At 39.1% G+C, this 144,179-nt stretch overlaps 1 protein-coding gene across 1 annotated transcript; it reads left to right on the top strand.

Moving 5' to 3' along the window:
- The first annotated feature begins 36,024 nt into the window (after positions 1-36,024).
- Positions 36,025-141,943, top strand: LPCAT1 (lysophosphatidylcholine acyltransferase 1). Its single transcript, XM_058023514.1, has 15 exons — positions 36,025-36,081; positions 74,424-75,245; positions 80,812-80,954; positions 82,440-82,654; positions 92,271-92,383; positions 93,746-93,806; positions 96,177-96,235; positions 100,961-100,995; positions 103,467-103,521; positions 107,401-107,483; positions 118,029-118,154; positions 123,765-123,918; positions 124,779-124,877; positions 128,807-128,945; positions 133,207-141,943. The coding sequence occupies exons 1-15, from the start codon at positions 36,025-36,027 to the stop codon at positions 133,389-133,391; spliced, it is 2,346 nt and encodes a 781-aa protein (XP_057879497.1). The 3' UTR covers positions 133,392-141,943.
- The last annotated feature ends 2,236 nt before the right edge of the window (positions 141,944-144,179 follow it).

The following is a 144,179-nucleotide window of genomic DNA, read 5'->3' as shown; positions in this document are numbered from 1 at the left end:
AATATGTATTCTGCCCCTCTGTTGTCTGGCAAAACACACAGAGGATGGATAACATTGCATGTAAATGCCTAATGACAAGTGCCAGGATTAATGTGACCAGGCCTGGCAGGGAGATAGACCTACTTGCTGCATATTCTGCTAATGGATCAAAAGAAGAATTGTACTTGCACAACGAGTTGCAGCAGAGGTTAATACATCTTGTAGGGAAAGACAAGATCCCAATCTCCTAACAACAGCTCATAGGAAAAATCCCTCTTCAGCTCTTCCTAGGACAATTATATCTAGAATCTAATTGTTGGGGTTTGCTTTAGTTCAAAATATAACATGGCTGTCTATATGGTTTGCAAGCAGTTCCTTGTTCAACAGAAATATCACTGTTCTATTAATTGCATCTCATAAAAATCAATTAACTGTACTGTGCATTTATATGTACAAGAATGTTTTCTTTTATGATTTGACTTGTTTACAAGAAGCCTTCATATGCTTTGTGTGAAAGAGGTGGGGTTTGGTTTCTTTTTAATTTTTTCTTTATTATTTTACTTTTTAAAGAATGATTATTCAATATTTTAATATAAATATAATTATATTTTTTTTTCACCTTAACTTTTTATTCAGGAGATGATCCATTTCGGTGAGAGAGAACACTTTTTACATTTAAAATTTATTGACAGATTCTTTATGGGAAACAAACCCTGCTAAGAAAAAGGCATATTGAGCTCGTGCCAGATCTTTCTGTCTCTTTCTACCTCGCTCACCCCAGAGGAAGGATGAGAAAGAGTGGCATCCTGCCATGGCCATGCACAGAGGTTTCACTCAGGAGGGGCAGATGGAAAATGTCACCTTCCTGAAGGGAGAAGGCCTGTGAGGATGGGGATGAGCTGCGCAGGGTTGAGGCTGCTAGCATGGATTTTGGGACATTTACTGCCTTTGAGCATGCTCACGCCTTCTTGCTGCTGCGCTCAGTGCCCTCAGCTCTGTGTCACAGCCTGCTTTTCCCACATGCCCTGTGCCAGGCTGAGCTCAGGAGAATACTGACGCTCCATCTTTTGTCTTCACCCATCCTGGAGGTTACTGTCCCACAAAAATTACTCTGAAGGACATATCTGGGCAGCTGGCAGCCTCCTGGCAAGGAAGATCTGTCTGTCTGTCTGTCTGTCGGGAGAGGAACTTTCAGGATGCATTGCAGGGATGTACTGGACCTCCAAACGCCAGACTGCCCCCATAGGCTGTAGCCAGGCTTCATGAACCAGCCAACAGAGCAAGACAGAGATGGGCAGGCTGAGGTGCCATGCCCCTGGGAGTCAGCTCTACACAGCCTAGACACTTCTTGTTATGTCAATTCACTTTCCCTTCTTTGTCCCCTGGACTATAACATCCTTCTGGCCTGACACCACTGACTTCCCCAGATTAAAACTACTCCACCAATGCTGGTGTTAACTGCTCTTTATTTGAACACTTCTCCTCTGCTCCTTTCAGTTTCAGGACCATCCATGACTCACAACCCTCTAGCCCGATTCTTTTCTGTCATGGCATTTGTCAGCCAGTCATGTTCTGCTGGCATTTGCTGGCACAAGTGTACTCCAGCATGTTCCTGTGACACTCTTTCAGGAGCTCACATGGCTGACCAAAGGCTGCATTTTCTTGTGGCCTGATAAAGCTTTTTTACTGCTGGAGCTCTCTGAGAGATAGCATCTGCTTTCTCCACAGCTGAGTGATGGCAGCCCTGCTCTTCAGAGGAGAACCAGCCATCACCTTCAGCTTCTCTGGTCTACCCAGCTGGCAGAGGGAGCCCCTGTTAGATAACTGAGGATTTGGTCACTGTATATTGTAAACAGTTCTGCAAGCCCTGGTGCTGTCAGATTGCTCTACCACTTTCCTGTACAGAGCAGGATGCACAGAGAGTTGCACTTAGGCAACAGGATGGAAATTTATCCTGGAAGGAGGCCCATTGGCACCGCTCACAATATCCTCAGCAGCTACCAGATATTCAGCATTTCCAGAAGGATTCTTAAGTTGCTACCACTGAATATTCCCCTTTCACAGCAACCACATTTTGATCCAATCTCTCACATTATGAGGCTGTGCCTGGAGACATTCCACTCATAAGAACATCTGCAGAGGTTCAGACCAAAGGCCCTTTTCATCCTGCATTCTGTTTCTAACTGTGGGTCTCTCTCTGGGTGCTTAGAGAACAAACATCAAAGGAAAGCATGGAGCAGTATCTCTCTACAGTATCTCTCACCTTCAACTTTCAATAATTTGCAGAACTAGTCTATTTAATCTCTTCTTGTACAGGAATCGTTCCTTATTTCAGATCCCCCTCCTGTTCTCCACACATTTTCTAAGTTTTTAATGTTCCCTTTTTTTTGAGCTGCGCACACTGTCCCTGGGTACAGCAATGTTTCATATAATGACATGATAATGCTTTCTATGTTATTCTCTATTTCTGTATCAACAGAAATACTACTTGTCTCTTGATGACAGCTACGTGCTGAGCAGGTGTTTCCAGAAATCTTACCAAAAATCCTTCTCTCACTAATACATATTCAAAACATAAGCAAGAACCTCCTCCCCTCAAAAAAAAACCCCTCAGGCAAAACAAAAACCTTTATAATTTGTGTAATTATAAAGGTGCAAATGTTGTTTTTGCCAAAGAATAAAAGGAAAGCCTTGCACAATACACTCCTTACAATACAAACAAGTTCATATTCTTTCTGGAAATTTTTTTCTGGCCGTTCTAATGTTGAGTGAATTCATTATCTCCATCTACTGACCTCTAAGTCTTAAGGATTCAAGACGTCATTCTAGATATTTCCAGTGCATTTTCCTCTGTGCACTTCCTGCTCACACTCGCAACTTACTGAAGTGAAAGCCCAATTATTCAAGAAAGACCCTTAGTTGATGTTCTGTGCACATGTATTATTAGGGGTGCTGGTATTAACTCCATGACTTTCCATTAAAGAAATATTCAAAAACCTTTTCTTGAGAACTCAAAAAATTCCAGTGTTTGCAAGACACCTTCTTTGTAATTGCACAACTGAGGTAGGGAAGATGGTTTTGGAATAGGTCAATGTAATTAAATCCAATTGGAATAGGTCAATGTAATTGACCAATGTAATTAAATCCAGTTTTGAATGACTATGAAATACCAAAAAATTATCAGTCAAAATTATCAGTGACTTTGAACAGATTGATAGTATCAACAAGGTAAATATATATACATACATACATAAATACATATACACACACACACATATATATGTACATATACACACACACTCATACATATATGCATGTATAAAAATGTCTTGTTACTCAGATAAGCATAACTGTGAGAACAGGCAGAGATTCATATTTGTGGCTCCAAGTGAACTCAGAGCATCCCCTGTATTCTATTTGCATGGTGCCCCTATGAAGGAAGGAGTGATGAATCTGACTCCATGTTCTCAGAAGGCTAATTTATTATTTTAAGATACTATATTATATTAAAGAATATTATACTATTCTAAAGACTATTATACTATACTGTACTAAAGAATACAGAAAGGATACTTACAGAAGGCTAAAAAGATAATAATGAAAACCTGTACTCCTTCCAAAGTCCCAGAGACACAGATTGACCCTGATTGGCCAATGAGTGAAAACAAGTCACACCAGAATCCAATGAAACAATCACCTGTTGGTAAACAATCTCCAAACACATTCCACATGAGCGAAACATAGGAGAAGCAAATGAGATATGAATTGTTTTGTTTTTACTCTGAGGCTTCTCAGCTTCACAGGAGAAAAATCCTGGGCGAAGGGATTTTTCAGAGAATGTGAATGCACACCCCTGTCCCTCCTCTGCATCTTGGTGATGTCATGGGAAGTAGATTGAAGGGCAGTCTTGAAACTCAATTGAGGACAACAGCATTTATCAGTGTTTTCAAGCCCAAGCTAACTAACCTCTTTGCACAATTATAGAACATCCAGGGAAGCCTGGTAAGCAGAGGACAACCATGAAAAAAACTGCATAAAACAGGTAAGATGTTACTCATCATACGTTTTTCTGATCAATGAAAATTAAGGAAGGTAATTGCTTAGCTCTGTAAACTAGATGTGTAAGGTGCCACATTAGTTGTAAATTAGTATGTTTTGTATGGTTAGGGATGCAAAGCATCTTGATGAAGTATTCTACCTCCACTAACTTTGACTTCAGACACAGAGAGACCACTGTGATTATGGTCTTCTCCATGCCAAAGAACCAGGCAGAGGACCAGCTCTTATGGTTTCACACTCTGAAATTCTATGGCAACCCGATGTGAGCCTCTTTGCCTCTTGGACTCAGCTTAGATTTGTTTGCAAATATGGACAGTTTAGATGAATCTTTGGCCAAAGATTTCCAGCATAATATAGCTCCTCATCTGCACCAGAAATTTATCCAGTGGGAGATTCATCCAGTAAAGATAATTTAAAGAGCTCAGCCAGAGAAGGTGATGACTATACAGTCTGTGGCTATGTGAGTCTGACTTATCTTTATTTTATGAGACCTTAAGATATGGCTATGACTATGACTCTTTCTGGAGAGAGGTCTCACTCCTTCCTCCATCAACTCCTTGTTCCTCTAAAATACCAACTACTCTTACTTGCTGTCTGTATATTTTCCATTTAAACAAAAAGGAAAATAAAATAAAAATATACTTATTCTACCTTCAGTCAAAAGCTGTTTATGTTTTGCTGCACAATTATGTTTGTCTCTCTTCAAGGTCCCATATTTCTGCCTTGACAAATAAGACTGCTCTGAACTAGAAAGGCTTTACAGAACAGGTTAACTCTCATGGAAAGTATCCTATTAGGACCTCCATCTACAGTATACAAAAGCAGTAGAAAATTCAGCAAAGCATTTAGAAAGAACATAAAAAACCCTTAGTCTAGGCTTGGCCAGGAGTCTGGAATGATTAATATCAAAATTCTCTAAGATTACCATAAGGAAATACTGAAGCCACCTGAGCATCATGTAAATTCACACAGTTTTTGTCCCAATATTTACATAATGTTTGGGTCCAAATCAGCATAATCAAGGTGTGTGTGTAATCAAGAGGGGTTTGGATTTGCAAACTAACAGAACACCAGCTGCCAAAAGCCACAGAAGATTGGACACTTCAGTGTTCTTTTTCTGACCTTCAGTTTAAACTTCTGTGTAACTCACTGTCATTACATCTACCCTGCCTGTAAAGTATGGGTAGATAGGAAGAGAAGCTGCCACAGGAGACCTGTTTTTCTTGAGACCTCAACCCAGTGCAGAACCATCATTGTACAGATTGGGACACTATGAGACTTAACTTTAAACAAGTACATTTCTGTTCCTCATGCTGTGGAGAATAAATTCAATTTGTCCTCGACTCACCCTAGAGGTTCAAAAACTGAAGTGGCAGTGAACTCCTGATTTCTCTTTCATCCAACCCCTTACTTTTTTTAAGCCAAACTCATTATTTTTGAGCAAGCCAACTCATTATTTTGGATTTTTCTTGTTAACACCATGTCACAAAAGGGCTTGATAAGGAGCCTTTAGGAACTGAGTAGAAAACATCCCCAAAATAACAGCAGCAACAGCAGGAGGAACCAAAGCAGTTCCACAGAAATTAGTGGGATGGTAGAGGGCAATTGCTAGGAATCATAGGAAAAAATAATAGAATATGCTGAGTTGGAAGGAACCCAAGAGGATCATTGAAGTCCAGCTCCTGGCCCTGCACAGGACACCCCAAGAGTCACACCATGTGCCTTAGTGCAGTGTCCAAACACTTCTTGAACTCTGTCAGGCTGGGGCTGTGACCATTCCTCTGGGAAGCCTGTTCAGTGTCCAGCCACACTCTGGGTGAAGAACCTTTTTCTAATATCCAACCTAAACCTCTCCTGACAGAGCTTCAGGTTATTCTGTTGAGTCCTGCCACTGTCACCCAGAGAAGAGGTCAGTGCCTGCCTCTCCTCTTCCTCTCACAAGTTGCAGACTGCACTGAGGGCTCCCTTCGGTCTCCTCCAGGCTGGACAGACCAAGTGACCTCAGCTGCTCCTCACACGGCTTCCCCTCAAGGCCCCTCACCACCCTTGTTGCTTTCCTTTGGGTGTTCTTCAATAGCCTGATGGCTTTTTATATTGTGGTGCCCAACATGTAACGGTTGAGTTTTCCTTTTCTCCTTCTGTATGAGACTATATTCCTCGAAGTGGGATCATGCATTACAATTTGACCCATGGAGACCAGATCACCTTCTCAGATATCCTGAATGGACACAATATCCAGGGTGACAATTCACAGTGTCACAGGTTACAGATCCTTTTAGGGCTCTGAAATTTAAACCAAGATCGTACCACATTAAAATATCAATTAAATCTTTGTGATCCAACTTGAGATGAAGAATTCTTTAATAAAAGCAGATTTCCACTCAAGAAAATAAGAAGTTTTTAAAATTTTCCAGGGTTTTTTTGTTCGTTTGTTTTTTCAAGTCACTATTTCCATTTAATTGATGGGAAAAAAATTCTTATCAGAATAGAGTTACTTTTGCCAAATTTTTCATTTTAAATGCAATTTTTTCCAAAATCACATGTAAAGATTCCAGACAGATGTACTAATTTGGTTTTTTGTCTGTGATAATGTTTATTGGCTCTAACTACATTGCTGTAAGCATTGTTCACACTCAGAAAGAACAGTGCTCTCCCCTTTGCTCACCTCTGCTCATGATCATCCTGTGGAGACCACAGCAAATCAACCCTCCAAGACTATCCAGCACTGTCACAGTGAGACTGTGCAATAAAAAGAGCAAAATGTGAGAGGAGCAAAATATCCAAGATTCTCCTTATCATTTAGCTTCAAACATTCAAAGAGACTTCTTAGAAAGCTTAAAAAAAAGGGATGAGAAATACCCCAAGGTAAAACTTGGTAGCAAGAATCTCTAGATTATTTCTTTTTCTGACAAAATGAATGATTTAATGAAATATAAAACATGTGAACCCAGCTCAGGTCTTTGGGAAGAAGTATTCAAAACTCAGTCAGGCTTGATGCAGACCAAGAGAGAGAAAGAATTGTAAGAAAACCACACCATGATAATCACAGTTATCATACTGAGGACTGGACCCAAAAGACCTAAGAAGTAAAGCTGAAGTTAAGGTTTTGAGACTCATCAATCAATCCAAGGCCAGGTTCCAACCCATACTGCATTTGGGAGATCCTCAGTTGAATTTCCTGAGGTATGGCTAGGTTTTATGGCAGTATTGGAATGATGTCTGCTGCTGAAGAGGCAGCGGGTACGGCCCGGAGTCTGTCCTTTGTTGGTGATCTTCTCCCACCTTGATCTTCTCAAGGCAGAAGAGCACAAGACTTTACTGTAATGCATAGGTCAGGGAAGAAACAAAACTGCTGTTCAAAGGAACCAGGAAGCTTTATCCATAAAAAAAGTGATACCTCAAAGGAGACAGCAGCCCTCTGCAACTTTAAAGGACTACATTTGCGTAGTGAACAAAACAGTCTGACAAAAAATAGTAAGCAAAAGCTGGAGGAAAATTACTTATTCATAGTTTTGTTACTATTCCTTAGATACTTACATTCAGAGACATCAGGCAAAACAGCCTGTTCTCACCCGAAGTATTCTGATTAAACAAATTATTTCTGATTATGTAAGCAGTCTCTTTATAAGGTAGGGAAGACTGGGAGAAAATTTTCCCAGCTGGAGGAAATGGCAGAATTAGGCAAATTTGATGTGAAGCTTAGAAGTTTCCTGAGTCCTGAGAGGCCATTGAGAGATTAAAGCTAATTGCTTTGGCATACAATATTCACTTTATTAAATTCAGATGACTGGAGAGAGAAAATCTGGGGTTTGATACCTACATTCAACCAAAGAAATGTCTTAAGAAAGGGACAGCAGCCAGATTTAAAGGAAACAAAGTAAAAACAGCCATCCTGTACATGTAAAAATTCTGATGAGCCTGGCAAATAAACAAAAAAAAAAAAAAAAGAAAAAACGAAAGAAAAAACTCTAGCACGTTCTCCCTTGCATTTGTTTAGTTGAAGCAAATTCCCTAAGCATAGCTTGAAAATGTGAAATGGTTAAGAACTCCATTATCATTCATGCTTCAGCAACTTCATTATGTACACAGGCCGAGTCTTTTACAGGCTAAAAGTGCAATTCTGATCCTTGCTGCATGCCATCTATAACGTAGCCTTGCTGAAATACCAATAACACTAACATCTGTCTTGTGCAATGTTAAAAGGGAAAAAAAAGGGGGAAAGATTCCCATAGATAAAATTCACATGAGGATGACAATAAAGGAATATACAGAAAGCTATGACAGACAAATTTTATTAATGGCTCGACCATATGCATCCGGGGCATAATTAACTATTCACAGGTGAAATTAGCAGATAGGAGTGTCTGTCGTGAGCAAATTGAATAGGCCCTGATTATATCAATAGTTTTCAACCAGTGTCCCCTGGTTATCAAACTATCAAATAAATTTGTCCACTCTCTCCTTCTCTGGGAGGAGGGGGTTAGAAGGAAGGGAGAACTTTAATTATCCGGCCACGGTATATGGCAGGTCATTAATAAAACCTAGTTATCTGGCTGCAGGTTTTATAGTTTTACTGTTATCTATCTTTTATCTAAATAAACATTTGGAAAATGTCCTTAAAATTACTGGAGATACTTTGCCACTTCTCCGCCAGATATTTGAAAATGAAACTTTGCTGGATTTTACTATACGATGCATGGCGCCACCTCAAAGGCTCCCACATTCTTCCTCCTACCTCTATAATGGAATTACAGAGTTTGGCTGTACATACATTGATGGATCTAACCAACCTGCAAATGCAGATAAGGGTAAAATCACTTGATGGGTTAGTTCTCCTTAATGTATATTTACTCAGCCTTTATGTTATGTATGCATTTTTTACTTTCATGCCACATATATCAATGACAAATGTAAGAATTGAAAAGCCAGTAATAACATAAAAGAACAGCTTTTTTTTTTTTTTTTTGTCTGTGGTGCAATTGCCAGAGACGTTATCTCTGCATTTGAATAAGGAATAGTAGGAAATTAACATTTTTGGGGTCCTGGTCCTGATTCTGTTCAATGTACATCCAATTTCTAAACTCAAATGGACTTATATGATACAATAGAGGCTTCCAATAATAAAAGCCTCACACTTCATTTACACTGTATTTTTCCACAAGTGGTATAATGATTGTCATAAAGGAATGTGGATGTTTATTTTATATGCATTTATACAATATTAGTATTGAAATGACCCATGCAAAAGTGTTTCTTTGGAGGAAAACCAACTCATAGATACATATTCCAATCTGACAATTTTCAGTATCTTCTCTTCTGTCTACAGGATATATTTTTTTGTTTTAAAATTACATATTTTCTTTTCCTATTGACCTTCAGATATGTGATGATCATAGCTTTCTATTAATTAAGACATATCTTTGTTATCCAGTAACTTAGGAGGGGGTACGTATCCCAATTTATTCCAGTTTGGGTTGAGGGGGGTTTTTCGGTTGGGTGGTTTTGGGTTTTTTTGCATGCATGATCTTTCATAATTTTGGGAACATTTTTCTACAATTTAAGCTTTTAAGCTTAAAAAAAGCTTTTAAGTTTAAAAACAAAAGAATCTAAATCAAATAAAGGGTTGGTGAAAGCAACTTAATTCTCATTTTCAAAAACTGTAAGCCTCAAGCGCAGAATTATTAATTCTGATGAGTGTTCTCCATGTGACCAGGAGCAAAGTGACATAGGGTCCACTGCTGGGATGGGAAATGAAAGGAAATTTGTTGTACTAAAGTTCCTTTAGAAGTAAATTAGGATTGCAGAAAACCCCTATGTAAATGTTCCATTAGACAGAGGGGAAAAAAATAGTGAGACTATTTTATGATTTTACAATTACACCAATGAAACTCCCTTCAATACAATAGAATTACTCCTGATTTAAAGAGTAAAATTATTGACAGAGGAGTGAAAATCTCTCTTCCTGATTAATTTTTGTAGTGACAAAACCTTGTGATCACAGCAAGTCCAAATTACTTTGGTAGGAGCAGAAGAGAGGATCTACTTGAAGAAGTCAACCTCCTCTTTTCAAGTAGAACTTGGTAGAGGATTTATATCCTTTTTCCAGGTGACATCTAATGGTTTCTACTTAACATCTAAAATACAGACAAATAAAGATTATCATTACATTTGGAGCTAATATCGTTTCGTTGAAGTCAGAGAAATTATCAACTTAGGCCTTTGGGAGTTTTTTTATCTACATATTAAAGACATGCAGAAATTTGAAAAAGTACATGTCTGTCACAAAAGAAATTGCAAAAAGCATCCACCAGTAAACTAATAATTAATTATCTGCAATTTCTAAAAAATAAGTTTCTGTTCAGATGTAATAATCTTTTAATTCTGTGTTGGTAGAGGTAAATTAATCCTATTCCTTTACTTTTTAAAAGACATTAACCCAAAATATGTCTTTCAATAGTGATTGTATCTGGGAATTCACCTTTATATCAGTTTTTTTTTAATTATGCATTGGTATTACTTTTCTATTTTTTTTCTCTATTAACTGTATAATATAAGCAAAAATTCCCTTCTTTTGCAATTACAGTTGCTCCATTTTCCTTACATTGAGCTTTGGTGGTCATATAATTAAAAAGTGGTGCTTTGCACAGGCAGTATTGCACATGGTGAAAAATGGTAGCTATTTCCACACTTCACAGATCCAGCTGCTATGAGCATTAAAAATTACTTAAAACACAAATTTATCGCATCGTGATTACAATGAATTGTGTTGTTATATATTAATTGAATTGTAAATTGCTGTTTTAAATTAAAACACAGCTTATTAGGAATGGCAAGAGAATAATAAGAGATGAAGTAATGTTTCATGTAATTGCCAAAATAAAATAAAAAATCTGAAGAGACAGAGGAAAAAGTATGTTCCAGACAACTACCTCTTGTGAAAAATTGCCCTGGAGCTATTGATGGACTGTGTATTTCAGTGTCTTCAGTGAATAACAGCCTTTAGTCTCAGAACTTAAGGAACTTTTGCAGCAAAATAATGTTATTAGCAATAATAATAAACCTGGAGAGGAAATAGCTGCAGATAAAACACTGTTTTTACAAACATGCTTTTTTCTCATACAAGTTGCATCTCTATTAAAAATAAAAAACAGAATGACTGGACGGCAGATACAGCTATGGAGGAAGTTAGGAAGATTATAGGAAAGTGGGTAAGAAATACCAGCAGAGGTAAGGAAAACACATGAAGTAATCCAAGAAGAATATGACAAAAAAGAGTGTCCAAAGAACAGCTAAGCTGGGGAAGGGGCTGGAGCAAACATCTTATGAGTGGCTGAGGGAGCTGGGGTTGTTAAACCTAGAGTAAAGGAGACTCAGTGCTTTATCCCTCCCCACAACTACAGGAAATGCTGTAGCAAGGTGTGGGTTGGCTTCTTCTCCAAAGAAACAAGAGATAGAACAAGAGGAAATGGTCCCAGGTTATGCCAGGCAAGGTTTAGATTGGACATTGGTTTTTGTTTTTATTTTTCTCAATGTAAGAATTATCAAGCACTGGAAAGGGCTGCCCAGGGAAGTGGTTGAGTCACCCTCCCCGGAGGTATTGAAAAGAGATGTGGATGTGGTGCTTAGGGACAGGGCATTGGTAGACCTAGCAGTACTGGGTTTGCAGCTGGACTCAGTGGGGCTCTTAAGGGTCTTTTCCAACCCGAATGATTCTTTGCTTCTGTACATGCTGCAAATGTGAGGAAAAGAGAGACCCAAATCAGTAAAATTCAAAAAGAGTGTCAGTGAAATACCTTTTTATTAGGAAACATAAAAACAGACAACTAGACTAAGCTCAAATATGACATATTGCTATACAAATCTAAGGCAAGTAAGGGAGATGAACCAGGACTGACAAACTTTAAACAATGTGGTAGAAGAAATGCCAGTAGGCTCTTGTAATTAGCTGGATATAGCTCAAGTTAGCTTGTCAACAAGTGACAGTCCAAGTTTAAAGTGTAGAGTTAATAAGGCAAAGTCAATAAATATATAATTAATTATCATATACCTAAGGCATTTAATTCCACGTCTTTTTAAAATCATATAGTATTGAACTATATTACAAGTAACCTCTCAGCATGGTCATGAAAATTGATGTGTTATGGAAGGTTAGGAAAGTTCTAAAGAAAGATATCCTAGAAATAATTCATGAGTTCACTTGCTTCTCTGCAAACTGGATTAATTGTGTAAGTAGCATGATGTCTTCTGAATTTTGGACACAAAGCAATGACTTGTTCTTGGTGCTTAGTCATAGAATGAACAAGACAGAAAAAGGCCACATAAGGTATTCAAATTCAAAATCCCAAAGAGCAAACAAGCCTCAGAATTCCAGAAAATAAGAAGGCTTTTAAAAAGGAACTTAAAACAAGCTTCTAAAGAGACAATTTGCAATAGACAGCTATTCCCATCTCTGGAAGTGTTGAAAACCAGGTTGGATGAGGGTTTAAGCAACCTCATCAAGTTGTTCCTGGCCATGGCAAGGTGTTTGGACTTAAATGAACTTCAAGGTTGCTTCCACACCAAGCCATTCTATGAGTCTATGATTCTATATTTTTTTGAGAACATCATATTAGAATTCTACTGTAAAAAAGGAAAATATCAAAAAACTTGAAAATCGTTAACATGGTTTTCAAGTAGAAACTTCCAGCTTCCTCACCATGAGCAGGCACATCTTTTCCTAGACCAGGTTGCTCAAGGCCCCATCCAACATGAAACTGAACACTTCTAGGGATATGGCATCCACAACTAATCTGGGAAACTTGTTCTGGTGCCTCAAGACCCCCATCAGAAAAAACTTTCTTCCTGATGTCCAATCTAAATCTACCCTCTTTTAGTTGAAAACCACTCCCCCTTGTTCTGCCACTACAAGCAGTGTCTTGTGTGCCACTGCCAGTGAGCAGAGCAAGGATGCCCTTGTGCTTGAAGATCCAATCATTCTGTGTGCCTGTGGTTGCATATAAACCTGGACCTGATTTTGACAATTCCTGTAGAAAATCCCCAGATAAATGTGCCTTCCTGAGCTACTGCTGCAGGAGGGCTGCAGTATGAAAGCATGTCCCAACAACAAAAGCATGAGGAGTTTGGCTCTGTGGGCTTGGCTTGATCAAAAATCAGGCATGCCATGAGGTTTGCAAACATAGATCATAGAGCAACAGCATTTAGGTAGCTCTTTGTCTCCATTGTGACTTAATTGGAAACAGGGCTGATGGGGACAAAGCCTGCTTGGAAGGCAGGCACACATTGATGGAAACTCCTCCAGAGTGTCAGGACCTTGTTAACCCCAGATTCAGACTACAAAAGACTTCCCAGTGTTATGTAGCTCATGTCCCCTTACACAGCTCTGTTTGTCCTATTTCATCAAGTGTAAAAAAATAAGACACTAAAGTGAAGGTAAACTCTTATTGCCTCATTGACAGTCTTTCTTTGCAGTGTTAGAAAGTTGAGTGTTGAAATATAATTGCAGAGACAAGGCAAAGTGACATTGTGGCTTTTTAGGAGTTGATATTCCCAGTCCAGGTACTTGTGATTCATGGTTTGGAGAAACTGAAAATCAATTTTGGATTTGCATTCTTTTATTCACAGCAATTTTTGCTATGCAAGAAAAGGAATAAATTGAATACTAAGATTCCTGGGGTGGCAAATGCTCTTCTCCTCTAGAGATACAGACCAGACTACACCTTCAATAGTTGCAGGACTGCTATGAGTGGTACCTTTCAGTATCTAAGTGTTTGCCACAGTACCTCACTTCTGTGATGATGAAGCCTACACAGAAGTGGGCTTGATTCTCACATGCTAGAGTCTGCCATGGTAGCTGTGAGACAACTCAGTTGCCTTTGGGGCAGGGTTCTAAGATACACACTGGTACAGAGAGTGCAGAGCAATGACATCCTCCCTCTGAGCCAAATAAAGCAATCTCGTTTTTACTAAGAAGAGCCATGGTGATTTCTTGTCCATTTCAGCCAGAAATAAGGATCCAGATGGCTCTCAGCCACTGAGCAGCACTCCTTAACACCAGGGTGGGACATTCTTTTTTATTATTGGAGGAGTTTCATGACGCTCACTTAATGAGGTACAACTGCTTTACAATGTAAACATTTTACCCTGGAGTTCTCTGGGTTTTGAAGGTCACCTGACCGTTCAATTTACCATGCTGTAATCACAGCCAATGTCCTGCCAGTCATAAGCAGGAAGACAGAATTAAAGTGATTTAGTGACACACTTTGTCCTCCTGCTTAAATATATTGCTCAGGATCCTGCTAGGACTCTGATATGAATTTCTGAACACTTGGTCTCTGGGTTATTGTTCCATAGAGATGGCTTTTTGAGTGGGCAGTACCTCAGGACAGCAGGGAAAATCCTTCATGTTGAGTCTTCTCATTGACTCCATATAAACAGATTTTTCCCCAGAGCTGCTGCTGTGTTTCATTTGTGGCAAATGATCAGTGTCCTCAGAAATTTTATAGGTAAATCTGGGCTGTCACATGCTGCAGGTGGAAAAGAGTTTCACTTTCCACTGACTCAGGAAATACTCACTTATATAACCTCTCATTCATCATTATCTAAAACCTCCTAGAGCCCCACATTTCTCTGCCATGATGGAATCTGGCAGGATAATTAGGTTTACCCATGCAAAGACCCCTGGCAGTGTGGGTTCCCTCTGCCTGATCTCAGCCTTCCTTAGGGAGCCCACTAAGAACAGCTCAACACCAGTAATGTCGATATCAGGGGGTGCTGCAAAACCAGTCATTCATACGTGTTCCAAGCATTAAACTTTCACAGGCGTGTCTAGGTTTGATGCTGTATTCAATCAGTCAGGCTTCTACTCACCTGCACACTTTAAAATCCAGTTACAGATAAAGGAGAGACTATTTTAATTCCCTTTAAGATGACTGTGCATCTGTTGAAAAAGAAACTTTAAAAAGTTCAAGACTTTATAGAGATCAATAACATCCTGCCCTCTACCTCCCCCCAAAAAAAAACCCAAACAAAATAAATAAATAAAAATCAAACTAAATCAAAATCTAGACATAAAAGCTATCTTAGACAAGAAAGTGATACTGAGATGTGGTTGTCTTTATGGATATTCATTAGCTATCCTCCTTCCCACTCCTTCAGAGTCCTTATATACTAATGGGAGTTGCATTTTTGCAGTTTATGAGTCTTCCTAAGCACAGGAAGCATTAGAACCATCATCCCTTATATTTTGTGCTACTTCTTCAGTAAAAAAAGATAGTGCTTTAGATTTTAAATCCTTCATGGAATGGATTGTTTTACTGTTCGTCTTACTTGACAATGCTCTAGCCTTTTTCACCATTTTTTTCCAAAAGCACTGCTTTACTAAACCCCTTTGGCTCAAGTGTCTTTTTTATGCCATTTCACACAAAAATCTTTAAAAAAAGAAATATCTAGTTGTTTACTGAAATAAAATAAGATTTTGTGTAGTACTAGCTGTGTTTTTACACTTTTTAGTATAGAATAAATATTGGAGCTTCCAGTAAAGGGTGTTGATATCAAAAATTCTGGTCAAGGAATAATTGTGAAACGAGATTGTGTCTTTACAAAAAAATTAGTGGCATCAATGCATTATATGACATAGGAGGCATTTGTGTTGATGTTAATAGTATTTTAAAACATTTTTCTCCTAATCTTTTAAAAGTTAGGTCATCTTTGTTTAGTTCACATTTTTCCAATCAGTTAGTCTAAAGACCAAGCCAAGTCACTTCTCTTCATTCTTTTAATTCTTGTTGTCTACTAATGTTTGGTTTTGGAACCAGAATCAAAGGATGTACATTAAAGATGCCCTATCAAAGACATTCCAAATAAATTAATAGTTTAAGTTTCTATATTTTTCACCAGAGTATATATCTAGCTCTGTAATCACACAAGTGCACAAAGTGATGGTTCTATAGCAGATTTTTAGAACAGAGCTACTTTCAAGGATAGCACTATTATAGAATATGGCTTCATAATTTTAGGGGACTTACACTCAGCTGTACTACTCAAAACCAGGATTCTCAGCATTATGAGACGAACAGGGAAAGAATGAAAAAAGGTAATTTGCCAAGCCAAATATTTTTTAAATATTAATTTAAATATGAATGTATTATATAAGGCCCTGGTGAGATCCTAAACAAATTAGTATATGTATTTCTGACCACTCAATGGGGGGAAAAATAGTGGTTAAAAAACATAAACATTTAAACACATAAAAGTGCAAAAAAGATCAAGAAAGATGGTAAATTGAGCAGGCACCCTGGAGTACAAAAGGAAATACAAAAGAAATTGTCTTGTTTAGCCTGGAAAAATGGAAGGCAAGAGGAGTTAAGACTGTGCTGTATAAATTCAGCAGGTGGATATATGCCCCAGAAGGAAATGAGCTATTTAAGAAAAAGATAACGTTGGCAAAGAACAAATTAGTATAAACCAGTCATGAATAAAATTAGACTGGAAATTAGAAAAAGATTTCTAAGTATCAGAGAAGCAAGGTTCTGGAACAGCCCTCTAATAGGAGTTGTGGAGGACAAAACACCTATATAATGTTAGAAAAGAGTTTGAAATAAATGTTAATAGAGGTACCTTGTGTAGTTGTCTGCAGTTTGGAGGACTCTCTCAGTGACCTGTCAATTTTCTGCCAGCTTTATCCTGTGTGGCTAAATTATCTGCTGCAAGGTCAGGAGGAAATCTGGGTAGATCTTGGTTCCTCTACATCAAAGGTCAGCATTGCCAACTTGTGATTTTCCTTTTTGTTCCATTACAGCTTTAGTTTTAAAGCTTCCTGTTGCAGAGGCTCCAAAGTCATTTGGGATCTTCCTTTCCTGGAGAGAAGGAAAAGAAGATGATTGTTTCTAGCCTTTCTGATTGCAGAGGAGAATTAAAAATCTACATGTATTTTAAAAGCTTAACAAAGCATGGGACTACAAAACACCTAATATTCTTTAGCTAATCTTACAGTTTGGGGCTATAAACAATTTCTCATCAACATTCAAATCCAGCTTCCTTCCCAGAACAGTTACTCTCTTCAATCATTTATAGAATGCTCTGAACTTATTTTCCCCCCAACACAGAAAACCCTCTGTGCACCACTCAAACTATGGCCCCTCATCCCCTCCCACAGAAAGGAATGAGCTCTGAGATTTATTTTGGTGGTACAGGTGTCACCTGTGTCACTATGTTCATCCTTTAAGGTAGCTCATTGACAGTTTAAACCAAAGGAAAAGACAATTTTAGGGACAGTCTATGAGGAAGCTTAGAATCATACAATGGTTCATCCATTAAGGATCATCTAGTTCCAACCCCCCCACACCATGGGCGGGAACACTTCCCACAAGACCATCCAGGCTGCAAAAATTTGAACCATTCCTTCTTATTTTGTTACTGGGCAGGGAGGGAAAAGGCACCACTTCCTCAGCGGCTCTCTGGTGGCACAGTCTCCACTCTGGGGGCACCACCCTGCAAAGGGTCCCGTGTCACTGGAAGCCACTGGAAGCCTCGTGGCTGCTCTGAACAAGCCAGGGATGTTTCTGATTGGGTTGCTGGGTTAGCCAGCTTCCAGCCACTCTCTTGAGCACTGGCTGTTCTCAGGTCAAATCCACTGGAGTCACAGGCACCTCTGTTCCTCCACCTTAGACAAGGGGCTTCCTGATAATGCATCTGGGATTATGTGTTTTTTACAAAGTCCTTCAGCCATATGGATCCTCTCAGGTTACATATTTTTCCTCTCAGTAGTGAGACAGAATTTGAGATAAGCCATGTTAGTCAACTGTTTTTCTTTGCAGCACCCACAACACATTCTCAGCAGGTTAGAAGCACAGTGACTTGCACTATAACAAATCTTCCATGGCTGCTTGGTCTTGCTAGTTGGAAAGACTGCATATAAGTTTGGTATAATGGTCAGTGCTGGGGTGTAATATCTGAGGTGTTGTCTACCCAGCAGAACTCCACCATGTGTCTTGCCTAGTTACCATGATTGCTCTCAGCTATATTTTTAATTCATTGTTGTCCCAGCACAGATGATGGAGCCTCTATTGTTCCAGCACCCCAGCCACAGATGGAGATGTGCTATGAATTTCAGTAAATGCAGAATGCCTTACAGTTCTGGGGTAAATCCTTCAGCAGATTCACTCTTGGCATTCTGGGGAGAAAAAAACCAACCAATTTTCCATAAATAATGCCTCTAGAGGTCGAGTATTTTACAGATTGTTAGCAATTCCATGCTACAGCTTTGCCTCTCTAGTCACCTGGTTTCAAGCACAATCTCACCCCTGAAAAACAGGGAAGTGCCACTGCTTTCCTCTGCCAGTGAACTCAGGCAGCAAGTCTGGAAAGAAAGAAAATCAGCTACCCTTTGAACATTTTGAACTGTGTACCTTTGCAGTTCAAAAGGGATTCTTCCCAGTTGTTTTCAAAGCTTTGTCATCTCTGTGATTCCCATGCCATGCTGTCATTCTTTTAAAGACACTTACATAAAACTTACCTGCACAGTTCTATCTGTGAAAACAGCACTTATTCAGGGAGAAGATGGTGAAAAATAGACTTGCACAGAAAAAGAATAGGTAAAAATAGAAATAACAGTGGTTTTAATATTATATTATGAGGATAAATAATAAAGTATTTTTAAAGACTACTATTAGAAAATTTTCATATGGTTATACCACCTATTAAGGAAATTCTCCCACTCCTAATTAGAATGAAAAACAGTAGAGCAAGAGGACTACTGCTACTAAACTGGAATCCTTCAATAACTGGAACTGACATTCAAACAACTAAATTAAAATGGAGCTTTGACTCTGGTGACCAACAAATGAAGGACAAAATAGATTGAAATATAACATTAATAGAAACTATATTTAATTAATAATAAATAATAGCACATATATAAAAAATTAAAATACTTCAAAAAAATTTCAAATATCTACAGCAGGGAGTTTACCAGAGAATCACCTTTCAATAAAAGCACTCAGAAAATGAGGTTGGAACAAGAAGAAAATATATTCTTTGCTTCAGTGTTCATTGTCAAAAAAAAGAATGGTGTGACAGCGTGACAACCTTTCTTTTCAGGAAATATGTAAGAGGAGTACCCTTACTCTGAAGGAACTTAGAAAATATTTCTGGTAAATCAATAAAATAACTAATTAAAGGTTGTCAGTGGTAGACAGTATTCATTGCAGAGGTCTAAGAAAATTTAAACATGATTATATTGTCCTATCTGTGATGCAATAAACTGTGCTTAAATTTACCGCAGTATCAGAGAAATGAAAGATGACAAACATGGCATCAGGTTTTAGAAAGGATTCCAGGTTGATCCAAGAAACAACAGGCAACACCTGTACAAGAAAAATTGCAAGGTATTGTACAAAAGACTAGAATTGGCAAATACATTGATAAAAGCACTGCAAAGTGAAAGGCTCCACCCTTGCAAAGACAAGCCATGGAATCTGCATTTGGTGGAGTTCCTTGAAGGAGCAAAACTCCTGAGATTAGGGCTATCTTGAGGACACAGGGATTGAGATTTCCAAAATATTGTTGTCAAAGTCCTGTGCCAAAGGTTGTCAGAGAATCTAACTGGTCAGATTTAATGGACCGGACCATTTTGAGAGGTAGCTCGGAGTCCTCAGAAGCACAAAGAGCTTTGAATGTTGCAAGCTGCCACAGCTGTCTGGTCAACTTTGGATGGCATTTTTCCCCAGGCACTGAGGCCTCAGATGTTCCCTGTAACTGAACCCAAACGCTTCACCTTCTCTTCTCCAGATCTTTCTCTTCCTCTGAAAGGTGGGCTCAATAGACCTTTGGAAAACAGAAGACATGTGTGTCACAAAGATTTTTAAAAATTCTCTCTTTACTTCTGCCTATCTCTGGCACTGGTAGAAGAAATTTGGTAGTGTTCCTTCCTCCAGTGCCCCAGCTGTAGCAGGTCTCTGTTGCTGGAGTGATGTTGGATTTGTTCCCAAATGGGCAGGCACAAGAGCAGGGTGCACACACTGGGAGCTTTTACTGCCCTAGCAATTCTGCTGGCAAGACACTACCACTACCACCTCTGAGAGGATTAAATCCAAAACCTAAACCCACCAGAGCAGCTGTGATGATGGCTCATCATAGGACAAAATGAGTACAGGTAATGTGCTAGTTCTTGCAGCTCTTGAAAATTGCAACAGGAGAGCAATTTTGCAATGACAAAAGTACACTCAAGGTGATGAGGTGATGAGCTGGTTTTTGCAAGGAGCTAGTGAATATATTTAGAACTGTAAAGGGTCTGCTAAAAATTGCCTTCCAGAAACATTTATTGTAGCCAGTTTTGTGAGGAAGATGAATCATTCCCTTATTGCCACATTTAAATATACATGTTGAATGGTGGTGGAGGGGAATTTCAGAAAAAACACAAAAAAATTAAGGCCTGCCACCATTCCACATTTGCTTCACGTCCAGAAGTACTGGAGTTGCAGGGTTGAGAATGTACCAGCTGTGATAGGAAGAGTGAAGGGAGAGCAGTTTACATCCCTCCACTGAAAGCTGCTAGAACAAGGCTCCTTCTACAGGGCTATGAGAAACCCTGATGAAGGATCTGCCTTTTCCAAGGAACACTAGTCCTGATGACAAGTGCCTTACCAAAGTGTTAAGGGCTGTATACAGGAGCTGTAGGCAGGGAAAATCTTCCTTTATGATTCCTTTTGTTTTTCTCCTTCTCCTTCTCCTTCTCCTTCTCCTTCTCCTTCTCCTTCTCCTTCTCCTTCTCCTTCTCCTTCTCCTCCTCCTCCTCCTCCTCCTCCTCCTCCTCCTTCTCCTTCTTCTCCTTCTCCTATGTGAATTGCAGTACTCTGTGAGCAGCAGGTGTTTCATCTGACAAAGGCCCACCACTTTGTTCTGCTGTTCACATTTTTTCTGTGTACTTTCTATTTGGTGAGGCAATATCTGTTCCACTCTAGTTGGCTTTCCAAATTTTGCTTTCATTGGTGCTCTTTCATAGACAGTTCTCTGATGTGTACCTGAACAGATAAAATGGTTAAATGTGGCCAAATAATTTCAAGAGAAAGCATCCTCCTGATCTGCATGTGATACAAATCAGTCTTTCTACAGTTTAATGTGTTAGAATGATAATACTGCAAGATAAATCATCCATATATTATTAGGAGAGAGGTAAAGACCATCCAGTCTTTCTATCCATGTTCTATCCAGGATTCATGTCACTTATCAGTGCATTCCCACCCTGGAATCTGCATTCCTTCTTTATCAGCTGTTCATTCTTCTGCTGCAAATCAGCAAATACCACATAAGGAAAAAAGCCCTGATGATTTGATAAAAGATGCCTTGTAAAAAGTGTAACAGTAACCCAAATTTTTCTACAGTATCATTTGTACCTGAGCAGCCAAGCCTCTGGTTAAAATATTCATACTCACAAATCACCTCACTACTTTTTCTAGTGTGTTTCTGAATTAGAGTTTTATCTCTTACAATCCCCTACAGCAACACACTCTAAATTATGTGTTATGAAAAAAGCTTTCATTTATTTTAAATTCTTATTAATAACTTAGTTTGGTTGTCAATGGGTTACTTGGATGTGATAAACCAATAGGTTTTCCCTGTTATTTTTTGTTTTATCTTCTGTTGTCTAAGCCTAGGAAGCCTAGTTTATTTTTGTCTCCCTTTACGTGAAAGCTGTTCTAAACCACTGACTTGGCTTGTTACATTTCTCTGGAGTATTTCTGGGTCTCCTGGATCAGCTCCAGTATGTTTTTGTTGCCACCTTCCTGCTCTTGGGAACTCATGCTCTTAAAAGCAAAAGGAAGATGATACAGTCATCTCATATAATTTTATTCTCTAACCACAATCCCAAAGGATTCTAACGGCAACTTTGAAAAATACCCACAGGCTCAGCAAGTCTTGACCACATGGCTCCCAAGTGTTGCTGAAGGCAAAACTAAGGAACCTCCTGGGTATTCTCAGCAGTAGCTGAAAGGCAGCTTCCTCCCAGTCCTCCAGCATTTCTAGTATTTTACTGCACTTAAAAATGAGAATTCTGATAGATCAGTTAACAGGCCTGAAAGTCTGACCTTATCCAAAGGAAAATAAAGGACCAACTGAAACGTTCTTTTGATAAAGATATTTTAAAAGTATGCTGCTCTGAACAAATTTGCTCCAGCTCCCAGTGCCATTCTTGCACCTCTTTGTTAAAAATTATCATTAATTTTTATGTTTTAGTTGTTGCTATGTGCCATCTTTGTGAGTTCTGTTACATCACCATAGGTGAATTAAAAGCATTGTTTAAAACTGTGCTGGTTGAGGATACTCTGTAACGTCCTGTTCCAGATATCTTTTCCTATTCAGAATTTGTCAAATTCAAAAACAAGGAGTCAGCTGTGAAATCTGATCACAGACACAAACACTTAACAATATTTGAGACATGGCTTTGGTCTGGACTCCTCTTCCATGTGAAAAACTGTCTGGGGAGCCGTGGTCTGCAGTAAACCATTTTGGGTGGGAGGATGGTGAGGAGCCTTCAACCACCAGAGTTCCTGGCAAGACATCTCTCAGCAGTTTGATTCCCAGAGAGGTGGCAACAGCCTCCCAAGCTCCAGGCTCGGTGTGTGCCAGGGATTTCTTGGCTGCTGTGGCTTTAGCAGAATTCACATAAGGTAACTCACCAACCAGTGGTTAAACCCAGTGGCAGATACTAATAGCAGCAGCCTCTTTCCATTTCTCAAGTCCATTTTAAATTAATAAGAATGTTCCCCTTCTGTTTTTCATCCACAAAGAGACCCCCTTCACATATTAATTTAATGTTAAATTGATGGATTAAATTATACCAAGCTCAAAATCAATTCTGCACATATTCATTAGAACGGACTAAATCCCTTAGTAAGGATAAAGCACAGAAAATGCATTTAGAGACACTGATAAGTCCAGGTCCATTATATGTCATTTTAAACAAAGAGCAAAAAAAAGGCCCTTTGGAGACACTCTATCAGCTATTAAACAGAGACATTGCATGCACAGGGAGATTGATGATTAGCATTTCCATTCTCAGAACGGCTTTCCCTTGGCTGATGATAACAAGTAAATGCCTCTTCATGTCTTTGTCACAGTTCACAGAGAAGCAGATGCCCAGACTAAGCTTTTCTCCTTTGTCTTTCCTCTTGTGCAATCAGTTAACAAGTGCAAAAGCACAAGAGTATCTGCTGTTTGCTGGAATTCTTTGATCTCTGGTAGGATCAGGTGGCAATTATACATATTTTTCTTTTTCTTTCTCATACTGGCCATTGCTTTTGCAAAAGCCCCCCTGAGTGTAAGCCCATTACACCACTCACTAGGATGGGAGGTTTCTCATTTGGTGACATGGGACAGACCATCTTTCACATGGCTGCTGTCCAGGAGAACCCTTCTGGTCTACAATATCAAAGCCCAAGCTCTAGACTCTCTTTTGGTTATTTTTGGCATTCCAACACTCAGCTTTGAACCTGAATCCAGATCTCATAGATGTCCTGTTTCTAAAAAGGAATAGTCTAAATCCAAATTCTCTAAAACCAAGAATTTCAGAAACTTGTGCTCACCTACATCTGCACCTAAGATATGTCATCAATTTCTGCTGTAACAAGATTGGGATTTTTCTTGACACTTTGCTTCTTTCTGAAGACAGCATCTACCACAGAAGAAATGTTGTTCTTTTAATGAGTACTAGGCTTGTTTGGGGGAAAAACCTTCATTTTCCAGATGGCTGTTTTCTGGGTAGAAGCAGCTATCTAGACTGCTTAGGAAGGGCAGTTCTGCCTTTCTTTTGTTTGGCACCTAGAAGTGCTCTCACTCAATGAAAGGAGGGGGAGGAGCAGCACCCCAAGGTTCATTGGAGTCCTGAGCTGGGCATTTTCCAGATACAATCCCTGTGGACTACTCTGCCTGCGGATGAGCTGTAGAGGTGGAGAACAGAGCCTGTTAGAACAGATCTGTTAGGCACAAGTAAATCAAAAGCAGGCAGGACTATCTCATGAAGAGAAGAGGGAAAGGGAAAGATAAAGTAATAGGTTTGGAAAAAATTATATTTATTTTTCACTTCTTTTCTTTTCAATTTCAAGCTCAGATTCACAACATTTGATATCATGAAATTAACATAGCTTTACCTATAGTCCAGATCATTATTCTAGTCCCTGAAGCTTCTCCACAATAGGAGGCTGAGGATCATTACCAGAGGTATAATATCTGCTCTCTATTAATATTTTTTAGTTTAGTCTGCAATGATTTCTAACTCAAAAATGAAGAAATGATACTGTTACTATGTAGAAATGGAAAAGAATTATAATCAAAGTATGACAACATTCCTAAAATCCTGTATGTTTTCAGAATGTCTGTAAATTCAATGGATTTGATCCCATTTCACAGATACTGAAGGTCATAGTGATCAGCCTTTCAGCTCATTCTTCGTAAAAACAGATTTGACAGGAAAAGGCACAGAGTATTGTGTGCCTTATATCAAGTAACAAAGTAGTTACAGATACCTTCTCATTTTATGCGTGATATGTTAAATTTCTGTAAGAAAAGGCACAACAACTTTTCGACTACTGGGCCACTTTCTGGAAAATTGTGTGGTATGCCCAGAGTTGACCATTACATTAGGTGAAATATCAAAATTGCTAACACAATTTTATGCCTAATCCCTGCTGTGGGAAGTGAAATTGTGACAGATGGTTGCTGTACTCATTACCCCTTTATTCAAAATGAGTAATGATTCACCATTAAATCCCACTAAAAAGAATGTATCTATTCTTGTAACAAGGTTTATTCAGTGTAACCAAAGAATCTGGTCTTTATTTTGTCAAGAGCTTTACATTTCAAATCCATAAAGTTGAGCTAATAGTACTCATTTACCTTTGCACCCAAGGCTGGGGATGACTTTAATACAAAACATTTTTTCCTGTGGTAAACATAATTGCCTGTCTTTTTTATAGAAACATATTATAGGGCATATTAAGTTTGTTGTTAGGCAGTGAAGATCCCTCTTCTAGGCCTGGGTCTAATGTTAATTTGTTATGAAATAAGATGTAAGTTTCTAAATTTGACCTCAGGGAAAGAAAAAAAGTGAACTTCTGTCTTACAGCTAAAAATTTATCTATAAATTCTTATAGCTAGGAAAATTTAGGATAGATTTTTATAGGCTGGGAAATGCTCATTCAAAAATACTATTTGTGACAAAGACAGGAAAAATAAACTTATTTCCATAAAATATCCAGTAGACCAGAGGGTTTCATGGCATGTCTGGCTTTATTGAATTGAAATGTTAATGAAGAAAAAAAATCAGTTTCTTTTCATATTGAGAAAAAAACATATTTTATAATATGTAAAGCACATTTGGAACTTTCCAAATTTTATTTTGAGAATTGGCTAAAAGCTAATTCACACACAGTTCATACTGTGTTACCATAATATTTAATACTTCTATAAATTATTTTTATCTATTGAAGTATAGTGGGAAAGCAATTACTTTTTCTAGAGGGTTAAATTTTGATTTACAAGCAATAGCTACTTCTGATTTTATGTCTTGCCATAAATATTTCAGTGTTTATTCTCAGTGGGTAAATATATAATCTTTTTCTAAACATACAGGCTTTGTGGCTACGTTATAAGGGCTGTTAATCACTTGGAACCAGGCTTGGTTAAACAATTGCTGTTTAAAAAAAGTTTGAGTAGAAAAATTTTCTTTCCAGAAACCAACTGGAAGCAGACACATCAAATCTTAAATGGTGTAGGAGAGGAGAGGTTTTTATTGTTAGGATTATTAGTAAGTACCTGGTTCATTTTTTTTACTAGATATTTTAATTTTAAATTTAGTATCTACTTTGAAAACAAGTAGATCAATGAGCCACAGGAATTAAAAAAACAATCCCCTTCCTCCCACAAACTTGGTGCTGAAGAGGTGTCAGTTTGTTTATTCAGAAAGAGTAGTATTTCACGAGCAGATATTTCATCTGAAAGGAACAGGTTGTGCATTTTCAATTCCAGAAATCAGATCAATATTCAATGTGTACAACGGAGTGTATCTTCAGATATTCTATTTGAAAACATTGCGGGTTGATTCACAAGGGCCCTGGGATGCTGAGTGCTGCAGCATTTAGCTTCCAGGCAGTTTTGCCTAGTGAAGCTCTCATCTGTGAACTAGGCAGGACCAGGTTTTTTGCAGAAAACACAGTCAAACTAAAGAGTCTGGGAATGGGATTTGCAAAAACCAGCACACCACACAAGAAGCTACTGTTGCTGAGGGAGGCAATGCTGGTAGGAAGACCATAGGTTAAGTCCTATTCCTCACAGGATTCTTGACGTTTGTCTCCAGTTGGTGTTCATAACCAGGACCTTTCTCCCGGAATTAGGCACTGAGGCTTTCTTCCAAGAATTGAGGGTGGTGTGGCCCTTTCCTTCCCAACAAAGAAGTGCCAGAGCTAATATTGCAATATCCCCTTCTTCTCTGCTCCATTTCCCTTCCCTCTCTCAGTTATTCCAGTATGCTTATGGTTAAATTATCTTCCATGATCAATGTAAGCCAGGTTCAAGCCTCTCTTCACAGGAATATGTCCGAGTCCAAGTTAGTTTATATAAGCCTGGCTAGCATATGTCATGAGCAGAGCATGTCTCACTTATAAATCTTGGTGGCATCCCAAGCACCACCAAGCAGTTTGGGGTGGCTTGCTTACCTGTGCACATCACTCACATTTCTGGTGATGCAGAGTCTGCTATTCAGCCCAAGCAGGTAACATGATTTTAATCCCCTACCTGTTTTTCACTCTGAGCTCAGTTAATTCCAATTTTCTTTCATCTACCTAAAGCTAAATGCAGACATGAATATTTATGGATATATTTATGGATATTTGGCTAATGTGGTAATTTGGTCATGCTTTAATCAATAAGTACCCAGTCACTCATTAATGAAAACAGTGTTTGTTCTTGTCTTCATGTCATGGATTAGAGGAGGATGGTTGGCTCTTGCCACACTCAGTGGTCAAACACCATATCAATAAAATCCCAAATCTTTCATATATTTACACCTTTAATAATACCAAGTAATCATGTATTTGAGAGGTTTTGGTTGAGAATTCAACATTTTATTGAAAAATAACTGAGACAACTGTACTTGCATCCTCTGTTGAGGTGGAAGCTTCTACTTCGTAGTGTAAATAGAACACCTGCACCTTTCAATCACTTCTGAACAATTTAACACTGAAATAAATAAACATTTCTTTTCTAAAGTTTCTTCTTTTTCCTTCAGGCTTGTCATGTTACGGTAGGTGTGTTGAATGATGATTTATTGATCAACACTTAGGTCCAGCAATGCCTTGGGCGCATGGTGACCTTGGAACATTCTTAGGAGTTCAGCTGGAGTCTGCAAGACTGCTTGCAATCAGTAGAGTGACTGCAAAATTGGTTTCCTTGGTGAGTTTTGCAAATCCTTATCTTCTTTCAGCTTTGGTCCCAATTTTTCCTCCTATAACTTCACCAATAATCTTCATGAGAAACTGGTCCCATTTCACCAATTTTATGTAAAGCAGTCATAGAACTGGAGAACTGAAGAACTTAGCCCAACACATACTCTTTCATCGAGCAAGTGAGCTTCTAAAAAAGTTAGTTTGAGTATAAGATTATTCGGCAGGTCATCTGAATCAAGATTTGGGAACAAAATATTAAGACACTGCTTTTGATTAAAAAAATAGATTAGTCTAACTGGCTTGGGTCATGTAAACATTTTATACTATGAAGATACAGGAAAATGTGCAAAAAGGCCCTACACTCCTAATACACTTAAGACCTTACACTTAATATACTTAAGACTAGCCCAGCCTCTCACAGGAAAGGGAGCGTAGAGGAGATTATCTTGAGATCATCTCCTGTGATGATCAGTGAATCCTATTGCAGTGTTCCTCTTTGTTATTTGAAATGTCTATTTACAGACATTTCCCCCTACACAAACACCTCAGTCATAACTCAAATCTGGGAAAGTCTAACAGTAAATTTTCCCACCAATATTTAATTTTTGCATTGGATTTTTCCATGTTTTATAAGTAATGTGATTCTATATGCAGTGGGAGAGGCAGGCAATACTTATGAGCACATTAGCCTCAATCCCTTTCCTGATAGTTGTTATATTGATCCCACTAGACAGTCCTTGAGATCCACACATTAGTTTTGCTGATTTTTTTCTGATATTCTAAGGTCTATGGGAGGTAAACAGTGTAACATTGCTTAACAATAGCATTCTAAACAAAATTCATTATGTTAGTGCTGAAAAGTTCAAGTTAGGTGTTGAACACTTGCTACCTCTACTGCCTTCCTCTTTCACTCCTATATTTTCAGCAATGTCATGCTGCTTGATACAGATCTCTCTTCTAACACACTCTACAATAATTTATTTTTTATCCAACAGGTGTCTAACATAAAACATATACACTATCAAAGGAAAAGCTAACAAATTCCAGGACTTCCTGCTTCCAGCCAGATGCCCTAACTTCCAGGGTATGAAATCTCTTCCTGCCATTCAACTTAACTTTCTGGAAGACAGTGTCCCAGCACCAATGGGAGTGGATGACTGTGCTCTACAGACATATGGGATGAAGGTCTGGGCACACTGCTGACATGCAGAGGAATTATAGTTAGGCCAGGAGATCATCTCAATCCTAGTCTGGTGCAAAAAATAGTGATTATTTTTCCCCTGGGACAATGCTTGCACTTTGGTGCTTTGGTGATTCACTGTTTTTTGAATGTACTCAGATCAACACAGGACCATTACATCCAAATGCCATCCACGTTGTCAGTGATACAAAACAGCTTCCATGTTTGCAGGACCACAGCAGGCTTCATCATTCTCCTAGTCCCTGGAGCTGTCTCCTCATCAAGCTTGTGTGACCTTGGATTCCCAAAATTGCGCCCTTCCTTCACCATGTGGCTTCCCTACTAAAGACATTCAGCTGGCCCGTCAAGGTCTTTGCTTGAGGCTCCCTCTCTTCTGGCTTTCCCTTGAATAACTTTCAGCAGCCAAGGTGAAGAAGCAATAAGGGTTTCTGCCTCTTTCTTGCAGGACATCTCAATGATTGGTGATGAAATAAGCTCCTTCTTCTCCCTAAAACCTTTCAGCTCCACATCTCATGACTCTGAGATGAGCCCTGCCCCCACAGGTCTCTGTGCTGTGTGACAGGGGGAGCACACCTGCTTGAGACAAAATAGAGGGAAGGAAAAATGGACAGATGGAGTCAGTGATGCAGCCCATCAGTTGGAGGGTCACATCTGGGAAAGAGGAGAGAGTTTCCATTCTTTGCTCCAGAGTTTATACATGCCATTTGTGCGAGGTAGATGTAGATTAGACAGCTGATTCAGTTATTGTGGCCCAAATTAGTACCCAGTACTCACTTTTATACATGAATGCCACATCATTCCTTTCAGAGTCATATGTGTCCTGGCTCAATTAAGTATTACAACGCCCTGTGTGGATCGCTGTGGGTCGGTGAATCTTGTTTCTAGATCAGAAGGCTGGATTTATTGATATATAATATATAATACATTATGACTATACTAAATAGAATAAAGAGAGAGGTTGCAGAGAGCTTGCTAGGCCAAGAATAGCAAGAAAGAATCTATAACAAAAGTTGTGTCCAAGGACTCTGTCCCTAGCTTGCACTTTGTGATTGGCCCTTAATTATAAACATAGGAACATGAGCCAATCAAGGTGCCCCTGTTGCATTCCACAGCAGCTGATAATAATTGTTTACCTTCTCTTCTGAGGCCTCTGGCCTCCAGAAGACACAGAAATCTGAAAGAAAGGATTTCTGTGAAAAAAATGTCTGTGACAATTAAGTCCTGAAAAAGTCAAAGAACTATAGAGCAGCCCTGATTGGAAGGGACTTTCACAGCTCATCTAGTCCAACCTTTCAGAGGAAAGGAAGCATAGAGAAGGTTTATCTAGCACCCTGACCAACTACATCTTGAAAACCTCCAACCATGGGGACTCAACCAAACCCCTCTGCTGAAGGCAAGTCACTTTAACAGGAACCAGTTAACAAGACAGAGCTGATAGGATGAGTGGGAGAACTAAATTCCTGGAAGAGGGAGAAAAGCAAGTGAGGGCTCCCCTGAGCTTCTGGATGCAAGCAGTATCTCCCCCACCAGTCATAGTCCCAAAAAAAGGAGTTACCCAGCTTGAAGGACAGTATCTGCTTTATTTTTTTGCTCTCAGTTTTTAAATTTTGTTTATTTATAGGAGCAGAGTCCCACTTGCCCTCGCACTAGAGCATTTTTCAGGGGGAGAAGCTCTCATGCAGTGGGATGTGGCAGAGAGAAGAGGGGTAGGACTGACGCGGGAGCCAGCACAGCAGAGGTTGGTGAAGGAAGCGGGATGGCAGCTGGGCATGTCCCAGAGACAGCACTTTCCAGGGTCTGGAAGGGCCTGGTTGAAATTTTCTGCCCTTCAGAAAGCCACCACATTGGCTGAAACAAGGACTGGAGACTGAGATTGCTGCTGCAAAGACACACTGGAAATTCTTCCTCATCCTTGTATTTCTGTTCAGCTGTAACAAAGGAGTAGAGAGGAGGTCCCTCTTTGGTTGGTGTTTGAATTTAATTTCCCTCCTTGTGTAAAAAATCTATAATGCCTTGAACCATTGAAGCTTTCTAACATTTCCTGGCAATATTCTAATACTTATTAGAATTAGAATGATCTATTACACAGACTTCTGGCAAGTACCTGAGTATTTAGACCTTAACAGGATTTGGGATCATTAGACTTTGCATTGAGAAGAAGCATGGAACCCATCTTCATTTGTGATGATTTCAGAAGCAAGATATATTAATTTTCTGCTGTGTTTCTTTTCCCATTTCTATGCTGGTGATTTACATGATGGATTTATTAATCTAAAAATGCATTTAAAACCAGCTTATAATAAAGTAAATCATACAACATTTCTGAGAGTGTGTTTAGTTTCAGATCTGTGATTTTTTTTTTATCTTTTGAAACTCATTCACATTTATTGGCCCACACTTTCAAGTCCATTTTTGACTGATGCAACTACAAATTTCCAAAAGCAGGATAACCATCAATTGATTCTGACAGTTCATTTCCTGATTCAATCCTGACTGTAATCATACTGATTTGATGCATCACTTGTTGGCAGGAACATGATTCAGTATTCAATCATAATGCAGTGTTTTGATGAAAAGTTCTCCACACATATATAAAATATAATTGTAGTACAATGTATTTAACTGCCCATTGCTGTTGCAAGCATATGTTGTCCTAGGATTTCTCCCAGGAACACTACCCAGACATACTGAATGATAATAACTGCCACTAAATCAGGACAGAGTTAACATCACCGTCACTTAATGTGGATTAATTTAACTGTGCTAATGCATGTAAAAAATAATTAACCAGAAGTTCAATATGTAGAAAACCTATGTTTTAGCCTTTACAACAGATCAGTTAAATAAAGATAAATTCTGTAAAGTTCACTCATTTTTCAATAGACCTCAGAGAAGAGTAAAGGATTTCTGAGGTTCACTTTACAAGGAGAGCCCATGAGCATCAGTCTGAAATTTTTGTTCATCTTGGGGATGAAAACATTCATGAGGTTTTGTAACAATCTTTACCTGCATAGACAAATTCCTTGTCTTTTATTTTCACTATCTGTGAATACGTATTTGCAAGAGACTTTATGAGAAACAATTAAAAAGTAGTGCTTGGGGATGTTGGTTACAAAGATGTAGAGTAGCTGAGAGTGTGAAAATAGGACATACTATTCACATAGTTCTGTTTCTGAAAAATATTCTGTACAATAACAATATCTTCAGCAATGCAGTGTGAAAGTTTATACAGCCCATGATGAACATTTTGATATTCACTAGTTTTGAGGGTCTTAATTTACAGTAACATTTTTCCCAGCATAAAGAGCAAACAAACTAGATACATGTCTAAAGCTAGCTTATGTCTCCTCAGTGTTGATATTGCGTGTAGAAATTTTTGCAGTGTTGATATTACATGTAGAAATCTTTGCCAATTAATCTCTTCTTTGGCAGTCTATGGGGCTGCATTTTCAGCTGGAGCATGCTACTCACTTTGCCTCAGTGTAAGATCAAGCCCTGCATATTTTATTTAGGAAAAAAAATTATGAAGAGAATTATGTTAATAAATGTTGAAGAGACTGGAGGAAGATGTATCAGGGGTTGAAAAAGCAGAGCTAATGAGGTTTGACAGGTTAACTTTCCTGGAATTTGCCTAGGGTATCCCCTCAAGAAGTAGATGATTTCAAAATCAACATCCTTGAATGAGCTTTTGCATGAGCTTTACCTTTCTCCTCCTAAGTGTTACAGGGGGAAAAAAGTTAAGTGTCTGTAAAAGCAAATAAAGAGAAATTTTAAGGGAAGATAAAGAGATCCAACAGCACGATCCCAGGGGAGATGTGAAAGGAGAGCACAAATGAATCTTTCTGTAGGCAAATGGAAGAGAAATTTTGTCTGGTTTAAGTAGCAGTGGGTATAGCTGGTACTCATAAGAATAGCATGGTGCCAGCTTGTCTATAGCTATCAGTACATATATATTGCAGTCAGTATGAATGTGACAGCCAGGGAGTGCCCTGTGGTGGAAAGAAACCTAAGCCAGCTGCAAACTAGTTAGCTTAGTAGCAGCAGGCATCTATTGTGACAGAACAGACATGGATAGAGTCTGCAAAACCAACATTGCAGGGAGGGAAAATTACCCTGAAATCTAAAATAACCATAGAAATTAAAGCTTAATAGAAATTTAAATGGAAATTGTGCCTGCTGTTAAGGAGAACTGAACAATTCAAGGTAGCTGTCGGTCTCAAGATTCTGTGGACCCTAATAGCCTAGAAATGTTTTGGTGCTGGCCACCAGCTGTCAGCAGATGGATCTGGCTGAGAACTCCTATGTGAGAAATACATGAAGATATTTGCAGAGATACTGGGCTGGCAAAAGTTGAACAGCTTTCACATCTACTTGTTCTGCTTTGTAGCACTGCAGTATCAGTTAACTTGCAGTAGGCAAGTTAACCAGCTGTGTCCCATCTCTCAATCATTTGCATCCATTGCAGGAAGTGAGTTAATATGCAGAATACTGTTAAAATAATTCATCAACCTGAAATCAAAAGCTCAACACAGTCTCAGAAATAATAAGACATACTTCAGTTTAATATAAATTGCACTTAGCTGCATTGAAAACTTCATAATCACCTAATTTAAAGCACAGCAACACAGGGGGAAAATCTTTCTAGACAGCTATTTAGACTGGTTTTCTCTGACATTAGCAGAGATGGAAACTGATGGAATGGATCTAAATGCCTCCTTCCAAGCCACTGACTCTAATGAACATCCCAAATCCACTTCCAACTAAGCACCTTCCTGTTATAATATTGAATTACATTTCAGTCATTTTTTATAAAAGATGAGAAATTTAATTGAGGCATTTTATCACTGCAGTACACTATCTTATCAAAAGAAGTTATTAAAACCATAGTGCAGTCTGCTCCAGTAGAAGATTTTGAAAAATTAGAAATTTTGGAGCATCTGAAATCTGGAGAGCCCTTGAGAGTCCTCCTCCAGCACAAAATCTGCTGCTCCTAAGACCAGCCTGGGATTGCTGCTTGGGAATTCTGCTGTAGCATTAGGTTTGCAAATACAAGGAGGGTTAGCAAAAGGGAAGTTTAAATGCTTTCCAAGCTGCTTTTTTGTGTGAGATATAATTTAAAATCTTTTGTCACAAGTTCAGTTTAAGAGTGGCAGCATCATTCTGAATCTACCCAGTTTTTTTAGAAAGGATTTATCAGTAATTTTCAAGTTCTACATTTGCCCACCCAGCTTGCTGGCAACATCAGATCTTTTTTTTTTTAAATCCTGTCACGACTGTTATAGAACATTTTTTCCCCCTTTGCTTCAGGAAACAGTCACAGAAGTAACAATTAAAGTGCATTGATTGATCAAAACTGGTTTGTGGCAAGTCAATTACAGGCCCAAACAAGTATATCTATTCCAGTCACCTTCAGATCAGCGCTCAGGCTAAATCACCCAGGCAGTCACTTCCAGGGGTATACACTGTGTGCAAACTGCTATCTGACTGGCAAAGGCTGCTGTGCTGTGAACCCTGAAGCCCCTTTAAAAATGAGCCCTTAAAAAATCCCCACACCTGTGTTCATGGCCTGCAGTAAGACTAAAGCACAAATTAAATGCTCCTTCAAATAGAATGGCTTTTCAGCAAGCTGTATTGGTAGATCCTTTAGGGTCTGGGAAGACACAATGCTAACAGCCCTTCCATTGCTCTTGATGAGAAATAATGGAGGAAGGCATTATTTGACAACAAGCAGTCACTCTCTCCTGGAGAAAAACAGAATGGCAGAGGAAGAAATGGAGGAGGAAAGCTTTCCTGGCTGTCCAGCTACTTCCATATAGCTCCTCCAAACCAAATTGTGCTGAAATACTTTATTTGGAGTCTTCTTGCAAGTTGGATGGCTGGATTTGAGGGTCTGTGCAGCTTCTATTTTGTTTTGGGGTTCTGCTCTGCAGAACAACTTGCAGTCAATTTATCAACCATAATATGCAACACAAAGGCTGGGATATTCTAGTTAACCTGCCACGTAATTAGTGCCTTACTAATTATCACATGGTGGTTTTCTATCCCAAGCATCACTTACAGGCATGTGAAAGATATTTTGGCCCCAAATCTATAAGACTATCAGTAGCTGGGGGGGAACAAGCCAGAACTTGGGCTGTGACACTGACAGTGTAATGTATGTATTGCAATGATGGGGAAAAGGCTTATCTGGGATATTTTCAGACACCAGGAAGATGTAACTGGATGTATATGCAAAGCTGGGCACACACATGTATTTCCCACAAATATATGTATTAGCAACATTTACGTGTAAAGATAAAAAATATCTCTAGCAGTCACATAAAACATTATTGCCTATGTTCTCAAACACTTGTCTGTGTGGGCCAAATTATTCTTTAACTCTTTTAGTCCAGTGAGTGTGTGTCATTTGAAATGAAAAAAAAAATCCCAAACTATTATATTTCTTAGCAACATATCTATGAAAAGTATTCAAATAAAGATTTGTACAAAAAGTAATCCTAGGAAACCTAAAAAGTCTGGTTTGAATATTACTATGAAAGTTAATATTCTTAAAGTTAATAAAGTTAATATTCCATAGGAATATTCCTATGAAAGTTATTATTTGTACCATTTTTTTCTGACATTGTTTTGTAACGTTCTAGTGAGTGATCTGAATTGTTGTGTTGAAAATATTACAAAAAGTGCATTAGAAAATCTACAGCCTATTTTTTCTTTACATTTTAGGAATTAATACTAAAATATAAAATGGACTTTTTTTGTCTTTAAAAAATTCAAACTTTAATTGCTGTACATAAACAGAATTCCTAAATAAAAAAAGTCAGATGAGCTACGTTTAACTCTGTTTATGCCCCTTTCAGAAAATGAAGATTGTTGAATCAGGAGCATCTTTTAGCTACCATCTCTAAGGTAGCTGCTCTTAAAAATAAAGGAAAAAAATTAGTCTTTTTAGCCATAATGCATTCCTATTCTCCACTGGCATCCATCTAGCAGACAAAACTGGTCCTTCAGCAGTCCCGCAGTTTAACACGGGTACGGACTGGGAGCAGTGAAATTATCGTCCCCATTTCCCAAAGCAAGAGCTCCACCATTTGATGGCCGGCAGCAGTGCATCCTTCCGCGCGCTGCCGAGGCCGAGACAAGGAGAGGGAGGCCGAGGTTTGCCGGGCAGGGTGACCTGTCAGAAACGACGCGCACCCTCGTTTGCTAGCCTTGCCTTGGCAATAAACAGAGATATGCAGAATTCCTGCTCCCAAGATGCCGTCACTGCAGGACAGAGTCTCACTTTTCACAGTGCTGACGAATGGGGGTGCAAAAGTCTGAAGGGGAGGAGAAGGGTGCTGAGATTTGTGCATGGCTAAGCAGCACATGGTTCAAGAAAGATTCAACACCATCCTTGCCTGGCACCAAGTGAGTGGAACCACGCTGTCACACAGGGACAGGCTGCTGGCACCGCCGTGCCTGAGGTACCATGGGACATACAGAGACCAGTGCCAATGGGAATATCCCACTTCTATGGCATTTTGAAGTTTCCTGTTTTCAGCTAGGGTAGATTTGTTTTCTTCTCACTAGCTATTACAGTGCTATTTTGGGGGTTTGGAATGAGAATGGTGTTGATAACACATTGATGTTTTGGTTTTTTGCTAAGTCATGTTTGTCCTAAGTCAAGGACTTTTTTCCTTGTCTCATGCCAGTGAGGAGGTAAATAAATTAAAAAAAAAACCCAGCCCTAGCTGTGAGGGAGCATATCTGGGACAGATGACCTGAACTGACCCAATTTACTTTATTTTCAATTATGAAACTGTTCTTACCTCAACATACAAGTTTTACTTCAATTTTCCTCCCCATGCCACCAGGGTGGGCAGAGGGGGAAGAAAGGGTGGGTTAAGCAAGTGGCCGTGTGGTGTTTTGTCTTCAGCTGGGTTTAAAACATGACAGTTCTTTTTGGCATCCAGTGTGGGGCCTGAAGGGTTGAGATAAGGACAGATCCAAGCAGAGTGTGTTAAAAGAAAATTGTTACAAACATTCACTCCATTGGTTTAACAGCTGCTACTTACAATTTGGACTTATTTTCTCTCATACTCACAGCATTTTATTTGTATTATACCAGTCAATTATACTTTATTTGCATTAAGGGTTCTCTGTGGTGTATTATGATGTGACAGTGTCTCTGTTTGGGACACCAGTCTGGGTTATGTATCCAGTATTGCAGGCACCTTTGTGCTTTGGGAGTCATCTACTCAAAACAATTAATAATTACACCTTTGGCTTTTTCTCCTCAGAGAAACAACCCACAGGGGAGACAACTTCCTATCTTTTTCTCTTCTCCTTTTCTACTTCCTTGTTCTCCAGGCTGATTACTGCAGTCAAGAAGTTTAAAGATTTTCAATATCTTTTGGCTACCCTTGAAACCAAACAAGTTGTTGTTCTTGAAACCAGCACAAGTGTCTGTATCGAGCAAAAATTAAAAGCCAGCAGATGTTTCTGATTTTTTTTTTCTTTACAAGTCCGTTCAGACTTTAATAAAATGTCCAGGTTGCAGAAACTGAAATCTATGATGTTTTAAGTAGAAATAAGCAGAAATCTGGTGTTGCACTGTTTCCAAGGAAGAGTGAACTCAGGATAGGATCAGAGAATGGCTTGAGTTGGGAGGAACCTCAAAGATCATCTAGTTCCACTCTCTCCTGCCGTGAGCTTGGACACCTTTCACTAGACCAGTTTGCTCCAAGTCCCACACACCCTGGCCTTGAATTCTTTTAGGGTTGGGGCATCCACAAATCCTCTGGACAACCTGTTCCAGTGGCTCACCACCTACACAGTAAACAGACTCATATAATGTAAAATTAGTCTCCCTGGGGTAGTAAATGTGACTGAAAAATAACACGCAAATGCCAGGTTAGGCTTTGAGCAGTTTTCCAAAGTCCTGACAGTGTTATAATTACCAAACTACAGATTTTGTAAATGAAATGGTTGCTTTTGAGACATAAGGAAGAAATTCATTCCAGAATAGAGGAAAGTACAAAGTGCACTTTCTACCTTTCCACAGTGTTTCCAGGTCTTGTGCATCTGTATTTCAGGACCCTACATTTATAACTTTGTACTTTCATGGCAGAGCAGGAGTTGCTGCAGTGATCTCCTCAGACAGCTCCAGCACCAGGCACCGTCACTGCAGTCACTCACAAATCCAGAAATTTGACCAACCAACAAAACTGTGATGTTTACCAGGCCTGAGTCACACTACAGGAGTCACAGGTTTTCATCCCCTCAGTAGCTTTTCCTTTTTGTACACCAAACATACTCCTATCCATCTTAGACACTGCAGGTGTGCATACAGCTCTGTGCATATTACTGTGTAAGGATAGATACCATAATCTACTTACAGATCATGGTTTACCTCAGGTATTGCATGTTATATGCAACAGGAGATGTTATTCGAGTCAATCCTCAAATAAAGATCACAAGCACCTTGAGTCATGTCTATTTATAAAGCCCAGGTTTATTTACAGGGCTGAGGGGCTGCCTGAGCCCGGCAGCACTGATCCTGCTGCCCCCAGGCTCCAGCTGCCTGTGCTGTGACTGAGGTCACAGTGCCAAGGGAATCCCCACTCTGGCCAGGATTGTGTCCTTTTCCAGGTGACAGTCTCCCTTGAGACATGAATAAATAATTAATGTATTCATTCTTCTTATGACATAATTGAAAGCATGTCTGAAGCCCCATGAATGAGAGATTCAAAAAGAGTATTTTCAAATTCAGAATAAAGCCCAAAAAATTGTGCTGCTTTTGGAAATCTGCTCCTCCTCCAGTGAGTAGCTGAAGAAACTCCAAAGAATTGCACAAGCTTTTCAAAGAAAATTAATGAGAATACTCCTACTGAACTATCTGCTCCATAATTTATAAAATGAGAAATGCTTTCTTTGGGCATTGAGTTATGAAACAAAATTAAAATATCAATATAATCACAAAAGATTGTAATACATTACTAATTCAGAAACTTTAATAATACTCTATAAAGGAGACAAGTGTGATTAGCTTAAGAGTGCTTACAGGTTTCTAAATTTTTAAAATAATAGTAGCTCCTGTGATAAGAATGGAAAAAAACTCTTCACATTTTAAAGGGCGTGCCAAGGCTTCCTGGAATCCTGGAAAGGTTTCTAGATGCCAACAGCTTTTGAATCTGTGTGGGCACCTAAATTGTTTTACCATTCTGGTGCAGGAAATATATAGCAATTTCTCATTTGGACCTTCAAGCACAGTATTCTGCATTTTTTATACATGGTGAAGATTCAGAATTGCTCTCACAAGACTGGCAGGTCACTTAAACTTGCATAATACAATATCAGAACAATGCATTTATTACCATAACTTACTAATAAATAAATCAGAATATTTCTGGAGTCAAATTTTGTTATGCTTTTTTTTCCTCTTGGGAGAAGGAGAAGGGTGGAATGTCATACTGTGTGACAAATGAAAATGACCTGAGCCCTTGTGCTTTTATGATCTGTCAATATCTTTCTGGTAATAAGATGCCCATAACTGAACACAGCATTGCAAGAGCATGTTTTGCATCCTAAAACCACATAAAGAAAGATTATTAGCTTCCTGCTCCAATCCAGGATGATAGGGTGCCTGGTGGATGCAACCCAAAACCACATTGACCTTTCTTTCACAGGCACAACATATTGGAAGCTCATGTCTAATTTGTTACTTAATATCCCTTGAGATTTTTAAAATTGGACTGGAAAAGGTACAAGGAAAACTATGAGTCTCACTTCAGCAAATGGATGGAATTTTTATTTCAGAAAATAGTTTCCATTCTGGTTTCTCTTATCTTTCATTGTTGTTTCAAAGCAACAATTTTACAAATATAAATCCACACTGAATAACTAATTATTCTATTCCAGTGGATTACTTTATATGACCCAAATCCTGATTGCTTTGGTAATTAATATGAGGGGAGCCTTAGAATCAAAGTTACAAGTCCAGTGCATGTAGCAACCAGGAGCTGGCTGAAGGCTTGCAATAAATACAGAGGTAAGATGTAAGGAGTGAGTAAATAATATTTCAGTAATCACAATTTCTATTAAGTATGTAGGTTTTTAAATCACAAATTAATTAAGGAGACAAGTAAGATAATTAAAGAGACTGTATTTTTATAAATTTAACCAGCTGAAAGCTTTTATTCAAATGAGTGTTCATCTCTATTAACTCCTCTTGCTGAACCCTGAGTGTTCAAGGACACGAGACGGTCCCCTTGTTTAATGTTAGGGGAGCCGGTGCCCTAACTTTGTGTCCCTGAAGGCAGTGTGTAATGCAGCTGGAATGCTAATGGGTGACATGCTGCAGGGAAAAGGAAGCAGGTTATCATATTTGGGACATCGACAACTCAAAGTGTTGGGTGATACTGAACAACAATAGTCACTCGACTAACATGATAGCATTAGAAAAGCCAAGTCCTGACCTGTAACTAAGATATGTCATGCTCAGAAAGTGGATTAAGTTCAAGATGAAATGTCCTGAATACAAAAAGAAAAGCTCCCAAACAACAAGATTCAGGGTAGGCAGTATAAATATGGAATGATGAACCAATCTTATCTCTGCAGTTACAAACGCAGCTCTGCAATGGTCAGTCCATCTCCCTTCTTACTGGTGGTGCTGTCCATACCTTCCTCTGAGGAAACAGAAAATAAAAGGCACACTTCTACAAAGTACATAAAGCTGCCAGGGGTTGGTTTCAAGCATTTGTGTACAGACAAAGAGGAGAGCAGAAGCAGAGGCAAGCCCCTGTGAGCAGCACCCAGCAGGGCAGCACAGAGCAGCTGGCAGAGCTCAGTGCCCGTGAGCTCAGAGCTGCCACCTCCCCCGGGAGCAACTCCCCACTGAAGGGACTAAAGAAAGCTCTGGGAAGGAAACAGCTGCAGTGACCCATCTGCACCTTGTTGTACCTGGGGATTTAGAGCTCTGTGACCATCCTCTGAAGATACCACCAATGTACAAGAGTGTGCTAGACACACCTTAGATTGCAATTGGCTTTTTAATATTGATCATCCATAAAGAAACTGCACAAGCATTAGAACACAAAAGAATATGTATTTTAACAGAAAAAATTCCAGTTTGGGGTTTTCTAGTATGATCTTTTTATTTTCTTTTTTTTTTTTTTTTTTTTTTTTTTTTTTTTTTGTGAAATAATTCATTGTCCCACAGAGTCAGACTAGTGTCACTCTGTGTGTATGTGTGTGTATGTGTATGTGTGTGTTCCCTTTTAGTTGGTTTTATTTTAGTCTTCTAACTTCATAATAAGTATAAGGAAAGGAGCAGGACACAGATAATATGAGCAAAGCTCTATCAGGGACCTGTGATTTCAAGGTCTGTGCTAGTCTCACACTGCCTTAAGCTTTCATGTTTGAACAGCTAGGAACAAGAGTATTTGATCACACACTTCAGAAGAGCATTTTGAGGCTAAATCCACTGCATTCTCTAATATTTTGAGAAGTCTAAAAATATACATACAGAAGTTATAATGGCTCTAGGCTAATGTACTTTATATGTATAATATGGATACAACAGTTCCTTTTTCATAAGACAGGAGTCCAGATTTTTAGTTGTTCTACAACAAAAGGTTTTTACTTCATCATGGAACATGCACACACCTTTTATGCTACCTATGCTAGCATTGATCCAGACTTCAACCACACTAGCACCTGCTTCACATGTCTGTCTCACAGGGCTGAAATGCACAGCAGCAATGACTACTTTGTGCAATGACTACTTTTTACAATGACTAATTATCATTAGACCTCAGCAGTCATTAATGGGAAAATAGTCAAACATTTACTGTTCTCCCAGTAAAGTGAAAGAAGAATCACTGCTAAGTCTGATACTAATTAACATAGTCATATGCTTAAAAAAGAAAATCAACAATGACAAAACTGTGGTGACAGCTTGGCAGTGTGATAGGTGATACTGAGGACCAGCCAGTTGCACAGTAATCCAGATTGCTTGGCAGGATCATAAAACTCAGCACTGGCAAGTTTTTGGAATTGCCTTCTAGCATGTTCCCCACTCCCAAACCAAAATTAGAGATGCCTGTGTCAAATTCATAGAATTTTGCATAGTCTGAATCTAAATACCTCCCAAGAGAGATTTACTGGCACACTGGGAGAATCTCTTTCATCCTTAGGGCACAGAAGCTTGTTCTGGTGTCTCAGCTGAGTCTTCTGATGGACAATTGGAATGGTGATTCCTCAGCAGTGCTCCATGTGTCTGCTATCTTCCCTCTAGCCACCTTTATCTTATTTAATAGTTGCTAGCCAAATTTAATGCTGCATTCTTTACTTCAGGCTACCCCTCTTTGTTCAGATTTCCTTCCTTCACTGAGGACTTTTTCCAGACCTATGATTATTTCCGGTTTCTTTCCTCAGTTTCTCATTGCTCTTATGATTTCAAACTGTGCCTGCCTTCATAGCCCTCTCCTCCTCACTCTTTCTTCCATGCCCACAGATATATTCTTTATCCCATACTCCAGGTCCCTTGTAAAAATACTGAGCAGCTGTAGACACAAAGTGGGTTCTGTCTGTTTTGACAGTGCTATCAGTTGTAAAAAAATCTTTGAGCATACTTTTCTGAAGAATTTCCAAACTGCAGTTTGTCCAGAATGCTCTTCCCTATCTCAGCTGTCATTGCATGACATGAGGCAGCAACCAATGCCACCAGCTGCTGCTCATCTGTGCAAGAGATTTCTCATCTTACTGAAGAAATTCAGCAAATTACCAGCAAATTCTGACAAATCTACACTGTTTGTAACTCATTTGATTGCTTTAATAGGGGGGTTCACAGCTATTGGTACCAATGCTTTTCTTTCTGTAATTCATTGCCCTGGGCCAAGGAGGGGCTGTGGGGAGCTGGAGTCTGGCCTGGGTCCTGAGCAGGCTGGGAGAGCTGCAGGGGGCTGAGCAGGGAAATCCAGGGCTGGCTGTGCTCTCATGTCCCTGACAGTTTCCTTACTTTGTTTGACATTAGGGAAAATCTTATCATTTGGCCACATCGGTCTCTTCTCCGAGGTAAGCAACAGGACAAGACAAAAGGAACTCAAATTACATCAGGGAGGTTTACATTGCATATTAGGAAAAATTCTTCACTGAAAGACGTGTCAAGCACTGAAGCAGGCTGCCCAGGGAAGTGGTTAAATCACCATGACTGGAAGTGCTCAAAAAACATTTGGATTAGGCACATTTTAAGTGAATTCATAATGCAGCAAGTTGCTCCAGAGCAGCTAAGTATGGTAGTGAGTAATTGTTACTTTGGTAACTGCAGCAAACAGCCTTATGCCTAATAAATCTAAGAGAACAGAAAAAGTCACAGTGCTCAGTTACAGCAAGAGATTAGCCCCCACTCCAGAGGCACCACATCCTGCCCAGTCACCCAGATCCAGCCCTGCTCCCCAGCTCAGTCATGCTGGGCTCTGTCATTTGGTCATGATTTATTTACCCAGAGTGTTCAGTTGTCCTGGCATTTCCACAAGAACTTGTAATGGATATGTAGCTGGCAGAGGGCATGTGTACACAGCACAGCACAGAGCACTGTCAGAGATACCCATCTGCCTGGGAGGGAGCCAGCACACCTTTGTGGAGCAGCAGAGCTCTCTGCAAAAATACAAACCTGAATTCCCCGGCCACATTCAAGCACAGAAGCGAATTAGCTCAGCTCAGCACTGCACATGCACAGCTCACATCTCCCAGCCAAGCAGGATCAGGGCCAGCAAAGAGATCTGTGTGTTGATCTCTGCTGTGCAAGGCTGGCATTCCCCACAGAGGTGGCTGCACTGCCTCCTCCTCCTGGTGGCAAAACCAACTCTTCCCTCAGCATCTTCTGTACAGCAAATGCAGGAATACCATCTGCTCTTTCCTCCCCTTGTTCTTCCTGAGCACTGGCTACAGCCAAGATGACCTTTGTCAGAAAATACTTATCATACTATTTATGTCTTGAATTGTTGACATACCTTGTCAAACAATGGATTTACATCCTGCCTAGTTGATGTATGAAGTCCAAACCTGATTTATAAGTCATGCCTCTTTGCTACCACATTTATTTAAGGGTCACTGAGCTGATTTATGGCTTGAGATTTGGAATGATAAATCACAACTGCATTCTGCATTTCCTGTACCTGATTTTTAATCCAGCACTTTTCACTTCCATTATAATCTTTGCTCTGCTAACTTGCCTGTACAAATAGTGAAAAGATGCCCTGTTTAACAAGCTAGAGCTCCAGGGAATACTTTGCAGTGCTCAGGCACCTTTAGCACCGCCAGGCTCATCAGGCCAGGAAAACTATTCTAGTCCCTGTATAACCACACCACACACAATCCCCCCATGAACGATTCTGCAGCCTAACTCAAACCAACACCTTTGAGGCTGGTGTGGTCTGAAACACAGTTTTTATAGGTGTCTGCTTGTGTCTGACAATGCAAACAGGCAGCATCCATTCATAAAGGCTCAATACACATACTCTCAGATTTGGGATTATACAACAAAAAGGCTGTGAAACCAGGAGAGCATGGGCTGGGAGGGCAGATTGGGCTGAGTGCTGAGAGAGAGTCCAGCAGAGCAGGTCTCACAGGGAAAGGCTAGCAAGCCCAGCTGGGCACAGGGAAAGAGTATTAACAGAATCCCAAAAAGATGGCAAGGTGCTAAATGCAGGAGTTTTCCACAAGAAGATGGTCAGACAACCAATACTACCCATACAGCACACTTCAAACCTTAAAAGTGTGAATTACCATCTGCATATTTTGGCTGGTCCTTCTGTTCATGAGTATCTCATGATATTAACAGAGATGGAATAAGTAGTAAAGTTAAAGAGAAAATAGAAAAAGAAGTGCTTGCTGCCAACTCAGGTGCAGTTAACTTCCCTAAATTTTCTGTTTAAAACAGATGCAGAGTTCAGCATGTTACTGGAGGAGACAGCCTCTCTTTGTTTTTGATAGCACAGTATCTCTTGGGAATTAGGAGAGGAAACCCAGACATGTATTTTTATATGATTATTTGTATATTATTGGTATATAAATTAACAGAGATTTATTCTGCTGTTGTACCATGAGTTGCTATACTGGTCAGGTGTGTTCATTCAGGAAAAATAGCTTCTGTCACTAATTTGTGGCTTTGTCAACTATAATTCAGAAAAATATGGTAGATTTTAACACCTGCAGATTACAAAATCCGGTTCAAGTACAACAACTCACGTTCATAGGAAAGGAAAGCTCTCTCACTGGTTCCAGTAACAACTGGGTGTTTCTTCACACAAAGCAATAAAAATGTAAACACAGATGAGAACTGCCAAAGTCCTACAGGGAGGTGCCTACGCCCTGTTCTCTTTGCTCCCTCTGTGCTTGGCACATCACAGGGCCCACAGCTATCCTCTTACAGGAGGTGTTGTGACCCAGTCCTGGGGATTGATCCAGCACAGTAAGACAAGTCACAAAAAAGTCTTTAAAGAATATATATTAATCTCTTTCTTCGGATCATGTGACTAAACCAGATGTAGGGGTACTGACCAAAAAATAAGAAGGGTCAAAGGCTTCTGTTCCAAAAAGCAAAATGATTGCCAAAAGAACATTATTGTCACCATTTACGTTGTGACTGACATTTCTATTCCTGCTGGGCATTTCTGTGAACGCTTAATTCATCTGTTGAGTGTCACAAGTTCAGAAATAAGACAGGTTGCATGTGACATGCAATAGCATTCTATATGTCTCTGTCATGCACATAAAAAATAAGGAAGTTGTTTTAAGAGCACTGCAGAACCAAAGGAAAAGCTGCAGAAGTTACTTCAGGGCCATACTGAGGCTTTTCAGCAGAAACCAACCAGTGCATTTGAAGGTGGACAGAGGAATCAAGGGACTTCAATACACAAAAAGCCTCTATGTGTAGCATGTTTGCATGAGGGATTCCCACCTAAGGCAAACATCTGTTTAACATCTTTATGGATTATTTGGACAGGGCAATTGAGTAAGTTCACAGATGAAACAAAGCTGGGTGGGAGTGCTGAAGTGTTGAAGGTGGAAGGTCTCCACAGACAGACTTCCACAGAAGGTCTCCCCATTAACAAACTATTGAGGAAAATGGCATGAGGTTCAATAAAGTAAAATGCCATGCCCTGCACTTTGGTTACAACAACCCTGGCAGCACTACAGGCTGCAGGAACAGCAGCTTGAGAACTGCTCAGCAGAAAGGGACTTGGAGGTGCTGGTTAACAGCCAGCTGGATATGAGCCAGATGGGTGGCCAAGAAGGCCAATGGCATCCTGGCCTGTATCAAGAATAGTGGGGCCAGCAGGACCAGGGGAGAGATTTTGCCCCTGTACTTGGCACTGATGAGGCCCCACCTTGAATACAGTGTCCAGTTTTGGCCCCTCACTTCAAAAAGGACCCTGAGGTGCTGAACTGTGCTCAGAGAAAGGCAATTGAGAGGGTGAAGGGTCTGGAAAACATGTCTTATGAGGGAACTGAGCTGAGGGAGCCAGGATTAGTCTGGAGAAAAGGAGAATCAAGGGGGAACTCATTGCCCCCTCTAACTACCTGAAAGGAGGTTGTAGTGAGGTGGGGCCAGGCTCTTCTGCCATGTCTCAAGAGGAAGGATGAGAGAAAATGGCATTAAGTTGCACCAGCAGAGGTTCAGATTAGATATTTTAAAAAAACCTTTAGTGGACTGAGTGGTTAGGCATTGGAGTAGGTTGCCCAGGAAGGTGTGAAATCACTGTCTTGGGAAGTATCCAAAAGGCATCTGGATGTGGTATTCAGGGATATAATTTATGGTTCTGCTATGATGGCAGCTGGACTAGATGATCTTGAAGATTTCTTCCAACCCTGATGATTCTGTGATTCTGTAATTGCCAAGGAGGGGATTTCCAGACTAGAGGAAGACCTAAAGCAGAAGCAGCACAGACTTGGGCAATTCCCTTGATTGCAGCAAAACCAATATTTTATAATTCTGTTTCTGAAACAGTGTTTGGGCATTTTTCTGGTAGGTATTGACAAAAGGCTGAATGTTTTGAATGAGAAAAGGATTTTAAAGAAATCTTTGTCTCATTCATTTCTCAGCTACCATTTCAGATTTCTTTTATTTAGGTGCAGATGGCAGTACTTGTAGGTGAGGAATGGTACTGACATCAGATTAAGGGTTGTGAGAGGCTTGTAACTAACTGAAGCAGATGTTTAAAGTCTTTTAAGAGTAGTTATTCTGTCAGAATAAATGTATTCTTTAATAATCACATTAATAAATGTTATTATCTGCTCTCCATTTATACAATCACAGTTTGAGAAGTTCCAAGTAGAACTTAAGGAGTTGTTGTTCCCTGGGAAACATACATTTGCATGGATCTAAGATTTTTTTAAAGAAACCATTATCCAACATGCTGTTTAGTTATCAATAGTGCTGAAAAGGTGCCTGTGGTTGTATAAATCCAGCTGCAAACAGGTTGCAAAACAATGCTTTTCTTCTTTGGGAGTTACCTGTAAGGATTTATTTTGTGTCACCCTGACACAGAGGAAAAAAAATAGTATTTTAAGGTAATTTCCTCTGTCCCTAAAAATTCATCAGAGGAAAAGTAGGAAACAGATATTTAAAAACCAATAAATTGCAGCCATTAATATTTTCAAAACCAATAATTTAAAATTACTCTTTGCATCTATTCAGGGCTACTTGCAGCTGCTATGACCTACGGGCAGGTTAGCTCTTCTCTCAAATTTGTGGCAACCAGCAGAGAGAAAATGGGTTATCTCTATGCTTTGACACAATATTTTTCTGCTATATAGACATGCCTCAGAAATAAAACTGTTCCAGGTGTTCTGCTGAAGGTATTTAACTCTCAGTATCCAGAGACAATGACTGCTTGCATTACTGAATGTCGCTGTGTGGAATTTTAGGTGTTGGTCATTAGAGCAGAGAAATGGACACACTCTCTGTAACACTCAGTTCATTTCCTTGGCAAACCAAAGTTAGTGTCCTTGTTTGGAGATACTCCATCCTCTTGTGTGAATCCAGCAGGATGCAAACTGTAGGCAGTTATACTCACAACAATCTCCAGGCCTGCTTTTGAGTTTGCTTGCCTGCCAAAGCTGGAAGATCTCAGTTAAAATATTTTTCTTCACTGATGGCTGACAAGATCACAGCAGCCCTTCCTATCTACTGGCTGTGGAGTGAGGTGGTAATTAAAGAAACCAAAGCACTAATATTTGCCATAGAGGTTGCATCATTAGCCACAATTACACTTGTATTTCCTGAGAAGGCACCTGAACCTCTGAAAGTTAGCAAACTGTGCGGACAGCGCTGCCAGACTGGGACTTTCTATTTTCAATGTAAGAAACGGGCAAGCACTTAGCTTTTCCTTGTTCCAAGTGCAAATCCTTTTCTCTGCAGGTCCCAAGCTGCTTTAATTCACCTGTCCTACCCAGATGGGCAGTGTTGCTTTGCAGTTTCACCCAGTGCAGTCTGTGGTTGTTTGCTGTGCTCAGTACTGATGGTGGGACTGAATCAACCAAAGCCTTGAGGTACAACTGCTCCACATAACTCTGAAGGGAGCAAACCAGAAGATACCATCTGCCTCCAGCTTTTAAAGAGGGATTTATTAGAATTCAGCATATTAGTGCAGAGTAACTTTTCAGGTAGAGAAATGTTATTAAGGGAATGATGTAAATTCACAAATATTTAAACAGGTCTCTTGTTCCCTGAAGCATTGCAGGGAAGATCCCTCTCTCCACCCTGCTTCCTGCCTCACCCTGTCCCTCTGTCCACCTGCTCTGCCCTCGGGGCAGAAGCCATCTCCCCTCCTTGTTTAACAGAACCACCATGGGAAGCACAGGCTGTCCCAAACTGCTCCATGCCGCAGCAGCACAAGCCAAACAACAAATTCTCTGAGAAGCAATGTGGTCCTCATCTCTCAGTGACACCTGACTGTTAGCTGACATTTTTATAAATAAGACCTGTCTTTTCTGAAACATAAATATTCCCAAGGACGGATTAAAGGAGGACTGAAAGAAACATTTCCAACCTTGAACCACTTCCTCCTCCAGCAGTCCTATGAGTTCACCAGGGTCTTGTTTCAGCAAAATTAATCTGCCTCAGTGAAAGTACAAGGTGCCAGCAGCAGGACAAGAAACCTCACTGGCAGACCTGGCCAGCCTGCACAAACTCCTGAAGAAGCTCATCTCCATGGGATTTCTCAGTGCCATACGCATTTTTTTTCCAATCAGATCAAAATGTTGCTTGGTTTTGCCCCAAGCATAGCATCAGGAAGATTTTCTAACTTCTCAGAAGACCACTAAAGGACATGTTCAGCACACTAAATCCTTTCAATATATCAGATGGCTTATCTGTGGGTATCTCCTGTTCAGCTTCCAATTTCTTGCTCAGTGCCAGACTTAGATAAACCTTTCCACTCATCATTGTTGCTGTTAAAAGGTTAAGTCTTTAGCTCATATCAGCCTGCTGACTGCTTGCCATCTGACTTAATGTGGCCACTGACATGGGGGCTTTAAATCCACAATGTGTCTGCAGCCTGTAAACCATGGTTAAGCTGACATATTGGTCTTCCAACAACCAAGAATTCATTGGGAGGAAATTCCACTGTTATTTAGTACGTGTGCATATCTGTAATGACAAGTTCTTCTTTAACAAGTAACAAATAACCCATTTTTTAAATGTACAAATCAGAAGGGTTGTAACAGAGACAAAGAATAAGGCAATAGTGATGAGTCATCCCAGAGACAAATAAACCAGATTTTCTATAAGTGAGTATGTGCAACTTCTCCTGAATGACTTCCATGTCCTGTACTGTACAGGTCAGAAGGGCAAGAGAGCTGAAAAGCAATAGTAACTTTAGAGTAACTGCAAATTGGGCATTTTCCAACCTGTGCACGGCAAGCCAGAACTATACTTCTAATCATTTTGGCATGTGAATTTATTGATTTACCCTGACAACCTGCATTTCCCTGGGGAATGCAAGCTAGGAAATATTCTTTTTGTACCATTTCATAACTCTGCCAAGTCTGAATTCAATTTGGTAAGACAAAAAGGAAGTACCAAAGTTAGAAGTTCTCATCATGTGTCTGTGCTCCATCTGCATGAGTTTGTGGTCTCGCAACTGCAAGAATTTGGGCAGTGGTTGCGCATTTGTTCTGTGTTGGGAGACTGAGTGAATGGATGTGTGTGTTTACGTGTGGTGGCCCCCTGGCTGACTATCTAGGTCTGTCTGGGAAGGGAGGGACTTTTTAATAAGCTTTCTGATTAGCAAAAACCTGGGGGATGGTGTAGCTGTGTGGAAGTGTCCTTGCAATGATTCAGGGTTTTCATGGTACAGGAAGCTACATCAAAGCCTTCTTCATTCCTGGTGGGCATGACTGGGGAGGAATGTGGAGAATTGGTCTTCTGCAAGCGGACAAAGTGTTGACAAAGAGTATGTATATTCTGCACAAGGCACCAAAGAACCAGTGCCCTGGAGCAAACCAAGCAGTAAAACATGTCAGAATAAGGAGCAGGCAGCTGCTTGGGCAGCAACACACAGTTAGTGGGAATACAGCTTCACTGAGCTGTGGGTCAGGACCTTAAAAAAAGCTCTAATGACTAAAACAAGTGACACGGGTAAAACCACCACAGTCTAGGTGAAGAGATTTGGTTCTATCACCCAGCCACAAGGCTGCAGAGTGTTTCATAAGAAAACATAAGACACCTCAGGCAGTGACTCTACCTGAAACACCTTGTTTTCTCTTTCAGAGTATGAAGGATCACATGTATATTTATGGATATGAAGGATCAGGTGGTATCTTTCAAATACAAGTCCTTTCTGGGGTATGGAAGTGTAGATTACAGATCACTCTTGAACTGTTATTTCTGGGTCTGGAAAAATAACCTTACCCAAGCAAAACAAGTCTCGCAAGACAGGAAGTAAAGAAGGAGAGAAAATCGTAACTTCAAAAGGTGGTGATGTGGTGCTTGTAAAAGAAGAGGGGGAATGTGTGAATCTGAAGGAGTCTTAGAGAGTGACTCAAAAGAAAAATTATTTTCCTAGAAAAGGTAGACACCATGTAGAATTTATCTGGGTAAATGATGTGTTTCTATCACAGCATTGGATAATCATCTGTCTTTGTTTATTACTGTTAAGTAGGGGAGAATGAACTGGCAACTAATAATGTATTCAGTGCCTAAAACACGACCAAGCAACAGAGTTAATCCCAAGTTAAAATTTAATAATAACCTTTTTCCCCAAAAATCTGGATGAAAGTGCTTGATCTGAGTATATGTAGGAGTATATTTTCAAACAATTGTTTGGAGATCTGGGAAGCTTGGTTGCCGTGCACTTAATGCAGGGAATATAGCAGATTCATAAGGAAACCCTGGAGCAAAACAGTTAATAATGTCATGTAAACATTTTCCATGCAGAGGTCACACATAACTGACACACAGCACTGCCAATTTGATAAAACACTTTTGTAGACTAAAACAACATAAGCCAGCCTGTCACTCATTTGAGCCTTAGCCTCAAGGCTTATTTAAGATATAGAAATGAAAACGAAGTGTGCTTTTCTCATAGTCTCTCCTGTTTCTCTTCCACTGGTGCTGGAAGGACCAGTAGGAGCTCAGTACATGTTGGAGGAAATTGTGGTGCCTATTGGTGAATGACACTGCTATTTGTACTCTATGCCCTACATGACCCAATCAATTCTTTGTTGCAATAAACACCACTGCCTGGCTAAAAAACTTAACCTCAGAAATACTGAACCCAAAACAAATGTCATTTGAACTGAATTGGCTTTTTTTTTTTGTTTGTTTGTTCATTAAAATTGTTCATAAGATTCCATTTCCTGAGGCCAACAAAGGGCAATAGAAGCAGAGATACTGCTAAACATAATCCTTGATGATTTTATGTTGAAACATCAGTGCTTGGCTACACCCATACATCTTAATTGTGCTGCTGTACTCAAACATTGAAATTAACAATTACAACCAGGAACCCATAAATATCAAACTTTATTTAAAAAGCCTACCTTCTATGTTTATCTATATTGTATTGCTACCTATCAGGCACTCTACACCAGATCAGGATTTAGAACTCAAGAGTTTGCACCTGAACTTAGAATTTTGATTGATTTGACAGCAGACTACTCCTGTCTCCTCATGTCTCTTGTAAAAAATACCTGTTCCCTGAGGGAAATATTGTGCCATTAAAGTTAGATATCTGGCTGAAGAGTTTCTTCGCTGTGGCTGCTATAATCAGCTTCTCAGGATACTTTTTCTGATTCAACATTATGACAGAGATAATAATAAAATATTACTGAACTTGAATGTGGCTGAGACTTAAACAAGAGTATTTTTCTTACTTTTTGCTGTCATAGGAATCTAAAAAGGTTGAGAACTCTCCCCTTGATATCATCTTGCAGACTGGTTGTCTAACCTACATCAGTGAAGAAAGCCACAGAGATGGCTGGCTGATTTGTGAGCAAAATAAATATTTTGTCAGCCTCCTCCAGCTGCCTGAAGGACCATGAGCCCAAAAGACAATGTTAGGTGTCAGTTCTAGAAAGCTAAAAAAGTGCCAAAACCTTGCCAGAGAGAATAAAGCATATAATGAAAACTGTTAGAAAATTATAGCTGAAGCTGGGTAGTGCACAGAACCCATAATTCTGTGGGACTAATCCTGGAATAGCAGGCGTATTCCCAGAGACACAAGAAGGATGTGCAAGGGCTGCCTACACTAAGAAGGGAGCAATGCCTACACCAGAAAAAAACTCTTATAAGGTAATAAGACCTGCTGTAAGTTGAGACAACCCCCTCTCCAGATGAACACTCAGCAATATTTGTGTCAGTGAAGGAAATCCCATCATAGGACTGAAAGAAATACCCTGAACATTTGACAGTCAGTGAAAATATTAGATTACATTGATGCAGATGAAATAGTCTCTGCAAAGAGGAGGTATGTGCCATAAATGGCATGCACAAAGATTTTGGTTTTTTGGTGAAAGCTTCTAGAGAAAGTGTCTTTGTATGCTATATCAGGAGACTGATGATTCCTAATACAGTTTTTTATTGTATGTTTCAGTCTGTGCTAATTGCTTTGTCATCTGTTGCATTACATCATGAGGACTTTCATAATTTATTTAATGAAAATTAAGAACAATGAGCAAGTATGCTCCATTGTAGAGCTCGGTGATTCTCAGAAAGAAACACCATTTAGAAGTCTTGAAAAATGAGGAAATTTGTGCTAATGTATTTTGAAAAAGAGTACATTTGTCAGTGATGCCAGTTACTGAAAGACAAAGGCTGGATAAACAACTTTTCTTTATAGACATAATGTTTTATCTCAGACAAAGATTATATTGCTTTTATAGTCAAAGAACATTAGAATGGAAAGATATGTAATCATCATTCTTTACTAGACCAACTCATATTTGAAAAAAAAGTTAGTTTTTTGGGCTCTTGTGTACATAAAACCTTGTCTTTATTTTCCATTGCTTGATAGCAATGTGAATATACACATTATGAAAAACACAACAATGCAGTTTCTTCAATTTTAGGCTCTTTGAAATCTGTATGTGAAAAGTCTCAGGCAAAAAAAAAAAAAAAAAAAAAAGGAGGAGGCTTTTTTTTTGCCATCCTTATCACTGCTACAAACATTGTGGTTTACTCTAGGCTGTCAGTTCATTTTGGTCTTGGGGGTAGATCCAAGTGAGTGGTCTGAATCCACTTTGGAACAGGATTTGACATCATTGTGAAAATTTGTCATGACAATGGATTAGCCTTCACTTTGGCATGCATGATGAAATCATATTTGTGTTGTGCATAGAGCAGTGTGATTTTGAGTGGGGACTTCCTTACAAAAATGTAGAATCCCACACTCACAAATTTTATATCTTGGCGACTCTTTATAGGGTGAACAAATCCAATTTCTGGTACCGATGACTATTTTTGACAAAAAGGACAGAGAAATTAGCCTTATACTTTATTGCAACACATTGATTTTGTCCAATTTCAATCTGCATTGAATTTCATTATATTTTTATTCGTACTAGCATTAAGTATAACTATAAAAACAAGCTTTGTCCTGAAAGATTTCTGTTTACTAATGCACATAATTTTAAGTAAAAAATCACTAAAGAAGTCATTATTCACATTAGACTGGTTGTAAAGCCATTAAATGATGGTTGGTCCAAACATAATTACTAATGAGGACTTGTTGATAATAAGCGTTTTCCCGATAAACTCTCTCAGGGATTAGCTGCCAGTATAATGTTCCTCAATACTCCCATGTCAGTTCTGAAGGAAAATGCAGGTGATTATAACTGGGCAAGGAGCTCCAAGATCAACCAGCAGTGAAAAGGAGCAGTCATTTACACAGTGGGGACAATTGCTGGGTCAGAGGGTGGAACAAGGAGAAAAGGGCTGTGTTTAAACTGGGAATGTGTTCTCCAGCTCTGGATTTGTATGTATCTCTTAGCCCTGATCACATTTGTGGCTGCTTGGAGCTCTCCCAAGCAGAAGGCCAGGACAGACTTCTTGGCTTTCTCCTTCAGCAGTCACCACCATGGTCAGCCTGCAGGAATGGTGCGGGCAGCAAGGGGAAGGGTGGCAGCCTTGAGAGTGGCCCTGGGTATGCACCAAAGGGATGGGCTGAAGGAAAAAAAGCTGCTGCTGAGGATGTAAAACACTGATACCTTTTTTCTTCTTTATTGTCACTTCCATTTCAACCTCAAGGCCCAATATTTCTAAGACGTCTAAAATTAGCAACACTTTTCCTTGCTGGTGGTCTCAAATCTCAAAGGAGGATGTATGAAGAGGACAGAGACTGTTCCAACACCCTCACAAGGGGAAGTGGAGAGGCAGGTGCTGCTGATCTGTTCACTCTTGTGACAGGACTCAAAGGAACAGCATGAAATTGGGTCAGGGGAAGTGTGGTTTGGATATCAGGAAAAGGTTCTTCACCCAGAGGGTGGATGCACACTGGAACAGGCTCCCCAGGGAAGTGGTCGCAGCCCCAGCCTGACAGAGTTCAAGAAGTGTTTGGACACTGCACTAAGGCACATGGTGTGATTCTTGGGGTGTCCTGTGCAGGGCCAGGAGTTGGACTCGATGAACCTGACAGGTCCCTTCTAGCTCAGAATATCCTGTGGTTTTAGTAAGATTTTAGGGCAGAGCTATCAGTAACGAAATGATGTCAAAACAGCAACACTCAAGTGCACCTTGAAAGAATAATGAGACTTTTAAATCCTTAGCTGGTAATATTATAGCATATTGTGGCTATATCACAGTGATCTAAAACATTAGAAGTATGTGTAATTATACTATACAAAGAAGTTAAAAAAAATACACAAGCAAAACCAAAAAACCCCACATATTAAAAAAAAACCAAAAACAAACAAAACCCAAAAACCAAACCAAACCAAACAAACAAACAAACAAAAAAAAAAACACACAAAAATATTGCAACATTTTAAATAGGGGTTGTTTTAATGTAATTTTGTATGATGTTTTGGCAAAAAAAAAAATAAAGTTATTTTTACTCATGCAAATGATGAAATTCTACAATGGTTTTCCAGAAAAAGAAACCTGTAAACATATAAATGTTCAAAGTTAAAAGAAACAAATATTTTAAGCCAAGAATCAAAGTAGATACAGTATAATTTTGTTTGCTGTGAATAATCATCAAAGATCTCCACTTTGCACAAAATCATTTGGTATCAGGGAATGGGGCTCTGAGGAGCAATTGAAATCAAGTATGCTTCACTAACAGCAATTAACAGCATGCAAGGTGTAGTAGCTGCTGCAGTGAAAGAGGGTTAAGCAAAATGAAGGAACTCACTGCATTACTTTGAGAAAGATTCCACTTTCTTTTAAGCCTTATGTAAATCTGTGATTACTTCTGTCACTTTTGTGAAGTCCCTATGGCCACTGAAGGCCAATGTCTTTTATCAGAATTCACTTCTCATGTATATTAACCTAATGCTCATTTTCAGAATTACTCATACCAAAATAAGCAGTAACTGACTGCATACGAGAAGGTTTGTGCATGTGACTGTTCCATGTATTGTTTTTCCTGTGTATAAATGAAAGTTAAAATCTACAGAAAGGGGGTCTTTTGCAGCCACTTATTTACATTTGTTAATAAATGTCTCTCAATACTAAAATACTCTTTATTTCTGAGAAGACACAAGGTCGGACATCCAATGGAAATATGTTTGCTAACAGACCACATGGAACAGGATAAACATTTAATTTTGTAATTTTGAAACTCCAAGAGAATCAGCAAAGCTATAATTTGTCACATTATTTTGAATACTTCACACTAAACTGTTTGATTATATAAATGCATGTTGACTCTCATGTTAAAGGCATTTTTTCTTTTGAGCAAAAAAAGACAATTTTTTTTCTCTAGACATTGGAGGGTGGAAATTTTTCTGGGGAACCAATATTGCTTTAGCAAAACCCACCACTTTACAAAACACTGCAGGAGATTCTACTGTGAACTAGTTTTGTTTGTCAAAAGACTAAAGTATTTCCATCTGCCTTCAACCAGTGAGAAGTTATCCTAGGAATTATTTTATAGGAGACTGAATTGGAAATGATAGAACTGTTTGCTAAGGAACATATAACCTATAATTGATTTTACTCCCCTCAGTTTGAATAATACTTTCCTTTATCTAAAATGTATGAGCACATTTACATCTGTGGCTCATTTTAGCACAAAACTACATTAAAGCTTCTCTCTGGAAATGAGCTGGAGTCTGCCCACATTGTTTACTGTCTTATCCTCCTTCTTCAAATATTAAATCAGTACCACAATCAATTTTAAACTATTAAGTTATAGACTTTGGTATTCTTGATGGATTGTTCGGTCATCCTGCTCAAAAGTGGCGCACAAAACCAAAAAATAAATAGACATGATAAGTAAATAAGTCGCGATATAGTTATGCAAATATGTTGGTGGGAGATGTGCTCAGTTATCCGTTATCCATAGGCTTTTTCAAATTTGTAATCATGGCTGACATATACAAGTCATAGAAAACTCTAATGAAGATTATAATCTGAATTATATGTGCTAGTTTCTAGATTATTTTTTTTTTTTTAGCATTTTGGAATTATTACTGATCCAACATGTTTTTGGAGGTTCACATTTGGCACATGAAAGACCTGGCCTCACAATAATGAAGAACTGCTTTTTCTCAAAAAAAAGGAACTGTGCGCAATCCCCTTGAGTTCCCAGTCTTATCCAAAAAAGATGCATGAAGTTCATTTGTGGAGAGAAGAATGATGTTACTGTGCCCTGTACTGCTTGCAGATCCTGTTTCTTACATACTGCTGAAGATGATTCAGGTTACTCTAACAAAGAAATTAATAATTAATACAAGTTAATGGCAGGGTGGAGAGAAGAAAAAAGAAACAAATAACCCCATAAAAATGAACCCACAAAACCCCAAACACATGAGTTCAGTACTAAGGTTCTCAATAAAACATTACATGTCTTGACTGAGCGGTCCTGCCCAGAACTCTGAATGCACAAACACCGTCACAGAACAGTGGGTTCAGTATTACCACGAGATGCATCTGCAGCATGGATGGAAGTACTGCACCTTGCAAAAAAGGTGACTTGTTTGTGCTGGTGCCAACAAAGACCAGGGAGATCTGTTACCTGTGAGAAAGAGAACTCAAACTGAATTGAGAGCAGAAAACATTTTATAAGATATTCTTAAAATGGATAGTAAAGAATCATAAGGACCACACTTCCTTCTAATCAAAGAAATGCAATGAGAGTATTGCACTGTCATTAGTAGGGCATGTGCAGATGCTTCAAAAAGGTTCAAAAAATATTCATGAACAGCAAAAAATGTCTCTAAGAATAGAGAGAGAAAGACTTTAAGACCTCAATCACTATAACATAACAAACAGAAGACTGAGAGGTGATTACACAGTATAATCATCTCTATGAAGGAAAAATACTAATACAAGAATTAAGAAGTTTTTGAAACCAGCAGTGTAAAGTGCAACTTTCAACAACAAGGTTGAAAGCTAAAACTTGTCATCCCCATTATTAAACAGGCAGAATATTTTAAAGGGGAGAGTAGTTTACCTCTGAAAAATGGTAATAGAGGAAGTAGCTGATTATCCATCTCTCATGGTCTTCAAATTAACTATTCAAATTAACCATATCTTGGGCTGCATCTAAAGTAACATGGGCAGCAAGGGAAGGGAGGTGATATTCCCCCCTGGGATCCCACCTAAGTACTGAGTACTCTGGGGCCCTTAGCAGAGCAAAGACATGGACCTCTTGGAGTGAGTCCAGAGGAGGGTCATGAAGATGACCAGAGGGCTGGAAAACCCCTGTGGTGGAGTCAGGCTGACAGAGTTGGGGCTATTCAGCCTGGAGAAGGGAGGGCTTTGGGGACACCTTATAGAACCTTTCAGTGCCTATAGGTGGCCTGCAAGAAAGCTGGAGACAGGGTTTTTACTGATAGAACAGGAGGGAATGGCTTTATGCTGGAAGGTTAAAGATTAGATATTCGGGAAAAATTCTTTACTCTGAGGGTTGTGAGGCACTGGCACAGGTTGCCCAGAGAAGCTGTGGATGTCCCATCCCTGGAGATGCTGGATGCCAGGCTGGATGGAGCTTTGAGCAATCCCTTGTAGTGGAAGGTGTCCCTGCCCATGGCAGGGAGGCTCGAACTGAATGACCTTTAAAGTCCCTTCTAATCCAAACCCTTCTACAGTTCTATCCTGCACTGAATCACAAAGGAAGTGCAGCTTCCTAATGAAGTAATTATAAGGAAAATGTTAACAGGTACCAAACAGGCTTCTTCTTGTAATATCACTCTGGGAAATGACCAGACTGTTTCAGGTGAAAATCAAACATGCACAAACATGGAATCAGTTTGAAGCAAGCTCCTTAAAGGGAAAGGTTTGCAAGGCTGTAGACAAATTAAATTAAGCTTTAATTATAAGTAGCAGTAAGACCTCATTTTTTTCAAACAACCTTTGGGTCTGCCTGGTCTTCTGTATGGAAGGTTAGGCAAAAACAACCTTCATATCTCAGTACTAAGCAAAATTATTAACAGTATCTAATCATTGCTAAAGTGACTGCTTTCAAATATACACAGAATTAGTGGAGCTTCTGAGTCATATTCAAACATATTTCTACTTCTGCTTGATTACAATTTAAAAAAAAGAAGATTTTAGATTAAAGCAAACATTTTGTGTTTCATGAGGACACTAACCTTTTAAAAATGCCACATAGCTTTAAGAAAACTACCTGCTGTATATCTTAGGCCAAAAGCATTCTGAAAGATAATGCAATAATAGAGATTGAGAACATATTTTTAAATAGTAAAAATATACTTGGTTTTGAGAGTTCACAAGTTTTTGAAAACTTTTTTTTCAAATATTTTTCATCAGTTTTGTATAGAGGCAAAGTGCACAGTAGCCTTTACCTGTAAAACACAGAAATAGTCCTTAACCATGCCAAACATACCCACATGCAGTTAGAAATGTGCACTCATACACATGGATAACATGCAAGTAACAGAGTTTGGCTTCATGCTTGCAAATTGCATTTTTTCTTCCCTTCCCTCCCCTAAAATTCAACTGCTGTAATGAAAGCCTTATTAGATTTTCTACTTATTATTAACCTGGAGACCCTCCAGCCTCCTCCCTACTCTCTTTCTTATTCGTTTTTAAACTTCTGACCCGATGCAATCTGCCTGCAGGGGCAAATACAGTTATCTCCTTCTAAATTAAAATTGTAACTCATTTGGTACAGTTTACACAAGGCCTCAGCTTTGACACATGCAATTACTATGAACATAGGAGGAACATGATTGCTGAGAGCCACCAGAAATAGAGTTTAATCAGAAAACATGGAGTTGTTCCAACAGATTTGTAATTTCACCACTTGCTATTCTTTTATGTTCCTGAGTGTTCAGATAATTGGATACACTATTTTTTTGCTTCCCAAGAGGCCAGCGAAAGCAAAATTCCTTCTTTTACATTAACAAGATGAAATTATAATACACAAAATCTATAACTTTTCTGTTGAAATGACAAATTCATACAAGGTTAATTTTAGTACTTACAAAATGTTACAAATAATTTGTTCTGTAGTATCAGTGTGTATCACAAAATGTAGACTTAGGTGAATTAATCACCCATTCAGATGGATTGCCCAGTCTATCAGCTTTTACTCACCTAAGGACCCTGAGGTAGCTCCCTTTGCCTCTCCTAAAAGGCAGGGTTTTTTAAAAAGTCTTTAAAATATAAATTTCATATTTCGTGCCACTGTTAGGGAAGGATCCTCTGAGGTAGTGGATCAGACTGCAGATCCATTTTAAAAAATGGAGATATTGGGAAGCAGATTCATAGCTCCCCCTGATCTCTGTGCCTCCAACTCCTCTCTGAAAAAGGGATTTTTAGTATATTTGATCAAGTTTAGTGAAATATAGAGATGAATTAGCAAAGAGACATCACTCAATGTAATTAGAAAGGAAGATGCAGACTTCAACAATATGTTGAGTGCCTTGCATGATGGAACCACATTCTTTCAAGAATAGGGCTGTTCATGACTCAATTGCTGTTACAAATAAAAGCATCTGAGCAGTAAATATAAATGAATAGACAAGTGCAACATTGCAGGGTTTCGGGGTCCTTTTACTGGGGTCTGAACACATTCATCTTAATAATACTTTAATATCAAGTTCCCCAGGCTGATGGATGGGCCTCTGGGAGGACTGTAGGTCAAGTAGGGAGTAAGGTTACAGAAAAGGGCCACAAAAATACTTCAGGTAAAGAAAATGCATGGCTGATGATGTGCTCTGCAGTACAAATGTGGTCCTGCAGCTCTGGCTGTTTTTTCAAGAGGCCACCTGCTTTCTATTTCTCCTTTTATGTTAGCCATTAATTTTGCTGCCACAGGCACAATTCATACTTACAAGGTTGGAGGCTCAGACAAAAGCAGCTGCTGTTTCAAATAAAACTGCTCCATTCCCAAGACAGCCAACTCAGCTGCAACAACATCAATGACATGGATTTACCAAATTCACCAAAAGATAGACTTTCCCATCCTTAGCACACTCTTTCATGCTGCATACATAACAGCAAAGCAAACCCATAAGGCTGGAAGGAAACGAATTGTAGTTAAGGAAGGTTTATGGAAAGAAAGAGTCTGGAAGAGCAACAGAGAAGCAAAGCAAAAAAAAAAAAAAAAGAAGAAGAAAAGGATTTTACAAATACTGGTGATGAGGTTTCCAGCCTATCTCAAGCAAACTTCTTGGTATAGAAGCTTTCTTGGTTACTGAAAACCTAACTTATTTGATAGTAGCAGTTGCCCAATTTTTAAAGAGATGGCAAAATAGGGAAATGTTCTATCATCCTGCTTGTTTAAGTGTGGGATGTGCCATTGGCACACACTGCCTTTCTGGCAGCCTGTGCACACCCAGCCCCCTCCCCAGGACCCCACACTCAGCAGCCTCTGTGGGAGAAAGCAAAGCACCTGCAGAGTTCTCTCAGGTCTTAAAGAGCTTTTGACCTGAAACAGCCCTGGGCAATCTGTGCTTTTTTGTTTAAAGCCCATTTGGTTTCGTCTCAGCCCATTCTGAGAAAATCCAGCCTGGGGATCCCTGCACCACACTTCCAAAGCTGAAAATGCAAGCAATGCAACTCAAAGCATCCCAATACTATCACAGGCACAGCTCTTGAATGGCATTGACGTTGATACAAGGAGGCAGGAGCCTGCAGCCAGCAGCAGGATCAGGGAAGAAGAGGAGAGAAAAGGAGCACAGTAGCCCCAAGCAGTAGCCCCTGAAATCAGCTGGAATTTAACCATGCCATTGTACACCAAGGAGAGTTAGAGCTTGGGAACAGCCCTCCACTAACATGTGGGAACAGCAAGGGCTCACAGTGAATGGTTTTGCAATATCCTGAATGGAATAGAGACTGATTTTTCCCTGTCTTGTCCATTACAGAAGCAAAAGCCAAAAAATTTATTTAGTAGCAGCCATGCTCAAAACAAACAAAAGGAAGTGGCTCACCACATGGCAGATGGAGAGATGAGAAACTCCTCAACCCAGAGGCTGCAGCTTCAAGAAATGTGATAGGCCTCTAAGAGAGTCTGCAGGAGGATTTAAAAGGTCCTAAGTGTTGCAAAAGAGACCACAGCAGATTCAAGAAATACCCTCAGCTGGGAAAGTTTTAAAAGGGAAGTATTTTATAGATTTGTTTTTATTGCTCCCAAGCCACAGGCTTTTGGACACTGTTGGAGACAGGATAATGGATTAGTTAGCCCATGATTTGTACCAATCTAGCCACTCCTCTGCTCTTAAGTTTTATATGTCCTACCAGCTTACAGTTAGCAGCAGCTGGGATATTTGATGGCTGCAGCTAAACTGATGAGTTTGACAGCCACATCAGGCTTATCCTCCAAAAGTATGCTTAATCTCATTTTTTAACCTGTTTCTGATCTCCATATTATCTTGCAACAATAATCTTAAACTCTGTTTAGAAACTGTGGATAAAGGCACATCATCTTTGTTACTTTTAATAGGTCACTTGGCACCTTCATTGAAAGTGCTCTACTAACCACATTATGAGAAAACAGTAAAAAATTGGGAGATCTTTACCATACGTTCATACAGATCTTTTCTAGCCTGAAGCAGTTCATCAACTTATTTTCATCCCTCAGTGCAAAATTATTTTCATAAAGTGTTAGAAAGAACATACTTTAAGAGGTAGTTTTGAGAGTTTAATGTCAACATTTACTATAGATAAAACATAGGAATTTAAAGGATGTTTATTTCTATAGATAATTTTCAATTCCTATTATGGTCTTCTGTTGTGCTGATTTTTCATGGAATACAGACTCTACCCTTGTACCAGACTCTTCTGCACCCCTCTGTCACAGTTCAGATATTTACAGGCACATGAGCCGACTCTGAGGGAACTGTGAGGACACTGAGTACTGTAATATGAACATGAAAACATCAAACACTAAGTATAGCAATGGAATTATCCACAGCACTTAAAGGAAAGGACTGTCTAAAGTGATATTATATTCTTATGATGACCATGGAAATTGATAGTAACAGTGGCTCAACAGGAATAAGGATAAAATAAAAACATTTTTGTAGTTCATTTGATTTGTGATGTTAAACCTAAACTTCTCTGCTGGGCTTGTAGACAGAGACAAAAGCAAGTGTATATTCATCAAATGTAAAGACAAAATATCTGCTGTCCTGGAAGAACAGGTTTATTTGCTGGAGCAGCACAGCTTTCCGCTAGATGGTGCTCCTAGCCTTGGGAAAGCCATAAACAGGTTCATACCTGCTGCACTGCGTGGGGAGGAACAAGTTGTTTCATGAGCTGGTGAACCAACAAATGCAAAGTGGCATCTTGCAGATCTCAATCCACATTTCTAGAGCCCTAGGCGGCAGTAATTTTGTCCTTTCTTCATACTTGCTAAGGACTCACAAGCATATTTTCCATTTCATTCTCATGTTCCAGTCTTCTCATCACAGAGACTGCCCCAGTCTTCACCCACAAAAATTCACAAAGCTTGTAAAGACGCCTCTAAAACATTTTCTGCAAAGCAGGTTTGTGCAGAAACCACATCTCTCAGAAAGCTGCTTTAGGAAAAAATATCTATATGCACATATTGTGCAAGCTCTTTTTATCAGATCATCTTCATTCTTACTGCTATTCTTTTTATCTCCTCCATTATTTCCTTAAGGGTTACCATCTTCTTCATTTTTGACAGGTAAAAAAAGAAAATAAAATCCTAAATAATGCTCTCGACATACAGTCACTGCTATTCCACTGACAGATTGTATAGATCCACATCACCTCTCCTTGCCCACCAATGGGCATTAATTCTTTTGACTTGGGCAACACTTAGAGATACCTTCTCCTGTATTCTCTTCCATCTGGTAGCAGAGCAGCTTTTTCATCAGCTCCCTCAGAATAGCAACATATCTAAAAGGATGTTGAAATACTGGAGACTTTTCAGAGATGAGTTGCTGAAATGATCAAAGACAGGAAAAAGTATCTCCTAGTGAGAGATTCAAAAAGTTCAAATCTGTCCACTTTAAAAGTGTTTAAGTACAATCACTTCCCAAGGTAGGAAAAGAAAGTTAACAATTAGTACAGAATCAAAAATACAGACATAGTTCAGTCCAAGTTAGCACTGGTGTGCAGCAGAGTTGGGTTCGTGTGCATCATAAGATGAAGAAGCTAAAACTGAGCAGAGTATGAAGCCTTCCCCAAGAGAGTTGTGGGTTGTGGTTGTTTTTGGTTTGGGATTTTTTGTTTGTTTGTTTGTTTTTTGGTTTTTTGCTTGGATTTTTTTCTCCTTGCCTGTCTTTGGCTCAAACCAGCTTCCTCTGGTGGGTGGGACAGCCCAGCAGCTGGCAGCACCATCACAATTTTTGTGTCAGAAACATACTGCCACAGTCCACTAAAGTGAGATTTCTATTCAGGATGCAAGATTTTCCTGTGACATCTGGAAGATCACCATTTACAATTGCTGTCACTGGAACACTGCTGATAAACCAGCTGTTGTGACAGTAGTCCACACTGCCATCATGAAGGAGCAGTCCACAGTGCTGCAATGCTTTTGGAAAGACCACATGGTCATGTGGGCTTCTGGTGACATTCATGTATCCAATACACTGAGTGCACTCATGGAAAGAAATATTCCTCTGTTGTTTGATAGAGTAACAGAGAAGTCTAGTTACAGTAAGACTGGTTTATCACTCTTAATGGAGAAAGACAGTTTGTTTTCCTCCCTAGGCTTCAAACCCCTACAATAATTACTTTGCTAGAAGAGAGGAATGGCTGACCATGGCCCTAGGCAGATCAACAGGGAAATCTGTACTGACAGGCAAATGAGAAGTACGAGGCTGAGTCTGACAGATCCATTTAACCTTTCCTGGATGAGCAAGACATAGAGAAGAAACAGAGAGACAGAGCTGCTGGAAGTTTGAACTGCAGATGTCCTTTCTGTGAAACTCTGTGACTGATGGGGGAAGCCCACTTTGCCTTATCATGTAGAGCCTTGACTCCGTGCTAGAGACTGCCCACCTCTGCACCTGGAAATTATTCCTTAAAGGAAATCATCATGGACATTGAGTGCAGAGAACAATACCCAAAATAAGAATATCTACACATTCTCTCCCAGATTGATGGCCCTCACTATTAAATGTCGCCTCCTTCACCTGCCTTTTCCCTGCCCCATGCCCCAGTGCTACCTTGTAGAGCACCTGGTAGCAAGGAGAAGTGATAGCAGTAGTCAGAGGGTCCTGATGTTCCTTTCCACCACATGTCCCTCACAGAAATAGGCTGCATTCTCCTGTCCTATGGAACAGAAGTGGTATTGAAACCACTGTTACAGTGCTATATTTCTGATTGCAGAGATGGCAATAAAACACCTTGCATTGTGGCAAACAGGGGTGTCTTATGTTCACCTCTTCTCAAAGGGGTTTTGAGACAACTTTGGTCTCTATTCCAGAGCAGAAGCCCTTGGACTCATTCCATTACTTACAAAGACATCGGGCTCTCTGATGTGTCTTCTTCCACCAGACATACACTTGTTGGATTGACTGACCCTGGTTTGAAGAACCTGTGATGAAAATATGGCATAAGCCTACCACACTTCCCTGAAGCTGAAAGTGCTCTCAAGGGTCTCTCAAGGCAGCCTCCCCCCATGACTACCAGGTCAGTGTGGGTGGGTTTGCAGCCTCCTTGATGACTGCTGCCAGCTCACTGGAATTGGCACTTACTTGAAACCCATCCAAGAAGGACATATATGCACTGTGTTACCCTTTCTGGAATCTCCTCCTTTCAGGAGTTTACACATGCAGATGTAGAATTCAGCTCCTTCATTCATTGCTAAAAGAATAACACTACCCCAACCTAAATGGAGGAAATGGAGGAAAACCAGTTTTGATTTGGTTATCAAAAGCTGCACACTCCATGACTTAAGATGAAACATGGCTGAATAGAAAGACTGGCTACAAAATTTACCAATAAAATAAGTGCCTACTGTACAAATTGTCAAAATTGTATTTACTGCAAACTACAGTGAAGCTGACCCTCTTTGGATTCTTTTCTTTAAGGAAAGAGCCTTAAGCAGCAGTCTTGAGTGAAGAGTAACATGCCAGTGTAACAGATGTTTGGGGATTTCACAGAAGAGCACAAGACATTGTGGGTTAATTGAACTGTATCTTTTGAAAGGAGATATGAAACTATAGTTTTTGTATGTGGTCTGTCTCAACAAATTACCCGCATGCAACCAGTTCCTATATGGTAAATTATGTGAGACCAAGGACTGAAAGTACAGTGTATGCATCTGTGTGCATGAATAGATATAAATTGTTGTTGTTGTTGTTACATTAGTGTTTAGTATCTTTTTATAAATATGATGCCTTTGCAAAGCTTCAAGCTTCTGCTGACCTGAGCAGGAGAATACAGAGCTATATTTCTTGCAAGTCATAGAATAAGCCAATAACTAAAAATTTGACATTTATCACAAGAGAGAGAGCCAAGCCAAGAGAGTGCCCATGGACTGTGGACTCTAGCATGGTTCAGTTTTGGAAAGCAGTATAAAAGATTCTCTTCATCATGTCAGATATCAGAAGGCAGTAATTTAATGGTTCAAAAGAGACACAAGTAGAGGCATAAACTTTTCTCAAGCTTTCTGAAAAATCCCGGAGGAGAAAAAATGCTTTACACAATAGCAGCAGCGTATCTGAAGAAAAAGGTGTTTTCTGAGAAACCTCCATTCCCTGACTTTCACAAACACTTTGCGTGACAAAAACAGTCTCACACATGCTACAGATAGTGAATTTGAGATTTTTAGGGCAGATGAGCCTTGAAATATATTGCAGCTTGGCTACCTGTCACACTTTGCTTTTTGTCTGCGATACTGCAACTATTGCCCAAGTCCCTGGCTGCTGGTAGATTTTCTGTGTAGCTCATTAGTTTAACTGACTAGTCAAAGAGGTGAAGTCCACTTCTGGAGCAATGGCCATTCAGGCAGAACACCACATGATGCCTAAAGTGATCTCTGTAACTTCTGCCCCCAAATCCCAGACAGCGACTTTTGCATGAACTTCCAATTCCATTATGGAAAATGAAAATATTTACGACAACAACTAATGTGAGAAATGTAAGCATCTGAAAGGAAACCTTTGAATGTTAAATTTATTTTTTCACTAGTCTTTTCCCAAATCTGCTCTTCTCCAAATTAATTTCAATCTGGATGCTTTCAGCTTTCTTCCAGTCACTGGATCTTGTCATGATATTGTTTTCTGCAGGGTTAGAGTCATCTACCATTGGCAATCTCCTTAAGTGCCTGTAATTATGAATCCTACAGGATACACCAGACTTCAGTTTTCTCACCAGCCAGGCTTTTTTTCCAGACCACAGAATATTCTTTTGTTTTCTGGCTCAAATCTAACTTAAACACTAGCATCATTTATGAAGCTGTAATCCTCTGGTACCAATCTCACTCAAGCTGCAAAGGAATGTCCCATGCTCAATCCAAACAGGAGGGCCATGTTAATACATGCTTGTGACATGAGTTGGAGCCTGAACATTGTGTAGGGAGGATCAGCTGATTCTGGGCTGTTGATCTCCTGGCTCTCTTAATAAATTCACCATCTCTGAATACTGTTTCCCTTCTCTCTGGCTCACTGTGATGTGAGCCACAGAATGACAGCACATGAATCAAAGGACACAGATAGGGCTGCAGCCACCACACAGGCAATGCAACTACCTCTGCATCCTGGGGGCAGCATGTGAGGAGCTCTGTATTGGTAGCAAGGCACAGGAGCAATAATCTTCCCTGCTCCCTTTGCAAATCCTCTGCTGGCTGACCTGTGATTACTGCTGGTTGTGGGTGGAGTTGTGTGAAGTCACACAGAAGAGCTTAAAGCTGGTTTAAGACATTTTGTTTAACAGGCGCTGCTCTGTGGACCATCACTATGACTATTTTTCTCTGCCGCTGAGTAGATTTTCTAACATCTATCCGTCTTTATCAAAGTTCTGGGAAAACTGTCTGATCCAGCCAGCAATAGCACACTAGAAATGAATCAGAAGTCACTAGCAGGGAGCTCCTGCAAACTGAAAACTGGATACTTAGTGCCATCTTTTTCCACTTTATACAACAGCCATTAAAAAAAAAATCAATTACCTTTTGGCAAAAGCCAATGAAAAGTGTTAAAATCTAATCTATACAATATTAGTATAGAACAGGACTGTGCAATTTACAACTGAATCATTTCAAGCGACTTTTACTACTTCACAGGGTTTAAGCTTTCACATCAAATTAATGCACTCTGTATAGCCAACCTTACTGTTTTTCATCATGGCTCACTGTTGTAAAATATTTCTTTTGAAATGTTACTAACACAAAATGTTCTATTCAGATAATCACCCTTTTATTGGCTAGATGATCTTGAATTTAAGAAAAGCTGTAGAAAATTTAGGCACAATATTAACTAACCACTCTCTTCTCCAGCACCAAGAAATTGTTCATAGCATGAGGAACAGCAAAGTAATTCTGAGCTCATAGAAGAGCCTATCTAAATTTAACTGCTGTATCATGGTAATGAGAGATAAAATGCCCTGCATCCACAAACAGATGGTGCTAGCCCACATTAATAAACTCACTGGAGAACTTAATATGCTTAGATTTAGATAGGTTATTCCACTGGATGACGCAGTCCATGACGCATCCTAAGGCAATGTATCTGTATTTGGCAGTTCTTCATCTTCCTACTTGGTTCTCCAGGCTACACTGTCTGCTGTCCCTGTGTCCTGTCCTGCCTCTGGGCTATCCTCACTTGCAGACATACAGGTTCAGCCTTTTGTGGTTCTTAATCGTGGAAGCCAAAAACACTCACTGTGGCACAGGCATATTTTGTATTTTTACTGGATTTTTACTGACTCCATGGAAGATTTGTGCATCCATCAGTATTTGGAGAGCAGTTAGTGCAGTCCTGCTCTCCTCAGCAACATCCACACACACACTCCTTTCCCCAGCACAGCAAAGGGAATATACAGGTATGAAAGATGTGGATGCCTGTTTCTGCCCTGCCCTGCTCCCTCTGAGGGCTGCAGCTGCCAGGGAGCTGGCAAGGGCAGGGGCATGAGCTGGGCATAAGGCTGCTGGCACCACTGTGACTCCCATATGGGCTTCTTATGGCTTCAGGCTGTGATTCTGCCTTCCTAAAATCCAAGGAAACAGATTGAATCTGGGCATTTTTGCCCAGGGATCTTCTGGCAGCTCATCCTATTTGCACTTCCAAAAGCATAAAATGTTTGTATATTATGCTTTGCATATCTAGCCACTGTTATTAGCTTATAGTAAATAGATATTTAAAACATATTAAATATCACACTATTTCAGAAAAATTAAGAATTCATGTGATTGGAAAACAGTATTGAATGCAATTGGATTGTGGTACTAATTTCATGAAGGCTGCTTCTGGTGGTATCATTTATGTGAATTTGATTCATCTTATCAGCAATCTCTATTCCTATTTGTGATGTGAATAATGAACAAAGCTTCCAAAAATAAATCTTTGGATACCATTTTCCTCCTCTTCTGAATAATGTTAATGTAATACTCCTTCAATAAACATTGCCTAATACTAAACTTCTGTAAATAAGTACAATAACTTAGAAATGAGAAATCATAGAAAGTGGGTGGAAGAGAACAAGTGCAAACTACAGTTCAAATGTGTTGGAATTCAAAAGGTATTTTCATAAGACATTGCAATATTTGCACAAAGACACAAGTGGAGTACTCAGAAAACTTTAGATGTTCCTATCTACTTCGTATAATGTGACCTGGAAGAGAGGAATCATTTACTCTGTGTCCTAACCTGCAGAAATTATCATGACAGTCATTGAGCTTTAGCTGCTATATACCTGGGCATGGGATTTACACGGGGGCAGAGAAATACTCCTTCTTTTGAGCACAAGTGCATCTGTAGAATTTGGTGAGCATGTATAGTCTACTTGCAAATGACAGCTGCACCTGAGAAGGCACAGATAAGAAGTCAAGGATTTCATTCCCTACCTTCCAAGATTATCTTATATCAAGGGCATACTTTTTCATTTCCTGAGTATTGCACTTTCCTGACAGAACTACAGACATAAAATGTTTTTATCCAAGACATTGAGAGAGAGAAGAGGGAGAAGGTATATGAGCATGAGAAAGAAATGAACACATATATAGAGGGCTACAACGATAGTGAAGCACTGAAAATATTTGCTACATTATTTTGCTCCTAATTCCCTTTATCTGGACTCTGTTTTCAACTTTCTACACCTTGTGTGTGCAGCTGTTTACAAGGATGTGGTTTTCCAAGTAAGAACTGAGAGAAGTTCAGTCTAGATCTAAACCATCCCTAAAACCCAAATATTTTAAATGTCTCTGAGATATTATCAGAACTAGTACGGACTCCCTTTTCTGTGTTTCAGTTTAAAAAAAAAAGAGAGAAATAAAATACATGGGACAAACTGGGATACTATTGATCAATTGATCAAGTATGAGGCAGATCTTAAATTGCACAGCAATTTGTTCCACAGTCTTAAATCAGCCTTTGAGTGAGGTGAGCAGAGCTCCTGCTGACCAAAATTTCTTTTCCTCCACGGGGAAAGGATGAAATCAGCACACACTGCACCTTAAATTCCCTCACTCTCATGAGGCTGGGTATTTCCAGTAGTGTGCAGGGGCAGGTTTGTCCACCAAGTGTGGAGAACTCAGCATCTGGCAGAGTCTGTGACACCCAAAACATCAGCCTGCTCCTGCCCCTCTACTGAGAGGCCATCACTGGAGGAGATCTAAAGAGTTTCTTTGCCATGCTGAAGCCAAGGTCATGTGTGAAATATAATACTGCGAATCCTGAGGTAAAACATGGCTATTAAGAAAACAATTATTTCTTGAAAATTCTGAATTATGTTAAGCTATGTTTCCTAATAATTTCTGAATGAGGGAGGTCTTTTTCTTTTTTTTAACTATCAAAGCAAGAAACTGCTCTTCTTCCCATAGACCTGCCACTAACTCCAGCCATTCCTTTTCTGATTCAAGAAAGTCAGATGGATTCTGTTTCTTCACAAAGCAGAAGAAAAATGTTCATGCATTTTCATTGCAAAAATTTGTACTACTTCTAGTAATTCAACATTAATTTTTCCCTTCACAAAATACTTTTTTTATCAAATATTTTTAAAACCTTTCCTAGTTTAAACATAAAACAGATTTATGGTGAAAGCCATAAGGGAAAAAATAAGAAAAACAAACACCCCTACAGAACATGTGAAATCAACTGTAGAAAAATTGTTTTAAGGGTGGAAGTGTACCAGAATCATGCTTGAATAGGTATCAGCTGATTCTACCAAATGGCCATCAAGGTCAAGGACCATCATAAAAATCAAAGCAAGGACTTTTCCTAGGCAATAATTTTTTAAAAAAATTTTGAAATAAAGTTCAGAGCTGCGGTCAGTGTATTTGCTTTTTATGAACACTTCTTTGATTTATCTTTGAGAAAACCACTTCAGTTTAGCTGTTAAATATTGAATACTCATTTTCCTACTTCAAGGTTCACAGAAGCAGATTTCATAATATTTGTATGCTTTTTATGCATGAGTCCTTATTTATACAGCTCCTTATAAATCACATAAATGAATGACAGAAAGGACCAATTAGAGCTTTTTCAGGGTGGAATGGCTCTTAGATGGTTGTGCAGTCTCATTTTAATGGTTTCAGGTTCCACAGTTTCCCTGAGGAGGTTATTTGAGAGCTTACTGCAATTTGTTCTCGCGATAGTCCAGCTTCAACATTTCCTTTTCCAATTCACAATACACTTACATCCAACATAATGTATCACACCTCTTGTGCTGCAAGGTAGATTCCATAAATCCTGCAATAAATTCATCACCTCTCCTTATGTCCCTATAAGCCTGCATTACTGAGTTATGTAGCACATGCCAGCCTTGAAAGCAACAGCACAGTTATGCCTCTTTAGTGATTTGCACAAAAAAGTAGCAAACTCCAATACTACAGACATACTTTATTCAAGCATAAAATTAAATCACAAAAATTATCCAGATTTTTTAAAATAATTCTATGGTTCTGTGTATTATAAGTATAAAATTCTGCCCCTTTTTTGTGCATGCTTGAAGAGTCTTAAGATCATCTTCCTAGGGTCATATAATAGAATTCCAGGAACAAGTTTTTTATCATGCATCTCTGGAAGGATTCAAATAAATTTTCCAGTTCACTACCAAGTAAGCAGTGCTGTTGTGTGTGGCTGACTCTGCCCTGCCATGAAGGCTGGTCCCTTCACCCCTCTCTTTATCACATGCCAAACTGGTTTGCTTCCAGATTCCTAGCCTGCCTTTCCCATTCAAGTCCTGCCATGGGATTGCCCCTCTTCCGGGGCTCATGCTCAGTTCCTTCGCTGCTCAGATTTTATTACACAAGAAACAGAGCTTACATTCATCTTTTTACAATTTCAGATTAAAGGGACTACAGAGAGAGGGAAACACATTCCTGCAAGTTTAAGACTGCTAGGTTGTACATTTTTTAAGTTATCTGTCTGCAGTTATACTGATCAAATCAGAATTTTGAAGAAAACAAATGAGAACCAGAAACTTAACATCCTAGTAGTTCATGTATGTACATATTCCATGAATTGTAATTTGATAACCACTTCCTAGCTTGTTTTAGAGGCTATATTATCCCTACTGAACAAGTGAGTTCTATAAAACTACAAAGTCTCCTGGAAACTCTGTCAGGTGTTAATGTGCTAATTAGAAAATAATTGACTAAACCCATGAAAGCAGTAATAAAAAGTTAGAATACTGCTCGTTCACTCAGTAATACAGAACAAGTGCTCTAATAGCAAAGGTTTAAGAGCCAAAGGACCAGACAGGTGCCTAACACTTTATTAGGGTTTCTAACTGAGGAAGATGCTACAAATACCAAAAGTGAATATGAATAATAATAATAAATCATTTTCAGAAGCTGGCTTTAGAAAACAAATAAAAGACAACCAGCAGAAATGGAGAAGCCTGATTACATCTCACAGCTGAGCCCATTCCAATACCCTCACTGTGTCCTACACCTACCAGACGGGGAAGAAGAGCGTGCACTGGAGCGCTCTGACGGGCCATGTGCTGGGAGCCAGAGGCCACCAGCTCCTCCCTGCTGACCTGCAGGACAGCTCTTACTGCCTGAAGAGCCTCAAGAGCCCTGAGGAAAGCTGCACTGAACTCCCTGGCTACGTGGCATGTGGGTCCTGCTAGAGTCTCTCCTTCCTTCTGCAAAAAATCTGTCATTCATTACTGAAACCAGCCCCATATGGCTGAACCAGCAACCGGCTTGAAGTTACTGGAGAGGGAAAAAAGGTGAGGGCAGCCAAATTGTTTGGAATGCAGCTAAAATACTTCAGAGAGTGTAAGGTTAAAAGGGATCATCGGATCACATACTCTGACCACAGGCCAGTAAGTCTTACTACCAATCCCAAACTGAGCCAAGGAGCTTGTTTTTGATTAAAACCATTACGTTTGCATTACATTATCTCAGCTCCTGACCACTGATTTTTTTTTTTTCTTTCTCTTCTACCATTCTAAAAAGCATTAGCACAGCAAATCTTGCAGATCTTTTTGACAAATTGATAATGGGTTCAGAACGTAATCATTATAAGAGTTTTTCTCCAGTACTACAATGTTCTGCCAGGTCTTTCCTGCACCACTTGATGTTTAATGCCAAGAGCCACACACCTTGTTCTACTCTCAGTTCCCATTAATACACACTGTAATGCTGGTAGTACATCCAACAGTCAGACTGGACACGCCGTACCTTTTCCAAAACAGCTTGCTTGGCATAATTTTTAGACAATTTTTTCTAAGACATAAGCTCTCATTCCAGAGGCATGGCTTGTATTCCTGGAAAATTTGGCAGTAAATTTGGCCTGCATATTTGGCTGTTTGAAAGTGTTAATTTTATTAAGCAGTCCAGATGACATTGCAGTTGCTCTCACAGTAGTTTACTAAGTTACCATTTAGCACATCCACAGATTTCATTAACAGTGAGTTGATCTTGGGTCTCTGATAAAAATCTAGAAAATGCTGAGGCTGCAGAAACTTGCACACCCCCAAAACCACAAAGACCAGCCTCTGAAAACTCTTCTGATCTTTCATAAGTTCAAAACTATTTCTCTATTTAACACATTGACCATTCAACAGCATTAGTCATTAGAAGTACATAGGGTATTAACCAAAAGACTCAGAGACCATTTTGCAGTTCTAAGCCTACTAGACTAAAAACAGAAGCCATGATGTTTCTGCAATTACTTTTATCAATTTACCTGTGTTACTGAATAAGGCTATCAGAATTGTTTTATAAGCCGAGGTGATCGAGGTGATTGACACTAATGATATCTTACTCATCCCTTTATTAGGAGATAAACTTATCTCTCTTGTTTCTTTTTCTAATGTTTTGCCTGTGGTTTATGTTAAAACAGTAAAGAACAGTACAGGACACCCAGCTTGATTTTTGGAAAATGGACAGAACACGAACGATTTTCTTTACTTCTTAATAACTTACTTTTCATTTTAAGATTTATTAAACCCCAAACTTAGCTACTTCCTCAGCCAACTCTGTCAAGATCCCACGGTGCAAATTAGCCAGACTTCATTAAAAACTCTCTAGGTTTGCTTGGAACAGAGCTTTCCCCACGGACCGCACAAACTCCAGCCGCGTGATGCCAGCAGCACCCCTGGCTTCTCCCAGCTAGGGCGGCGGTGCCCACCCAGCCCCACCGCCTGGCGCTCCGTTACAGCCGCGGCGCCTCACACCATCTCCAGCCCGGAGCGCTCCCCGTTTCCTCTGAATCCCCCCTCGGCTGCCGTACGCCCAGCGGAGCCCTCGTTCGGGGTTCCAGCGAGGTGCCAGCACCTGCGCGGCGCTACCGGCAGCTCCCCGGGGCCGCCCCCGCCTCACTGCTCCCCAGCCGAGGGGGATGCGGCCCCCGGGCGCGGGCGGGCGGCGCCCCTCATGCGGCCGGGCGGGGCCGCGCTCCCGGCATGCCCGAGGGGGACGCTCCGAGGGTGGGTAGGTGGGCGGAGGGAAGGAGGGCGGGAGAGTGCGCGCCCACCCCGCCGCCGGCGCTGCTTCCCATTCCCAGGCGCTTCCCATTCCCACCCGACGCGGAAACCGGCGCGCAGCCGAGCCGCTGCTGCCGGCGCGCAGGGCGCATGCGCGGGCGGCCGGGAGGGCGGGGGCCGGCATTCAGCGGGGAGCGCTCCGGCCGCCGGTGCCGCCCGCACTCCGCGCTCCCGCCGCCGCCGCCGCTACCCGGGACCGGCGGCCGCCTCCGCGCAGAGCCCGCGCCCTCTCCCGCGCCGCGTCCTCCCGTCGTCCTGCCCCGCCATGAAGTTGAGCAGCCGCGGCCGGGGATGCTGCGCGGGCGGCAGCCGGGAGCGCGGGCCGCCGCCGCGGAGCCCCTTCGTGCACCAGCTGCGCTTCAGCCCCCTGCAGAAAGCCAGGGTAGGGGCGTGCGGCCGCCGGGCCGCCCTTCCTCACCGCCGCCGCCTTTCGCGCGTCCCCCGCGGCGCACCGGCTGCCGGGCCGCGTCCTGCGGCGGGCGGGGGCTCCGCTCCAGCCGGCGGCGCTTTGTGAGCCCGGAGCCGGGCAGCGGGCGGTGCTGGGCGTGTGCGAGGCGGCGGCCGGGGGCGGCCGTGCCCGGGCCGGGTGGGAGGGAGGGAGGGAGTCTGGGGGCGGCCGTGATGCTCGAGTGCGGGGCGTGCGCCTCAACTTGTGCTCCCATGCCTCCCTCAAAGGAAAAAAAAGGAAAAAAAAAACTGTTGGTGTTTTTTTGTTTGTTTGTTTTGGGGGTCTTTTTATGGGCTTTCTTGGCGTTTTGAGATTTAGGAAATTTTTTTCGGTTTTTCTGGTTTTCGGGGGGGTTTTTGTGTTGTGTTTTTTTGGTTGTTTTTTTTTTTTTTTTTAATGGGGGACGGAGGAGCAGCCCTGCGGAGCCGCTCTTTTTCAGTGTTAAGTTAAGGTAGGTATTAACCTGGGCCGAGGCACCCCGGTGCGGCTGAAGTTTTGCCCCTGGATAAATAGTCCCTGCGGCGTAATTTAGGTATTGTATTGTGCAGGTAGCGGTGAGACTACGGGAGGCGGTATTAAAATGCAAATTTGCAGTTGCGTGGCGTTTTATTTCATTGTTTGGTTTTAGGGTTTTTTTTTTCTCCCCTCCGTGCCTCTGCCTCGCCTCGCACCTCGGTGAGCAGTAAGTGGTTGGGAATTCAGAGGGCATGGCCCTTGTCTTAGGCTTTCGGTAAGATCTGGGTCACTGGCTGGAGGAAGAAATAGAGGCTCACCTAATGAGGGAATGTGGCCATTTCTGCCACTTCCATCACTGTAATGCTTCATAATGCTGCTGTTTTGGGTGTCTGACAGACAGCCTTCAGTACCTGTTAACATTGGAAATGGTGATTCACTAATATTAAACCTCTTGGGTCAAGGCGCTTTAGATCCAGCTTTGATTTGCATTTGAATGAAGTTCGTTGTTGCGTTGCCCTGTTGCTGCCCAGATGCTTAACACAGGATATGTATGGCCTGACTTAAAAAACATCAGAATGCGCCTCATTTATCGGACAGCCAAGGAATTTATAGTATACTCAAGCAGAAAAGGTTTTCACTTCTTATTAAGTTGCCCAGTATGTATTCAGTGGTTGCTCATTAATTGTTGCTTGAACTGGAAAAGGGAGAAAAGGTTTGTGTCATCTACTTAATTTAGTTTTTATCTAGAGCTTCCTCAATAAATTGCATAGTTGCAAAGATTTCCTGTCCTTTCCAAACCATACTTTGTTCCTGAAGTCATGATTAATGCAGTTAATGAGGTAGAAGTCTTTCAGGGAGCAAAGAGAAGCAAAGATAGCACATGTTCATAGGGACTAGGATTGTCTCCAGTTATAACAACTAATGTCGCTTTCTGCTTGGCTATTTATAAAAAATTTTAAAAATACTGCTGGGAGAGGAGAGCAGACTCTGTTTGACAGGTTTTGCAGTATTGAGTCTCACAGGAGCTGCTAGCATTGCTGATATTAGTCCTGACAGACCTTGAGGTGCTGCGTCAGGGAAGTGTCTGGCTGTAGAGCACACCTGCTTTCTGTGTGGGCTGCCCTGTTCCTAGGTGTGAGATGTGAGATTTGCCAATGGATTTCAAGGATTTGTTGTTTTCAGTGAAGGTGAGGAGATGTGTTTAAGCTGCTGTAGTTTGTCACAGTGCACAGGCCAAAGGAGCAGCCTCCTCACCAGACTGTATCTCACTTGCTTTTTAAGCGAGCAGTCTGTCACTGACATACAGCAGCACAGAGTTCTTTAACCCAACCTCCCTCCAGTCTTACTGTTGCAGTTTTATGCAGGAAAAAGTCCATAAGCTGGAATACAGAACTGTGGTAGATTTTTTCCTTTGGCTTAGTCATGCTTTTCCAGCCTCTTCACTGATTAAAAGTTGTGCTTGAGGCAGAAGCTGTTAAAGCAGAGCTGTGGAACCGCTCCACTTGAGAAGAAGTGCTCCCCAGGTGAATTACAGAAGTGAGAATTCTCCTCCGAACAGCCTTGGGAGAGCCACGGAGCTCTCGGTGTGAACTATTGCAGCTGAACTCACTTCCTGTTCAGCTGCAGGCATACATTGTGTCACAGGCTTTTCTGTCTGTCCTGAGAACCTAACGGGGTTCCTGGGATTGCACAGGCTATCGAGGAAGGTTAGGAATGTAGCTACACAAAGTAGGGAGCCCGGGGGACTGGGAGACAAGGCTGCTTTGTCCCATGGTCTGGTGTCTGTTGCTGATGGTGTGCCAGATAGCCCCATTATCTTCGCTACAACCTCTTCCTGCACTCTGCGAGAGGTTAGATTAGCTTTTTTATTCATCGGTGCCGCTCAGAAGTAGATGCTTTTTAGCATGTCCCAGCCCGAGACTGTGGAAGGGAAAGAAAGGTAGAAAGTGAGAGGGTAAATAAGCACCAGGAGAAAGAGCAATCCTTCTGACCATCAAGGAGCTGTTCAAGTCATCTTTCATTGACTTCAGAAAAACTGGGAGATTACAAGAGCATAAAAGCAGTAAGGCTGTTTCAGAACAGTCTCATCTGTAGAAATTATGGCTATTTTACTCTGATCTGAGGGTAACAGTAGGGGTTATTCTTGAAGCTACCTGTTTTATGTCAGTACTATAATAAAAATATTCTTTCTGTGAGAATGACAGACATGATTTTATTAACCATGGATTTTATTCATACTAACATTTTCTGGGCACCTGTCATGTAAGTCCAAGCTCTTGATTCTTGTTACCACTGCAGAGCAGGCAGAAGCATTACTGGAGCTGTCAGTAAGCATCTGTAGCTTTTTTCCCTGCTGCTTCAAAACACAATACAGTGCCATTTTCCTTTCCTCCAGTGTTTCTGGCCCTTTTATTTCACCAGTGCTGGTGTTCATTTGGTGCCTTGGTGAGCTGATTTGGCTCATTAAACCAGCATATCATTGTGTTTTTGTGTTCTGATTATTTTCTTTTGCTGGAATGGCTGTGTTTTTTCTCACTAATGAGCTATATTGGCTCATTGGTGGCTCACATAAGTGCTAGAGCTGACTCAGGGGGAGGATTGAGGAGAGAGTGAGCAGGACCACTCTTTCACAGCAGCGATCTGTTAGATTGGCTTAGCTGCACAGGAAAATATATCCTGCTGTATTTATCTCCGTGGATGTGTCTGCTGGGGAACTTGCAGAGAGGGGAAGTGGGTAGTGAGGGAATGGTTGAGGGATTAATTCCTAGCTCCTGCACTGCCATCTTTGGCGAGTTGAGCTATAGGGTGATAATAGTCAGGAAGTGTAAGATGTAATTTCTATCTGATAAGTGTAAAAGAAAAATCAAAACATCTACTGTGTCAAATAGTATTTCCTTTCTCAGTGTTGTGACTGCTACTTTGTAGCAAGTCATGGAAATTTTGTTGGGAATAAACTGGTTTTAGTGATGTTTCTTATGGTATTGGTCATTTCCAAGTTGCTTTTTTTTTTAGCTTCCCTGTGCATGAGAGCTATGATACTGGTTTTCAAGATAGGAAACAGACTTAAGAAGTAGAAACAAGGGTACTCTGTGATTCTCTTGCTCAGTGCTTAGATACATAGCACCAGATATTTTGGAGAACTTGAAACTTGAGTTCAAATTTTGTGCCTTCATTGTGAGGTCATACTTAAATCTGAATGCAGTCTCTCTAAACAAGGGGAACATATGATACCTATTTAGTTTAAGTGACTTGCCTTACATCAGATTTAAGCCCGTCTGATGGAAGAATGGAGATCAGTTTCCCAGGGCAGCCTTCCATTACAAGCTGTGCATAGGTCTTTCACAGTATGCACTGCAGTTTCTGAAAAACTCAGTTGGATGCTGTCGACCAGCAAATGTTAAATAAGCTGTAGTCAACCCCCTCTTGAGATTTCTTTAGTCATGAGCTGAGCCCTTCAAAGTACAATTCTGGATGGACCTTTAGGGGTATTTCAATGTATCTCAAAACACAGGTGTTCACACATTACTTGTTACCAAACAGACTTCGTAATTTCAATGGAAGACATGTCTCTATGAACATCCCAAATATGTAGGAATGTGATCACCAAAATAGTGTCCACATAAGGTCAGAGCCAGAGTGTATTTTTCCTGCATTCTGATCTCTGACAGTGGCCAGTGCGGACAGGATCTTCTCCTCCTTTGTCTGACACTGACACTCTCTGTACATGGGTTTTACAGGATAGAAGCTTTTTTACCTGGGAAAGTGTCTGAATGTAGATACAGACTGAGCTACTTTTCACATGTTAGCACCTTTCTTGATTCCTAACCTTCTTCAGGAGGTAGACATACTTTTCTCTTCAGCCAAATTTCTTGTGTGAGCAGGTACTGAACTACTGCCTGCTAAAAAGAGGCTGGTGTCACAGCCAGACCCTGTACATTTGCTTTTGCTGGCCATTACTATCCCTGCTGTCTCTGGAAGACCAAGAGGCCTTTTCTGCACATTTATGCCATCTTCTATGGCATTATGGGTGCAACTTCTGCTTTCATTCTGTGATGTGGCACTAAAATGATCATTGGTACAGAGAGTCAAGGGATGGAATACCTCACTACCAGTCACCTGCCATTCAGCTTTGCCCTGAGCTAGGAGAAGACTTGGAGGAGTGGGAGGGAGGGAGGGAAGGGGTGTGAACCCCAAAGGTCTGTGTCCTCACCTGCATTTTACTTCACTTATTTCTTAGTGGCTGGTCCTTCTCATTTTAGAAACTTAGAAGGCAGCTGCTCTCATCTCCAGAATGCTCCTTTATTTGCTGACAGGCATGGTGGTCTTGTCTGTGGATGCAGAGTTGTGTGAGTTGGTGTAACTTTGATGCTTATCTGACCATTGTAGTGTGTGAAGTTTTACTGGTTCATCTGGGAAACTAGCCTATCTAAGAAAAAAGAATTCCTTTTTCTGACAGTTCTGCAAACTAAGGCAGAGTCTACATAGGGACTGGAATCCTCTTCTGGAGAGTGAGATTGTGGTTGTTATGAGACGATGGTGCCAGTCTGAACCAGCACTGTAAAATCCAACTGCAGTGGGCTGGTAGCTTAGGGCTTGAAAGTGGTATCTTGGGCTTTTCTCCTGCTGTGTGTTCCCTGCACCTACCCTAGATTTACAGATTTGTGCACCTACAGAGTGAGTTGGTTGTTGAGCTGTTTTGGGAAGTGAGAGGAAGTGGAGAGTGAGCTGCATGATGACTAGATCTGCATTGGGGAAGAGAAGAATGTGAGTTAATCTTTCCAGAGCAGCCTGGAGATGCATCAGATTAAGCACAGAGGCAGCACCTTATGCATTGTTACTCATCCTTGCCCAGCTATTGTGATATTGAAAAGTGTGCTTTTTTTTAACCTTATCTGGCATATCTGGAATTGAATGGTATTCTGCTGTTTCTACCATTAGATATTTTTTAGTTAAGAAATGGTATCGGTTTCTAGGAATCACCGACCTTTTCAGTCTGAAATTGTGTTGGAATAATGGTTTTATTATTATTATTTTTATTTTGCAGATTGCCTTCATGACCTTGACTCTGTTTCCTATCCGACTCTTTTTTGCTGCTTTTATGATGTTGCTGGCCTGGCCTTTTGCGTTCATTGCTTCGATGGGATCTGACGAGCAAGAGCTTGAAAAGCCCCTCTCCTGGTGGCGAAAGTGAGTCACTGGTGTGGTGAGATACTGAGAGGATCATTATAAAGTTCAGCAGTTCAGAATAGAGGGGGTGGGAAATACCTTTTACCTGTCTCAGAGATCTACTCTTCTTTTCAAAAGAAAAATCTAAAAATTATTAAACACTCTGCTCAGCTGGGAAACTAGAAATGCCTCAACTCTTTGATTTGCCAGGTGGTCCAAGAATTACACTGGTAAACTCTGGCTTCTTATCTTTATTGAGGAGGTAGTGTGAAGCTTTATTGTGGCATCTTCCATTGCATTTTTTCCTGTAATGTCAACTTCTGGTTATGAAGATTGACTCTGTGGAATGTGCCCAGATTTCATATTCTAAATTGTTGTTTTAAACTGCTTCACCCCACTGTCTTCTACCCTGTGATGAACTGACAAAACTTGTGTTGATTCCCTGAGGGCTTGCCCATACTTTGGTGCTTATTGAAAGTCTGTGGTTGCTTTGATATTGCAATGTTAATTTAGGTAGTCTTCCCATCCATGAAAACTGCCATTTGAGGAGTAGAAAAGGAGGGACATATCACCTTTTCTATAGACAACTTTAAAATTAGGAGCTGGCATTAGCATGAAGGAAGCTGATTGTTTTTTGCATCACAGGAGGGAAGGAGGTTGAGAACCACTTTATATTTCATTTGGAGTGATATCAATACAATAACTAATGGAATAATTGGCTGCCTTCAATCTTGCATGTGGTTATTTTGAATCTTTTTAGATTCTCCTTCCTTATTTATTCCAATTTTCAGTGTTACCCCGCTCTCCAGCCTCCAATCCCTGTAAGTGTTACAATTTGTGGTATTCAGTTTTTGTACTCTGTTGATTCAAAGTTTCTCTTTTCATGACTGTCAGATAGTTTAAAAAGACAAACAAAACTCCACAAAAAACCTTCTCCACCTCAGCAAAAAAAAAAAAAAAAAAAAAAAATCCACAAAAAACAAAAATCCAAGTCACTTCAGGAGAAGATGACGAAAGGGAAGAAAGTAAAGTATTTCCAGAGCTCTCATATGTATCCTGTAGGCCTCCCTGTATTTGAGACTTTTTTCCCTACATTTGTCCTGTTTTGCTTGGGTAAACTTGAGACCAAGAACCAGGGTAAGTGCATTCTGGCAATATCCTAATAGCATATTTTGGGACTGAATTTATTAGAGTTTTTTAGAAAACCTTATTAGGCATTGTGTAGAAAAAACTTAAATCATAGTCCGAATTGAAATTAATGATGAACTAAAGGATGATCTTGGAGACTAGAATGAATTAGTGTTCAGGTATAAATGAAGCTGAACAGCATCTTACCTAAAAAGTGGTTTTAAATCAGCTGAGAAAGAGAAGAACAAAGTATGTGCAGTGCTCCAGCTCTGTTTTAAGTATTATATCCTATCTGAACTTTTATCATGTATGTCATTTTTAATTTGATTATTTAAGGTGTTCCTGTGGCAACATAACTGTTTTCCCAACTCTTTACAGGATAGTGGATATTTTGCTGAAGGCAATAATGAGAATGATGTGGCTTGCTGGTGGATTCCACTGGATAAATGTAAAAGGCAGACGGGCATTGCCAGCAGAAGCAGCAATATTAACGGTGGCTCCCCACTCTTCCTACTTTGATGCCATTCCAGTGACCATGACCTTCGCCTCCATTGTGATGAAGGCAGAAAGCAAAGATATTCCTGTTTGGGGAAGTAAGTGGGTAGATACTTCATTTTTCAAGAACAAATTAAAAAAGATTGCTTAGGAAGTTCACTGGATGTGTATGAGAAGGATTGAAACAGAAAGAAAAATTTGGTATAATATATGGTGAGAATTGTTTTTCTAACTGGTCAACTGTGAATGCCAATAGAAAAAAATGGGGGCAGGAGAGGAATGTTGTTTTTCCACTTTCTCTGAAGTCAAATCCCATCGAAACTCATGGTTTAATTTGCAGTAAACTTGTAGCATTTTAAGACCTGCCAGATGGAAAAGCAAATTAGGATGGGGCTATGGAAACAAAGACTTATGCTAGAGAGAAAGTCTACCAAGACTTGGTGCCAGCTGGGGTGCCCTCCCAGAAATGTGTTTTAGGAATGTGGTCTGCTCTGAACACTACCCTGCCTTGAGGGAGTGCTGCTAATCCTTCACACGTCAATAAGTTTGTTTCAGGCAGAGTGTGAGAGATGAGCACAAGAGCAGATTGGTGTGCACTTTGGTTTAGTCATTACAAAAGCAGATGCCTGAGTCAGTAGTGCTTGAATACTATCTTTGGAATTATTCATATATGTTCTCGCAAATATTTGAGGGACACCTGTGATTTTTGGTGCAGTTGTGACGGGCAAAAATTGTGTAATCTTGTGGGCTTGTGGTCTTCTAACCAAAGTCTGTGTGGGAACATTTTGGAGAAACCCAGCATCTTGTCTAGTGACCAGCAAAGTTCAAAGAATATCCCTGTGTCTCAGTATGTAGATTTTTATTGGTAATATGAAAGTGACAAAAGATTTTACTTCAACCATGGGTAGGACTCTTAAATGTAAAAGTCTAAACAAAAGCTTTGAGCTCCTTTGCAACTAAGTGGAATCAGGCTATTGGTGCTGACATCCTTCTAAAATTTAATTTGACAATGTGTTTTTACATTGTCACATTCAAAACCAGAAGCTGAGACATGGCCACAAAGGGTGAGTGGTTGGCTATGGAAGTTTGATTTATGGAATTTTGTCATAAAAGGGTCTGCCTGTATGAGGTAAAATTCAGGCCAGATCTGTAGTTGCATCTTAATTTCATTGAATATATTACTAATGGCATTTAGAAAATTGTGGCAGTTAAAAATCTATGTAAAAATGAATAGATGCTTTGGAAAAAAAAGGAAAAGGGTGCAGGCAGGCATGTGTTTCTGAAAACAAGTGTATGCAAACAACACTGTGTGAAAACAAAAAGAAACTGAACTCCCTTGTTCAGTACTGAAAGAAGATACTGTTGTGAGACAGTATGTTGGCAGTCTTGTACAGCACAGGTATATCCAGGCCAGCTTGGGCTTTAGGAGCAGTCCAGACATGGAAGCAGGGGCTGATTTATCTTCTTTCTCAGGTGACTCAGTTGACTGTTTAATAATTGCTGGCTCAGCAAAATAAAAGTGGTCTGTGTGGAGCTCCCTTTGATCTGAAGGTGGTCTGTCTGGAGGACCCAAATTAAATGGGGTAACTCCAGTCCATGTTGTGCTACTGCAATGGGATGAAAAGGCAGAATGGCATTTGACAGTGCTGTGATGACTACTGAAGTATCCCACGTAGTAGAGTCAGTGGGAACCAGGAGAATCTGTAGGGATATGGAGATTGTAGTTCCCCTGAATGTAGCACAAATAATGTGTATTAAGATCAAATTGTTTTCTAAATATCTAATTTAATTTTGAGGTGACTTTTACAGCATTCCATTGAAAGTCTAGACTGCCTACAATACATTTTAAAAATTATTCACTTCATTTAGTTCATGTGTGAGTACAACCAGTTACAGAAAAAGAGAACATGTAGTGATTTGATGTAATATTACTGGAATGTACAGTGCAGTCATATAAATGAATGTTTTGTCTTGTATAGCTGCATTTGCTTTATGCTGTGCAACCACAGAAGTTATGTAGTCACTTGTGAAATGTTCACAAAAATGCCACAGAAGTGAGGCATACCAAAAGTCATAACTGGGATTGAGAGTTCAAAAACCATTTTTGTTTTTAGGGGTGGACTTTTATATGAGTAACATTAATTACAGTAGTTTGTGTTCTTTAGGTAAATGGACCTTAACAGAGAGGTAGTAATACTGTATTGATTAGTTTGGCTTGAAAACTAATTCCAGTGAAACTGATTTTTTTTAAATCTCTTTTACTGCTTTGAGAAGTTTTCTGTGAAGCAGATAGTGCTGACTATCACACAATCACAGAATTTCAAGACTGGAAGAGACCTATAAGATCATCTAGTCCAGCCGATGTTCTAACTGTTCAACTAGATCATGAACAGTTGATTAGTATTTTAATCTGAATGTTATTAACACCTCTCTACATGCACACACATAAAAAAATACATTTCATGTTATTGGACCACTGATATTTCTCTTGTTCTTATGTGATAATATGCTCGTGTTTTTGTTGGATTGCCTGGTGAATTGTCAACACTCTAGACATTGATCCAGAATTATCCCAGAGAGGTCAGAATCATATTACGTGTTCTTTAGTTTAAGTCCTGCAAGCTTGGTATACCATCTTCAGTAAGGTTTTGGATGTTCCTAAACTTGTTATCTCTTGAGTCTTGTGAATGGCTGTTCTGAATTTTCTGGGAAGCTTTGAATAGAGTAAATTAATTTAAGTATCTGAGCAGACTTAAATATGTAAAAAAATAAAGTGGCAGAGGGAATTTAAAGATAATTTCCAAGGATGAGGACTTTGGGTGAAGAGTACATCCTCATCCTGTATATTCAAGTATGATATAAATAAATGGCTTTTTAATGTAATGACAGTGTTTATTAAGATATTGTACACTGTATACCAGAGGGATCAGGTGCTTTAGCAGGCACAAAATGATCTGATTGCTAAATGGTTACTAAGATTGGTTCTGCAAGCATTTTAATAGGTTTCTGGAACAGCTACCTATATTATTGTACTCTTAGTTAGTCATGGAATATTAAGCTTCTGATCCACTTGAAAGTCCAGATGATTAAAAGCCTGTTCTTTATGGGATTGGAAGTACTCCACAACTGTATTTGTGTATGAGGGTTTTATTGCTGTCTAACTCGAAGGCAGCTCTCCTGGTTTGTAAAGTCCAATTTCAGAAGCAGACTTGTGTCTTGTGACTCTTACAGATATCTTCATCCTTTTAAGGAAAACAAAGAAAACCAGATTTAAAAATGCCCTTTGGTTCTGGGAGAAGAGTTGTGAACTCTTCAGTCAGTGGTCAGTAGTGAAGACAATTATCCATTTGGCACACACACAAGGTTAACAAACTCTGGGGAGGAACTGCTTGCCCAAATATAAACAGTATTTCAATGATCATAAAAAAAACACCCCGGTATCTGGAAGTAGAGAATGCCAAACAGATGGAATATGTCATGATGCTGAAGAAAGATGAATGTTTCTATACAATGACTTGCCAGAGTTTTGGTAGATTGGAGATGTAAACTTTGCTGGAACACTTCAGTCTTACGGTGGGAAAATGGCATGTAGGATTCTGTTATACCTTCCATGGTCTGAAGAAGTCAGATCAATTTATCAGTACAGATCCTTAAACATCCCTGTTTTGTCTGCTGAATCCCACTTCAATTCAGTACAAGGTTTGTGCATAAATTTTGGATAGTTCACTGTCTTATTTTTGGCAGTTGAAGCAATCTGGATGGAAGTAGTTTTTCATTGCTGCAGTGATTGGTCCTGCTGCAGAGATGCTTCAGTAAGAAGGACAAGGAATTTATCAGTAAATATGAATTGATGGAGACTTGTGACCACTTTTATGATTTGAGCATTTTCAGTGGCCTGAACTTTTAGAAACTAAATATAAGTGAAAAGTTAATTTAAACTTTAGGCAACTTCTTAATATCTCTAACACCACTCTCTGAAAGAGAGGGAATTGGTACCTGTGAAATGTACAGGATGATATGTTACCTTAAGTTTATAAAGGGGAAGGAGGTAATTTGTGTTTGGCAGAACACAGCAGAGCTACAGAGAAAGGGAGAATCATACAGTGCTATAAAACTATCAGTTCTGTTGTAGACGGTTTTTTCTGCACCTAGTAAACTCATGAAATTTTGTTCAAGCTCATTTTTTGAAAGTGCATTATAGGCCTTTCTCAAGCATCATGACTAAAAGATGAGAATGAAAGTAATTCAGGGGAAAGCATTTATGCTTGGGTAGCTGGCTGTTTTCATCTCAAAACTTAAAAGGTGCCAAATTACCCACCAGCCTTGTTGTGCAACCTAATCCTTTAGTCCTGCATCCCAAGTGCCTCCCCACCCCTTCCATACAACACAAGGAAGAGAACTGTGGTAACCCCATAGTTCTTCTGTGAGAATCCCACATTTAAACACTTAGGAGATTAACTAAAACAGTCCTTAAACTCTTTATGGAAAAATCTGTTCTAAGGTGAAGGCATTACAGATTTCTTCTCTTTTATACACTGTAAATCAGGGCCTTGAACGCTGAGGTCACCAGGATGAATGCCAGCATCCTATGCTGTGTTGGCATTGTAGCCTGCCTTGAGTACACACTTGAGCTCCCCATTTCTGAGCAGCATCTTGAAGTTGTTGCCGAGCTTATCCATTTCATCTTCTCCTTTAAAACCCCCTGTTTCAAAATTCAATGTTTTCTTCAGACTGGGGGCACCCAGATGGTCCTGCAAGATTTCAGTCTCACAGAAGCTGTCTCAGAGAGATTTAAAATACTTGCATTGTCACCTGTGTGTTATAGGTATGTGTTTATCATTTGCCTTGGAGTCCTGGAAAATTCTGTAAAAATTCCTTCTCATTTAAACTGCTACTGGAATGCTTTTAAACCACTACCATTAATATCATTTTTTGAAGGTACAAACTGCAGTATATAGGAAACCCTCAAACCAATACTGCTGCCTGCCTTAAATACTTTTTAGATTGGCAGCAGAAAGCTAAAACATTAAATCATGTCCTCATAGAGGTGTTGCAGGTGTCTCTGAGATAAAAAAAGTCTTTGTCCCTCAAGGAGTCCTTAAAGGAAGTGGGTCACATTTTGAAAGACCAACCCAAATACCACAGCTTCCTTCTGTTAAAGCTAAAGAGGACACCAATTATTTACTTCCCACTGCTGACCTTTCCTTGTCCTATAGGCTGCATTGTTTCCTGCCTTTCTCTTTGGAAGCAGGGAGAAGAACTTTCCCATTAAATGCTGCCTCCCATTCATTAGTGCCATGAATACTTGTCATGCCTGCAGTCAGGTGGTCCATCTGCTAAGCATTTAGTCACACTTGGACACGTTTTCTTCACATACATTTATCTTCAGTTGTTGATTCAGACTTGAGTCAAATAAGAATATATATTAGATGTAAGTCTGTATATAAAATAAGATACTACCACCAGCTTTACAAATCTCTTACAGAGTATCATGACTATAATAACCCTTCTTTTGTAAGAACAATGTAATTCCTAGTGCAAAAGATCCTAATTTTGGTTGAATTAAGCTTTGTGCATTGATACACCTTTTTGTATTTGGTGTGTGTTATGTTTCTTGAGTTTTTCCATTTTTGAGGTCTCTGTCTGTATGCACAGGAAGTAATTGTAAGAAAACCTTAATTATTTTCTTCCCCAATAACTTTCAGAATACTTTTGAGCTTCTTACAGATTTCTTTTCTTCTTTTCTCTACAGAAAAGAGCAGTTTTCATATAAGATGTTACTTCATTAGAAAAGTTGTGAGTTTGGAACTTTGTGGGCACGTAGAGCTTTTCAACCTTTATCCTCCATGGGTTTTTTACCCCTAAATACAGAATGCACAGCATGGTGACTGCTGTTAGAAAAATAACTGTATTTTTTCCATACTAGAGAAAAGCTGTGGCATAAATACTGTAAGTGGATATCCCACTGCAGGCCACTTGTACAGCTTACCTCCAATGTTAAAAGCAAGCAGAGCCAGTTGTGCTGCCTCTGAAGGATTCTCTTGGAGTGTCAGGGCAATGTAGTGGTGGGGTTTTGTGTTGTTTGGGAGAGAGACGAAGTAAAAGCCTCAACTTCAGCATTCTCTGCTTTTGCAGCTGTCACTTTGTTTGTTGCTGATTCTGCAGTGGTGAGAATGTAACTGCCCACTCAAAAATGTGTGTATGGATACATTTTAGAAGAACTGTATGTAGTGCCCCGTGTCTGTTCCATAGCTTTGTGTGTTCTCTGGTGCCGGTATAAATGGTTTGCTACAGTCCTTTCTGCTGTTGTGTGTTATACAGCACTTTGTGTCTTGAATTGAAACAAGGTTTCCTCATGCATACCTGCCTGTAAAGAGACATGGGAAATAATTTTTTCCCTGGTGTTGTCCCAAGAAGTTTAAAGACACCGACTGTATGTGTTCAGCTTATCAGGAAGAATGATAGGTTTTGCTTATGCATTGAGCTGGTGCTGAAATTGATTGCATGGGAGTCCTGAAATCAGTTGGAGCTGCCACCCTGCTATTAATTAAAGCAATACTGAGGTTTTGCAGGCTCTCTTTAAAAAGACTGTTTCAAGCAACTTTCAGTTGGTTAGAATGTCCGTGGCATTCTGGCTGCCCTGAGAGGCAGAGGTTTTAATGATTTACTGGCAGCACTATTTAAATTGCATATTAAATTCCTGGCTAAGAAGGTAGAATACAGCATGTCAATGTCCTCAGGACTCCTTGTATGATCTGAAATTGGGAATGAGAGGAACTAGATGAAATGGGACTGACATGCTAGAGAAAAAGCTGGAATAATGGCACTCACAAGATCAATTCTGTGAATTGATGGATTCTCTGTCATTGCCCACTAGATTTGATAATTCGAGGGTGGTTTTAATGGAGCGAGAGGAGCTGGGCAAGCACATTTTTCAGAATCTCTGAACACTTGAGGTGTGGTCTTCACTATCTGGTTACAGCCAGTCTTGGACAGTTAAATAGCTGAGCAGAGAAGGATATGATTATGTTCTGTTTATTGAACATGTTGCAGAGTTCTACTTGTTTGCTTTAGTTGCCCAGCGTGCCAGCTGTCTGAAGCATTTTCTGCTTTCACTTCTGGCCTGACTTTGCCCTAGTCCTGCCTATTCCTTGCATCACACACTACCTTAGGTACTGTCTCCCTGTGTTTCAACTTGACTTCTGACCACAGTCTCATCTTGGCTGCCTATTTGGTATGTTTTTCAGCTTCTCTTTACAGACCTTTGGCCCTGCTGATGACTTTCTTGCACAGGTCAACTTGGTACAGCCTTTGAATCTTCAGATTTGTGATGAAAATATATGGTGAAAGTAAAGGTCTGTGTAGCCTTGTGCTCTGTTTTCAGAACTGGTTAAGAAAAGTAAAACTTAGCCTTCCCTTGGGTGTGTATTTTCAGCCTTTTATTGATGACTGAGAGTTTCAAGTTCACCTAAAGTGTTGGACTTAACCACTAAGGGCCTGGTAGCTGGTGTCTTGCAGGATCTTCAGTTTCTGTTTAATATTAAAACAAGAATTCTATCAGCATTTTTAGTCCAGTGTATAAGAAAGTAAGGCTTAATGTAACTACCCTCATAGGCTAGTTCAACAGGCAGGACAAATCCATAGGAAGCTCTCAGTTGCCTCTGCCTTTCAGCATACCAGAGTAATTTTTCTTTGCACGGGGGTGTGTTGCTGTTTGTGGTGCTGGTTATTTGTAAGATAGCTCACCTCGTGTTCCTCTGGAGCTTAGTAACATTACAGTAGCTTGCTTTTGGGGAGGTTGTAACAGTAAAGCTCCCAAGTTTGCCCATCTTGCCTGTACAGTTCTCAGATACTGATGACATCAGTGTAGTCTGATGTTTTCTGTCACATTGCCCAAAGAAAAATCTGTCTGCTAGCTTAATTTCATGCGTGATAAATAAGACCCTGCTTGCAGCATGTCCTCAGAAAAGAGCCTGGGAGTTCTGGAATTATCTTATTCATTCTTTGGCCTGAAGTAACCTAATTTCTGTCATTTGGGCCTAATGTAAAAGAAACTTCCAAGTCAAGGCTGGAGATGTTTGATCTTTTGCTTTCCTTTACTTTATGTTTTTGCTATGGAGCAGTAAATTGCAAAAGTGGGGCAAACTTAGGAGTAGGATCACTAAGAAGAAAACAATTATGATACCAAGTATGGTTTCCCTTGTTATTTTTATTGCTTGTTCTGTGTTTGTGGGGTTTTTCCCCCCTATTCTTTGTGTGTTAGTCTTTTTATGGTTTATTTTGGGGCTTCTTTGTTTTTACCTCACCTTGACAGTAACCCCAGCTGGCCAAAGATGATCTTTGCCAAGCATTGTTCTATAGATATTGTCTAAGAACAGGCATGTAGAAAAAATACAAGAGTAAGGTAACTTTCCTGATACACTGTCTCCTGAGCTGTGACAACTTGGGAGATAAAAGTAATATTTCAGAGGCTGGCTGAATGTTTGGCAACTTGCTGTAAGGTTTTACAGATTAGTTTCTCAGAACCTTCAGAACGGAAGAATTTTGGTGAGTTAGTGGCTAAATTTCCAGTGGGATAACACCATAACCAGCAGCTTTTGCTGAATACAGGGCTGTAATTCCTTACACTGTTTTTTTTCTTCACACTTTAAGCACTGGCTGATCCGTTAATGTAGCAAGTCTATCCCTGACAAAAGCAGATTATACAGTGTCAGTGAACTCTTCTCACAGTGGCTGGAAAAATGAAAACTGTGTTTGAGGCAAGTAGAATAGCTGATGTTTTAGTGACTCTTGAACCTTCAAGTAAGATTACATGATAAAAAATTAAGAGGCTTTGGAAGTTCTGAAGCACTATATTTGAAGATGCTACTCTTATAGTGCATTTGGACACTGCAAAAAGGCTGTCTGGGCTTTTTATTATTTTGAAAGTATTCTTTGGTGTCTTTGTGACAAACATCCATGGAGTGTATCTTGTGGACTGATTTCTGATTTTTTGCTTGTGTTTATTTTGTGTCTAGCTACATACAAGAGGTTTCCCACTGAGCCAGAAAGAGCGTGTCTGAGATCTAATTAATCTGCTATGAGGAACAGGCAAACAAGTGACAACTGAGAAAATGAGCATGCCTTTTCTGTTGACACTGATTCTTCACAAAAATAACATCAGTGTATATAATATCCTGGGTGCTGTACCTTTAGTGGAGCTGAGCTCTCATAGAAGACAAAAGCTCTAAAGAGAGAGACAGTTTGACTGTCAGGATGTCTTTTACAAGCACTTAGGTAGCAGAGAGATTCCTGCTGCTTTGCTGGTTTGGGAGTGGCTATAGACTTTCTGATTTTTTGTGGAGAGAGGAAATGGCCTATTGAAAGCCACAGCTGCATTGTTGCAGAAAGCTGCATAATATGTACCATCATGTTTTACATGATCTGTGTTGTATGTATTGATCTACTAAAAACTGAAAAACTGCAAAATGCCAAAATTTTGAAAACTGTTTTCCTCAAAGAAACTTATGAAAATACTTAAATGAAGCTGCAATAATTCAGCTGCGTAATCAGTTTCGCAGAGTAATATAGTTATGTTCTTCTAACAAAAATTTTAGTCTAGAGGACTAATTGGTGGTGGGGTGGGAATGGAGATGTATGAAGGGAGTGGGGGATCTTTTTCCAACAAAGGGAAAATAAAGGCTGGTCCTTGTTTTTGTTTTCCCTCCTCTTCAGCTCTGATCAAATATATCCGGCCAGTATTTGTATCTCGGTCAGACCAGGATTCTCGCAGGAAAACTGTTGAAGAGATAAAGAGGCGTGCCCAGTCTGATGGTAAATGGCCACAGGTACTGTATTCTGCTGCTCTCTGAGATGCTATTTGGCATTTCTAGGCTTTGGATATGCATTTTGCTTTCTTCTTTGTGGGTGGCTTTAGGTGGTTTGGGGTGGTGTGTGTGTGTGAAATTTCCCCTACATCCTCTTTCTAAAAGATAAAATGTAAGATTCTCATGTATCTCTTATTGCCTTGTGTTTTGAGGGAAACTGGGTAAGTACATGGCTAGACAGCTCTTAGCTGGTACTAAATGGACAGACCACAGCAGATGAGGAAGTCCTCTAAGAGGAAAAAAATGAAGTGCTCAGCCGAATACCTGGGAAAGTACTGTGTGTTCTTGCCCCTTGCAAGATGTTGGCATTGCCATTATTGAAGATGCTGGGCAAGGCTGCCCAAAAAAATTTGGATGTTCCAATAACCACCTCTGTTAAAACACATGATGAAAACCTGGACAGAACAAGTGGCTCAGGGCTTTTTTCTGCACCTTAAATGTGGCTATTTATAATGTGCCTTGAAAGAGAGCAATGGGAAGGAAAGGATGATGTAGAAGATCTCAGATTCCTAGAAGCATGTGATTATTTTGCAAATTTGAAGCATTCCGGTGTTTTTTGGGTTTTTTTGAGATTAGGACACTGTATATTTTTTATGGGATTATTGCTGCTAACAGTGGGTATACCTCTGCTTACTGGACTGCAAAAATGTTATAAACAGCTATAAACAATGTGGCAGGTGATTTATAGCTTTTGCATTGTGACTTTGATCATTAGATTTCAAAGCAAGCTAGGACAGAGTGGGCAATAAAACTAGTAATGTTAGTCCTAGTCCTAGTATGGATGGGGGAGGGGGGTTTGGGGAGGGCTTTGTTTGTTTTTCTACTTTCTTCTGATGAATTGGTTCAACTTGAGTGTTTGTGCTCTTTTTTTTTAGAATTCTGTTCAGGTATTTTCAGTCTCTGTCATTTGGGCATCTGTGCACATGCCAAGTAATAGCAAAGAGAAAATAACTCTTTTCTTAGCCTGTAGGCCGGAGTTTTGTGCTGGTACACTACAGACTATGATACTGTTTCTAGCACCAAAATCTTCAGTGAAAATACTCATACTTAACAAGTGTTTCTGGTCATTGTCAGTGTTCCAATAAATAGAATTATTATTGGAGGGCAAAAAAGAGGCAAAATCACAGATGAAGAAAAATGTTTTTCCTATTAAGGTAGAACTTTACTTGACATCTTCAGCAACATTTTTTTTACTCTAACTGAACTGTTTTTCCCTGAGAACATTTTTGCTGTAATCAGTTAATAACAGCTTTGAAAATATGTATTTGTAAATAAATTCACATTGAAATAGTTCTTAAAAGTCAACTTTTTTTTTACTTCAAGATAATGATATTCCCAGAGGGCACTTGCACAAACCGATCCTGTCTAATTACATTCAAACCTGGTAGGTATTATGCTCATTTCTCTGTTCTCTACAGAATGTCCTTGTATCTTCATTTTCTGAAATACCAGTTGCATTTTAATTTGCTTGCTGTTGCAGAAGTTGAGTTAAAAACCTTGCAATGGGGTGAAATTGGAATATAAATTTTGATGCTACAGGAAGATTGTAATTCTACTATTGATCAAAACAGTTTCAATCATTCAGGTTTTTTCTTGGCTTCTGAGATGCATATGAACTGGAGGAATAATGTTTCTTCCTGGATCTGTGTTTGTGTCTTTTTGCTTTTGTTTTTTTTCCCTTGCCCCCTCCATTTCCTATTTTGGGTCTGTCATGCAGCATTTAGATACTCCTGCTACCTTAAGCTTTGTAGTGTACCTATTTCAGGCTGCCTAGCATTTGTTGCTGTGTTGTATCTGGCTGATCCCTCTCTAACTCTTCTGTGGAGTTGCATTCTGGTGGAAACGTTTCCCATGTAACACTGTTACACAGGCTGCCATTTTTTACATAACATCCTTGTTCTAAGCTCTTTTCAGTAGGATCACCCTTTTAGTTTATCAGATTAATAGAGGGTGTAACACTGAACATTGATGCAGCTGTAAATTGTATTTCCAGTAGGGACAAATGCCAGTACTGCAGTAAACCACTAATCTTTAATGTAAACTTGCCTTTGTCACCTAGGTAGGGAGATGGTCAGTGAAGAAGCTTCAGTGAGCAAGGCAGCTGTGAATGTGTTTTTGGACCTCTTAGTTTTCTGCCTAGTTTCTAGTCTTACTGTGTGTTTTGTGTTTTGTTTGGCTTGCAATTTAAATATCACGTAGAATATCATGCAGTGAGTCAGCACTGTGGTTCCTTGCACTGATTCATTTGGCTGAAGGTATCTCAGACTTTTCTCTCAGCTCTTACCTTTTTAGATGACAGAATGGTGATTAGGGAAACACCTACTTCTGTAGCTCTTTGCTCTCCTTCTCTCTCCACCTGAATCCTGACCATGCTTTGAAAGCTGGCCTGAATCCTTCTTGTGAAGCCCTGATTTCCTGCCCTCCCTCTGTGCCATAGAAATTCCAGACACCATGTATGTCATCCTTTCATTCTCACTCTATCTTCCTCTGCTCTGGTCTGGTACATGCTGCTGTCTGCCTCTTGACTGTCTCACTTTTACTACTGAAACTTGCATCTGTATCCATCCACTCCTCCAGAAATCCTTTGCTTCAAAATTCCTCACTTATATCATGTTACATCATGTTACTTTAGGTCTGTATTCAAGTTATTTCTATCAGGATGCCTTTCTGCATTCTGGTAACATGGCCTATGCTCCTTACTCTTACTGTACATTTTCTTGGTTTTGTGTTTGTGTTTAAATGGTAGTGTTGTCATCTACCACTCAGCTTTTGTCAGCTTTGGATTATTTCAAAAGTTGCTTAGACTGTTCTTTGAGAACGAGCAGAAGGTACTGCTGGCCTCCAAATCTCTTAAGGATTCTATACAGACCACCTTAATTTAAAGATGTTTATACTCCATAAACAATTATTCCTTTAAAGTTTCAACAGTTATTTTGTAAAGCAAACGTTATGCTGAAAATACAGTGTACTTCAATTATTCAGTTCTTCATTTTAATTGGAATATTAGGGAGACTGTAGTAAATTGTCAAGAATAACATAATTTGAGTGAAACTCTTAATTTCTTCATGAGAGAAAGAGATGTTAAGTCTTGGGCAAGATACTTATTACCCAATCTTTTTATTAGAAACCAAGAAAATGCTTAGCAAATGACGTAGAACTTGTGCTGCGTATTTATCAGAACTGTAATTTTCCCATGGAGTGAAGCAATGCTTCTGAATAATAGCTCTAGTTCAATATAGTTCTAGTTCAATTTGTAACTATTAGCTTTTCCATAGCTACAGAATAGAAGTGACAATAATTCTGTTATTTCAGAGATGACAAATTGCTTATAAATTATTGTTGTTCAGATAAAAATAGAAAGATTCTTTTATATAAGAAAGCCCAAGGTCTTTACCAAAAATATTGTTGACCACAGGGAATAAATGAATTTAACCATCTTGTGCATGCTCATATTTTTTATATTCATTTGTTGAGCTGAATTTGGTACTAAGCTTTGACTTGTTTAAATAACAATATGTCTAAGTGGTAGAGGATAATTTAGATAATGTAAGCAAACATTTTTAATTAGAGGATATACATTATCATTCTCCAGGGTTTGCTTTTTTGATTACTTTTGAGGCTACTTTCAGATCCTGTTTTTTCACCATCAACTACTTCCTATCAGTCTGTTAGCTGTATAGTTTTTCTTGCTGCAGTAAATTTCATCTCTACCAAGTGCACTGTAAATTAATTATGTATTGTATGTGCCTTCTAGGAGCGTTTATTCCTGGGGTTCCTGTGCAGCCAGTGGTTTTACGTTATCCAAACAAACTGGTAAGTTCAGCTTGCAGTGTCCTTGGAATTCAGGGCATTTTCATTGAAGTGCATTTTGCAACCTTTAAGGTTTAAAAATTAAAAAATCATTGCTAAGTTATTGTTAGTTAAGCATTTATTCATTAAGCCTCAAGCAATATTAGGGAGTTTTAACTGAGACAGTTTAAATGTTTCTGCTTTGAAAGTTGTTCAGGTTGTTACAAGAAGTACTTGCCAAATAATGAGACAAATGGCAATTTCTGTCCAGGATCTGTGTTCCTAAGTGCTCCCTGTTCCTGCGGTGTGTGCTGGAGAGTTTTCCTAATGTCATTTATTGCTGGAAGATGTTTTTTCATCTCCTGCCTTTGGGGGTGTTAGTCATGAATTACTGTGACTGCATGAATGGTGTAGGACGATGTGTTGAGGACCTCTGCACCTTTATAAAGTCTCATCTTGTCCATTTTACATTCACCATGCCCTTGGCTAAGCAATTAGCTAGTTTGGACTAGTCTTCCAATTTAAATTATGTTCAGGTAAAATGCAGATTATTGAATGTTTATTTACAATAAATGAAGTTTGTCCCCTCCTGAAGTGGAAGTTACTTAGGGAGGGTATGAAGAGTGTCAGAAGTAAAATAAGGACCTGGTCTCTTTTAGTGATGCATGTCACATCAGAAGATCTCTGACTAGTCCATTAAAAACCCCTTGTTCTAAGGAAGGATTTTGTTTCTTCTTGGTACCTGAGTAGGTTACAAATATTTCTATCCACTGTTCTTTCTGTCATTTACTGATGAAACATAAAACATATGCTTGATTTAAAAAAAAGGATCCAAGCAAAGTTAATATACACAGACCACTATTTGCTCTTGGCTGAGTCAAGGTGGAATGGCAATCAAATAGTTTGCAGTAACAAACCCAAAAATTATCGTGGCAGATGCTGTGACAAGAGAAGCAGCCTGATATGCTTACATAGTATCAAGTGCATTGTAGCAGGCTGCCTGGGATTTTTCATTACATAATTGTTGTATTTTCAGGAAGAAAGATTCTTTTCTAAAAATAGTTTGAAGTTTTGATGGCACTGCCATTTAAAATGGCAAACATGCTCATGGCTTATGTCGTATTAATATGCCTTGTAACTTTTTGTTAATGTTAAGCCCACAGCAATATAAAGCTATCAAATGTTAATTTGTAAATATCTTCAAAATCCAGGTGCATACTGAAATGTCATTATTGCCTGTAGTACATAATATTCAATGTTTGTAATCTGATAGTGAATGTTCCTAACACTTTACTAACAGAAATTTGTGAGCTTCTAACATTGAAGTAAAACAATATAAATGTAAATGAAAATTTTTATAATTTTTATGTTACTGCAAAAATGTCAAAAGAAATTCTAACTATTTATATAGATATCCATTGTGAGCTGGCATGACTTTGTATATGGGACTTAAGTTTTTCCTACTACTTTGCTTGCTGTAAAACACTTTGTTTTCAGTGCCCGAGTCATTTAGCTTCCTATGATCTAGTTCCTAGAGACCTTCCAGAGGTCTAAGCATTAATGACAGGAGTGATAATTGGTATTACTGCTTTATTTTTACGTTAGCTTGGGGGTTGCAGAAGAGTTGCATCAGAGTTAGGAGAGGCAGAAGGAATATGATGTGGTACACAAAGGTGAGGTTTATTTTGGTTAGGAATATGGAATTAGATTGTTTTGTTTCAGTTATCGAGCTATTCTTATCTCAACCTACAAGGCAAGGCTTACCTTTTCTTTCCAATTCTCCTGCCCACCCTGGGGGAGGAGGAGTGAGTGAGCAGCAGCTGTGTGGTACTTAGTTGCCAGCTGGGATTAAACCACAACACATGTAAGAACAGAGTAGGGAATGAGAATTGGTAATGATTGGTTTTCATACACAAAGATGACATTTTTAGCAAACTTTAAATTTCTCTGGCTTTCTACTTGTTGCCTTGGTTGACTGATGCATATTATAATTTTAGATTTAGAAAGGAACTTCTTAAGATCTTTGCTTAGCCAGTGAACTCCAGATATACATTGTGTGCAGTCACCCCACTCTGTTTTGCTTGAAGTGCCTGCTCTGATCTGTGCTCAGAGCTTTGAGTTCCACAGTATGGATGAGAACAGTCTTGGATTTGAGTGCACCTGGCTGCTTTGAGAGGCTTTTGGAGATCAGAGCCTGGGGTGAATGTAGTAGGTGTCTGCACTCTGGAATGTTTATTTCATTGTAGTCTGTTGAAGAGCTAGGGAAAGCACCACTGTTCTGCAGTGGGCTGAAACTTGGCAAAAGTGAAGAAGTAAATTCAGGGGGTTTTTGCTAGCAAATAAATCTAGTTCTGGTTGCTGTGAAGAGCTCTGTTTTTATATTTTTTATAGAGTTGCTCCCTGAATAGCAGTCATCTTGGGGCTTGTGACTCTTTGTATTAGATGACATCTCTGGTCCTGTATCAGTGATTTTTAGTAGTAATATTTTAATGCGTTTTCTTGATGCATGAGCAGAAAGAACTTTTAAGGCTTAAAATGTTGTTTAGGCCTGATATTCCAAATTTTGCTGCTGGTTGTCTAGATTGGTAATATTTTAGTTATTAGATGCCTGAGAGCTATTACCTATATTCTAGTTAGAATAAATGCTCTAATGTCTTCACCCATAAGTTCTCTACTGCAATCCTTTTTACTATTTTTTACTTCTTTCCCTTGTTTCTTCATTTGAATTTTCTGTCAGAGTGCTGTTACTTGCGAAATGATGAAAATATATAAACTATATACCTGTTTAGATATCACAGAGCCCTTTAAAATGCATTTTATTTCCATATGCCTTCCATGAATAACTGTGCTATTTGATAAGCAGTTTAGCAGCAGCTCTTTTACAGTTTTGGTATATCAGGGTTAACTGAACCTGTAAAAACACAGCCAGTCTCCTGTTTGAAGGTTGGCATATGACTCTCAATATCTTCTTGTGTCAAATACAAAATCTATGGAAGATGGCTCTTCTGCCTGTTTCCTCCCATGCTGAGGGGAAGTAACAGAGGGGAGAACATTCAAGGTCAGGTTGGATGGAGCTCTGGCCAACAGGATGTAGTTGAAGATGTCCCTGCTCATTGCAGGGGAGTTGGAATAGATAGCCTTAAAAGGTCCCTTCCAACCAAGCTATTGTATCATTTTATGTACTTCCACACAATTTCAAGTATTCATTACTTGGATACAGTATTTTCAAAGAATGCTGTCAAAGGGAATGTTGTCCAGAAGCGCAAGCTGGTAGCTGTGGTAAATATAAAAGGTAAGTTAGTTATGTAAGGAAAATCCTACTTCCCTTTGTATGCTTTTATCATAAAGATATTGGTTATGCTGGTAGAAGTCTCTTATAACATGGATCTGCCTCTTGCAGATCAGAATCCCTTTTTCCCCTATCCATTTCCCTGGCCGTTATCCCTGATGCATCCTGATGCTTCAACGAAAAAAAGCGTGCCTGTCAACTATGACATTTGCATTGGGAATTTCTTGCAGGACTGTTGATGGCTTACTTGAGTTTGACTTGCCAGCTAGCCAGCACAAGGCTGCATTCTGAAAATACCTGTGCCCTGTTCAATGACCCAGACACTTTCATGGAGATCACATTTTTCTTTATCTCACTCTGTGCCTTTTCAATTTAGAGAGCTGGATTGGAGATGTGTAGTGCCTGGTGCTCTATAAGGCAAATTAGTCTCTAGATAAGTTATCAGCTATCTACACTGGTTTCTCATGGTTTGTAATGAAAGCTCCTTGTGGGAAAAAGACAAAACCCATAATACATTTACTTGCAGCGTTATCAGAGACATCAAAATAGCCAGAAACTGTGTAACAGTAAAACTACCCACATTATAGTTCTAAAATATTACTACATGGAGATGTGGTTTTTTAATGCAGATTAATTGATTGCTACAGATAGATTCATCCTTTATTGTATTTTGTTTGATTGAAAATAATTGTTAAACGTCAAGTTTTAAATTTTTAGTGGATCTTTATGACGTGCTGACCCTATTCTCTAAGCTGTTGTTCTATCATTAATCACATTTTTCACCTTTTATGGATAAGTTTGTTTCCTCTTATTTTTACTTTAGGTGGCTCTAAATGGTAGTTAAAACTTGAGTTAACTTGTTTTTTTCATGGTCATGGCACATGTGGTCACCTGAAATCTCTAGAATGGGTTTGGATGGTAGCATAAAACTGAACTGGAACATGTTCAGTAGGTTGAAAAAATATTTTTCTGATCAGGTTTTTCAGAAACCTGAATTTAATGTGTCTTCTTGTCTTTACAATAATGACTTGAACTCTTTTTCCAAGTTAGAACTAATTTTTAGGTTTTAGGTCCTTTTTTGTACATTTAAATCACATCCCTAAGTACTGCAGTCTTTTTCCTGTGCCGTTTCTATTAGTTAAAAATGGGATGATTTTTACCGTCATGTTCCTACCTGTTATATATTGCTTTACAGGTCTCTGTTCCCTTTTTTGTTATTTGCATCTTGTTCACTTCTTTTACTGTGATTTGTCCTCTCTTAGTGCTTCACACAGTGTTCATTTTGGCCATATAGCTGTATAAAAGATGGGCTGATCCCTAACAGGGTTAAGAACTTTTGCAAAGAGAGCATAGAAGTTTCCATGAAAGTTTCTTAGTAATATATTGTCAGTTATGCAGTGTGCAGTGTAAAAAGTTGAATGCACAATAATTAATTGCAAATGTCACACTTCTTTTCATAGGACACAATCACATGGACATGGCAGGGGCCAGGAGCGTAAGTGGTTGATGTTTTATTGCTTTTATCATTGCTTTCCTCACTTCGTGTTTATTTATACGACTTATATGCATATATAGTCAACCAGTTGCTGGTTATTTGATTATTTTTTGGGATTAATTTATCTTTTATCTATTATTCTCTAATCATACTAATAGTCATTAAGCAGAATCCAGGTGTAAATATTGTACTTCAGCTGCTATGATTCTCTTGGTTTGCAGAAAGAATTTTAGGTTTTTATTTGAAATTTTTTTTAACCAATTGCCTGAAGTAAAACAACTTGCTTCTGCTTTACGCTTGCAAGTTGATTTGGTATCTTACTGTATAAAATCTGTGGCTGTTGGTTAAAATTGTTCTACTCTCACAAATACAGTTGACTCACTCAAAAAATTTGGAGATACTGTTTCCATTATCTTGTCTGAATATAATTTCAACCTTTTTTTAAAACAAAATGTTGTTCTAGAGGTTTTTTAGCAAATTCATGCAATATAAGATATTTAAAAAGGCAGTTCTTGCTTGTTTAAAAAAATGTTAAACTTTATTTTCTCATTGGGATGTGAATAAAAATTCCAAAATGTTTAGATCAAGAGGAAAACAGCAAATTTTGAACCCTAATTAAAGGAGTGTTGCCTTCTGTGGTTAATGCTTTGTATTGTTTTGAATGTCCCATGTGACATCCATATTTCAGTAATAATGAGGAAACCATGGGAATTAGCCAAAATTCCAGTAATCTAGAATTTTGTCAATTAAGTTTTGCACTTAGGAACCAGGTCTAATTAAGGGCATGATTTTGGGACTTGAGGAAGTCATCGCTCACTTGCAAAGGTTCAGCTTACAAATGATTTGTCACTTTGGATGTAGATGAGTCCATGGTTGTGTATAATGTAAACAGACACTGCAGCATTTGCTGCATAAAGGGATTTCTGTTCTCGTGAGCTCCTGCCTCTTCCCTTGCATTTGCACTGCAATTCATGTGAAAAAGTAACTCAGCCATAGAGGAGAAAGGTTGAGCAGCTTACTTCCACCTTCGTATCCTAACTGAGGACTCAAGAACACAGAGGAAGACAGAAGAAACCTGTAGGTGTCTTGCCTCAGCTCACTGTAGTGTCTAGAAAACCCTTATTCCGAAGTGTTGATCTCTTCTAATGAAGTTAAATTAAATTAAAGCTGAATCAGAATCTGCAGCAGCATGTGATGTTATGCAAATTGACTGGGTCAGTTTAAATTACAGCTTGGCTTAATTAGGATTAATTCTCCTGGGTGACCTAAAATGTATTTGTGATGTCTTAGCAGAAAATGCTGTTAAGACTGATAACAGGCTTCCTTTTCTCAGCAAACATATCTTTATGTTTTGGCTAACACTAAAACAGAAATCTGGAAATGTTTCTGTATCTAGGAGTATTCTGTTTGTTTAAAAGTGCTGTAGCCTGTCAGATGGATTGAAAACTTGTCACATGCAAATTTAGTCATTGAAAGTAAAGTTTTTACTGCCTTGGCAGTGTTCAGAACAGATCAACTGAGTCTACCTTGATAACAATGACCATAGTTGAGCTAGATACAGATTCTGTCTGTTTAAAATTTTTATTTAAATTCAGTGTTCAATCTTTGAGGATTACAGAGATGGCAGAGAGAAAAGTTTACTTGTAACTTATTGGGGGTTTTTAATGCTCTTGAACAAGGACCTAGAAACCAGACTTTCGTGTTTCTCTCAGGAACATAAACTTCAAATTACTCCATTGTTGTTCCTGACTTTTCTTTGCCTTGATGTGTTGGAAGCTCAATAAGAAGAAAGCAGGGGGGAAATGTTTTGCAGCCCTACATGGGTGTATTACAAAATGAGTAGGGTTTTGCTCCCGGGGCTGCACTTCATCTGTGTAAGAGGATTTTGGCCTGCCATCCCCTCACAATGATTGACTACTCTAACTACCTAGATACTGTATGAAAATGTGGCTACTTGACACTGCTCCTTAATTTAGGTTTACTAAATCCTTTCCTGGATTTGAACCTTAATGCTTTCTAAGGTCACGTTGATTCCAGTTATCTTGTATCTTAGGCTATTAAAACACACATACTGCATTTCATTAACAGACTTTGGAAGTATAATGAACTTTGATTCCAAACTGAGGTAATGATAAAATCTCAGTGGTTGCATAATTAATCTTGCCAGCTGAATACTGCATTTTCTAAAACAGACTTACTCCTCCTTTAACATGTTATGCATATATTACCTTTCACTGTTTGTCTTCCTGTTTTTGAGTATTTTTTAAGATGCCAATTCAGTGTAAACTTTTGTTCCACCTTACAAAATGTAATATATAGAAGTACTTTCAAAGGCCTTTTCTGTTAATTTTTATCTGAATATGATTATACTACAAGTAGGATGCTATGTGAAGACTTTGGGGCATAATGTATTAAAGTTTCACTATATAATTTTTTTTTCTCCATCCTTCCCTATCTTTTTCCCCTTTTAGGTTTGAAATTCTGTGGCTTACTTTATGTCAATTTCACAATTCTGTGGAAATCGAGGTCAGTAACAAAACCTCCATTGTATTCTGACCAGTTGTAGAATACATAATATTGTACATAATTCTGCAGTAAAAGTTTGTATTCATAACTTGTGTGTTTGTCTGTGAAAACAGGCTAAGATACTACTTGTATTTTATACAAATGGCTTCTGTATCTGAAAATACAGTCTAAAAATGGAATAGCAAAATACAATTTTCCTGTTGGCATAAGACTTTATTTTTTTTAGTGATTTGAATTGAGTAGATAAATTTCTGGCTCACTTTAAAAAGTCTTTTGTGAACAAATTTCTTGTCTTCTAATGGCCTGATTGCTCTTTCAAGTAGTGTACCAGCTTTGTATGTTAGACATTCAAGTGTGTGAATGCTGATGTATGAACTAAGAAATGTCTTGTAGAGAAAAATTGGAGGTGGTTTCTTACAGGCCATATAAGTTATTGAATGTCTGGCTAATTTTTTTATTAGGCTGCACAGTTCAGAATGTGAAATAGGAAAACACAGAAAATCTATCTATATTCTTAACTTTATTTTGAGGAAAATACTGTAATTTTGAAGCTGAAGACTATTGTAGTGAAAACATGGAAACAATTATAGCCTTTCCTTTCAACTTGTTGTCCCTAATGCATTTTACACAGAGTAATTACATTTTTGTGGACAATTACAGTATTTGAAGTGTGTCATATAGGATATTTGACAGATGTTCTGCAATTCTTTTGCTTTTTGAATAATGAAGCAGCTATTTAGGTCTGACAGATGGAACTGATGGCAGGGTAAATCAGTAGGAAGAACTATTGCATGTTTGCATACACTGTGTTACAACAGTAACATATATTGCATGCTGATCACTGTTCGCTGATCACTGTTCTCTGATCATTGCTCTGTTTGCTTATTTTTGCAATCAATTATTCTCAAAATTAATGGATATGCAAAACACCAGCCACTCAATAGTTGTATGTATTGTAGAAATTTGTGGTTTGTGTTATCAATTCAGTTGGACAAAAACAAATGTGATTTCCAGAACAGTGGCCTGTGTTTTGCAGAAGGGCAGGGAGTGACTTCCTCACTCAGAGCTGAGACAAACCAGCTTGTTGGCAGAATTTTTACCCTTTCTCAGGAGCATGGTTTTCTGCCCTAGGCAAGTGAAATGGGTTCTTTCACACAGGAGTGAACACTGCGGAGTTTTCTTGATTTTTGAGGCAGCAGCTGCTAGCAGATGTTGGGTTTCTGTAGCTCTTACATAACAAGCTATGATCTTTGGTAGTTCTTGGGGGGAAAAAAAGCAAACTAACTAGCGACCTTCTGAAATACTCCATACTGAAGCAGTAGTTGGCAGAAGATAGAGGAGTAGACCTGTTTGCAAGGTTGCTCTCAAGTATGAGGCAGAGTAATGCCTCAAGGCAAGTATGAGGCTGTGTTAATGTGAATGGCAAAACAAATGTGTTTGGGTATCAAAGTTTTGAAGTTAAAATGCAGATGGGAGTGAAACAATGTTGATGCCTGGATGACATGGATACTACCTGGATAACTGTAGACTAATTAGCATCAACATAGTTAAAAATTATTTACTTCTGACCACTTCCAGATGCCTCCTTCTTGTGTCAGTTCTCTAGACTTTCCCAGGTTTTGCAGCTTTTGATACAGGAGATTCCAGCTCAAATGCTGTCAAGGCTGTTCTGGAGCTGTAGCAGTTGAATCTGGTTTTGCAAGGAAGTGCAGTGAGGACTAGTAACATATGGGAAAAATTGGTTGTTTTGTGTTCAAAGTCATATTTTTCCTCTGGTCTCTGAAGTTTGTTGGGGGATATTCCTGCTCTGTTCAATCAGCACAGATACTGGCGAAAACCTAGGAGCCTGGATACCAGAGTTACTGCTGATGATTCAATAACTCAGGGAGCTCAGGGAGACCTATAACAAAACACAATGTCAGAGGTTTGGGGTTTTTTTGATTAAATGATAGCCAGTAAGATTTACCAGCCAGCAATCAGGATCCAAATTTAGCTAGTCTGGGCTTCTCTGCATATAATATATGTTCTGACATGTTCTGTGTGTCATCCAGTGTCACTATAAAATAAAATCTATGTAGGTTTTATAATAGGTTTCTGTAAATATTTGCCCATCCTCCCATCTTGTACTTAAAAATGGCATGCTGGCAATGTGAAGAAGAAAGGATGTGTGATCATCTGCACATGTAGTTTGTTTTGGCTCATGTCTGTTTGTTTTACTGACCTGTCAACTTCAGTGTTTGTATATCCATGACAGTCTGCAGCAGCTGAGAGTTCTTCTCTTGGTTTTGCTAGTGATATTGAAATGATTATGTTGTTTATGTTGAGTTAGGCACAGACATGCAGAACACCTCTGAAATAACCTCATATTCAAACTTCTGCTGTGTTTGGACACATTACTTAATAGCCATTTGCAACTCAAATAAATGGAATGAGGTTTGGAAGTTGAAGGAGCAGTCTTTCCATCTCTGTTAACTGCACAGTCTTTGTGGTTTTGTGTATTACATGAGGCTGGTGTACCTGCTTGTAATGTAAACTTAAAAGACAGGAGTCATGTGTTTTCAGCTGCAGTGGTGCACATAGGAAAAACTCCAAAACTCAAAATAAATTCAATATTTGTCCTTTACATGAAACAGATGAATGTCCAACAGCAGTGTTTGGGTACTGTTGATCATACAGTTATGATCAGTAACTTTAAAAACACAGCTAATTTTAAAACACAGTAATTTTAAAAAACACAGCTAGCTTTGTGGTTATTGAGAAGTGTTTGCTGAGATTATGAACTTTATTTTAAAGACTAACAACTTTACCCAGTTGTTAGTTTCTGGTTTAAAGACCAGTGTGAAATTTCTGGGTCATAATTTCCATTTTCCCTTCCCATAGGTAATTATATGTACTGCAACTAAGCTTCTTGCAGCTTTTTTTCTAATACAGAAGCTTTACACAGGACTGTGAGCATTTTGGTCACTTAGTGCAAAAATTATCTCGCTGTGCTGCACTACTAAGAGAGTTGTGTGTCTGGTACTGACTAGGAGTGGTGATCAGAGTGATCCTCTCTTGTTCCTCCCATCTGGGAAGTTTGTCATTTGGCAGAAGGAAATGTTTTGAAGGTTTTTATTGGTGAGATTGGCCGTGATCTTGGGGCTTACATAATTTTTCAATGGACACTTAAAAACAGCTTTAAATACTGGAAGATATTTTAATGTAGGCCATGCCATTCTGAAAGCTGCCTTTTCTGTGGTGGGTCTCCAGCAGCTCTGGTTTAATTTTCCACTTTCCAACATCAACTATTCTGTGGTTCTCTGGTCATCTGCATTCATTTAGATTTTTTTATTTCAATGGAGCGTTAATGGCTTATGTCCAATTAGAAGGAAAAAAGTTTCAAAACATCTAACAGCAGAAAATAAAAACACTTTTCCTGTGTATATTAGGCAGTTGTACATGATTTCAAAATGTGCAGGGGGAACAGTAAATACCTAATGTCCTTAAAATTTGGATTCTTAGTTTTTAAAACAATATTCCTGTAGCATGTGCTTTTTTTGGTTATCTGAAAAGAGCTGAACAATACAGAAGGTAAGTGAGGTTTATGCAAGAAAGTGCTAATACTTCTAAATTATTTTAAAATTCTGAGTCCCACTTAGGAAATGAAGATAAAACTCTGCTTGGATTCCGTGTGGTGAGAAATGAGCAGAGTCAGTGTTATATGAATTTCTAGAAGTAGGACATATGCTTAAGCATTTAAAAGTTTAATTTTTAATATTTTCTGTAGTCTTAATGTAATTTTCTGAGTAACAACAAACTGTATACAATTTTCACGATAGTGCTGTAAGAAATTGTTTAAAATGTTAAATATTTTGGTATAATTCAGTTCTCTGTATGCAGTTTCTACCCGTGTACATTCCTTCAGAAGAAGAAAGAAAAAACCCAGTGTTGTATGCCAATAACGTCAGGCGTGTAATGGCAGAGTAAGTATGTTGCAATTCTGTGTAAAAATAGATCTGTGATTTTAAATTTAGAAAATATCATGAAATCAAGTTGGTGTGGTTGTCTGCCTACAAAGAACCTTGTAGTCTGCAGGAATGTCTGCAACACCTTTTACATAGCAGTTACTTTCCCCTCTGAAGAGCCGGGGAGCCACAAATACAGCAAGAACTGTTGGAGTTGATGGGTTTGGAATTATTTTTTTTTCTGTTGGTTCTTTTGGGGGTTTTTAACATGCCTTCATATAAAAAACCAGTTCTGCTTGCTCCAGTGGGTATTTAGTCTTTTGGGGAAAGGGCATGGTGGAATTTTAGGAAAGTTATGTAACTGAATTTTCTGCTATTGGGGTTGCATTTTAAGCTGTGACTGTTTTAATGAGGTTAAGAATAGTTTCATGTATTCATTGTTAGCCAGTAGTATTTCAAACAGTAAAATGCAGTGAAGTGGCTTTATTTCCATTGGAAACAGAAAATTGATACAATGTAAATGATTTGAAGTTAATGTTTATGTGAAGACAGTTAAAACACTTGTCCATAGGGTATAATAAAGGCAACATTTAATACTTTCACTCTTGTTGCATTTTTATTCATGTCTTTTTCATTTATTTTTTTGTTCTTTCAGTAAATCTTCCATTAGTCAGTAGATAACTCCTTTCCATATTTACAGTGAACCCTCAGGCTTGTGATCACTAATAACTCTTGAGAGGTTTATGTATCTTCCTAATCCTGATTTTGAAAGAACTTGTGAAATCATAATTTCCTTTGTGTAACTTCTCTTGCGTTTCCTGTTTAAGCCAAAGGCCAGTTTGTAGGTAGTAACTGAGAATTCTTGTCTGCTTGAACCCAGGTCTGTGAGTTTCCTTAAGGATGTTGAGACAATAATATAACAATAGATCCATTGTACAAAAGGACATTGCTCAAAGGAGAAAAGAACAAAAGGACCTGTTTGAATCATCCTGTCTTGGAGTCAAAAATCTTTGAGGCACTGGCCTCAAAGACTTTTGTTGTTAATTAAAGACCATCACCTGGCAAGTGCTGTCCTCAGACTTTGTGTGGAAGGCCAGGTTATTAAATCTTCATTCTGAACTCTGCTCCAATCACATAACAGAGATTGTGTGCTATAAGGAAAACTTTTGAAAGCCTACAAAAGTTTACAACAACTGGCATGTTGCAAGCCTTCCTCTCTAAGTGTGCTTAGGAGGAAAATCATGATTATGTTTCTCCCTCCCACCCCTGAAGAATTAAGCATTTGTGGTCACAGAAGAGGAGTGCAGATCTAACAGGAAGACTGTCAGAACGAGATATGTCAAAAATGACTTTGGAATGAAGCAGGGGCTGTAGATGCTGTGTTAATGTGAATGGGGAAACAAACGTGTTTGGATATTAAAGTTTTGAAGTCAAAATGCGGATGGGAATAAACCAGAATGTAGATGCCTGGATACCATCATAACTGTAGACCAAGTAATATCAACATGGTTAAAAATTGTTTACTTCTGACCACTTCCAGATACCTCCTTCTTGTGTCAGTTCTCTGTGCTTGCTCATGCAGCTTTTGGTACAGGAGATTCCAGCTCAAATGCTGTCAAGTCTTTCTGGAGCTGTAGCAGTTGCAACTGAAGTACCTTGGGTGCTGTTTGGTGGTAGCATTGCACTCTGCATTGCTGGATAAAGGACAATATTACTGTTTCATCTAGATTTTTTTGAGGATTGACTTAGTGGCAGTGTAGCATCTTATTGTCAAGAGATCCTTCTGGCATCTCTTTAGGTGTCTTCTTACTCCTCCTCCCCATTATTTTTCTCAGGCAGAATTGCCTAATTCTACTGGATATTTTACAGCATCAAAGGTGGCATTCCCAGGTAATAACGTATTTGTGAGTCTAGAACCAGTGTTGTGGAAACCTTGTGTCTTGCTCTTGGTTTCAAAGGGAGTTGATAGAAGTTGCTGAGTGAGCAATAGATATAGTTTCTCCTCTTGAAATTGTTTGCCTTCACAATAATCTTAATTTGTGAACAGCTTCTATTTAGCATTGAACACAGCATTTGACAAGACATCTGTATCTTATGCTGCTTCTGCTTCTTGACTCTCTGAAGAATTTTTGGTTTATCCATATTTGACTAGCTTTCCTGTGGGTGGCCACAAATGTGAGTGATGGTGGTCTCTAAATACTCATTTTTGATATATATATATATGTAAGTGAAGACTAAATATTTTGTTAAGGAGGTGCTGTCATTCATGGAGGTTTGCTTCTTTAGCAAACCTTGCACATTGGATAAATTTACTTGCCCAAAAAGTGAGTGCCAAAGTGTGCCTGTGGTATCAGAACTGGAATTATTAATACAGGACAGCCACTGTTGCTGAACGTGCTTGCCATCTTTTGGGTCATTTACTTAATTTGCATAAAAAGTATGTGCAGAATAGATTCATCTGCTGTTTAAAATATTGTCCCTACTTATATCTTAATGATATGCTTCACATTTAATTTTCTCATAAAACTCATTTTTGAGTGAGTCTGTCTTGTTTGGGCTTTCTGGCCTTGTTCTGGCTCCTACTCAGTTTAGTCAATGCTCGTGTCACCCACCAGGTGCTATCAGGAGCTGTGTTTAGTGTCGCTTTCAAATCACTGAAAATGTTGAGTGCTTTTAAATATGGCATCTGTCCCAACTAGTTCTTTAAAATCAAAAAATAAAGTGTTAATTCATTTCATGTGTTCTTTATTGGCTCTAACAAAACTCTGAAACCACCCTACTAGTAAGTAATGCCACGTAGGTAAATATTATATTGCCCTACTTTTGTATTACTTAAACAAAATCATCATTTTGGTCTTCATGTGCATAACCTATTATCATCTTATGTTGATGGTAGCCAACCAACTGTGTTTGGTCTGTTAATTTCTTGAGTTCCACAGTTTCTTCTCTATATTTTCTACTGGAGTGTCAAAGATTCTGGCCCGTGGCTTTTTTGGGGGGTTTTTTAATCTTCAAATTAATAAGTAATAGTTTACTGGAACTATGTTAGTGTTGTAAACTTGTCAGCCACTTGAAACTTCAATCCCAGCTTTTCCAGAACTATTAGGAACAAATCTCTTGACCTTGTAATCACAAGTATTTATGTCTAAAAATTTCTCAGTGCTAGAGGAAATATCTCTATCGCTCTTAGTGCATTGGGAAATACTTTCTTTTATTCATAAGATTTGTTGTCTTAATTGTTTCCTAATGTAATATTGCACGTGACTGAAGAGTTTTTTTCCTGATGACAATTTTCCTATCCTTAGCTAGTAGTTGGTTACATTATTTTTTCTATTTTCTCTTATGCCTTAAAAAGTCTTACGCTTCTTAGCTGCATCAACTTCAAGTTTTTATGCATTTTTACCTTTCTATGTTGTTTTGCTGCATCATAGTTCTTAATTTACTGATAGCTATTTAAAGAATTATTTGTTTTGTGGTTTGTTTGGAGTATTTTCCCCTAAAGAAAATAGATTAGTTGCCTCTTTTTATTGTGGGGCTTTACCCATTGGCTACTGTTCTTAAATGCCTAATTTTCATGAGCAGCTGTACTCTGAAAGACATCTCTTAGTTGTACTCAAAGTACTATTTAGGGTATATAAATTTGGTTTGAAGGAAAAAGTAGATAACTTTTACTGCCACTTTGAGGGGAAAACCAAGTTTGTTACCCTGCTGCTCTTTAGGACTCAGATATGTTTGAAAGAAGTATGTCAGCAGCTTAGCTTTTAGTTAGCTGCAAAAATTCATTTTGTACATAGATAAGCCAGTGGTAGTGAAGGCAGCTGATTGTGAAAATCTGCACTGCAGGTTCTTTGTGCCAGTCTAAAGTAACCTCAGCTGTAATTACAGATATAAGCTGACTAGATGATGATACACAGACCCACAGGTCACTTAATTACATGCAAACACAATTTTCCTTTAGTTTTAGTTTCTCTTAAAGACTGTCTTCGAAATAGGGAAGAATTTGGTTAGGTGGTACAGTTGGGAGAAAAAATGAAAGACAAATTATTGCAAATTTGTTAGATTTTTTTTGCATGTGGCAGATGTTAAGCCTGAAACTTGATGGAAACCAGAAACCTTTGGCCCTTTGTTTTTCAAAACTGTAAGCACCTCTTAAGTTCTTTCAGTACTCCTGATTTGAGCATTTTGTTTTCCTAGGTCTTTTGAGTGTTAAACTGAGCACTGTAATAACATGTGTGTGACACTGTCCAGGAGTTCTGAAGTTTCATTTTTGGTGAGCCCAGAAAGGCAGCCTTCCTGTAGAAATAGCAAAATGTTATAGTCCAGTTTGCATTTTTCCAGTAATTTTGTCTATCTTCCTCACAGAAACATTTAAAGACATATTTTTATATTTGCAGTAGCTGCTGAAATTTATTAAAGTGCAGCATGTTAGACATGGAACTTGAAACATCTGCCTTCCTGATGTTTTCTGTCAGGTGCTTGCCAGGATCACTTTCCCCATGTTGGAGCATGTTATACAGTTAAAGCACTGACTTACCAGCTTGACATATGAGCATTACATTTTGCTTTTGAAAAATGAGTACTTTTATCCAGCATGCTGGTGAAGGCAAAAAACAGAAGTAGTCTTCTGTGTCCATCTTCCCTTTTGTCATCTTCTATACAGTCAAAATCAGGGTTTTTTTTCTTGCAAGCTCTGGCAGCATCAAAATGTGTTCTTTGCCAATATATGTGATAGAGTAATGCTAATTGCAGAAGAGTAGCCTTGAAGATGGGAGTTTGCAGTAGCTTACTGGTCTGACTCATGGCTATTTGCTGAATTCAGTGGCCTGTTGAATCTAACTTTGGAAAAACTGCTGTGTTTTGTGCCTGTGCTGTCTGAAATTTCCTTGTGTGATTCTGCACAGGTACTGTTTGGATGCTCAGCATTCAACTTTGAAATCCAAACTGGGTTTTTGGCATTTTTATACCATTAAAGGCATAAGCATCAGTATAAATGGAATTACTGTAGTGCTGGAGTTAACAAGCGTCCATTGGAAACATTGATGGTGAAGGGTCTAGAGAGTAAATAATGTGAGAAGTGGCTGAGGGAGCTGGGGCTGTATAGCCTGGAGAGAAGAAGGCTCAGGCATATATATATATAACTGCCTGAGAAAGGAGGTTATTCCAAGCTGTAGATTTGCCTCTTGTCCAGCACAGCCAGTGATAGGATGAGAGAAAATGGCCTCAAGCTGCTCTAGGGGAGGTTCAGGTTGAACATCAGGAAGAATTTCTTCATGGAAAGTGTTAAATATCAGAATGGGCTGCCCAGGGAGATATTTAGGAAACAACTGGACGTGACACCATGGTTTAGTTGAAAGACTTGACCTCATAGGTCTTTTCCCAACCTAAAAATTCTGTGCATTGTTTGGGTTTCACGCCATAAACAAAAATGGAGATGAGATACATTGTGCACTCTGTTCATTTTTGTGAATACTATGAGTGTGGCAAGTGAAAAACATGGTGCACAGTTAACCCTGTTCTGTGACTTTCTTGCTACATTTAGTTTCTCAAGGAAGAAATAAATTTTTTAAATGTTAAGTAATACTTTGCAACACTCTGGTTTGAACTGCAACACTCTGGTTTTTGAATGCTGACAACACAAGGAGAACCTCCTCTGTTTTTTACCCTTTGAAGATTTGTGATGTGCAAGTCTACAAGATCAACAATTACAGGACCCAATTTCAAACAACACCAGGCAGAAATACAGTCATTGGCAACTTCTTTTTCTGTCTAAAAATTAAACAGTTATTAGATAATAGATTCCTTATGTGAACTTCAGACTCATGACTGGACCTTCTTTTGCGTGGAGAATGTCACAAAGTAGTAGTCTGAGGAGAGAAAAGGGACTATCTTCTCTGGCCTTCCAAAACTAAATAGTTGGCAGCACTTCAGCTTGGGAAAGGATGGGGAAAAAAGAGAGTGGAGGGTTGTTTTGAAGGTCAGGAAAATCCCAGTGTTCTGAAAAAGCATACTAAAGGAAGTCTTAGTTTTCATAGCAGGAGAGATGGAAAGCACTCAACAGTAGATCAGCTAAAAGTAAAAAGAGTAAGTCTTTAAAATGTGCAAAATTGTGGCATTCATTACCAGATAGATAAAATTACTTCGTCAGAGCTGAGATATACGGTGAAAAACATGTGGTTAATGAGTGATTCTAAAACATAGTGGTACAAAAGGTCTCTGGTTCAGGAAGTTTGTGTACTACTGATGAGTAGATTAGATGACTACTAATAATTGGAGTTATTTGTCCACTGTGTTTTGTGTGTCTTTTTGCTGAACATCCAGTAATGAAGAAAAATACCAAATTACATATTTGGTACTTTTAGATAGAATCCTAATGTTTTCAGCACGTGATAAAGATTATAGCTGATTTAAGGGAGTTTTTCTGAGCAGCCTGTGGAATGTTCTCTTGATTAGTTCATAATTCTGCTTATGAACAATGTAAAACATTTTGAGAATCTTTTTGTTGAAATGTAGATTCCAAATGTCACAATATTGCCTGTACTATTTTTTCTCACTTTACATAATATTCCAGCAGTCACATTCTGTTTTATGTTTGGCATTTTGCATGCATAGTGGATTGGTATGCAGAAGATGAGGAAGTTAATAATTCATCTTATATTATGACTGCACAAATGTTAGACATAGAGAGCTGTGTGGTATAAGACATCAGGATATAACACGTATAACTTGTGTTTCTCAGATTGGGTTTGCAGGAAAGCTTTTGGGGTTTTGTTTCATTTGAGTTTATTATTTTCAAGCAACTTGCTGACTTGGAAACTTGATGTAGTATGATGTGATGATAGGTAAACAGCCAGCATCTTGGGGAGGGCAGGGAAGGAAAAAGTCTCAAGGTATGTCAAGCGACACATTCGTATCAGGCCATTTAAATCTGCTGGACTTTTTAAAAGGCTAGGCTCACATCAGCTGAGTGTGAAAGTAGAGGTAGTTTGAAGAAAAGAGGGGGGGAAATCTTTCAAATGAAGATATGGGAAAAGTTGTTTTATTTTTAGTTTATTAAGAATATGGGATTGTACGTGTGATTTGCATCTCAAATTGAAATGATCTTTTTTTTCCCCAATTGAAGTAGAAGAAGATTGTCCTGGAGGATGAGTTAGAATAGTTTGATAACTGGTTCTGTAGAAAATCCTGTGAGTTGCACTTGTACCGAGGCCTTACAGTGAACTCTAATAAGCCAGGCTTCATTCTAAGAAATTAAAAATTTCACAAGTCTTAGCATAAATAATGAACTTTATATGTTGCCCAGTTTGTTTCTTCAACATTCTGAGCTGAAATCAAGGTCCTTTAAAGCTGCTAGCTCTATACAGCTTGTGATTTGTCTTCTGAACTCAAGAGCCCCTTGAACTCTATCTGGCCTTGGCTGATTCTATGATTGAACTTTGCTTTGAGCAAAAGTGTTTCTTTCCTTCCTCACTTCTGACCTTTGTTATTGTGAAAGTCTGGATGTATATGTACTTTCTTTAAGTTCATTTGTTTGGGTTTTTTTTAAGTCCAGCAGCTTGAAAATTACAACAGATGAACAAAAGAAGCTGCTTTTGTCTTTCTAAATCCCATTTTGTGTTTGTGTTGGCATTGAACGTACATGTAGATATTAATTGTAGTGGGGATTTTCCTTCACTGATAGCAGCAATATAATTCTGGCCTAACTACCATCTCTTTTATAAGGGGTGCACAAAGCTATAAAAATATGCAGGTTGTGTTTCCCCTTGTGGTTTGGCTGAGTCTGAAATGACCCTGGCTTTTGTTTGGAATTTATTTTCCATCTTAAGTTTGGTTTTGATTTTTTTGTTGTTTGTTTTGGGCTTTTTTAAAAATTTCTCTTGGCTAGGCTCCTTCAACATATTCAAGGGCCATTATTTAGCAGTTATTTAAATCTGGCATTGGTGCTGGGCTGGCAGTCAGTCAGGCTTCAACCCTCCCCCCAGGCTGAGTGCCCTGATCTTTGTTAGTCATCTTTCTTTTAATGTGTTGGAACAGCATCTTGCTTTTGGTTTTAACAAGCTATTGTTTCTTGCTTTGGCTTGCCACCTTATGGTTATGTTTTAGCTTATTCATCTTCTCTATTTCACTTGAGAGAATGCTTGAGTTTCTTCTGTTTCTTTAAAGCCTCTCTATTTTAATCGCCACCTTTAATCATTTTCAATTACACTATTTTTTTCTGTCCTTTCAGAATTTAAGTGTCTCACCACTTCTCTGATTTCCTAATATGTCCAACAGATGAACACTTTACTCTTTCAGTTTCCTTATTTTTAACATGCTTCCCCTTTTGCATGTAGTTCCCCTGTGCTTCAGCTGATTGCCTGTAAGTTCCTGTATTTCTGTTACATGCTATATCTAGCGTGGCCTGGAGAACTGATGAATTTTGGTGTAATGTGCTTGGCTGGGCTAGATCTTTGTGTCATTCTTTTATGGAACTGCTCTGGGTAGTACTGTCTGTAGCATGTCCTTGCTGGAGACAGTTGACATGGATGTCTATAGGGATGATTGAGTGCCAAAGATGGGAATAGGAAGTAATCTCAACTGGCTGGATAGACTCTGCTTCTTTCATCCACTTCTTTTTCTTCTTTTGAGGAAAATTAATTTTGTCTTGTAAAATACCAGTGATTTCATCTTGTATAATACAGATTACATATATTAATACAGATTATTATAATACAGATTACATGTATTACATCATATATTGCATCTTTCATAATACTGTATGGAATACTATAAAACAGAAGTCTTGACATGCTCACAATACCTGATCTCTAACTCAGGTTGAACTTGGAAATGGATTTAATTCCCCACAGCATGGGGGAGTTCTTCATCTGTATTTTACCATGAGTCTGTGGGGTGAGGTATCACAAGAATCTTGTCCATTCTGTTAAGGTGGTTTACTGATTTACAAATACTGCTGGACACTTCATAGGGGGAGTGGATTGGTGAAACAAGAACAGATCAAGCAGAGAAAATTTTAGAGGAACGGGATTTAATTGCTTAGATCACCAGTATGAGGCAATCTAATCTTCAACATTCTGCTTGTAAGATGACTTTTCTCTGTACCTAAATACTTTGGTTTAGTGGGCTTTGTCTTTTGTTTCTTTCTCTTTGTTTCTTCTTCTTAGGAAGGGGGAGGCTATTCAGCCAGGATCACTATCTTCTAATTCCTTGTTTTGTGCATAAATAGCTTATAAGTACTATCTGTTTTTTTACCACATTTGGTACTTTGGAGCTTGAATATTTATTAGTGAGGTGTTCTTCCTAAATGTTTGCCTTTCTCAGCCTCAAAGAGAAGAGAGAAGCCCTGATCAGTACCTTTAAGGTCTGGTGCATGTCCTATATGTTAGAGTCCCTGGACAGAAGAGAACTGGCTTATGTTATTTACTTTGCTATTCAAAGGCCTTGGAATGAGATTCTGAGGAAGAGACTGACAGAAATTGTTTGCATAAGAGGTAACTGCCATTACAGATCAAACTGCTTATAGTAAAGCAGAAAATTGAATGCAGAGTTTTCATCAAAGCCAGAATTAGTGTGGCAGACCTCAGGATTTTGCATCAGTCTTGCCATTAGTGTATATGAACTTCACATATGAAAAAGATTGTTAGCGGTATGGTAGGCAAACTGTAGATGAAATGAATTAAGGTAACTAAACAAATTTTGTGAAGATTTCATCAAACTAGAAAAAGCTGCATAAAGGAGATAATGCTCCTTACTATGATAAGTAAAATCAAGTATAATAAAAAATGTGGCAGATGAGTAGCTTATATGGAGCTGTGTTGGATTTCTAAATTGCATCTTATGTTTGTACACTGAATTCTTAAAGTCCTCTTTCACACCACCTCTTTCTGTCAACTGCTGCATTTGCTGCAGCAAATACGGGGCAGCTACAATATCAGAATTTCCATCAATTATCTTTTGGAGCATCAAGTTAGAAGTGAAGCCAAAACCAGTAATGAATTGTTTAGTGTATAAAGACTTGGGAGTATTTTTTCCTACCTTAATGTAGAAAATATTTAAAAATAACTTGTTTGCCTAGAGTTTAACTCTACTTGTTTTTATATGTTGTGTTCTAGCTGTTCTTTATAGAGAAATGTTGCCTTTTGTGTAATATTAATATTAGCTGAAGGTAATAGCTGTTCTGCTCAGGTGATTGCGCTAACACATTAATAAATCAATAATAAAAATATTGGACACATTTGTTAATAAATATATATTTGGGTTCTAGATTAAACATTTTGAAACCCTAGATATTCACTTATATGAAATTTGTCTGTGAAAGTCTATGCACTGCCTAATTTTTGACTTGTGTTCTTGCATATTTTCATGGACTCAGTCAAAGCAGATGCTCTGCAACAGATCAAGTGCCATATTTCGTTCTCTCTGTATAAACTTACTTTATTGTCTCTTCCTTATAGTTTTCCAGAATTGAAAGCATAATTGTTACAGGATTTCTTGCTGTGAAAAAAGTGATTATTCTGCTCAGTTTTCTTACTGTCTTGTTTACAGTGTTTCTTTGGTTTATTCAAGGGCGTTGGGAGTTCCAGTGACAGACTACACGTTTGAAGACTGTCAGCTGGCTTTGGCTGAGGGACAGCTTCGTCTACCTTCAGATACATGTCTTTTAGAATTTGCAAAGCTTGTGAGAAGCCTTGGGTGAGCATATACAATATTTATATGTAACATATTCATATGTTTATATGCTTCTTTATTATATATCTGTAGTTTTTCCCATCATGTAACAATATTGCATTTATGAGTATAAATGGAGTGTCGTCATCATACAATCAGGGAAACACAAGTGTAAAATTAAAACAGTACTCCACTTGCAAGCAGCACCCCTGAATCCTAATGAATAGAGTAGGTTGTAAAATTCTTATTTTCCATCTGACAAGTGAGCAGAGTCTGAAGCATTCATTCCTGAGCTAGAAGACAGTTTCTGAAGAGGATCAGGAATACTGTGGGTTTCCTAATATTTGATACAGTTGAGAGTCAATTGTCTTTTCCTGTGACATCTGTGGAGGGAAAACAAATGCTGCCAACAGCAATCTTGCGGCTGGATTAACCTTGTAATAGTGAGGACAGAGGGGTCACCCTTTCCTGAGAAGGACAAGGTGGTGGTTGATCTTTTGAGCAGGTCACTGCCAGATGGACTTTCTAATGCAGCTGTAGCTCAGTGCACGCAGCATGGATGCTCTCTTCTTTCTTCCCAAAGTGTCATTTCCTGTGAGCTCTACCTTTCAAAAAAGCCTCAGCAAACCTGAAAAATTTACATTTTGACTACATTTGTACATTTACTACAATTTACATTACTAAACCAAGTAGTAGAACTTGCTGCTGTTTTTCAATTTTTCTCCTGCTTTCCGGTGATCTTATTGAGCAACTATGAACTAAATGTACAGCCTCATCCTATTAACTCTCAATATGCAAGACCTTTTTTCATTTTCTTGTCTCATTACTTGAAAGAGCATAGTCTAATGTTTCCATTGTGTATTTTATTTCCTTTCACTAATTTTTTCCTTCATCTTCAGCTTGTGTACATAAATAAAAATAAAGAAAAAGCTCTGTTGGATAATAAGGAATGTAGGACATCCAATAGGACAAGGAATTCAGATGACAAGCATGTACTAATCTATTGTCAGGGCTTTCATCTGAAAAACTTCCATTAGGATAGGAGAGACTTATAGGGGAAAATAAAGATTCTCACTTTGTTTAAAAGGCTCTGAATTTACAGTACTAAGGAAGAAAAACAAGTGAAACAAAACAAACCAACCACCCACGTCTCTTATTATGCAGTTGATAATCCTGGGATTCACTTTAATCCTCTTGTTAAGTTGTCTGGCTTCTGTCTGCTCAGTTTAAAGCTGTTCTTTCAAATTACGCTTTTGTTTTGGCCTCTGAAACAGTTACATGCATATGTGAGGGAGGTTCACTGCAGCCCAGAAGTTCTCTCTCTGGTATGAGCAATTAATCCTTGGCAAAATATAATCCTCTCTGAATTTGGGCATGTGCCAATAAGAAGGATATTATGCTGGTATTTTTCTGGCACAATTGGATGAAGATTGTAATATGACTTCATCTCTAATGCACATTTGATAATAATGTAGTCATTTTGCTGTTTATTCAAAGGTTTTGAGGTCAGGGAGGCATTAAAATCATCCACTAGCATCCCTAAATAAACTGGAAAAGTAAATTTTACCCAATGGATTTTTCATCCAGTCTTAACATTTATTTTTGAGCAATGACATACTTTCAAGGTAAGATCCAGTTTTAGAATTCCTATAGTAAGGCAAATTCAGAGTTCTTTTTGGTTTTGATTTTTTGAAATCAACTTACACCTCAGTTTGCTCTACTGAAGAGTTACTTCTGTGCGCATTGTGTCTAAGGATTCATTATCGTTGTCTGTAAAATTTGCTTAGCCTGTACTCAGCTGGATAGGATCCAGTCCAGAATCCATGCAGGCACAGCAATGAGTTCTCATGCTTCATCTAAGGAAGAGCTTGGGCTGTACAGCGGGCTTGTACCAAACTCTGTGATAAAATGACTGCTTTATCAATGACATCAATTGATCATAGACTTATCTTCTCAAATTGCGCATTTATTGCTCCTCAAGGAGTCATGTTTCTCTTCAGTCTGATAGTTTATGTCTGACCAACAAGCTAATTGCTAAAATATGTGCAGTCTAAGTTAAAGCTTTTTTTTTTTTTCATACATTGTAAATCCTCTGCTTCATTTGATGACTTATTCTGTAAGTGATGTTCCTACTGTGTGAAGTGAATCTCTGTTTTTATTTGAACTGAATCTATTGCCATGTTCTGGACATTGAATCTTGTTTGGATTTTGTGCCTTACTAAAGCCTCTTTGAATATCTTCTCCTTCAGGAAGTGTTAATACAGTTAATTAAGTCTAGTCTGTCTTTTTATGAGATGCTTCTTATGAGTTGCTTTTGTTTAGTTGCCTGCAAGGATATCCTTGAGTTGTGGTTTGAATTTATTTGCCCCTGTTGTTTTAAGCTTCTGTTTCTTCTAATTGCCAATATTACCTCATTGGGTTGACCATGAGGATCCTTTTAGTCAATGCAGCTGTAAGCTACCAAGATCTGCAAGGACCTCAGGCCTGGTGCCTGTCTATTCTTGCTCAACAGCCTTTACCATCCAGACTACAATGCAGATTTCTGCTCTCCATGTGTGTCTGAAATGGGCCAGACTGTAGGTAGAACTTTGTGTCTCCAGAGTAATAACCCTCACAGCTAACTACCTGTGCTGTGACTTCAGAGTGCTCAGATGTCATCTATAACAAGGAAATAAACCTCTGGAGGATGTTTACCTTCTGCATTTGTGATAAAAGCCATGCTCTCCAATACAGGAGGTGATCAAGGATCAGGCATGACAGCAAATACCAGCCATGGCAGACCCTGCTTTGGTGGATCAAGGCAGGGTGTGCCAAGAGTATTCAAGAGGGTCAGTTTTGCAGTTTTTCAGTATACTTGCTCTGTGATGGCAAGAAGTTGCACATAAGTACATCAGCAGACATAAAGTTGAATGTCTTTTCTGGCTTAGGGCATGTTTCTCTGTGCTTGCAGTTTCCAGTAGCTAGCTACAAAATCCAGCTGTTCTTCCAGCTCTCTGAAGGTTTTTGGCAGGTTCCCAGCATGCAAGAAATAAGCTTATTTTCAAATAGTCAAATATAGCTAAAACTAGCATACTTACTAAAAATAGTGATAATTATGCTGTAAAATATTCTACCTTGAGGGATCTGGTTTTCCTTGTGAAGTCTGCTGTGAAAAATTTGATGTTCAGAGCTGTTAATCTTGAAGAATGTCCTTTCCATCTTCATGGACTCAGGAATGCTTCCTGTTCTCTTTAGTATGCACTGACCTAAAAAATGAATCAAAACACCACAACAGCAAATAATTTTATATGTCATAAAGCCTTGATCCTGCATGGAAACTATTAAGCCAACAAACATGATTTCATGAGGGAAGACAGTTGTTGGGCTTTCTATAATTTATGGCCTCCATTGGGATAAAAGTAACAATTTTAAAGCAATTGCGACATTCAGACCTTTTCACATTGGTTCAGAACTTATTATGAGATTTGCACTTGGCTTCTGAAGAGTTCAGTTTAGCAGCTTATGGTCATCAACATATGAATGACTTCCTGATTTTGAAAGGTTAGAGGGAAGTGAGCCCACGTTGGATGACCAGAAGCACAATGCTGTCATACTCAAGTTGAAGCAGTTTGCCTCACTGATCCACATACTGCTTTTGAGATTGCCTTACACCTCTTTCTATATTTACAAAAACATAAACCACAAGATGCCTATAAGATTTGTGGTGAGCTGTGTGACTTTCCATACAAGATTTTGCCTTCAAGCTTCTATAACTGTTCAGTCTTAATTACTGGTGAAGAGGAGATCTTGCAAGTCTTGAGTGCTACCCATCAAATGAGTGCTCCCTCAGTTCTAGGTGAATTTTGAGACAATTAATTGCAAACAAAATCTCTGATTTAGAGACACATGATACACTACATATTCTGCGTCAGTGGGGGCTTATCTCAAGGGAGGATTTAGATGCCAGCTGTCCTCGTGCTACTGTTAAAATCCAGTGCAGCCACTACTCTAGGATGTGTTATCAGTGGACACTTCTTGCATATAATCCTACATGTGAGAAGATGAGTTCTGTGTGCATCTCAAATCCTCTATGGATTTTTTTTGTTATTGTTCCTTCTACTTTTCTACTTGATTGTGGAAAATTAATGCTTGCAGAAGGATGTCTCACTCTTTTTTCACTCTCTAGAACTAAATCTTGAGATAAGTGCTTTAAAGCTACGATGGAGAATTTGTGAATTTTCTATAGGAGTCATGGGTTTCTGGAAGAATTCTTGCATGTTCAAGTCTTATAATTCAGACATACAGGTTTTGGCATGGTTTAGTTAGTACATATTGATAAGTCATATAGGTCATGACAAAAACCATGGGAGTTTTACTTAAGAGTTGTGATCTTTAGGAAGGGTCACTACAGCAAGCAATCAAGTTCTGGAGTTGATGTATCAGATCATCTTCCTAGCAGAAATGCTCTTATCTTTTTTCAGAAGCTCCTCAGAATGCTGATATTAAGCATTTTATTCATTCTTGTTGCTGAGAGGAAGCTGCTGAAGAGTCCCAGCTGCAGTCTGGGAACAGTTCTGGTGGAAGCTTCTGAGTTGTATGAATAACTGCTTCTCTTTGTCTGCAGCAGCAAGCAGCAAAACAGGCAACTGCAGAAGGAGGAGACTTTACTGGCATTTTTTGTCTTCTGAGTGGAAAGATGCCCAAGTTACTCTGAATCAGTTCAGAGGAGACCTGATCCAGATCTTCTGGATGTTATATTTGGGGGGAAAGCTGCTTTTCTTTACATCGTACCTGCAGCACCGTTTATTTTATTCATAGTAAGATTATTCAGTAGGGCTTTTTTGTTTGGTTGGTTTTGGGGTTGTTCTGTTGTTGTTGTTAGCTTTTTTTTTCTTTTTCTTTTTTTTTTTTTTTTTTTGCAAACCCAAAACAGGAAGCTTGACTTAGGCAAAAAACCAGCCAACAGCCATACAGTAGATATCTATAGAGGTATAAAAGATATCTGTATAAAGTTGTTCATCCATCAATGTCTGGTTTTGCAATAGGGAAGGACTAAGGAAATTCTGTAGCTGTAGGAACTACAAGAATTTTGTTTGGGTTACCTCATAATGGTGTCCAACTCAAGACTGAATGTGAAAAATGAGGACTGATAAACAGGATTAACAGTATAATCACTATTATGTAATCCCTGATTATTTTTTTTTAGGTAAGATGCATCATGTCCTTCCTGTTCAGTGACATTAGTAAATTTGGAAACATAATTGGTTTATGTTAGTGTCCTACAATACAGCCATTTTCAGGTGACCTAAATTCCACCTAGTTCTCCATGCTTGGAATTTATTAGTTAGTTCTAGACTGTGTTTCTTCCTGTTGAACTGCTTGCACATATGGCTTGTCATCAAGGTAGACTAAACGACATGAGTTTGTCCAGGGTTCTTAAGCCCTTGCAGTAATTCCTGATACAGCTTGAGAACTAATGGGAGCTTTAAAACTACATAAATGCATTATTTGATAATAAAGTTGTGTAATAATTCTGAAACCAGACTTTTTAATGCTTTACACCATAATCATCCATTTTTTCATTTGATATTTTGAAATACATATTGTTAAAACTGGTTTGATTTTTAAAATGTGCAAAAATACTATGCTTTATAGGCTGAAGCCAGAAACACTTGAAGATGACCTTGATAAATATGCTGCCAGTGCCATGAAAATGAAGAATGAAAAGGTTGATCTCAAACAATTTTCAGCCTACTTGGAATTTCCAGTTTCTCAGACATTAGAAAGTATGTTTGCACTTTTTGATGAGGTAAGAAACATTAAGTTTAGAATTTTAGTGTTTTTGGTAAACTCCACTTTAGCCTACTTCTGTTTCAATTGAATTCACTGAGGTCTGATTTCTGAGCATTTTACCATAAAATTTTCTTACTGCACTTCCCTTTTAACAAGGTAAGGACACCTATCATCAGCTAAAAGCATTCCTTCAGCTAGAACTTAGAAGGAGTATCAGCTGGACAAAAACTATCTCTTTTCTAGATGCAAAATATGAAGAGGAAGAAAGGTAGGGTTGGGCTAGACCTCTGCTGCTGCTCATAGCAGATGAATGCAGTGTCTGTTAGCTGATATTTTGTTTACCTTGTAAATAAATGACTTGTTCTTCTACGAGCCTGAAACCTGAGGGATCTTGGCAAGTGAGCCAGTTTTTCATTCCTCTGGCAATCAGTCAGAATGGGGAAATGATGAATATCTTTGTGTGGATGAGGTGCTGTCTGGACCAGGAGGTGGATATGTCCACAGTGTTCTCTCTTGGAGCAGATGTCATGTATTCAGGGCTTAAATTAGGGTATGTTGTCCTCTGGTTCTCTGGTTTTTATTTCAGCCCAGTGATTCAGATGGAAAAATCCTAAATATGCGAGTGAGGTGTGACAGTACTAGTGATGTCTTTCAAGAATATTTAAACTGTGACTTTTGACTGAGACTGTGAAAAGAATCTGCAGAGCTTTCACCCAGGTTCTTGTCCTCATGTGATTTCATTTCAGTGAGACTGTTTTTTTGGTCATGGTGGATGTAACAATCTTTCTGAGTATTCTGCATTTTTAGCAACTGTTAGTTATTTATGAAACTTCTCAGACAAACTGCACTATTTTGATGAAAGGTTTTTCTTCACAGAATGAAAATGGTGTAATTGACATTCGGGAGTTTGTCATTGCTCTGTCAGTTGTCTGTAAGCCATCCAAAACTCTGGAAACAATTCAGCTGGCATTTCAGGTAAGCTGCATTTTCTTGGTCCATGTAGTTTACTTATTTTTAGAAATTACTAATACCAGCATTAGACTCAATAGATGTTTCCAAATTTCCTTTTGATACTTGATTACATTTTAAAACAGTATTAATGGAAAGTTAGATTGAGTTCTTGTTAATAGGGAATACATTGCAAGTGTAAGTTGTGTAAAATTATGAACGCTTGCTGTTTGAAATTCTCTGTAAAACTCTGGCAGAATCCTTTTTAGCAAATTAAGTTTCAAACTTCAAGTCCATTGTGCAGATTCCTCTAAACAAACAGTCTGTTGAGTAGTACTTGCTACTCTTAGAATGTTTCAAACAAATCTAATTTTTCAAGTTAATAAATAATTTTTTTAATTTCCGACATGTTAATAGAGATTTTACTATCTCCTTTTTTCTTCTTTTTAAAATTTTCTTCCCTCTTAGTCTTACCACGTATGTGTGGTGGTCCTGCAGTCTTTGTACAGACTTGATGCTTCCCAGAAGTGCTCCTGATCTTGCTCTAGCCTCAGTGGTTTGTTGTGGCATCACCATAGATTGTTAATCCAAGCTTTTTGGGAAAGTGACAGCAGCAATGCTTAACCAATGTGTTTCTGACCCAAATAAACCTTGATTTATTACTTTTCAGTTAATTTCTTTAATATTACTGTTTCAACATGCAAACTCTGCTGCATCCTGCAGTATCTTTTCCCTTTGCCTTGAACTCACATGGTCTTCAGTGTTACTGAAACTGAGAAGTGCTAAGTCTTGATGCTGTCTTCACTATTGAATACATGGAGCTCAGAGCATTCACGTGCATGGTGCTACATTGCAACCTTATTTTCTGTGTAGTTACATTCAGTTCTTCAGCATGGTGACTTTAGATAAGTGCTGCTGAAGAAATGAGGCTCCTGTCCTGTGAATGCTTAGTGTCACATGTATCATTCTTAGCCTTCAGCTAGAATCCAATAAATTTGGCAAAGGAGGACAGAGCAAAAATATTTATTTCCTACGAATGTTGTGGGAAATCTGCCATTAGTAGCTGCTGTTGTTTATTGCTGCTTCTGAGGGAAAAGCAGAAAGAAAAGTCTCTGTCCTGACTCAGTCCATTTCAGCTATAAAATGGCATAGAAAAATAGATGCTGTTTGGTCAGCTCTGTATCTTCATGCTAAAATGAACAAATTTGAAGTAAATGTAAAAGGGGCTTTATTTTTTTTTTGGAAATATTTTTTTTTATTTAGCTGTCATGCTTGATAACATGCAAGATAATTTTATTATTTGAGAGAAAAAAAAGCTCAGATTGGATGGTTATTTTCTTTCTGGAAGCACTTGAAGTTAATTAAACTGTGTCTTTGGAAAATTTCTGTTCTTCATTATCTGCTTCACTCCCTGACTCATAATACATAATTTTGAGTCACTTTGTTAATTACAAAATATAAAGTTAGCTGTAAAACTGCAGAGAAGCTTTCTGCATGTATTAAGAAGGGGAAGTACTCAGCAAGGGGAAGCAGGTACGGCTCATTTTATCCTGCTAGTGTTGATTGGAAGGGTTAAGAAAAGTGTCAAGCTGAGGAAATTTTGCTTCTTCTGGGATTAAAAAATAAGGAAAGAGAACCTTTTTTAATCCTTTTCTACCTCCTGTCCTGACTTCACCTACAATAAGATATTAATACAGCTTACCTGGAGCCATTGAAAGACCTCGATAATTCACGAGTGTATGACTCTGAGCAGGTGCTGTCCTCTGCCATGTGCTACTTCTTTCAGGAAAAGTGCAACATTTCATATAGCTACAAGTTTTCAAAGTTAGTGTTTAGTGTATGACTGAAGAACTTGAAAAATAGTATCATTATATGGAGTTGTTACAAAACTGGGGGTAGTGGGAGATACACCTGAGGGCTGTGCTGCCGTTCAATGGCACCTCCATAGGCTGGAGGGTTTGATGGGGAGAAACCCGATGAGGTTCAGCAAGGGCCAGTGCAGGGTCCTGCATCTGGGGAGGAAAACCCCAAGTCCCAGCAGAGTCTGGGCTGTGACCCACTGGAGAGCAGCTCTGCAGAGAAGGACCTGTCAGCCTTGCTGGATGGCAAGCTGGCCATGAGCCAGCAGAGCCCTTGTGGCCAGGAGGGCCAGGGGGACCCTGGGGTGCTTTGGGAAGAGTGTGGCCAGCAGGTCAAGGGAGGTGATCCTGTCCCTCTGCTTGGCTCCAGTGAGGCACATCTGGAATGCTGTGTCCAGCTCTGGGCTCCTCAACAAAGGTCAAGGAGGTAATGGAGAGGGTCCAGCAGAGGCCACAAAGATGATTTGGGGTCTGGAGCATCTCTCTCATGAGGAGAGACTGAGGGAGCTGGGGATGTTTAGTTTGGACAAGAGAAGACTGAGAGGGGATCTCATTAGTACATATAAATATCTCGAAGGTGGGTGTCAGAACAATGGTGCCAAAGTCTTTTCAGTGGTGCCCAGTGACAGAATGAGGAGCAGTGGCCATAAACTAAATAACAAGAAGTTCCACCTCAAGATGAAGAAAAACTTATTTATGTTGAGGGTGGCAGAGCCCTGGCACAGGCTGCCCAGGGAGGTTGTGAGTCTCCCTTTCTAGAGACATTCCAAACACACCTGGATGCACTCCGGTGTACCCTGCTCTAGGTGACCCTGCCTTGGCAGGAGGTTTGGACTAAGAGCAGCACTCCAGTGTAAGTGCTACACTTTCCTTTCCAAACTGCTAAATAAAGGTAAATCTCATCAATATTGTTTTTATAGTGGCCTCTCAATATTACCTGCACTACTTGTTCTGTGAAAATGTAGCAGGTTTTATTAAAGAAATGTCTTGGTCTTTGCCCTATTCCTGTGAAACAGTGTGCAGGTTAGGTGCCGGGGGGCAAAAGGCAAGATTCTTGATTTGAGCATATGTTTTCTTCCATGGAATTTCAATATTTTTATTCCCCTTTTGGAGAGGTGTGCTGTCTTGTGGCAATTGCTTCTGCCTGTGTGAAAAATAGATACTTATACCTGTTTTGTTCAATCTCATCAGTTTCCACCTTGTCAATGATATAGAGAAAGTAAAAGGAAGTTTCCTAAATGGCACTTTTTACATGGTTTGATATTTTCAGTGTTGTCATGCTTGAAAAGGAGAGAGAAATATTTCAAAACCTCATTTCTCTCACCTCACATTGTATAGGCAAATTGAGTTATTTTAAGGAAGCTTAATGAAGCTGTATTTGGTACAGATGTTTTGAAGTATTCAGGTCCATTTCTCAGGGTAAAACACTGTACGTATGCAAAAATGGAATGAGACTATGAGCAATTATTCATAATTATCAATCTTTCAGTAGTAAAGCTAACTCTTTCTGAGGTAGCTCTTTAGGATGTAAGAGTATGCAAATGATTGTTTTCTAGAATAAATGCTTGTAGAAAATTGTATGCCCATCACTGGTGTATGGGATAGGATTCTCCTGATTAGTACCATTTAAATACAGACATTTAATGCAAGCTTGCTCTTGGATTTTGGTCAAAGGAATCTTGAGTTTTACACCTGAGCAAGTGGAAATGGTATCTGATTTAGGCTGACCTAAATATATCTCCCAATATTACAGACTATGTAGCTCAATGGGCTGAATATTGTTCTCAGTTATATGTTTGCAAAACATGTTAGTGTTTGACAGTCTTGTTGCTGAGTATCACAGTGATTCCAGTGGTTAGACATGTAAACATGGAACTTTTTTCTGATAATAGCAAGCTTTACTTTCTAAGCATACACATGTGAACTGATGATATTTTTTACCCAGACTAATCTGGAATCCTTGATATATCACATCAGTCTGAGAGTGACTAGAATTTCTAATACCAACTTTTTGTTTTGCTTTGCTTCAGTGTAGTGCTGTTTATAGGAGCTGGCATTCAGCTTTGCAGTGATTTATCTTGCTGTCTTGATTCATAGCTGTACCAGTCAGAAGGCGGAACTGTAACAGAAGAGGATTTAGCTCATATCCTGAAGACTGCCATGGGTGTGTCACAAATTGATGTTACACATCTTTTTAGAGCTGTAGATGAAGAGGAAAAAGGGAAGATTACATATGGTAAGCATTCTAACGGCATCTGAACTGTCACAAAATGTCCAAGTTGCTTGCACTCATATTGATAAACAAAGCAATCACATTTTTATTAAACTCTACCTTTTTTAGTTGGCTTGGTGGCTTCAGTACTGACAACAACACTGCAAATAAAGTAAATTTACATTTTAAAAAATGAGTTTCATCTTTGGTATCAAATGCCATGTTTGTGTGTTTTCAGTTTTCCCCTCCTCATCAAGTCACATAATATGAGGATTAGCTCCTTCAAAGTATTCCGTTCTATGACGTCCATGTATGTGAATGTGTATTTTTAAAGAAACATGCCTTAGCTCTGTCTTGTTGTTTTGTGTCTTGTGTCTGAGAGCAGGAAATGAGGGGGTTAACCAGGCTGCCTATTCTATAATCTGCACTGTAGGTGGAATGGAGGCGAGAAAGTTGCATTTGAAAAATTGAGACCTGGGTGAATAGATTGTGCTGGGAGTCAGAGTATTTACATGCTACTTCAGATTATTTATGTTTTATTCAGTAAGGTTCTACATTTAGTTGTATCATTTGAGTATGAACTGAGTTGTTGATAGCCAACATATTAACTATCTCCAGTAGATGTGCTTATGACATACCCTGTTCTAATTGTTTTCCCTCAGGATAATCAGTATGTACTTAATTGGTAAAAATCTTACAGAACAATACATTAGTGTTAGTAAATCGTAGTTTCTACATTAGTAATTCCTCTGTTTCAAGCATACAATATGTATGTAAAGCTTCAAATACACAAATATTTTAGAGTTACTGAAATCAGTATCAGGACAGTATTGCCACTGTCCTTTCCTTTTTGTCTGACTACTGTCTTCTCTCCTTGATACCTGCTGTACTATCCCTTTCCTTTCTGTGCCTCTCTGTGACATCCCCAGCATTTCCACATCCATCCTGCCCATTGCCTTTTTCCTGCTTATCACTGTTGCTCCTTGTCTTCCAACTCATAATGTGCAGTGACTCAGCTCTTCCCTCCACCTCCCAATCACCAGCTTCAAAAATACCAGCACAAATCTTAAGCTGGTAAGTGCAGCAGAATTTTAATTTTGGCACATTTCATTGTTTGAGGATAGCTAAATTTATAGTCATGTACAAGTGAACTCAGACCAGGTCATGTGAGTTGCCAAAGAATTAATGTTTTAATATTAATCTGTAATTGTTGCATTTCATCTGCACTTTTTCCCTAAGTGGTCATCATATGTTCCCATTACAAGAAAATCTGGACCACCAAGCCACAGCAGTGACCACTGGAGTGCTTGGCCCTCATTCTCACTATTTTATATCTTACAGTCAAGAATAGTCTTTTGTGGTGGAACACAAAGCAGATAGCAGGATGATGTTTACATAATTTCTTTGAAACTTTCCTTAGGGATTTTTCTGAGAGAAGTGCTCATTTTATAATAGAAACCTGTCATTTTGACATATCTGAAAGTTTAATAGTGGGAGTAAATGTCCAAGTTACTAGATTAAAGAATTAGAAGTTGCAAATAAACTTTTGGAATTGCATTTCTGTCTTGAGAATTCCTGCTATAAATATTCAACCTCTTGCCTTTCTTGAGAATATGTGGAACCTCACACATGCTCAATTTGTTGCACTTACTTACTAGAAAGGAGAGGTGAAAAAACTTGCAGACCACACAGTTCTGAGGATACTGTCCAGACAAGTTCCGAGAAATCAAAGCATTGTATCTGATGGAGCTAATGTTATTTTGGATACGCACAGCAGAAGTCTACTGCCAATCTCCTTTCTTGGGTGTTGGAATTTAAAGCAGGAATATTAAGTTGAGCCTTACTTGTAAGAACAAAAGATAAAATACCTAAAGTATCAAACCTAAATTGCTGCATGCACAGCAGAGTCCTTGAAGACACAGATCTCATCTCAAAGGTAAAGCTCAGGTTGCAAGTAAACAGAATAATCAAGAGCAAAATTGAGATTGTGAATCTGAATTATTGGAAATCTGAATTTTTGTTGCATGGTTGAAAGGACTCTGGTTGCCAAAGATTTATGTATCAGTTCTCTTGTACAGTGTGCAGTTGGCTTAGTTGTTCAGTTGCACTTTCATTGTGGTGCTTTTCCTTTTAGTCTAGCATAGACAGAGGCAAGATTTATCAGTCTTAAGACATGATTCTGGAGAGTTTGAATAGGTTCTCTAGGAGGGCATGTCAAATTGTAGGAAACCCTCCACCAGCTCTTGATAGACAATTCAGACTGTGAACATGTTCTGATGACTGCCTGGCTTGCTGTAACCAGAAAAAAGGGGGAATTGGCCATATTTGGAGTATGTGTATGGATAAAGAATCAGGGAAGGAAAAATTATTTGCTTAAAATAATTATATATTAACCACAGGATTATAATGTTATTTAGCTTAGTGGAAACAAAAACTAGAGAAGATTAATGAGCACAGAGCTTCCAGGAAGAATATCAAGTGGTAGCAGGGTGTTTCAAGGGTAGGACAAAAACCTCTTGAAGTTCTTGTAGTACATGTGCAGACTTAATGCAAAGACATAGACACGAATCTTAACTCCACTTTGGGTTCTTTATTCGTCTCTTTGTTTTTAATGGAGGTTATAGCAAAATCACCTTCTTTCCCCAAATTAATGACTGAGGTGACCTTTTCCTTCAGTCTAATGCTTCACAGTTGCTTTCAGTTTGAACTCCAAGATGAGACCTGTGATTAGATGCTGGAATAGTTGGTTCTTTCTACATGACCTTGTTTCACGTTTCTGATGAATAAGGCAAATGGGATTCCAAGCACTTTTCATTGCACTCTGCTGACTACAACTTCAATAAGTATTCCTTAATACTTTCAATACTTATTTCAGCAGGACCCAAAATGTCAGCTTACTGAGATGTATCCAAAATGTCACTCTGTTCAATTTGGATTGCCCTTTCTTCATGAAGACTATAATTTATATGATCCATCAGCCTGTTGTATGTAGAGTTTTTCAACATAGATGGTAATGTTGGTTTTCATGACCTAAACTTCATCAACTTTTGTTGAAGTTACAGGTCCAGAATTCTCTAGATCCATATAGACTGTAGATAAAGGATACCCATTTTTTTGTGAGTGGAAGGATAAAGTTATGTTTATTGCCTTCTCCTCACCTATCCCTTTGCAACAGTTCAGAGGCAGGGTTGCCCTACAACTTCAGTGCCCCTGTGAGCCATGTGGCATTCCCTTGCTCCCTTGCCCTCTGCAGTATTGAAAAATCATGTCATCTCAAAGAGTGGCAGAGAGGGAAAGCTGCAGTGTTTCCCTTCTTCCATACCAGCCCAGTTGTAGGAGGAACTGGGCTTCACTCCTTTGAAAGGCTTCTTTGGGTGTCATCTGCTCTGCACACCAGGGAATTCACATCATCATCTGATCATGAGCTCTTCTGGGATAGCACAGTGAATTGGAGTGGGAGGTGTGTGATACACTGTAGGTGACTGAATTAGTGAAAACATTCACATCCAGATTTTTCTAGTGTCAGTTTACATTATAAGAATAGTTTCTTGTTGCTTGGTTCCTGTGCAGTAGCTGTGTTCAGATCACGTCTGGATAAAGTCATGTAGGCAAATTGAGACAAAGTTTCAGTGTCTGATTCTCAACACAGAATGTTACTTGTTGATGTTAAAGATTCCCCACTCCACCAAGAACTAATCTGGCTTTTCTTATTATCGTGTTATTATCTAATATTAAATTCAGGAGCTCTTTCCTGTGTGTTATCTCCTCAATATTATTCTCTAAAATATTGGGACTTGTAAAATGCTGAAATCTTGAAAGCAGAAGGCAGCAGTGACAGCTGCTGTTAGGTTGAAGCAAACTATGAGTGCAAAGCATTAAAGGGCATGTTTGCAAAAGAGTTTTAAGAATTTAAGAAATGACTGCTCTTGATGTTCAGTGATCTTCAGCTGGAGGGCTTCTGTACTTCCCCAGTGAATAGTGAAATGCTATGTCAGGGCATGTGGTGCTCATCATGCATTTTAATGCAAATCTGAGTCTGTTTACCCCTTCATACAGCTAAGCCTGAAGTGTTTTCAGAGAGCTTAGATAACTCTTTGCAGCATCTCTGCTCTGCAGATGTGATAAAGTTAGGCTGAAAGCTAAAACAAGCACTGGGGATAGCATTATGTTAACTGCTGCTATTTTCCTCCAAAGAAATCATGTGATTATGTATGTGTAAGTATTCAAATTTAGCATCCTTCTGTTTCAAAGAGCTGATTCTGTGCAACAACTGTTTTTTTTTTAGATGACTTCTACACATTTGCTGTGTTGCACCCACAGTTTGCAGAGGAATATCTCTATGCTGATCAGATGGGAGCTGAGAGCGGCTTGAAGACTTCATCTCTTTCTGCTCCTAATGGTATCTGTACTGACTTCAGCCCTGACAGCGCTGAAGATAGAAGGAGGCCCTTGCAGAAGAAACTGATTTAACACTACAACTGTTACCTTCCTCTCCTGGTGAGAGGGTTGTATTTTCTTGGGATTTTCATAAGTCACTCCAATTATACAGCAAATACCAGTTTTGTGTGTGAAAGTTCTACCTGAATACCATCCTTTGAATCATATGTGTTATGTTTAACAACATGTTCCAAGTTACTTTGGGAAAGGTGTTTTTTATTTTTTTTTAAAGGTCTTTGAAAGGCAAAAATGTGAATGTGCTTCATTATTAATGTTCATATTTAAAAGGAAGCGGCACAACTTATTTATATTCCATTGGCTAGTTCCATGTACTGAGTGTCGCACAAACTGTGCATGTATAAAGAAAATGTAGCTACTATGGTGTAAAGTGCACTTTGGTGATTAGTGTTTTCCCTAGTTATGGGGATGTTTATTTGGGGCCAAACTTTGCTGTCCATATCTGAATAGTCAGTCTTGTTGATTTTGGTGGGAATTATTCTCCTGAGTAAGGCAAGCATACTTTGGCCCTTTGTTTTGGTTTCAGTGAACAGTTTGGAAACAGTAATACAAAAACTTGCTAAGGATTCCTTTTTTATTTTTATTGCTGAATGACAAAATTGTTTCTCTTTCCATGGTAGAATGAAAAGGAGAGGCTCCTTATCCCTCACCCCAGCACTTTTCTACTGTAATCTTCCGGATGCAATTAAACATGAATTCTTTCCAAACTGACATGCCACATACTGTTTGAAAATACATAACTGAACTGTTTGTGCTTTTCTCTCATAACCAATCCAAATCACATCCACACAGCATTTTATGGGAGATGCGTACAGAGCTATATTTGATTGAGATTTATCAGGAATCACAGGTTTCTTTTGTAGCAAGCCTATACAGATGACATAGCATGGAATACATCATGGAAACTTTGGTGTATCAGCACAAGTTGGAAAAGGTTGCAGTCACTTCAGAGACCAAGCCAGCAGCACGTTGCAGAACATCCTGAAGAAGTGCTAGTTAAATCTCTATAGCAACATTACATATACTTCATAGAATGTATGTGAAGCTTAGAATAGTTTAGAACTGTTTAAAACAACCACCACACTTGTATTAATAATACATATGTTTCCTTTTGTAAAGCCAGATGCCTTAACTGCTACTGGAGGTCTCGGAGAAAAATCTAGATTATTATAAAACCACAAAGCTTCATTGATTAGGAAATGTGACTGAAGGCTCAAGGAGTAAGAGGAGGGAGGACTCTGGCACAAAATAACTGTGATGGCAACTCTGCTTCCAAACAAAAAAAAAATTTAAGTCATTTCTGACCAGTTTTATAGGGTTTTGTGCATGGAAAACTATTGAGATTAGAGTCTTCCACGAAGGAATTTAAAACTAGATTTGAAATGGAAGAATTTTAGCAAAGGATGTCTGTTCCAAATGCTTTTATAACTATTTTTTAAATAGCAGGTGTTTTAAAGCTCGTTAGGGTATTGGAATGTGTCCTTAGAAATCCTCAACTGTATGTGGCAGGTCTCCAAACTGGAACTGGCTTTAATAAAGAGGGTAAGAGGAAAAAAATTGAAGAAAATATACTTTATGGGGGTATGTGGAGGTAATAATTAAATTTTTGATTTATCCAGGTAACAAAAGCCAAGCTTACAGGGCAGCAACAGACTCACTGGCGAGATTTGAATTAAAATTGATCATGAAAAATAGGAGAAATTGATTGGAAAAAAATAAGGTGTATGAGAAACTACACTTAAGTAGGAATAGTCAGCTGCACAGAGGAGGAGTATTACTGTGCTATATCTGGAGGCAAGGATGGCACAGAATATGTCCAACTTAGCACTGTTAACTCTTTGCTGCAGAAAAGATGCTCATGATGGAGGGGTGCATCAGCATGTGGCCTGTGCAAATACAACCCTGAAGCAGGGTGGTATTTCTTTGTTACCAAGATGTGATAAGGTCTTACCTGAGGTACCTGTTCATATTGGGGCACCTGAGAGAGATGGGCTGTAAATTAATAAAGTCTGGAGGACAGAAAGTACTCAAAAAGAGATCTAAAGTACCCTTTAATCCAAAGAAGAGGAGACTGAAGTAAGAATGTGAACAATCTTTGAATATGGAAAAAGTTGTTATAGAGGAAATAGGAACACTGTTCTCCACAAGGATGGTAGATGCTAGCTATGAATTGAAAAGACAAGCATTAGGAAAAGTCTCTTACAATATGCTTTATAGCCAAGGAGAAGGGTTTCAGGTGGGGTGAACAGCTTGCCTTCCTTCACTGGAGGAAAGAAGTTTTTGAAACTGGAGTTTTTGAAAACAGAAAAGACAGAGAACTCCAGTAGAGACACTTGATTTTGCTGATGATGCCCCAGGGTTACAAGGAGATGTCCCTGAGGTCTGTTTTCTGTAGTTGCACAGTATGTAAGGGAAGGCAGGTGTAGTCTGGACATATTGTATCTCTACAAGACTATGGCACGTGGCTTGAACTGGCTAAGGTAGTTATCTTTTCCTTTGTATGTGAGCTTGGAAATGTGAGAATTTCAGAATGCGGGGAATGAGAGAGTTCCCCAACATGTGTCTGGAAAGAAGAAAGAGGTAAGCTTAGAATCCTGTGGACAACTCTGAAGTGAGAGAAGCTCCAAAGAAAGAGATTCATTGACCACATCTGTGAAAGAGCAAAGAAAACTGATTGAAGTTGGATAAATACAAGTGTGTCTAATTTGCATGTATAGTGTGAGTGACTCGAGGATCTATTTGATGAAAACCCATAGGTTCATCGACTTCTTTTTTTTTATTTGTGAGGTGTTTTGTAATTGTGTTGAGTGCAATAGCTGTTCTTGTGTGCACCTAAGCTGTACAGAGTGCCTTGGAGAGCACTGCAGCCTGTAGCAGATGGGCCCTTGAACGGGCTCCCCAAAGAGGCACTGAAAGTCCCATGCACCAGTGAGCTCAGTCCAGAGCTGCTGCTGGAGAAGGCTGTGACCAACACAAGGCACAAGCAAGTATTCTTGGTGGATTAAAACTCATTTAAAAATTGGTGGATTAAATCATTAAAAAGAAAAAGGCGTAAGACAAAACAACAGATTCTGGAAGGAAATGTGAATCTCCCTCTTCTGAGAAATTACTGAATGAGATAAAGACATAATAGGAGGAATGATAGGATGAAGGATCAGCCTGCATGGAAACATTGTTAGATCACATATCAGGTCACAAAAGTTGAGATTAATTAATATAATTCCATTAATTTTAGCATTTGTAGTATATCATATTAGACTGCCCTGTAGTGAGAGGGATGCCACATCACCACAGGATGGTGAACTCAGGCTCTTGAGGGCAGAGGCCTGTAACACATCACATGACTGCAGCCATGCTCTTGTTACAGCTCATCCATCAAACCCCAGCTGCAGAAGTGTTTCAGTAGTTCCTGATGAAAAGCCTTTTTAGAGGCATTGACTGTGGAGCAGCTGGATTGTGACAGTTAAGTTTCAGTGACCTGATGCAAAGTCAGAGTAGAAGTGAAAACTTTCTTTCCCCTTCACCAAACACTGACATGTAAATGCTTTCCATTTAAATATTACTGATTTTATAGGCATATTGGTATATTTTAACAGGTACTATCAATACCCCCTGAATTTACAAGGGGACATAAGCAGACTTAGCAACTATTTAATTTAAATGATCCTTACACAAAAAATGCAGTGATGTGAAGGCATTTGACATTTCTGGTGAACATTTTTGTACTCTTATGTAATGCTGCCATCCCTTGCCAGTAGAGTTCTTGCATCAGCCTGAATTTTTACATACTGTATGAAATACCCAGCCAAGGCTCTGGGTATCTCTTCTCATATGCCTGAACAAGTATTAAAAGTTACCCAGAAAACCACCAAATCCAAAATATCTGAAGTTTGGGGGGCATTGTTTGTTTTTTGTTGTTTATCTATTTTTTCAAACATAATGGAACCCTACTAAAACCAAACAAATGCTTGTTAGGTGCAAATCATGTTTAAACCACTGTCTCTAGCACGGTATGGCAAGTGTTATTACAGATATTTTGGGGAGTCTGTTGCTGTAACAGATAAATTTTAAAAACTTCATAGGAAATTTATAAGCCTGATGGAGAAACTAGGCTGTACTCTTAGTTTTATCTTAATTAATTACTCTATATGTTTCAGATGCATTTATTGTAGCTAGAATGATCTAGGTGTGAGAAATAGCAACCAGACGTGTGTGTGTTTGCTAATCCCATTTTCAAGGTATAAATCCTTAGGTCACAGGGGTTGAAAAGGACACGTGTGCAGTGAGGAAGTGATGCAACCTCTTTAGTGACATAGCTGCCAGAAGTAAACAGCTAAGTGTCACACAGAGCTCTTTACTAATATCTTCGTGCAAGCTGAATAACTTTGTTAGCTAATTTAGGCATTGGGCTGGTTGAAGTATTTTTTGTGTTCACAAAATGCAGTAAAGATTTTCCTGTAAAAGTCATTGCTGCACTTCAACATCTGATAAATTTATAAAGCAGGTGTGGTTTTATGTATTTATGAGTTCCCTGATAAGTTTATCTTTGGTATTGCCAGTAAATTATTCTTCCTATTTTCATATTGCCATGTGGTACCTATAGCTTCTCATATTAACTGTTTTAGTCACCTTCTGCTCTCTGCTCCTTCAATAATAGCATCCTCATAAAAGGACAAATTAAAAAAAAAAAAAAACACCTGCCATGACTTAAAAAATACAAGTTGCAGAACTCCAGTAGCATGTGCTGTAGATTCTGTGATCTCAGAAAAAACCTGTAAGCACAGCTTTGCATATATTATGAGACTAAACTAGGCTGGAGAGAAAACAAAATTCTGGTTTGAAGTTCTGACCAACTAAGTTCAATTTTTCTTTAGCTCAGAGTGTGGGTCATAATACTTTCTGAAATGTTGCATTTTACCTAATGTGAACCCTCTGTTTTTTTCACTAGCAGAGCTTTCATGAGTGTTCTAGAAACAGGAAATGACAAATGCACTAGCCAAGAGTTCTACATTAGCAAAATTCAGATTTGGCTCCTAAAGCTATATTGAGGCACAGAAGTTCCCTGTGAATCAGGCATTTCAAGTAGTTGGCTGCTTTTCAGGTATCTGAACCTCAGCTGATTAGGAAGACTTAAATTAACAAATTATTCTGAATAAATCACTACAAAAAAGCCCCAGAAGAATAGAAAATGGAAGTAAGTGTTGTCATCAGTGCCATTGGTAATTAGTTACTAATTAATTAAATTATTAATTGATCAGCCCAGCAAAACTGCAAGATCTGTTTCACACATGAGCAAGAAGGCTTACATTCAGGTAATTTTGCTGTCCTGACTAGGTAGAATTTAAGCCAGGTGGTCTTTACTCAGAGGGTGACTTCTTGAAGGTACTGCAACATCCCAGTAATGCCTTGGTCACTGACAGTGGAGATTTCATCTTCTCACCCTGCCTTTTTTTCTTTAAATTATGGAAAAAAGTATTCAAAACATGACAGGAACCCTTTTTTTTTTTAGTTTTGTGGAATAGTTATGGTGGTGAACTGGATATACAGATACACCAACACCTTGTGGTCAAACCATGTCTAAATGATAATCCTGAGTTAAAACTACTGAGAGAACACAGCAGCAAACAGGACATCCTTTAGATGTGTTTGCTGTTGGGTCTGTGAGTATTTCCTGCGTCTCATAGTGCTCAAGTTGAGAGAGTTTCTTTCTCTGGGAAACATTTCAGGTTCTTTCAAGATACTAACTACTTGGACTACTTCAAGTGAAAGTGATTTGTTTTTTAGAAAGCAGGTTCTTTTTCCCCAGATGGTGTGACGTGCTTTATCATGTGTAACGTGATTAAACTGAGGTGGGTGATACCAAGAGAGCAGAGGATATAAGAGGCTTATAAAATAGAGGGTTTATGTTTCTGTGAGATATGCTGCCACATTTCTGCACAGTAGCTGACACTACTGAATGGATTGTCTTGCAAGTCCATTATGCAAAATCCTTTTACTAGTTGTGTGGTGGCAGTGGCTGTTTATTCCACTTTCCTTAGCAGGGTGGCAGAGCAGAATACTCCTGTACAGACCAACTTTGGGGTAGAGATGTATTTGCAGTTTTTAAATGATCAGTCAGAAACAGTAGAATCACCTTAGCATGATTGTACCTCAGTTATTCCTGTTACATAACTTAGCTCTTTGGGATATTTTTTTATTATCACAGTTATCATGCTTTATTCTGAGCTAAGTTGAACAGAGCCATATGAACATCAGCGCTCACTTGAGATAGCTTGGGGATCTCAAAAAAGGTGCTGTATGATAATCTGTTGGTAGGGTGTTACATTTCAGTTTTTTCATTTTGACCAAAAATGTCAGAAGCAAGGGAAAGAAGTCATGACTTCTGTAATACTCTATTTTTATACTGTCAATGGGGTGTTATTTAAGAGTGCCAGTTCTGAGCCAAAGTCAGCTGAAGAAAAATCAGGCTGAACTCCTGATTCCAAACCAGCAAGTAGAAAATCCCATCCATGCCCAGCATGGCAGCTGGCCTTTTCCCACAGTAAAGAAGGATCTTTTCTGCCTCTTGGGCTGGTGAATTCAGTTTACTGTATCCCTAGTTCTTGCTTGTGCTGTCTGTTCTTTGTAGGTTTGTTGCAGCCAGAGGGAGACCCTGCTGCCTCCTAAGCTGAAGTGACGTTCATGGACTTTTCTCCCTGAGCCGGCAGCAGCAGGTGAATATTTGAGTCCTGTTCTGGTATTGCTACCGAAAACTAAACTATTTTAGTTCGTGCCTGCCATTAGGTACAGAACTGCTTTTTCTTTTTATACACTTCAACCATTGCAGGTGTGTCCAGGTGACAGCAGGTCTGAAAGAGCTTATGAGATTGTCCTTGTTCCTGTGAGCTACAAGACATTAAATTTAGAAGTATTAGAAGTTTACAGTGAAACCTTAAATTGGATTGACTCCTGACTCGCTATATATACATCTATATCACTTTCAGTGTGAGCCTGTTCACTTCCATGTTCCACATGCAGGATCTATAAATGTGATTGCAAACAAAGTCTCCTCATGGATACCGAAGAAAGCTGACGCTCAGATACTTTTCATCCTACCATGGTACTGGAAATGAAATTCATCTGACAATAGGTTGTTTCTAAGTCTATGAATGTATATGGGGAAAACCCAAATACATGTCTTTTATTCACTATCCAGCATGAAGACAATTTTGTATTTTAAATGCTAAAGAAATAAACTTTGAAAGATCTTTTATGGCCTAAGTATATATTTTTTGTCCTATGTTTTCTTTTATAATGAACTTCGAGCAAAATATTTCTTATATTTCAAAAAGGACATTTAGGTTAGCCAGTGCTGTATTTTCCAGACAACAAAAGCAGTTTTAAAGTCAACATCTAAAAATGAAATTGTATTTTTAAATATGTGAATTAGAATTCCTTTAAGTTAAACATGTCTCCTTAGCAACTGTATATACTTAGACAAAAAGCAAACCCATTGCAGCTGCTTGTCTCTATAGTTGTTTGTGTTTGGTGATTTGTTTATATTGCTTTTTCATATTGCTCTAAGGGTATTAAGAGTCCATGTAAATCAGCAATGTTAGAAATAGAAGTCAGAAGTAAATTTCTTTAGAAGTGATAGAATTTGTTTCATGGAAGAGGACCAAGAGTAAGCATCAGCTAACCTTGTATTATGTACTATACTACTTAAATGTTGCAGCATTGTGCTGAAAGTATTTGACATCTGTTCAATGGGACCACTTTCTAAATCTTTTTGTAATCCCCAGCATCTGTCCAGGTGTGTGAGACATTTCTAATTTGATGACAGATACTAATTCATCTTTTTTTGGAAAAATAAAATTGAGTAATCAGCAAGCTGAGAAATAACTCAGAAAAAAAAATTTTGATCACTGTTGTTGAACTTGCATTGAGGATATCATTTTTATACTTTGGGAGGAAAAAAAAAAAGATTGCTATGATTTTGAACACACTTGAAACTTTAAATGCACAACCGAAAAAGTTAACACTGAAATTATCATATTTTGGAATTTTCTTGTACTTCTACTGAATCCAAGTTAGGCACTGCCATGAAAAGGATGCTTTTAGCTGGAAACCTGTGTTGACAGAGCAGGAAGCTGTTTTGTAGGGACTCACTTGTGAGGTATCACATGGTTGATCCATCAGTGGTACAACTTCTCTTGCTGACTTCAAGGCTGCTCAAACAGAGCTGGTGTTTAAAGAAAAAAGGTTTTTATTGTAAGAGCCCTTGGATGTGCAGTGTAAATCTGTAACAATATATAGTGCTACTGGATAATAATGATCTAAATGCATATTTTCTGCTGTAAATTTCCCTCATGTGGCTCCAATGATATCTGTACATAGACTATTACCTTTGCACTGAACTGACTATACTTCATAAAATGAAAAGCAAAAACAAGTATTGTACTAAAGATGACCATACCTTGTGGCTCCAATTGTGGAAATACTTTTGCAGAACAAAAGGTATAGCTTCAGTGTTATAAATTTGATTTTTATATTTTTTATTAACATGCATGGAAGACTAAGGATAATATTTTTTAAAAATGAACTTGGTTTTTGTACATTTTTTCAATGTTTAAAACTATATGATTTAACATTACCTCTGAATGCCAGTGATCAGTAAATATTTAAAGGAAATACCTCAATTTGAGCATTCTTCTCTTGTTGCTTGTCTGATAGGTTAAAATGGACTATAGAGTGTGATGAAGTGAGCATATGATATAGGTGCTTAAACTGTGCTATAGAAGGCATGTGATGATTTACTGAAAGGGACCTAAATGATACACTACAAGTGTTGAGTGCAGTTACACAATCATGGCTCATTCTGCCCAACTGGACATTTTCCTCGTGAATGGCTTGTAAATTAAATTTTCAGCGTGAAGCCAAATTAAAAAATGGAACAAAAAATACTTGGTTTTCTCTGGATTTTTTTTTCAATTTTCTTTTTTTAACCACAGGGCTTACAATAAGGGAAAAGATACAAACCATAACTGTGAGCAAGACTGAGTCTGTATATGTTTAGGCATGCTTTGTGGATGGGTGTTCTCTGTGTCAGTGTGTGTAGGAAAAGTGTTTTTTACCTGACAACTGGGAGGATGAAATGCAGAGATTCAAAGGGGGAGGGAGGGGAGAAAAAAAAAAAGGAGAAAAAACAATGTCCCTCTGTGACAGCAATATTGTCTCTAGTTCTATTTTGTGTGCTTAAAGAAAAATACTGAAAGATCAAAATTAGACTGAAGTAGCCCTGGCTACATTTTTTTATTCAGGAAGCAGACAAGAAGGGATCCAACACTCCAGCCACCTATATACCTGAAAAATTGATAATGGAGGGTGGAAAAAAGGCATCCTCTGAGGTCTAGTGGGTGTAAGCTGAACCATTAATATGAACAGTATCAAGAATAAACGTGAACCAGTGGGGAGGCTCACCAGAGAAATGACAGACATTCAGGATGATATGAAGACCTCAAGGGAAGACTTGTTAGTGTTTTACTTAATGTTATTCTCTAATTTCAAGTTCTGGAGTTGTCAGCTAGCAACTCAGTACCACATATCCACTTGCTCACTCCTCCCCCACCCCTGGGGAAGAGGAGGAGAACTGGGGAAAAAAAGGAAAAACCTGGAGATTGAGATGAGAACAGTTTAATAGTTGAAATAAAATAATGAAAAAGGTGACAACAAAGAGAGGGATAAAACCCCAAAGAAACAAGTTATGTACAACATAATGACTTACCAGCCTCTGACCAATGCCCAGCCCCTCACTGAACAGTGATCAGCTGCTCCCAGCAATTCCCCTCAATTTCTATACTGGGCATGATGTTCTATGGTAAAGAATATCCCTTTGGACAGTTCTGGGCAGCTGCCCTGGACATGCCCCCTTCCAGCTTATTGTGCAGAGCATGGAATTCATCCCACAAATGGATTTGCCTTTGCCTGAGGGAGCAGTAACCCAGATTGCTTTCCCCAGCATATTTTTTACGTGCATTACAGGAACTTTATCGCCTTCCACATGAAAGTACCTGGAAGTTTTGACTGGGCATGGCCAGCCAAAGTAGCAGATCCTCTGGTCTTGATTAACCACATGGCTTTTGCTAAGTGTGTATCCCAGTGTTGGAAGATCCCACTTTGTTCTGCCTCTTCCTCACGTTCTTGTGATGACCTCACTTTGTTCTCCTTTACTGAACAAGGTGACTTTTGCATCTGTGTTTTCTCCTGTACAGGAGCAGCTGACACCAGCATGGGTTGTTTCTCAGGGCCAGGTGCTGTGCCTGTCACTGGGGTCAGAGTAGCTGCAGGGCCTGTTCTCTTGTCATCAGATCCAAAGACTTCTTCTCCCCTTGAGGGTAATGAATAAGGTTGAAGAGGACCCAGCAGGCCTGGGCCAGGCCCCAGCATGTTGCAATCATCTGTGTCTCTCTGGAGCAGCCAGGGCACCAGCATACTTTTTCCAGATGTTTTACTAGTTTTTCCACCACCTGCACTTGTTCAAGGGTGAAGTTGCAATGCACTGGAGGTTCCCACTGTCCTGGGCACCTGCCCATGCTATTCCACTGTGGTGGGTTGGCCTGGATGGATTCCAGGCTCCCACCAATGCCTTTCACTCACTCCCCTCCACAACTGGACAGTAACAAAAGGTTCATGAGTTGAGAATGGGAGTGATCCCTCATGGAATACTGTCACAGACAAAACAGGCTAGAATTACAGATATTAATTAAAATTATCACTAACAAAGTCAAAGCAGTTTAATAAGAGGTTAAATAAAACCTTAAAAAC

This window comes from Melospiza georgiana, chromosome 1, assembly GCF_028018845.1.
Source record: "Melospiza georgiana isolate bMelGeo1 chromosome 1, bMelGeo1.pri, whole genome shotgun sequence".
Lineage (NCBI taxonomy): Eukaryota > Metazoa > Chordata > Aves > Passeriformes > Passerellidae > Melospiza > Melospiza georgiana.
Note: the sequence above shows the minus strand (reverse complement) of the source record. Positions and strands in the feature narration are given on the sequence as shown.

What these genes read in the sequence shown, in the direction of transcription:
- LPCAT1 (XM_058023514.1), top strand. Translation starts at nt 36,025, where the DNA reads ATGGCTAAGCAGCACATGGTTCAAGAAAGATTCAACACCATCCTTGCC. An exon ending in CTGATGGTAAATGGCCACAG is followed by an intron (nt 92,384 to 93,745) that starts GTACTGTATTCT and finishes TTTTACTTCAAG; the next exon opens with ATAATGATATTCCCAGAGGG. An exon ending in TGTTTGCACTTTTTGATGAG is followed by an intron (nt 123,919 to 124,778) that starts GTAAGAAACATT and finishes TTTTCTTCACAG; the next exon opens with AATGAAAATGGTGTAATTGA.